Source organism: Myotis yumanensis, unplaced genomic scaffold, assembly GCF_028538775.1.
Source record: "Myotis yumanensis isolate MYYU_CA2020_CCGP unplaced genomic scaffold, mMyoYum1.0.hap1 SCAF_7, whole genome shotgun sequence".
NCBI classification, from domain to species: domain Eukaryota; kingdom Metazoa; phylum Chordata; class Mammalia; order Chiroptera; family Vespertilionidae; genus Myotis; species Myotis yumanensis.
This window is the reverse complement of record NW_027223758.1, coordinates 86,660,374-86,799,955: the sequence shown is the minus strand read 5'-3', so window position 1 is coordinate 86,799,955 and position 139,582 is coordinate 86,660,374. Positions and strand designations below refer to the sequence as shown.

General features: G+C 42.2%; 1 protein-coding gene across 2 annotated transcripts; it reads left to right on the top strand.

The window, feature by feature from the left end:
• Positions 1–26,071: 26,071 nt before the first annotated feature.
• Positions 26,072–80,084, top strand: MBD2 (methyl-CpG binding domain protein 2). Of its 2 annotated transcripts, none has more exons than XM_070421177.1 (7): positions 26,072–26,665; positions 44,014–44,173; positions 54,957–55,094; positions 70,655–70,745; positions 72,054–72,231; positions 76,090–76,228; positions 79,629–80,084. In XM_070421177.1, exons 1-6 carry the CDS (start codon positions 26,130–26,132, stop codon positions 76,214–76,216), a joined length of 1,230 nt encoding a protein of 409 aa, XP_070277278.1. In that variant the 5' UTR covers positions 26,072–26,129; the 3' UTR covers positions 76,217–76,228; positions 79,629–80,084. The 2 variants fall into 2 exon arrangements, with proteins under 2 accessions (XP_070277278.1, XP_070277279.1); XM_070421178.1 differs by having other exon boundaries at positions 26,075–26,665; positions 76,090–76,212.
• Positions 80,085–139,582: the final 59,498 nt, after the last annotated feature.

Genomic DNA, 139,582 nt, shown 5'->3' with positions numbered 1-139,582 from the left:
GATAATATCCTTGGCACAAAGTTACCCTTTCAAAGCAGAGATAAATAATCAGCTCCATTCTGATCTCATTGAGAAGTCCTGCTAAGAAATTGAATTATGGATTTGGGGAATGGAAAATATTATTCAGATGAGCTTCTATTCTGGAATGCAGATGCCCTATAATTGGATTGGTAGGCAAAGATCATCCCCTCGATAAAGAGAAAAAGAAAACTTTGTGGCTGTTGTTGCTTTCACCTTACAATTAAAAGCGACATAATTAGATACTGTATGTTAGCACCCTGTTATAAGATACAGGTTTCAACCTATCCCTTATGTCATGAAACCAACGAGTTTCATTCCCTGCTCCCAGCAGCCCTTTTCAGTGAAGCTGAAACGCATTATAAGGGCTTCTGAGATGCTCTTTGCCCGAGCAGACACTGTTCTCTCAAACTCTCTGATAAACAGAGCACATCAACACTCCTTATTTAAGTTTTCCAAACTACAGCATGACCTGGCTCAGTGGTCGGCAAACCGTGGCTCGCGAGCCACATGCGGCTCTTTGGCCCCTTGAGTGTGGCTCTTCCACAAAATACCACGTGCGGGCGCACATGTACAGTGCGAAGTTGACTTAAAACTTTAAGTAAAGTTTGTTAATTTTAGGGAACGTTGTGGAGTGAAAGAAGATGTAGTGTCGAGGATTGAGAAAGGTATGTTGAGATGGTTTGGACATACAGAGAGGATGAACGGAAGGAGACAGACGAAACAAGTATACAAGACGAGTGTGGATGGGAGAGTTGAAAGGGGTCGACCTCAGTGAACGTACCTCAATCAGATTGAGGACGTTTTTAGCAAAGGCTAGCTTAGGAGTACCCTAATTAAGTTAATAACAATGTACCTACCTATATAGTTTAAGTTTAAAAAATTTGGCTCTCAAAAGAAATTTCAATCGTTGTACTATTGATATTTGGCTCTGCTGACTAATGATTTGGCCCACCACTGACCTAGCTGATCATTGTTTCTTAAACATTCCTGATCACAAGAACCATCCAGGTGCCAGTTTAAAATACCTTTTCCTAGGCATGTGATCTGCAAATTCTAATTTAATAGTTTGGGGTGGAGCCCGAGGACCTAAATTTTAGACAAATGTCACAGGTGAGCAGGCATATTTGAGGGACAAATTTTAAAAAATAAAGTATCTGTTACTCCTATGGAGTGTTATTAATGACAACTGGAAAGAGTAGGAACGTTGCTATTAGACAAATTTCAGGCTTCCTCATTTACGAATTTTTAAATTTCTCCTTCAATGTCTGTTTTAAAGGTAATCATAATATCTGTCTCTCAAATGTATTGTAAGTATTAAATATGAAGGAGCTGGGCTCTTGCTACACATTGTGTGGTCTGTGGACTAGTCAGTAGCAGTCACGAAAAGTTGTTAAAAATGTGAGACTCTCAGGTCCTGCCCCAGACCTGCTGAATGGGAATAGGTATGTTAAGAAGAAGAAGAAGAAAAAAGTAACTATGTGTGGTGATGGATGTTAGCTTAATATATTGTAGTGATCCTTCTGCAATATATACAAATGTGGAATCATTATATTGTACATCCGAAACTAATATAAAATGTCAATTATATGTCAATAAAGGGGGGAATAAAAGCAAATTAAGTCTCCTTCCCAAAAAGAAGATGCCTGGATGATTCATATGCACATTAAACTTGGCCAAGCGCTGACCTGGTCAATGAGGGAGTATGCAGGAAGTGCTAGGTTCTTTCCTTTTCATTATATTCACTGCACTAATACTTTCAATTCAACTGGGACTCATTGACTGTCACCACCGGTTCTCACTGTTGGTTTAAACCCATCAGGTCCACTTCCAGCCCTTGCACAGGGGAAAGCCATTCACGAATAAACAGATGCATGGGCTGGAGGTTAAGCTACTGCAAAAGGTCACTGAGGATTTCATGTTCGGGGGTGAAGATGATAATGCGCATTTTTTTAGTCTTCTCTAATGATTATTTCTGAACTGGTATGTGCCTCTCTAATACTTTCCTACATAGCTTTCATACCATTTAGCAGCTGATTCTAGCAGGAGAGGCCTACAGCTAATAACTAAACTGGTCACTGCTTGAACAAAAATTTGAGGAAGGTTTCATAAAGACCTTGAGTTTTTTTTTTTTAATCTTGTTTTGTTTTCACTTTGAGAGTTTATCATTGAGCCCTGCAGAGTCTGGAGAGGAGAATTAGGTAGAACCTGTCTTACTGCATCAAAGACATTTTCAGTAATTGCCTGCATTGAGATGTACAGTACATGTTAGTACATGACAAATGAAAATGAAGACTATATTTTAAACGCTGGGGGTGCACTCAGGAAACCATGAAAAAAAGGCTGGCTGCTGCAATATATTTTAGCCGGAGTGCTTTTATTAAAACAGCAAATACATTTTGTTTGATGTTTAAAAGTAAATATTTATTTTGAGAAATAGACTTTATAATTCTAATTTAAACTTTAGAATTTTAATCTAATTCTCAGATTTTATTATCCTTATTATCTCATTGAATTCTCACATTGACAGATATTCCACAAAAATGTCTGGTGTTTCTTAAAAAGTGTGCCCCCCAGAAGGACTTACTGAAATCTGGTGTTTGTAAGTGTTCCACTGCTATCAGCGTAACTAGGTACTTGATATTAATAATGGGAAGAAAGCAAAGGGAAGTCAGACGTTGCAAGCATGGTTACCTGGGAAGCTTCACCAGGAATCTACAGCTTCACACAACATTCTTCCTCCAAGGGAATGAACACCCTGCTTCCCGTATCCAGTCCAGTACTGGATTGTTGGAGGCAGACGGGAGAGATAGGCACATGTGCAGTAGAAGTCAGGGTGGCACAGGGGAGGTGTGTGCCTGAAGTCTAGTCTGGGGAACAATGGATTGCCTGGGGGGTGGACTCCACCAGAAGCACGTGAAATCTTGGAAAGTTCATTGGTTAAAGAAGCTCTTGGTTGAAATTTCCGCAGAGTTCCCTCTCTCTTGTTCTCTCTTGCTCCATGACCTGCATTCGCCTGTGCATTCACCCATTCTTTCTCCATAGCCATGAGGCCTTAGCAGCCACATGGTCCATGGCTGTGCAGACTCCACACGCAGGATGTTTGACTGGACTGGACTTTAATATGGAGCAGAAACTATGGGCAGTGGCCTTCATTTTGGCCTTAGTGAAGACAAGATTGGTCTTCTTCTATGATGGGACGGCTGGAAAGGGGACATTGGAAAGCCAGGGGTTTATTTCCACCTGAATAACTATTAGCCGTCCTCCCATGCATGTCTCAGGAAATTCTTTTCCTCGAGACATCGCAAGAACTCTATCACGGATCTGTTCCTTATACAAATACTCGTTTTGATTTTTCTTTTTAAACTGGTGAACACCTATTCTCAGAGGCTTCTGATTACACTGTGTTCTGCAGCTAAGCCCGCAGCCTGCCTCCAACCACAGCCACACCTCTCCCATTTTCTGGGCTCTTGGAGAAGGTGGTAAGGTGTGTTCTCTTTTATTATTCCTAACTTCTTGAGAAAGATCTGAGTCGTGAGAGAGTAGAGCACCAAGTTGGGTATGCGTAGAATTCCACACAGTAGGTCTTTGAATTCACTGACCATTCTTTGCCATATTGTGGAGGAAAAGCTTATTCATCTCCATTTCAATGAGATAGATGCAGCAAAGGAAATAAGACATGCCTTGTTTGATTTTGAGAAAGTAAAGAAGGAAGAAGCTTCTTTCACTAAAATCAATGGGTCATTGAAGAATTAGGGCTTCAAGAAAAGGACTTTGTACCTAAACTCACAATATAAACCATCCTTCATGTTATGGGTTGAATTGTGTTGAATTCATATGTTGAAGTCCTAACCCCCAGTACATCAGAATGTAGCCTTATTTGGAGATACGGTCTTTACAGAATTAATCAAGTTAAAAAGTCACTAGGCAGGTCTTTAATCCAATATGACTAGTGTCCTTATAAGGAAAGGCAATTTCAACACAGACACTCATAGAGGGCAGATGATGTGAAGATAGCCATCTACAAGTCAAGAAAAGGGGCCTGGAGCAGATCCTTCCCTCACAGAAGGAACTAAACCTTGCTGGCATTGATTTTGGGATTCTAGCCTCAAAAACTAGACAATAGCCCTACCTGGTTTGGCTCAGTGGATAGAGCTTTGGCTTGCCAACTGAAGGGTCCTGGGTTCTATTCTGGTCAAGGGCACATGCTGAGGTGCAGGCTTGATCCCCAGTTGGGGGTGTGCAGGAGGCAGCCAGTTGATGATTCTCTGTCATCATTGATGTTTCTATCTCTTCCTCTTTGAAATCAATAAAAAAATATTAAAAAACAAAACAAAACTAGACAATAAATTTGTTTGAGCCACAGTTTGTAATGGCAGTCTCTGTTATGGCAGTCCTAGTGAAAAAATGTACTTCATGAGTCATTGGGAAGGGAAAACAGCAGTGGATGTTGTATCTTTCAGGATTAGGGCAGCTAAGCCATCTATTTATTATGTGCTTAGAGTATTAAAAAAGTACAAGACTACACATTTAGTTTTTTTCTCTCTATTTTAACCTCGTCTTGTTTTTAGATTGATGATAATAACTGTATACATTATCGTTGTATTGCCACAGTTCAGGAATGCTTTCACCTGTATAATTTCATTGTCAGTATGAAGTAGTTCCTCATTCATTAACTCTGCTGATCTTCAAAGAAAACTTGAGCCAGACAGGAGCTTTTCAGATCACCCTCAAGAATGGGGCCAAGTACCAGGACAGAAACACCCCTATTACCTTCCATCTATGACTTCTGCTGATGTCCCCATATCCTTATGGAACTGGGTGGGATTTTATTCCCCAATCAGGAATAATTGTGGCAGGTAGCAATAGAAAGCAGAAAGTACCTGTTCTGGATTGTGCAGAAATTGGTTATCTGGTGAATCAGGGAAGAGGTGGAACTAAGGCCAACCTTACAAGGAGAAGGTGAAATCCGAGGAGCACATCACAGATGTCACGTCCTTCCAATATCTCCAAGTCCTGCCCAAATGCCTAAAATTCCCACTCCTGGGAAAGGTTCTTGTAGAGGACCCTTATCTACCCAGAAGTCACTGGGATTTCTGAAATGTATAATTTGTACTGGATGTTATATCACACAGGAGGTGGCAAACTTTTTCTCTAAGGGCCAGATAAATATCGAGGCTTTTCAGACATAAGGTTTCTTGGTGTCTCTCACAACTATTCAGGGTTGCTGTTCTAAGTGAAAGCCGTCACAGCCCGCACATAAACATGGCGGTGGCTGTGCTCCAAACAAGTTTTATACTAGTAGACACTGAAATGTAAATTTCATGTAATTTTTATGCGTCAAAAATTATTCTCCCCCCCCCACACAACCATTTAAAAATATAAAAATCATTCTAAACTCATGTGTGCTACAAAAACAATTTGTAGGCTGGATTTGGCTCATGGGTCCTGCTTTGCCAACCTCTGATATAACATAGTTCTCCACCAAACAGTGGAAACCTGTGAATTCATATTTGAAATAATTCTTAAAGGTCATCTAGTTCGATGACTTTGAGGGGAAAACTGTTTAGAAGCAGTAGGGACCTTTCTTCAAATAGAACTACTCAGTACATCTCCCCCAAAACAGAAGCTGCTCCAGTTGAATGGGTGCAGGATGGAAGGCAGGCCGAGAACAGCTCTTGCTTTGCTCGTTTGGGCTTGAAATACTTTTCCAGAATCCACACAACAGTCTTAAAATCACTAATTTAGTCTAATACCACAGATTTCCAAGGAGTAGTCTAAGATGTCATAGCTACTTAGGACAAATGGAGACTATAATGCAGGTCTGTTGATCTGTTTATGAAATAGAATATGAAGTCTTTCTCAGCTCTATTATGAATCCTGCTACATTGTTTAATTGCTAAGTAACTATGCTCCTATTGCCCTCCCCCTTTTTATTAACTTTTAATTGTGAAATAATTTTAGACCTACAGAAAAGTTGTAAAAATAGTAGCTAGTATTCTCATATATATAGTAGGAAGAACTCTCATGTATGCTTTCCCCAGATTCATTAATTTTTAAAAATATATATTTTTTTATTGATTTCAGAGAGGAAGGGAGATGGAGAGAGAAAGATAGAAGCATCAGTGATGAGAGAGAATCATTGATTGGCTGCCTCCTATATGCCTCCTACTGGGGATCAAGCCTGCAACCCAGGCATGTGCCCTGACTAGAATCGAACCATGACCTCCTGGTTCATAGGTTGATGCTCAACCACTGGGCCATACCAGCCAGGCTATTAATTTTTAACATTTTGCCATGTACATATATACACACATTATTTTTTCTGAACTATTTCAGTAGGTTCCATATATCATGCCCTTTACACTTTAATATTTTGGTGTGTATCTTCTCAATTTTATCACTCATTTTGGCATGTAATTTTGCAGCCATAAGCCTTTTTTATTGCAATTTAACCATCAAGTTTATATCTTTTCCTAGTCTTAATTCTTTCCAATATAGTACCTATTTATTTATTTTTTGTATGCTATTGATTTTCAAATATTTTTTGTCTATGATTCTCTCATTGTACCTGGCTAAGTAGTGAGAGTTTCCCAATTCCTTGTCTTCCTCATGGCTTTTCCCCCTGCTGTTCCCTGTACCTTATCTCTACATTTCTGGTAAGGAGTGGCCATAAGTGAATCATAGCTTTGCTCGACACTACGGCCTCAAATTTACCCACCCAGAGCTCAGCAGTTATCTTTTAATCCCTCATAATTACCTCTATATTCATATCACAATAGAGCATTGGTCATTTGGTTACTTTTATTTCTGATGTTTACTTTTATTTTGAGTTTAGAGTGGTCTGAGTAACTAAGGGAAATATCACTAATAGAAGTATGTAATTCATACATATGATTAGTGATTCCAAACAGTTTTGCTTTCTCCCTCGTGTTTTTGTGCAGTTTACTCAGGAATTTGCTGAGAAGACCTGAGTTCATGTTCCAGTTCTGCTATTTATCAGACAGGTTATCTTGGCCAATCACCTAATTTTCCACAACCACATCTAAAATGATACCTAACCTCTCTGTCCTGCAAAGACTTGCCTTGTATCCATCAGGGGTTCTTTTGAGGATAAAATGATAAAGTATATGTGAAAGAGCTTTTTAAGAAACAGCTGAGTATTTCAGAACAGTATATATTTCAAGTATTCAAAGTTGGAGGGGTCATAGATATTATCCAGTCCAACTGGGTCATTTTACAGATGAGGGAGCTAAAAACCAGAAAGATGAAAACACTTGTTCACAGTCAGTGAGCTGTTTGGCAGAACCAGGTTTCCTGGTTCCTAAACCAGTGCTTTTCAAGTCTCAGCAAACTGTCTTCCTAGACAGAGTCTGCCTCTTAGGCTGCTCTCCTTCATCCTCCCACAGGATGCTGTGATGTGAAAACACAACCCCAAGAGTCAAATATTTTAAAAGTACCAATTGTGTAGAGTTTAAATAAATAGACAAGTTTCTATCTCTCTCCCCAACTCTCCCTTCCTCTCTGAATTCAATAATAAAAATATATTTAAAAAACAAACAAAAAACGTTGGACAACATGAGAAGAAAATGGGCAAGAGATTTGAACAGGTACTACACACAAAAGAAGATGCTTAACATCATTAGTCACTGGGGAAATGTCACTTAAAACCACTACACACCCATTATAAACACTAAACTTCTAATAACTGACTGACTACACCAAGAGTAGATGAAGATGTAGAGCAACTGGAATTCTCACACATTGTTCATGGGAATACAAAATGGTGGAATGACTTTGGAAAGCTGTGGGGCAGGTTCTTAAAATGTTAAACATAACGCCCATGTGTTATTCCATTCCTAGATATTTACCCTAGAGAAATGAAAACATATACCCACATAAGGACTTGTACGTGAAAGCTCCGATCAGTTTTATTTTTAATCGTCAAAAATTGGAAACAACACAAATGCCCATTAAAAATGACTGGATAGCCGAAACCGGTTTGGCTCAGTGGATAGAGCGTCAGCCTGCGGACTGAAGGGTCCCAGGTTCGATTCCGGTCAAGGGCATGTACCTGGGTTGCAAGCACATCCCCAGTGGGAGATGTGCAGGAGGCAGCTGATCAATGTTTCTCTCTCATCGATGTTTCTAACTCTCTATCTCTCTCCCTTCCTCTCTGTAAAAAAATCAATAAAATATATTTTTAAAAAATGACTGGATAAAGAAATTGTGATACATCCACATGGTGGAATACTATTCAGCAATAAAAAAGAATGGATGATTGATGTTCACCACAGCATGGATGCATCTTTTTTTTATTTTTTATGGATGCATCTTAAAAGGAGTAGCTGAGTGAAAGAAGCCAGACAAATAAGAGCACATACCAGATAATACCATTTATATAAAGTCCCAGGATATGTTAATTAATCTGTAATGACAGAAAGTAAATCATTGGTGCTCTGAGGAAGGGGGTGGAAGCAGGGAGGGATTACAAAGAGGCAAAGAAAGCTTTTGAGGCTGATGGAAATGATCATTATCTTGACTGCGGGATGTGCAAACTCTAGCTGCTAGGTGTGTGTGGTTTGGTGCACTTTTATTACACTCAGTAAGACGGAGCGGAAAACACCTTGAGAAACCTAACACTTTAGGACATTTGCATTTAGGCTCTTTTTCCTGGCCGCATTCCAGGGGAGGCAATTTTTGTCACTTAGGAGGCATACTGGTATACAAAGGAATGTTCTGTGTTTGGGAAATTGTATCGTGGGTTTTATGCAGCCTACAGTTAACGAAAACTACAGTTGACAGTTGAAAGAATGACATTGCGTGGTAAAGTGCCTATCATCAGATCTTGGTGGTAGGAGGCTTACTTATTCAGATATGAGTCTTACTCAGTGACACATGACGGGCTACTGTGTGTCTTTGAAGGAGAGCAGGAATGGAGTTTTGATCAGGTACAATGAACCCTGAGCTGGAGGCAGTGATGCCAGAGTGGGTGGATCTATAAATGCTCAAATTATATATCAGCTCCATAAGTCCTATTAAAGAAAGAGGGGAATTAAATTACTACTTAATTAGGTTCATTTACCAACTGTAGATCCAGCCCTCCCAATACTATCTTGTTCAAACTCTTTTGTGGCTTTCAAACCTTCTTAAAGTCATAGACTCTTGAAAAAACCAGGGATCTGGGCAGGAAAGTTTGCCAGACCTGAGCCCAGAGGGTCGGAGGGAGACCGCATGGCAGACAGCCGCGTCTCTTGGGACAGACACAGACCCTGACCAGGGTAAGGAGTTCCGCGGGTTTGCTGGCGCCAGGAGATTTGAGATTTGGATTTTGTGATTGCGGAGAACTGAGACTAAAGGGGGCATCCTGAGGAACTGATCAGACCGTGCAGTGCCCATAAGAGAGGAGCGTTTCCCAGACCATGCAGTGCTGGTAAGAGGAGCGTTTCCCAGACCGGTAAGAGGAGCGTTTCCGCGGCCGGCCGGCGTTTGTCTGTTTCTTTGTTTTCACTGAACCCTGCTCATAGGACAGTTCGGATACAGACACTCACCTGTGCTGAAGAGAGGGTGAAGGTGCAGACGAGGGGAATCTGGGGAGAGGCTGAGGAAAGAGGGGGAGCCGGAGGAGGTGGCAGCGAATTGAGTGCTGAGACCCCCCTGGGCCCAGGACTGGGGCAGCCATTCCTCCAGAGGGTGGAATTCCTCCCCCCAGCCCCCCAGGCAAGGAGCACAGCCACACCCAGATTCCACCCTGTATGAGATAAAGGACTAAAACAAGCTGATTAGTCCCTGGGAGTTACCAGGGTCTGGCCTATAGAGGGATTTTCAGTCCCACCAACAACACAGAGCAGGGTAAGGATTAAAAAAGGATAGAGAAGCTGTATAGCCTCAGAGGCCAACCCAAAAACACTGCCACCCAGAGGTTGAGCCACAAACTGACTCTTAGGGGAATACAAATTAAGGCAGACTGGATCACAAATACGGCCTGCTTTAAAATCAGGACTGTGATTTACAACACGGAGGAACAGTGTAATGCAGGCAACACTCTCCTAAATACCTGGCAGGACCAAGGCGAACCAGGCTGAAGAGTAGAAGAACCGAAAGACCATCACTACTGCAAATTTTTTCTTTTTCTTTTTCTTTTTAATTTTTTCACCTTTTTACTAAGAAACCAATTTTTTTTTTCTCTTTTTCTTCTTTTTCCATCACCTGATTTTACCCTTTCAATTACCACATTTTTATTTTTAACCAGTATTATTACTCCTACCATTTTACCATTTTTTAAAGTGCCATTTTATTTTCTCTTTATTTTCTTTTGGGATTAGTGTTCTCCATTCTATTTTCATCGTTCCTTTAGCATTAATTTTCCCTATCTCAATTCCACCTCTTTGCTAAAACCCTCTTCCTTACTTTTCCCCTTTTGGTGTCCTGTTTCTCTTACCCTATTCCTGCTCCAGACTTTCCCAATTCCCTCTTTTTACCCCCTGTCTAATTCCACCCTACTTATATATCCTATTTCCAATCTACTGCTCTAAATCCTTATACACCTATTCTTTATCCTTCTTCACTTTCCAACCATTTTTTTTTCTCTCTTATCTTTCTATTGTTTTCTTGATTGTTGAATATATTGGGCTTTTTTTTTTTTTTTTTTTTTTAATTTGTTTGTTTGTTTTGTTTTGTGTTTTTTCTTCTTTTTTAGGACTGGTTGTGAGGTTGTTTTTCTTTTTCTTTTTCTTTTTCTTTTTTTTTTCTGCTGGTTTTTCCCTTCCCTCCCCCACCCCACCCCAGCTATTTTTGTGCTTCTGTTTTCCCTTACCCCTCTGGATATTATTGGTGGTTTGTAGTTTGCATTCATCTCCAGGGATCTGTTGCTGGAATTTGTTGAGATTAGTGGCAGTTCTATTGGAGTTTGCTCCTCAAACGGGGAGTCTCTTCCCCACTTCTACTTCATTCTCTTTTTTCGCTCTCTTTTTTTCCCCCCTCTTTTTTCCCAATTCTATTTTTGCACTCCTTTTTTGTTTGTTTTTTTCTTATTTTTCTTTTCTGTTCTCTCTTTTATCTTCTTCTCTTCTTTCTCCCTTATCCCCTAATTCTCTTAATTCGGGTGGTCACCTTTATTTGGAGTTATTAATATTGTGAATATACTTGTGTTCAGTGCCTGGTACGTTGTGCCTTGCTCTGTTGTATTTTGTGCCTTTAAATCAACGCAGCAGATCCAAGCAACAGCAGCCCCCTGATCACCGCAGCCTCCTGATCACCACAGCCTCCTGATCACCACACCCTCTGTCTGTGGAACAGCAACTGTACGTGAAGCCTCCCCCCACCAGCCAGAAGAGCCAACACAGCTGTGAACAACACCCACCAGAGGAGCTGCTGCCAACTGGAAAGCAGCTGCTACCGCAACCGTCTGAGCAGCAACCACAACCCAAGGAGCCCCTGCCACCCAGGGAGCAGCCACTGAACACCTCAACATCTACATATGTCAGCGAGATCAAACATGGGTAGGCAAAGAAACCCCCAAAGGAAAGAAAAGGAGGACTCGCCAGAAAAGCAGCTAAGTGAGACAGAGATATGCAACATGACGGAAAAAGAATTCAGAATAAGGTTCCTAGAGTACATGCACCACATGTTCAAGAAGCAAGAAGAAACAGATGAAAAACTCAACTACTTATGCAAGAAGCTAGAAGAAACAGATGAAAAAATCAACAACTTAAGTAAGTCCCAAGAAGAAATGAAGAGTGACATAGCTTCAATAAAAAACTCCATTGAAAGTATCAACAGTAGACTGGGAGAAGCGGAGGACCGAATTAGTGAATTAGAAGACAAGGAAGCAAAACACACTCAAACTGTACGGCAAATGGAGAAAAAAATTAAAAGACAGGAGGAGAGCCTAAGGGAGCTTTGGGACAACATGAAACGAAACAACATACGAATAATAGGGGTGCCAGAACAACAGAAAGATGAACATGGATTAGAAAACCTATTCGAAGAAATAATATCAGAAAACTTCCCTGAGGTGGGGAAGAAAAAAGTCACACAAGCCCAGAGAGTCCCAAACAAGGTGAACCCGAAAAGACCCACACCAAGACACATCATAATTACCATGGCAAATGTTCAGGATAAAGAGAGAATCTTACAGGCTGCAAGAGAGAGACGGAAAGTAACATACAAGGGATCTCCCATTAGATTATCAAATGATTTCTCAACAGAAACACATCAGGCCAGAAAAGAATGGACGGAAATCTACAAAGTGATGCAAAGCAAAGGACTGAATCCAAGAATACTCTATCCAGCAAGGCTATCATTCAAAATTGAAGGGTAAATAAGAAGCTTCACAGACAAAAAAGGGCTAAGGGAGTTTATCACCACCAAGCCAGCCATGCAAGAAATGCTAAAGGGACTGGTGTAAAAAGAAGAAATATCAAGCTCAGAAAGAAAACAGCCACACACACACACACAAAAAGAAATGGCTACAAACAAATACCTTTCAATAATAACTTTAAATGTAAATGGACTAAATGCTCCAACCAAAAGACATCGAGTGGCTGAATGGATAAAAAAACATGACCCATACATCTGCTGTCTACAAGAGACCCACCTCATTAGAAGGGACTCACACAGACTGAAAGTGAAGGGATGGAAAAATATCTTTCACGCAAATGGAAAGGAAAAGAAAGCTGGGGTAGCAATACTTATATCTGACAAAGTACATCTCAAAGTGAAGGCCATAACCAGAGATAAGGAAGGCCACTTCATAATACTAAAGGGATCAATACAACAAGAAGATATAACCCTGGTAAACATATATGCACCCAATGCAGGAGCACCCACATACATAAGAAAACTTCTGGAAGATATCAGGGGAGAGATCGACAACAATACAATCATAGTAGGGGACTTTAATACACCACTGACATCACTGGATAAATCCGCTAGACAAAAACTCAGCAAAGAAACAGCAATCCTAAATGACTCACTAGATCAGATGGACTTAATTGACATCTTCAGAACACTTCACCCCACAGCTGCGGAATATACATTCCTCTCAGGTGCTCATGGGACATATTCAAAAATAGACCACATATTGGGTCACAAGCAAAGTCTCCACAAATTCAAGAAGATTGAAATCATAAAAAGCTTCTTCACAGACCACGATGGCATAATGTTAGAAATAAACTACAATAAAAACAACCCAAAATACTCAAACACTTGGAAGCTGAATAGCATGTTATTAAATATTGATTGGGTTACCGATGACATCAAAGAAGAAATTAAAAACATCCTGGACACTAATGACAATGAAAACACAACAATCCAAAACCTCTGGGACACAATGAAAGCAGTCCTGAGAGGGAAGTTTATAGCTCTACAGGCCTATCTCAAAAAACAAGAAAAAATGGTAGTCAATCATCTAACTCTACAACTCAAAGAATTAGAAAGAGAGCAACAAGAAAACCCCAGAGTGAGCAGAAGGAAGGAGATAATAAAGATTAGAGCAGAAATCAATGAAATAGAGACCAAAAAAACAATACAGAAAATCAATGAAACCAAGAGCTGGTTCTTTGAAAGGATAAACAAGATTGACAAACCCCTAGCCAGGCTCACCAAGAAGCAAAGAGAGAGGTCCCAAATAAACCAAATCAGAAATGATAGAGGCGAAATAACAACAGACCCCACAGAAATACAAATGATTGTTAAACAATACTACGAGCAACTCTACTCCAACAAACTGGACAACCTGGAGGAAATGGACAAATTCCTAGAAAAATACAACATTCCAAAACTCAATCAGGAAGAATCTAAAAACCTCAATAGGCCAATAACTATGGAAGAAATTGAAGCAGTCATCAGAAAGCTTCCAGCAAACAAAAGCCCAGGGCCAGACGGCTTCACAGGGGAGTTCTACCAAACATTCAAGGAAGAACTAAAACCTACCCTCCTCAGACTACTACAAAAAATTCAAGAGGAAGGAACGCTTCCAAGCTCATTCTATGAAGCCAGCATCACCCTAATACCAAAACCAGGTAAAGACATCACAATGAAAGAGAATTACAGGCCAATATCCCTCATGAACATAGATGCCAAAATCCTCAACAAAATCTTAGCAAATCGGATCCAGCAGTACATCAGAAGGATCATACACCATGACCAAGTAGGATTCATCCCAGAGATGCAAGGATGGTACAACATCCGTAAATCAATAAATGTGATACATCACATAAACAAATTGAAAGAAAAAAACCACATGGTCATATCAATTGATGCAGAAAAAGCATTCGACAAAATCCAACACCCATTTTTGATAAAAACTCTCAGAAAGGTGGGAATAGAAGGATCATACCTCAACATAATAAAAGCCATATATGACAGGCCCACTGCCAACATCATACTCAATGGACAAAAACTAACACCATTTCCCCTAAGAACAGGAACAAGACAGGGATGCCCACTCTCACCACTCCTGTTCAACATAGTACTGGAAGTATTAGCCATTGCAATTAGGCAAGAAGAAGGAATAAAAGGCATCCAAATTGGAAAAGAGGAAGTAAAACTGTCCTTATTTGCAGATGACATGATATTATACATACAAAACCCTAGAGACTCCATCAAAAAGCTACTAGACTTAATACATGAATTTGGCAATGTAGCAGGATACAAAATTAACCCCAAGAAATCTGAGGCATTTCTATACACCAACAGTGAACTTTCAGAAAGGGAGATCAGAAAAACAATCCCATTTACCATCGCACCAAAAAAATTAAGATACCTAGGAATAAACTTAACTAAAGAGGTTAAAGACCTCTACTCAGAAAACTACAGGACGTTGAAAAAAGAGATAGAGGAAGACATAAACAGATGGAAGAACATACCATGTTCTTGGATTGGTAGAATCAACATCATTAAAATGTCCATACTACCCAAAGCAATCTATACATTTAACGCACTTCCCATTAAAATACCAATGGCCTTCTTCAAAGATCTAGAACGAACTCTCCAAAAATTCATCTGGAATAAAAAAAGACCCCGAATAGCTGCAACGATCCTGAGAAAGAACAAAGTAGGTGGGATCTCAATGCCAGATATCAAGCTGTATTACAAAGCCACTGTTCTCAAAACTGCCTGGTACTGGCACAAGAACAGACATATAGATCAGTGGAATAGAATAGAGAGTCCAGAAATTAGCCCGAACCAATATGCTCAATTAATTTTTGACAAAGGAGGCATGAACATACAATGGAGCCAAGATAGTCTCTTCAATAAATGGTGTTGGGAAAATTGGACAGACATATGCAAGAAAATGAAACTAGACCACCAACTTACACCATACACAAGAATAAACTCAAAATGGATAAAGGACTTAAATGTACGACAGGAAACCATAAAAATTCTAGAAGAATACAAAGGCAACAAAATCTCAGACATATGCCAAAACAATTTCTTCACTGATACAGCTCCTAGGGCAGTTGAAACTAAAGAGAAACTGAACAAATGGGACTACATCAAAATAAAAAGCTTCTGCACAGCAAAAGAAACCATCAACAAAACAACAAGAAAACCCACCTCGTGGGAAAACATATTTGCCAACGTCATATCGGATAAGGGCTTAATCTCCAAAATTTATAGGGAACTCATACAACTTAACAAAAAGAAGATAAACAATCCAATCAAAAAATGGGCAAAGGATCTAAATAGACACCTTTCAAAAGAGGACATTCAGAAAGCCAAGAGACATATGAAAACATGCTCAAAGTCACTAATCATCCGAGAGATGCAAATCAAAACAACAATGAGGTACCATCTCACACCTGTCAGAATGGCCATCATCAACAAATCAACAAACGACAAGTGCTGGAGAGGATGTGGAGAAAAAGGAACACTTGTGCACTGCTGGTGGGAATGCAGACTGGTGCAGCCACTATGGAAGGCAGTATGGAGGTTCCTCAAAAAATTGGAAATGGAACTCCCATTTGACCCTGTGATCCCACTACTAGGAATATATCCCAAGAAACCAGAAACACCTATCAGAAAGGATATATGCACCCAGATGTTCATAGCAGCACAATTCACCATAGCTAAGATCTGGAAACAGCCTAAGTGCCCATCAGTAGATGAATGGATTAGAAAACTGTGGTACATCTACACGATGGAATACTATGCTGCTGTTAAAAAGAAGGAACTCCTACCATTTGCAACATCATGGATGGAACTGGAGAGCATTATGCTAAGTGAAACAAGCCAGTCAATGAAGGAAAAATACCACATGATCTCACTCATTCATGGATAATAAAGACCATTACAAACTTTTGAACAATAATAGATACAGAGGCAGAGCTGCCTCAAACTGATTGTCAAACTGCAGTGGGAAGGCCAGAGAGAGTTGGGGGGCAGGAGGGAGGGGAGTAAGAGATCAACCGAAGGACTTGTATGCATGCATATAAGCATAACTAATGGACATAAGACACTGGGGGGTAAGGGAGGGTAGTGGTTTGTCAAGGGCGGGGGGGGGAAAAAGGATACTTATGTAATACCCTTTGTAATACTTTAAGAGGAAAAAAAAAAAAAAAAAAAAAAAAAAAAGTCATAGACTCTTTAATCACACAAAATCCCGCTCACAACACCACCCTAATGTAGGTGAAAAAGATGAAACTTAGGACCACATATTTATTTTATAAGGTTATATTTTAAATTCTTATCAATAAGTGCAATGTAACTAGAGAATAGTAAGCTAATAGTTGCCATGTGGGTTTTGTGGACAACGCTTGCTGATAGATCAACCTCAGGATCCATTTCTGTATCTTGTTTGGTTTGCAGAGTTTTCAGAAATTACACATTCATAAAGATAAGCAATTTCAATTGGTATATGTCTTAAAATCAGTGCCCATTGTAAACTGAATATACTCTTCAGTTAAACTGACCCAGAAGCTTGAGAGAACGTTAATAAATGTTTGCCTCTAAGAGGAATCATTAATATCAAATAACTGCTTTCATCTCTTACCAAAAAAATGCAGGCAAGAAGCACCGAAAATATTCAGTAAGTGTTAAAATGATTTAATGTGAACATATCACAACTTAATCTGCTGTGCATTTACTTGTTATTGCACAACTTTTACTCCATGGTAAGCACACAGAACGCAGACGTACCTGAGCCTCTCCTGATATTTCACAATAGTGCATACATGTTGTAACAGTGTTTTTACTTACACAGTTTTATGTGTTCAGACATGTGAAGCTCTAAGTGAAAACTGAATAGAGAAAAAGCTGAGTCAGAACCAAGTAACGAACTCAATAGCCAGGGAAACAATACAAATTCAAGTATCTAATCCAGATCAAGAGGAAGGGGTTTTGTAGATGCAATTAATGTCCCTGATTAGTTGGCTTTGAGTTCATCGAAAGGGAGATTATCCTTGGTGGCCTGACTTAACCAGGTGCACCCTCTAAAAGAAGGTCTAGCCAAACCGGTTTGGCTCAGTGGATAGAGCATCGGCCTGCGGACTGAAGGGTCCGGGGTTCGATTCCAGTCAAGGGCATGTACCTTGGTTGCAGGCACATCCCCAGTAGGAGGTGTGCAGGAGGCAGCTGGTCGATGTTTCTCTCTCATCGATGTTTCTAACTCTCTATCCCTCTCCCTTCCTCTCTGTAAAAAATCAATAAAATATATTAAAAAAAATAATATAAAAGAAGGTCTAGAGATCAGAAGCAGAAGCCAGAGACTCTTCTGTGGGTCTTAAATAAATCGGCCAACCTAAGTTCTACAGCTACATTGACGGAATACTGCTACCAAGCACCTGAGCTTGGAAGAAGAACAGAGCCTCAGGCAGACCCTGGCCTCAGGCAACGCTTGAATTCCGCCAAGAGCAGAGGACCCCTAGGCTGCGCCCCATGGCAACTGTGTGATAATGAATGTGTGTTCTTTTTAGAGGCTACCTTTGTGGTAATGTGTTACCCAGTAAGAGAAAATGAATGCAGGTGCTTTATTCCCAAGCAAATAAGTACTGTGAACTCTTTAGGGCTATCATTCAGTGTTAAAAATTCTTTAAGCTCAAAGAGATGTAGCTGAAAGTAATTTCAGATCAGAAAACTCAGGTAAGCTAAAGAAAACACAATATGAAGAGTCATTCAAAATTATATAGTAAGAATCTGAGGAAGGTAGTAAGTAACATCCTAAGCTCCATGCAAATATGAGTTAAGCCAACTTAAAACAGCCTCCAATCAATTAAAAGTTGATTTATAACATAATTGTGTTTTACTATCATTAAACATTTTTTAGCTACTAGACTTGAAATTATATATGAATTATAAAGGCAAAAAAATAGAACTTTACAGTGGAGAAGCTTGCCAGACACCACCTTAACCAAGTGACCAAAGTTAACATGACCAGTAATGGCGGCACATTGGAACCCTGTGTCAGGGAACAGGATGCAATGAGAAGAACACAGTATCGCTTCTGCAATGTCCCTGCCCAAAATGCACCTCCTTACCTAAATTTAATTATGAGGAAACATCAGAAAAACCCCAATTGAAGGACATTTTACAAAATAACCGACCTGTAATCTCCAAAAGCTTCAAGGTCATGAAAGTCAACAAAGCACTGAAGAACTATTCCACAGTTGAAGGAGACTAGAAAGACACGATAGTCAAGTGCCCTGATGATTTTGGACCTGCTCCTTTTTTGATAAAGGACATTGTTGGGAGAAGTGGCAGAACTTGAATGGGAGTCTGAGGGGTATGGTCATAGATCAATGTTAGTGTCTCGATTTTCATGGTTGTCTGGCTGTTGTAGAGGAGAAGGTCTTCGTTTGTAACAATTACACATTAAAGTATTTGGGGTTATAGGACATCATATTAGCAATTTACTTTCAAAGAGTGAGGCCCACCTGGTGAAGCATTTGACACGTAATCAATTGAAGGGCTTCGTCTGATTAAGATACAGTGAGAAGGTACCTTAAGAATCTAAGAAGGGGGTTGTCTGATCAAAATGATAGAGAAAACATCAGGGAGTATGTGCTGAAAACTCTAGTGATTATGTTATCACTAGAGGCCTGATACACAAAATTTGTGCAAGGGGCTCGGCCCTTCCAGCCGAGGTGGCTGCCTTGGCCCTTGCAGCCCTGGCTTCATCCGGAAGGTCATCCGGATGGTCGGTCATTCTGCTATTCGGTCAGCTGTCCAGTCTAATTAGCATATTATGCTTTTTTAGTTCAAGGAAGAGAAGTCAGTAGTTTGGGTATTGTGCTGCTTCTATGAGGGTGAAAATGACATATGGCTTGATCTGCCTCTGGTTATGAAGAGAACTTTAATGGAATATTAAAATTTGACAGTGTGATTATCTCTTTTATTACTACAAAACAATTATTTCAGCAGGGACATGCAAAAATTCCACCTGCAATGACCACCCGCCCCCCCCCCCCCCCCCCCAATTCATGTGAATTTTGAATGATTAAACAGCACTTACTCTAAAATGAGATTTCTCTGGCAAAGAAAATTCACATTCTCATGATGGTAACAAGAGGTTCACATTCCAAAGTATGTTCAGAGATTATTCCCTTATCTCATCTGTTCCATGATAAAGTAAGGTTAGGCAAAAATGAGACCAGAATAAAATTATATTTCTTTCCAATCAAATTACTGACTTTCCTTGTGTTCCCCTCTACCCCTGCAATACACACCCAATGGAAATATCAAAACCTTCTTCACTTTATAGAAAAACTAGAGGCCTGGTGCACGAAATTTCGTGCACTGGGCAGGGGTCCCTCAGCCCAGCCTGCACCCTTTCTTAGTCCGGGAGCCCTCAGGGGATGTTCCACTGACAGTGTAGGCCTGCTCACCGTGGGGAGCAGGCCTAAGCTGCAGTCAGACATCCTTAGTGGAGGCGGGAGAGGCTCCCGCCACCGCTGCTGCGCTGGCAGCCGTCAGGCCAGCTTGTGACTGAGCAGAGCTCCCCCTGTGGGAGCGCACTGACCACCAGGGGGCAGCTCCTGCATTGAGCGTCTGCCCCCTGGTGGTCAGATGCTCATAGCAACCGGTCGTTCTGCTGTTAGGGACAATTTGCATATTACCCTTTTCTTATATAGCATTATATCAGTATCTTATCCTTCTATCTTATTAGACAATTCAGATCTTATAATCTAGTCATTATTCTAAATTTTGGATTAATTCATTTGAATATTTCCCAAACTTCTCAGAAAAAAACATGTTAACATGGTTTTGAAACATAATACTTAAAATGACCATTTTCAGCACTCACATGATATACTACTAGAAGGTAATGTGTCTTTCTACTCTTGTTTTAAAATATATTTTATTGATTTTGTTACAGAGAGGAAGGGAGAGAGACAGAGAGTTAGAAACATCGATGAGAGAGAAACATCGACCAGCTGCCTCCTGCACACCTCCCACTGGGGATGTGCCCGCAACCAAGGTACATGCCCCTGACTGGAATCGAACCCTGGACCCCCCAGTCCGCAGGCCGATGCTCTATCCACTGAGCCAAACCGGCTTTGGCTACTCTTGTTTTTAAACAGAGAGGGGTTTTGTTTGTTGTTTTAGCCACTTCCTCTCTTATCTTCCTCTTTGACATTTTGCCGCCTCCCTCCTCTATTTATTCTTGATTATTCTTAATATATCCTTGATTATTCTTGGCCATGTTATAAAGACTAAGAGTAAAAACCAGGTCCACAGAGCTGGGTCGGGGGCAAGGAAGAGATCCTATGTAATATGATCCTAATAAAGCAGTTTAGTTGATTAACTTTGGGGTTCAGTAACAAGCCCATTAAGCTCTCACACTATATGATAACCTCCGGCCTAGACAAAGGTTATCCTGCTCACCGTGGGGAGCAGGCCTAAGCTGCAGTCAGACATCCTTAGTGGAGGCGGGAGAGGCTCCTCTTTGACAAAGGAGTTATTTTGGACATTATCTTTTTTATTTTTATTTTTAAGTTTTTTATTTTTATTTTTTTTATTGATTTCAGACAGGAAGGGAGAGGGAAAGAGATAGAAACATCAATGATGAGAGAGAATCATGGATCGGCTGCCTCCTGCATGCCCCCTATAGGGGATCCAGCCCGCAACCCAGGCATGTGCCCTTGTCTGGAATAGAACCCGGGACCCTTCAGTCAGCAGGCCCGCTCTATCCACTGAGCCAAACCGGCTAGGGCTGGACATTACATTATCTTTCTTACTCCTTTTCTTATTTCTCAATTGAATTCACAACTCAAGAATGGTAGAGGGGTGCTTGGCCTTGGGCCCCTCAAGACTTGAAAAGTAGACAATGAATTTTTTTTTTCCATCTGGAGAACTGCTATAGGGTGTCTATAGTAGGATAACCTTGCCAATGTTGCCTAAGCCACGCTGGCATCTCAGGGTGGGAGTTAGCTCCTGTGGTTAAATCTTGTAAGTAGGCGACGTTGCCAAAGGAGAGCATGCAGAATGGAAGACAAGGTATCTAAGGGTAGAACCTCAGAGAACACCATCATTTGAGGAACTATCCAAGGAAGAATATACATGAAGGCAACTGGAAAGTAACAGATAGGAGAATCAGAAGCGTTTGATGTTTCATAAGTCAAAGAAGGAAAGAAGTTCAAGAAGTAAGGCATCACCAGAGGTGAATATTAATTTTATTACATAGGAAGAAAGGATATGCAAATTAGGGCACTTTTTCTCAAACTTGAGAAAATACATACTCCTTTTACAAGGAAAAAAATCACTAAGAACTACCACCCCTCCATGCTGAGTTAAATTATTGTTCTAATGTTACTTAAACATGTGAAAATATGAAACTTGTTTCAACTTCATTATACTTCTGGTTTTTATGTAATTAAAAATTAAACAAATTTATGTTAAAAACAAGTAAATTATCAAATAAATAGTCATCAAATTAAATAAATTTGCTATTCAGAATGGTCCCCCCCAGAAGCCAAATCACTCATCCCAAAGTGAATATGGTACAAATTGCCACTAGTCAGATAGTTTATTCCTGTTTTTCAAAAATTTTGTGGAATATATATCATGAAAGACAACACAAAATGAGATTCTATTTCTAAACAATTATTCCTGAGTTTGTATATTTACCTGTACTTACATATTTGTCTTTGACTTCAAATAACTTAACTCCTCCCCATATTCTATGAAATTTTATACACACACGTATATCTCAATGTCTTAAAAAATTTTTTTTTATATATTTTTATTGATTTCAGAGAGGAAGTGAGAGGGAGAAGAGATAGAAAAATCAATGATGAGAGAGAATCATTGATTGGCTGCCTTCTGCACACCCCACACTGGGGATTGAGTCCACAATCCAGGCATGTGCCCTTGACTGGAATCAAACACGGGACCCTTCAGTCGCCTAAGACCATCGGAAAACACATATATAATTACATATTGTTTTTGTGATTAATCACTATGCTTTAATTATGTTCAATTTGTAACAATGAAATTGGGGGTCACCGCAACATGAGGAACTGTATTAAAGGGTCGCGGCATTAGGAAGGTTGAGAACCACTGACTTAGAGGAAGCAGCAACTTCACGGGTGAAGAAACCAGAGGCAGTAGGAGCAAGTTTGAAAACAGTTAAGCAGACAAGCTCTCAACTGAGACGGATGTGAGACATTGGGAAAGTCACTTACCGCAGGAGGCGTCCTGGCGAGATTATTTTCTGAGTTACTCAGTTACGGCTCCTCCTCCTCCTGCGAACAGCAGCCATAGTCAGCCCTTATTTCTCCTGGATCATGTGTCCTAGACTTCTGGTGCTTTGCAGAGACAATTAAGGTTTAAAACCACCGTTTAGCCTGTTAAATGGTGTCTTAGGGCCTTGAAACCTAAAGATCGTTTTCTTTCTACTGGTAGAACTGTGTTTCCTATTTTAGGAAGTTAGATCAAATAAGCATCTCCCCATGTTTTAATCCTAAATACTTAAGAGTACCAGCCACTTGCCTATGGCTAACGTAACAACTAGCAGAAAATTAAAAAAAAAAAAAATGTATCAGACACTGTCTTCGGAAATAATTTCCTTTTGGTTCAAAACGCGCCTCTCCTTGTTTTCTCTTGCCTTTCAGGTAATTAACTCTTCTCAGTTTGAACTATGCAGTGTAAGAGTCTCTGTAGTCACTCCAAGTGAAAGGCAATTAAAAAAAAATCTTTATTTATACTGCAGGTACTTGAAAGTGTCATCCAGCCTCCTGACATGCCACACCAGCAGCATTTCGTCTTAGCTGGGAATTCGGTGAACAGTAGTTGGGCCAACTCAGTGACTCATACAACCTGCTAATTGGAGCTGGAAACGTTTTGTGGCTGTGCCCTTATTCCGGTGTAAGGTCTTGATACATTCTGACCACACTGTTTGAAAAAAAGTAAGTTTTCCCAACATTTAAGCCCTTCTTTCATTTAGTATCTTATCACACTCCAAATTTCAAATGCAGGTTATATATTTGTCAAAATATACGGATCTTAAAACCAGCCATTATCTCCCAACAGTTCCTGAATTTGTCTTATTTTTCTCAATAAAAAATCCAAACGAACACTTATTTTTCTTGAAAACCACCTTTTCGTTAATGGCTTAGCCTCAAATTGACTTGGTAAACAATAAAAAGAAAAATATTTTTTTGAAAACAAGAGTCTTCCAGGGGTGACAGTTGGTGTTTCAGCACCTGCTTTACACCTGGGAGGCTCAGATCAGAGGTGGTTAAGTCTCTATTGTTTGTTTAATGGACCAGATTTCAAACATAATTCCCTCTTGTCTTCCACTTTTTCCAAACGGTAAGGCCAGCGAGACCTTTTCCACTGCAACGGAGATAAAATTGAAAAATGTTGTCACAACTGTACTGAGAAAAACAGTGTTGCTATTCTTATTGGAGGAGTGATATAAAATGCAGTTCTCCAGAATTACCAAAGTTCATTATTTGTCCAGTATTTTAAGGGAAACAAAGGGAACTATCTCAGTACTTTTAGCATCTGTTCTCAGTACCTTTAGGCTCTCAATCTAATTCCTGAATTTAATCAGTTTTCTTCTTTTATTGAGAGAATAAATAAGTGGTGTTTTGTCTGTTTGTTTCTTCCTTTTGCTACGTTGCTTTATGGCATCATAGCAGAAAAATTCAAGTGTGACCTAAAAAGCTTTCGAAATGTCTAAATGAGATTTTTCTTAGCAGAGGGAACATTGAACTAGATCTACTAGGATTTAGCAAATGGAATCAGGTAGTAGGAGTCAAAGTAATTACCTTAAGTTGGTGATTTATTTATTTAAACATGCTTTTATACTCACTGTACCATTTGATCTATACCCTGGGTAGACATAGCTTGGAAAGGTAAACATTTCCAAAAGTATATCTTTTCCCACCTATTGCCTCAATTACCATTTCTACCTAGATGTTTGCTTATGTGTACCCTTTAGTTTTAATCAGGTGTGATAATCAAAGCCCTTCTCTTACAGAGGGTTTGCCATCTAAACGTTAATCTCCTAGTTCTCAGACTTTTACTCCTTCATCTGAGCCTTAATGTAGGTGTCCCTTAAGATTCAGTTATTGGTTCTTTTTTCTTTTCTTCTTCTTCTCTCTCTTTTTTTTCCTCCTTCAGCTGTCACTTTCACAAGGTGCCTTCGGAGGTGCACAGGTAGATGAGCCAGGCTGGCTGGACTGCATCAGTTTCTAATCAACTTGGCATTATTCATTAAAAGTCACTTATGAATGCATGGGCAGGTCGAAATAAATTCCACACAGACTCCTACAAGTTTGTGACAATGGGTTAACTTTCAACATAAGGGAGTGTTTACCAAGCCAAAGGCCACTGATACTTGCCAAAGGCCATTAGTCGAGGGAGTCCAAATTAGGAGAAGATCCTGAAATTTGGTAAATTCTAGATGGATTCAGGGATTCTGGTCTTTTTAAGAATTTTGAGGTAAACCACGTACAGCTGGAGTTAAAGTTCCAAGTTATCATTTTCCTACATACATTCAGCCTTACCAAGTCCTAGGGCAGTGATGGCAAACCTTTTGAGCTCGGTGTGTCAGCATTTTGAAAAACCCTAACTTAACTCTGGTGCCGTGTCACATATAGAAATTTTTTGATCTTTGCAACCATAGTAAAACAAAGACTTATACTTTTGATATTTATTTTATATATTTAAATGCCATTTAACAAAGAAAAATCAACCAAAAAAATGAGTTCACGGGTCACCTCTGACATGCGTGTCATAGGTTTGCCATCACTGTCTAGAAGTCAGGCTTTTCAGGGTAGTGATACTAAAGCAGTGGTTCTCAACCTTCCCAATGTCGCGACCCTTTCATACAGTTCCTCATGTTGTGGTGACCCCGAATCATAAAATTATTTTCGTTGCTACTTCATAACTGTAATTCTGCTACTGTTATGAGTCGTCATGTAAATATCTGATATGCAGGATGTATTTTCATTGTTACAAATTGAACATAATTAAACCATAGTGATTAATCACAAAAACAATATGTAATTCTATATGTGTTTTCCGATGGTCTTAGGCGACCCCTGTGAAAGGGTCGTTTGACCCCCAAAGGGGTCGCGACCCACAGGTTGAGAACCGCTGTACTAAAGGGACACTGACTCACTCCTTCGACCCGGCTGGCTGGCAAGCTTGGGTGCAGAGACAAGAAAGGGCATCTGTTACCCCGTTCAATGAACAATCGAATTAGTGAATATAAAATATGAGATATATCTCGTTCGTTGTTCAGTAATTGGCAAGCAAGCGCGGGTAAAATCACCCGGTGGGAGCTGAGCCCTGTTCCAAGCACCGGCAGCCGCATCACCTCTGACATCCCTCCACCAGGGACTCCGAGCCGTCCCGCCTTCCGGGATCCGCGCGCGGGGCGGGGCAAGAGCCGGAAGGGCGCGGCCGGGGGCGGAGCGAGCGCAGGCGTGGGGGCGTGGCCTCGAGGGGGCGGAGACAAGATGGCCGCCCCGAGCGCTTGGAGGACCTAAGGGGCGGTGGCCGGGGCCACGCCCCGGGCGGGAGGGCCGCTCTGTGCGCGTCCGCTCTATGATGCTTGCGCGCGTCCCCCGCGCGCCGCTCTGCGGGCGGGGCGGGTCTCCGGGATTCCAAGGGCTCGGTTACGGAAGAAGCGCAGCGCCGGCTGGGGAGGGGGCTGGATGCGCGCGCACCCGGGGGGAGGCCGCTGCTGCCCGGAGCAGGAGGAGGGGGAGAGCGCGGCGGGCGGCAGCGGCGCTGGCGGCGACTCCGCCATAGAGCAGGGGGGCCAGGGCAGCGCGCTCGCCCCGTCCCCGGTGAGCGGCGTGCGCAGGGAAGTCGCTCGGGGCGGCGGCCGTGGCCGGGGGCGGTGGAAGCAGGCGGGCCGGGGCGGCGGCGTCTGTGGCCGTGGCCGGGGCCGTGGCCGGGGACGGGGACGGGGCCGTGGCCGGGGACGGGGCCGCGGCCGTCCCCCGAGTGGCGGCAGCGGCCTTGGCGGCGACGGCGTCTGCGGCGGCGGCAGCGGTGGCGGCGGCGCCCCCCGGCGGGAGCCGGTCCCTTTCCCGTCGGGGAGCGCGGGACCGGGGCCCAGGGGACCCCGGGCCACGGAGAGCGGGAAGAGGATGGACTGCCCGGCCCTCCCCCCCGGATGGAAGAAGGAGGAAGTGATCCGAAAATCTGGGCTCAGTGCCGGCAAGAGCGATGTCTACTACTTCAGGTACCGCCCTGGGGGGGGGGTGGGGAGGGGGGGGTTGGTGGTGGCGGGGTCAGGCCGGGGTCAAGGGTCAAGCGCAGCCCTGTGCGGGGGGAGTCCAGCTGAGAGCTGGGGTGTCCTAGGGAAGCGGCACCGGCCGGCTGGCCTGGTAGTCGAGGTGCCTGAGCCCTGGGGTGCGAGCTGAGCCCGGTGCAGTGAGAGCCCAGAGCCGGGCGTCCGCGGTTGCAGGTGTTGGAGACGGTGGTTGGCGCAGAAAGGGTTACTCTGGCGGCGATGACCAGCCGCCGAAGGGTTAAAAGGAGGTGCAACTCATCGAAACTGTAAACCCCAGTCGCGGTTGGCTCCGTTCCCAGCCCTCGCAGACGCATCCCCGCCAGCGTTGAATCATGCACACGTGCAGGAATGAGCCACCTGGGGTAGCGGGGCTTCGGCCCCCTGGTGGGTCCAGGCGAGTTTCCCGTCAAGTGCCTGCAGCCCTTTCGGTGGGTGTCGCAGGACTTGGCACCCGTTTGAAAACTAAGCACTGAACTAAGCAGTGAGACTCCTAGACCCCAAGTAGCCTCCCGGGGGAGGGGGGCCATTTGTCAATGTCTGGGGACATTTTTGATGGTCACCCCTTGGAAGGGGCAGCAACCGGCATCTAGTGGGTCGAGGCGAGGGATGCTGCTAGCTCTTCCACAGCAGGCTTTGCCCCAGGGACACTGGCGCCACGGTTGAGAAACCCGGGTCTGAATGATGTGGTCCTGCTGCCCATGTCATTGGTTTGGATGACCCAGGGAGATCAGGAAGATGCCTGTGGCTGTTGATGCCAGTGGAATTTTCTTATCAACAAATTGACTCACATTTCTTATGAGTTTTCCCACTTCCAGGACAAAGTGGGAGCATGTTCTATTCAGTGGCTTGCAGGCTGTGTTTGTGGGCTGATTGAATCATTTTTCCAGGGAATAATATTTGGGTGTTACAACCAGTTGTCAGCCATTTGGCCATTAGAATAATATTTTGAAGGGCTTGCATTCTTCTGACCTCGAGTTGGTTAATATAGTACCCCTGGGAAAACGTATTAAAGTGTATGTGTATATGAATTGCAAATACTCGTAAGTAGATTTAAAAGGTTAAGAAATACACACATGTGTATGGGTATATACATACGTGCATACACAAGAATGTGATCACTACTGGCATCACATGTAAATATGAATGCTGTGTATTTCTGATAGTTGCTCAAGTATATGGATGAGTAGCTTCAGTAAATTTATTTCATTTCTTCAAGTAAAAAAATAAAGTGGTTTATTAGAACTGTTTTGTCAGTTTATCTGAGACCACTTATCTTGACATCGTAAAAGATAAAATGAAAAACTTAATCATACAAAGATGGTTATCTTGTTTTGTATTTTCCCATCATTAAATATTAAATGTACTTGAATAATACTAAGAAAGTAAATTGTGGAACAAATTCTTACTCCTCTCAAGTTCACTTGTTTGTTGTAGTGATATTCACATTGTTCCCTTTTGCATATTCTTTCATTAACAGCTCCTTCTGTTTTTCTAAGCAGGTGGTATGCAAGCCTTCTTTCTGAGAACTTGGGGGGTAGGAGGCTAGTCTATCCTCAGTAGAGCATATTAAACTCAGTTGCACTCTCTGTGATGTTTCTTTCTCCTGGGATATGGTTTGTTTGGCTTTGAGATGACGTATTTATTCAAACTAACTTTTGGTTTTTGCAAAGTTTTTTTTTTTTTCCTTGCAGTAGTTAGAAAAATTATTTCAGAAAATAGATTACTGCGTTCTAATTTGTGGTCACTTAATATATTTTGAACGTGTTGTAAATTAAAAAATATATTTTTATTGTTTTCAGAAAGGAAGGGAGAAAGAGAGAGAGAGAGAAACAGCAATGATGAGAGAGAATTATTGATCGGCTGCCTCCTGTGTGCCCACCACAGGGCGTTGAGCCCGAAACCCAGGCATGTGCCCTGACTGGGAATCAGACTGAGACCTCCTGGTTCATGGGTTGACGCTCAACCCCTGAGCCACCCTGGTCGAGCGATGTGTGTACATTTTTGATGTTTACTTTTTTTATACAAACTCAGTAGATATTTTATGGTAGAAAACTGATATAATTTAAAACAACTTTTCAAACATTCATCGAAGACAAATCACAAACCAGTATAGTGGTAATTATTCTTTTTATGAGACAATAGAACGTAATATGCTTTTTACGTGTCCATGCACAATTAAAGGACACATTGCATAGATTTGTGCCACATGTTCTTGGTTCAGGCTGGAAGGAGTGTTGTCTGTTCACTACCTACAAACTGTTAGTTCCTAGGCAGGATTGTAACACCCGGTCTTCATTTCCTTCCGAGAGGTTAAACTCTGAGGTAGGAGGACACACGTGGTATGTGATACTGACTTCCACTTTCAGTGATGAATGTTGAAGGTCACCTACTTGTAGCAAAGGTGAACACATTATTTTTCAATCCGCAGTGTCACCACTTTGCATATTACCATCCCTGTATACACCCGACCCGTTAAAAACCAGTAGCTCAAAACACCCACCATATCGTTAATAGGTGGTTAAGCGTTAACTCTCCGGTTGGCAATGTGAACACCTGCACCTAGTTGTTCACACTGATTCTAATAATGCTGACTCCTGAATTAGCCTGCCCCTAGGGAGATTAATTTAGAGAAATCTGTGTCTGTTAACGCAGGGTCTGTCTTAACACTTATTAATTGGACTTAAGCTCATCAAGAAAGCCTCACATTTTGGTAGAATGGTATTTTGGTTTCCTGAGACTGCCAAGTTCTAATAGGAAGGTGTGCCTCCGGTTGCCAGTTAAGCAGTATAATTATGCCTTCTGTCAGGACTACTGATAGTATAGTGGCAGTTCATATATTATCACCCAAAGTTTGTTTTTCAAAAGGGCGTGGTTTGATAAAGCGTTGGATCCACTGGTACAGTTCCTAAAAAAGTTCGTTGCCATTATTTGAACTCATGATTTGAACAATCATTTTACTGGGAATGGAACCGGAGACTCTTAGGTGCTCGGCTGACACTAACCACTGGACCACACTGGACAGGGCTCTTGACTTTTGCTTATACCTGGGTTAAACACCTGGGAGTCATGGGCAACTGTTACAGCTGCTGCTGTAATATATCATCTGGTTGGATATTGGAAACACAATAGTAAACATTTTGATTCTTACCAAATTATGATGTATTCACGCCTGATCACTTCTCTCAAAAGAAAAGACAATGGAACTAGAGAACAATTAAAACAAAATAAAATAAAATAATCATAGGGAGCCAGGTGCATGAAGAGAGACTAGAGATTTCATCTTGATCTGGAGAGAAGAGGACTTGGACACAATATAATTGAGGTCTGTAAAATCATGAGATACATGATGAAAGTAGGAGTCTGGGGAAGGCAGTAGAGCACAGGAGCTAAGAGGTCTGGAGTTGGTATTCTAACGCTGCGCTTCCCAGGGGTGCAGCCTTGAGCTTGTCACTTACACTTCCCAGGGCTGTAGTTTGTTTCTCCCTTTGTAAAGTGGTATGGTTGTACCTCTACCTGTGTTCTAAGGATTCAGTTCCAGACTGTTTAAATCAATACATAGAGCTCTTGAAGCTTTAGATATATTTAAGGACCAATAAGGAAAATGATTCAGTAACTCAAGATTTATGTGTTGAACATATGTAAACAGATTTGAAAAAAATGTATAGCAATGTCCTGGCAGGGTAGCTCAGTTGGTTAGAACGTCATCTCGATATGCAATATTGCAGGTTCAATGACCAGTCAGGGCACATATAAAAAGCAACCAGTGAATGCATAAATAAGTGGAACAGCAAAATGATCTCTCTCTCTCTCTCTCTCTCTCTCTCTTTCTCTTTCCCTCCCTCCCCCTCCCACTCCAAAATCTAAATAGAGTAAAATCTAAAAATAAAAAAAATTATAGTCAAAGTTGTAAAACAAAATCTCGTTTGTTACTGAAGGCTAGTATGGTGCTTTAAGGGCATGATTTCTGAGTCATTTAGAATTTCAAAGTTCAGCATCCTCCCCCCCCCCCCCTTTTTTGTCTTAAAAAAACAACAACTCATGTAGTCTTTGTTGGAAAAAAACTAGCTGAATAAATCAGGGAGAGATCCATTGCCACAGTTCTTAAATATTAAAATGTCCGACTTTCAATAAATGGTCCTTCCAAAAAAATATATTTTTTGGATCATCTGTGTGGTTAAACCTGGTGTCCCTGTATTACTTTCATGTTCATTTCCATAGAATCTGTGGCTTTCTCACAAATCTATCCGCCCCCCATGCACAGTGCTGAACACACAGATGCTAAATAAGTGTTTACCAGTTGATATGACAGTTAAAATTTTATAAAAGAAGTCTTAAATGGCTTCTTAGCCTTTGTTTTATATTACCTGTGATGTTGTGCTAAGATGGAATAGATTGAGATACTTTACTAAGTCCATCCATTTTCAAGTTCCTAATTTTTATCATGTTCAGGGTATCATAGAAGGAAGGGGGCTTTTTTCATTTTTAATGTTAGATACAGCTTTTAAAAAATATTTTTAGTGATTTCAGAGAGGAAGGGAGAGGGAGAGAAAGATGGAACTATTGATGAGGGAGAATCATTGATCGACTGCCTCCTGCACGCCCCCTACTGGGGATCAAATCTGCAACCTGTGTATGTGTCCTTGGTCAGAATCGAACCTGGGACCCTTCAGTCCGCAGGCTGACACTCTTATCCACTGAGCCAAACCAGCTAGGGCAGAGGTACAGCTTTTTAAAAAAATATTAGAGATTTAGTCTCTCTTCATAGCAAATAAGATGCTTATCAGAGATACTAGAGGCCCGGTGCATGAAATTTGTGCACAGGGGGTGGGGGTGTCTCAGCCCAGCCTGCACCCTCTCCAATCCAGGACCCCTCGGGGGATGTCCGACTGCCAGGATTGGGCCTAAACTGGCAGTTGGACATCCCTCTCACAATCCTGGACCGCTGGCTCCTAATTGCTCACCTGCCTGCCTGCCTGGTTGACCCTAACTGCCCCCCCCACCCCCCACTGGCCTAATTGTCCCTCACTGGCTCTGCGTGCTGGCCTGATCACCCCTAACTGCCCCCCCTGCCGGCTAGGTCGCCCCTAATTGCCCCCTGTTGCCGGCCAGGTTTCCCCCAACTGCCCCCTCCCTGCCCGCCTGGTTGCTCCTAACTGCCCCCCCCTCCTGCTGGCCGGTCACCCCTTACTGCCCCCCCCTGCCTGCCTGGTCACCCCCAACTGCCCCCCTTGCCAGCCTGGTTGCCCCCAACTGCATCCCCCTCCCCCTGCTGGCTTGGTCGCCCCTAACTGCCCCCCCTGCTGGCCTGGTCACCCCCCCCCCCCCCCCCCACCAGCCTGGTTGCCCCACACAGCCTGCTGTTCAGTTGTTTGGTCTTCCCTCACCCCCCTGCTGGCCTGGTCATCCCACGCAGCCTGCTTGTTCAGTCATTTGGTCGTCCCTAACCAACCCCCCTGCCGGCCTGGTCGCACCTTGCAGCCTGCTTGTCCAGTAATTTTGTCGTCCCTCACTAACCCCCCTGCTGACCTGGTCATAGGCAGCCATCTTGTGACGGCATGAGGGTTAATTTGCATATCACCTCTTTATTATATAGGATTACATAGGATAGTGAAAATGGTAGGAAAGATACTCACAAGGCAGACACAGTAAGAAATCAACATTCAAATTTTACTGACTATAGTGTATATAGGATTTAGTATAAAGTGTATAGTGTATAGTATATAGTATAGGGTCTTATGTACCTTAATTTTATGTGTATGCAGTGTCACAGCTCTCATAATTTTGGCAGCTATTAGTATTATTTTGCTAAATGCTTTTCATTATTATCTGATCAGATCCTTATAGCCCCATGAAGCATAGTACAGTTATCTCCAATTTACATATGGGAAGTGAGGATGGGGGAGTGAAGGAGTGTGCTCGAGGTTGGACTGCTGCTTAGTGCAGAGTTGGAATCCTGATGTAGGTGGTTTAACCCCAGAACTCTTACCCACCCTGTTCTGCAGCCTCGAATAGAGCTCCTTACTCATCTTCTTATTGCAACATCTCGTGCATAATCCGCTTGGGATACTACTTAAATAATGTAATTATGTATTATTACACTTGCATCTTAAAGTTGATAAAGGGTAAATTTTAAATCCTATTTGGCAGTGAAGACATTGGACCAAAAGATGATCTTCCAGCTCTGTAATATTGGAAAGGGAAAATTGCCATTAATTAAAGCAGTTTCATTCTGGGTAATAGATGTGATCATTTTTGTTTAGAAATGTTGCCCTTTTCCTCCCTCCTCCCCCCTTTTTCAAATATTTAACTAGGTTGACCCTGTTATTTCTCGGATGTTTAGATAGGCAACACATTTCCTAAGGAGCAAGCTATAGGTGTTCATTTTAAAGCGTTCACTGAAATTAGGTGAAATGAGTTGTAACTCGCAGGCTAAATGTGGCATATTGAGATAGGTTTATATGGTTCCTGCAAAAACACACGCTTCTTTCAGAGTTGAGATAGAGTTGAAATAGACCTTGCAGACCAAAAATCTTTTAGTTGGAAGAAGGAAAGAAGTGCAATATTAAGCATTTATTGCATAATTGAAAGTTTGACTTGCTTTTAGTTTGTTTGTTTTTTCCTTGATATTGCCTGTTTAAAGCCTGGACCCATAAATAAAAGACAAATAAGTCTGGTGGAAATTGTGCTCTGATGACTCCCTGTCAGCAGTACCAGTACATCTTTTAGTCATGTGCTAGAGAAATATTTGTTAGGGTGCAACATTGCCACCTGTCCTACGTCTGATTTTTAGAATCTGCCATGCAGAGTCTTACCTGCCATGACTCCCACCACAATACCTGCCGTAGAGGAAATACGGAGCTTAAAGGGAACTGACACACTCTAAAAATAGTCTCCAACAAAATTGACAGATGATTTTTTCAAATTGCTTTAACATTCCATTTGTGAGACAGAATCATAAGTTGGTTTTAATAAATGGAACAGAAACAGGTGATTTGCAAGGGAAGTGATACTTTAAAAAAGAAGATTTTATAGAGGGACTAATAGAAAATTCATAACCTTTTATCCGGTGTTTGAGATGTTCTCAGACTTGCATGATGAATTAGAAATACATCATCAACTCTCATTTCCTGGATTTACTGTTTGGCTAGGAATATTCATACGCTTTTCAGCTCTTGTTATTGATCTTTTATTGTTGTTTGCCACTTCCACGAAGAGGTGGCTAGGAAGGTGTAAAATGAAGTTTTACTTAATTTCATCAGAACTTCAAAAAACTAAAACTTCCCAAAGAAGGAAAATAGAAGTATGGAATGGAATGAAATTTGAATAATACCTGTGGATCTTATGATTTTGTCTTGTCTTGTAATTTAAATTCAAACTGATTTGTTTGGGAACTTGATTACATAAGCTGTGTATGAATATAAATAATAGCAAATGTAATTTAAAATTAGATTTTAAAATTGAGCACTTAACATTTGTCAGGAACAATTGTGAGTGATTTGTAAATGTGAGGAAGAGGAACATCATCCTCTCAAAGATTTTTGAATAATGTATCTTGATATTTTTTCCTTGTTCTTTTTATGCTGGAAGAATCCATAGATTAAGGCAAGGATGAATGTCCTTAAAATTCTTTTTAACATGTGTGCAATGATGTATGCATCTCTTTAAAAAGGCCTATCTTGGAGACCCCTAGCCTCTTCTTTTTTGAAAATATAGTCTAGTTTGGGGTATATTTAGCTATCTATTTTTTATTATGGAAAAGTTCAAACGTATGCAGAAGCAAAAGTAGATGGGAAAGTGTAATGAATCCCCCCTGTGCTGAAAAGTAGATGGAAAAGTGTAATGAATCCCCTATGTGCTCATCAACCAGTTGGCATATGAATGAACAACTTCTGGCCAATCTTGTTTCATCAATATTCCCCTCCTCCCCCCCATTTTATTTTGAAATCATTCCCAGACATATTTAACTTCTGACTTTTCCACAGCAGTGTCCATTCTCCAGTTTAACCAAAACAACCAGTGTTTTTCTTTTCTCTTTGTTCAGAAAGTGAGTGTACTTCTGAACAAGGAAGATTAAAAACAAAAAAAAAAGTATTTTTTTTTAATGGATCAACCTGGCTTTTTTTGTTTTTTTCTGTGATATGGCGATAATAGAACTTGCTACCAGTAACACACTGTTTGTATGTCGTTTTGTTATGTAAATGCTAGTTTAAGGAATGAGAATGATTGGTACAATTTGAATTATACTTAAGGTCTTTTACTACTGTTTAAAATTGTATGGTGATTCCTTAAACATTTATGTTAAAGGAAAAAATGGAATGCTCTTTCATTTTATTAGTACGCAAATTGTGAACAATTTTTTCCTTATCGATACTTAAAAAAATAGTTCTCCCTCCTAGTCCTCCCTCCCCCCCCCCCCCCCCCCCCCCCCCGCTAAAGAAATTCTATTTAAAAAATGTTATTGATTTTAGAGAGAGAGGGGGGAAGGGACAGAGAGAGACAGACAGACAGACAGACATTGACTCGTTGCTCCACCCATCCTTGCACTCATTGGTTGATTCTTGCATGTGTCCTGACCGACCCCACCTTGGTGTAAGGGGACGATGCTCCAACCAACCAAGCTAACCGGCCAGGGCTAAAGAAATTATTTAATGCTCAAATTACTTGCCCAAACTTCATATTTTTAAAAAGAACTTTCCAGTTTTCAGAGGAAATAATTCAGCTTGCATACTTTAATATTTATATTTTAAACATTATAGGAAATTTCAGACATATATGTAAAAGAGGGAATCATGTTAGAAACTACCAAGTAAGTACAAAGGTTGCCCATCTTATTTCATCCATGCCTCAATCTGCTACTCTGACTCAGTCTGCATTATTTTGAAGAAAATTTGACATCATTTCATTCATAAATAATGACTTTAGTATGCTATTTGTGAAGATAAGATTTAAACTTGTGGAAGTTTTATAACCATACAGAACTCAGTATTTTGAAACTAGGATATAAGAGATGCCAACAGGCAATTCATAATTATTTGCCTGATACAAGGAGTAAGCTGTATGGTTTCGTTAAGGCTTATGAAGAGGTACAGGTGGATTGGTATTTCTGGTCTCTTTGGAGTTTGCGGTAAAGTCATGCATTATGGACCAGGTGAAATACATGGTTCACAAAGGGCTGAAGAGGGAAACCATTCAGCTGGTTCAGGATAGAGTGAGTAAACCAATGTGGTTAGAGAAGAGGTCTCTGGGTAAGAGGAGTGGAAAGTAGGGTTGAAAGGTTAGGAGAAGGCTAGATGGAAAAGGATCTCAAATGCAGGTATTTGGCTCCCTTTTGCTAATGAGTTGAAGTCCATTGTGGGCTTCATCTGATAGATCATAGTGGTGTTCTAGGAAGAGCAATATAGAGAATTTAGAATGCAACGAGACTTAGCAAATAGAAAATTAGCCTACCATGGTGATTTAGACCATGATAAATAATAATAAAACCCTAATATGCAAATCGACCAAACAGTGGAACAACTAGTGGAACAACTGGTGGAACAACCGGTCACTGTGACGCACACTGACCACCACGGGGCAGATGCTCAACGCAGGAACCCTGGTGCACCATAGCGGGAGTGCCGCTCGGCCAGAAGCCAGGCTCATGGCTGGTGAGCGCAGCATAGTGGCGGGAGCCTCTCCTGCCTCTGCTGCAGGCAGGCGGTAAGGAGCAAGGGGTCCCGGCTGCGAGAGGGTGCAGGCCGGGCTGAGGGACACAGCTTCCCCGACCCCACCCCTCCAGTGTACGAATTTTGTGCACCGGGCTTCTAGTGACAAATAACTTAGGCAGTGGCAGTAGAAAGGAAGGATGGATTCAAAGGTGATTATGGAGGAACTGTAGGTACTAACTGGTTAGAGATGAAAGATAATAAGTAAGGTAAGAGTAGATAAAAGCTACCAGGAACAAACTATAAAGGAGGGCTCAGGATGGTTCATTTTAGGCAAGGTCTACATTTAAAGGTTGAGGGAGTGGAGAGCTGACCTGTAGATTTTTCTGCATGTATGTCATGTAGTTTTAAAGCAGTGGTATTATTCTTTTAATTAATTGGTTTGCCATTTTCTGATTACATGTTTTTGTATCTGAAAAGGGTTCCTAGACCTAATTCTTATGTGCATGTGGCAGCTTCCCCACACCTACAAGCAAGTCTCAGACCCCAGCAGGGTGTTCAAGAATTCAACTCAATTCTGACACTGTGTACCTGGGGATAGATCCCGCAGGTTAGGGGCTCAGTCCCATCAAGATGCCTTCCACTTCAGATGCCAGGCACAAGCCCAGGTTGTTACCTGAACTTGTGACCATCTATATATAAATCAGAGGTTCTCCTCTATTAATTTGTTAGAACGGCTCACAGAACCGAGGCAAACCCATTCATTCACTAGATCACTGGTGTATTACAAAGGATATTAAAGGATGCAAGTCAGTAACTAGGTGAGAAGATACACAGGGGAGGTCCTGAAGGAAAGAGCTTCTGTCCTGGAGCTTGGGGCATGTGGAGGCTTTCTGATGCCCCAACGTGGAATTCTCCCAGAAAAGGCTGAGGAGCTAGATGTTTATGAAGGCTCATGACCCAGACATAACTAAGTCATTGGTCATTGGCAATTGATTCAACCTGCAGTCCCTCTCCTCTCCTCATGTCAAGAGGTGAGACTGAAAGTTCCTATTCTCTGACATGGTTGCTCCTGTTGGCAACCAGGCACCATCCTTGAAGGATCCAGAAGTCACCTCAACAAAACAAGAGACACCATTGTTGCTTTTATCACTTAGGAAATTCAAGGGACTTGGGAGCTGTGAGTCAGGGAAGGATGAAGACCACATTCATACGAAATAACCATTGTATTTCTTATAAATTGCAGTATCACAGTACCTAAGTCCAAAAAGATAACTTTAATTGCAGATGTTTACTCTTAGCTAAAATTTGATTTCTGGAGACAATAGTTATTTAATGTTAGAGAAATCTCTTTTTTTCAATACTTATTCTTGTAAGTAACAGGTAAGCTTTAACATTTAAGGAGGCAGAAAAAGATAGAAAGTTGATATTTCCTTATTCTTAAACTTTTCCAGTGCAGCTTTCAGCATTTTCAGTGTGGAGATTTCTATTCCCCACTAAGTGCTCCCTGATACTGTTGGAGAGCAGGGCACCTCTGAGCATGCTCTTTATCTTTAGTCTCACAGGTGACCACCTGCCATCCACAGTGCTACTTGCCCCTCATCGTCCATTCATCCTATTCCACTCATACTGTTGCCATCCCTCACAGCTCATCCCGTTATAAATCCCTTTGACGATATTTGTGTTTGCTCAGACCTCTGGTCTCCTCGTAATGGTTTGACTAAATATGATTATTCAGACCAAAGTAACATGCAGAAATGTGTTCTGTTCTACTCGAGGAGTGTTTTCAAAGTGCAGTTCCACATGCAAACAGCGGACCTTCATAAGGGGCAACTAGTATATCCTAGACCAGTGGTTCTCAACCTTCTGACCCTTTAAATACAGTTCCTCATGTTGTGACCCAACCATAAAATTATTTTCGTTGCTATTTCATAACTGTAATGTTGCTACTGTTATGAATTCGTAATGTAAATATCTGATATGCAGGATGATCTTAGGCGACCCCTGTGAAAGGGTGGTTCGACGCCCAAAGGGGTTGCGACCCACAGGTTGAGAACCACTGTCCTAGACTTTCACAGCATGTTAGAGTTGTCTAGCCCAGATAACTAAAGATAATTATGATTACAGGTGAATTTATAGGGTGACATAATGTGAATACCATTAAAGTGAGGTGACCATTATTTAAGTATTACTGGTATCTCAATTAGCGTGTTTTTTTTTTAAATTTAAAAGCCATAAGTCAAATAAAAAAAATTTTGTCTTTTACTCTATATTTAGAAACCTCTAAGATAGAGTTTGGTTTAAACAGTTTAGTCAAAATGAAAGCAAGCAAAGACCGTTCAAGTGATGAAATGTTCTTATATGAACTGGAAAAATACAACTCATTGATTTTCACTAGATTATTTTCTTCAGGGTACTTAGTGGGTAGAAGTTAAAGGTGAGATCACAAGTTGGTTCAGGATTGGCATATCTATGGGGTAGTTGGTAGGGAATGTTCTTTGTGGTCGAAAGTGAAAATATTAGTATTTCATTACTGGGATTAGAAGTAGTCACTCTGGACAGAGAAAACTGAAAATGACTAATATCGTTCACTAGTCTACTAGAGCTTAAAAAAAAAAGTAATTTCCCTAAGTTACACTTTGATGCTCTTAGGTGCATTAAGTCCTGGTGTGCTTGAGACTGGGACCCACAGCAGCCATCTTAGAGTGCAGGCACGTGATAACTTCGTCACTCTGGGTGCTACCAGACCTTAAATGACGTATCATTTTTTTGTGTTCATCTAGCATTTACTTTCTCAGCCACATCCAGGGTCATGTTGCTACTGTGCAGATGGTCTATATGTGATGGGCAGAATTTCTGCATAACTATTCTCTTGGGGCCTTGTCTTTTCCATGATTGGCTTCATCTTCTGCAGTAGAAGGTTCCTGGTCTTAAAATCCACTGGGACAGCCAAGCTAACTTAAAGCGCCAAGCACAAGTGATAGCAGTTATGGAGAAGCAAATGCCTGTGCCATGATTCTGAAGGCAGTAGTGTGCATGACAGTACCTGTAGCTATTCAATATGGATGCTTCATAGACGTCCATCTTTATGACAGGGGGTAGGGACTTGGGATGGATCAGATCTGACTGAATACTAGTTGATATTTCTACTTTCTTTTGATATGCTAATAGTTAAAACTTGATTTCCACCATTTTCCTTCCTTACTCATTTAGTTTATCTGTAGAGTATGTCAGTCCTTTCTTACAATGCATACTTCTGTTTGATTTTTAAAATCACTAAACATAGGAACTATTTGAAGCCATACTAAATTGCTCACCTAGATCATAGACTGTGCCATCACTTTTCATGAATATAGCCTCTTAACTGAGGTTTTCTTTTTTTTTTAATGCCATTCATCAGTCATAGATTTATTGTCGCTTGCCAGCAGCTAGCAGGGGTGGAGGATACACAGCCATGCCTTCCTGCAGGGAGAGGTGCCACTGGCCCCCAGCAGCATTTACACGCGTTTCACACAGGGCAGGTCCTCATCTCCTTGGCAGGCAGCTGCACGTCAGCCTCAGCTGTGCCCCTCTCCACCTTTGCACAGGGTCCTTGCACCCTTCTAGCACTCTGCCGGGGCAGCAGGGGCAGCAGCTTTTCTTGCAGGTGGTGCATTTGCATCGCTCGCACTTGCAGGAGCCAGAGCAGGTGCTGGAACCACCAGTAGGACAGGGGCTGGGCTTAGGGTCCATGTCCAGCAGAGATGCTCCTGGAGAGGGTGAATTGGCTTCTCCCAGCAACTGGATGCTTAATGGTGTCCTTAAGTATTTAGATTTCCTTACTTTGGGAGAGAAGTATCTAAAACTGGGAGATCTCTGATGAGTTTTGTTCTGTAGAGGAATGTTATAGTGAGGCTCTCGTATGTAGATACTACTACATAGCAGGTAACTGGCATTTCACCTGTTACATAAGGAACTACTTATTGCAGGAACTACTAATTTGTGAAATTAAGTCAATTGCTTCTTTAAGAAATGACATTCTAGTTATCTCTAAGCCATATCCTAAGAATAACAGTGCTTATTTTTTTTTTTTGGTAGAAGTTGTTACCTTAACATTTTCATCATTTGAAACATTAGTCTGTGAAAAGAAAATACACTCTGGAACTCAGCTTTTTATTGCATTTCCTAGAGGCCCAGAGCACGAAAATTTGTGTGGGGGGTGGGGGGCAGGGGGTCCCTAGCCCAGCCTGCCCCCTCTCCCAGTCCAGGATCCTTTAGGGGATGTCCTACTGACAGCTTAGGCCCATTCCCCTTGGGGAGTGGGCCTAAGCTGCAGTCTGGCCTCCCTCTGCGGAAGGTGACGGGGCCGATCAGGGGAAGGGCCATCATGTCATTGTGGAAAAAGAATGTTGATCTGATCTTCCGTTGTCTTGAAGTTGGTGGCAGCAGAATACCAGAGTTTGTGACAAAGAGGGGTGTGTTGGATGCTGCCACTGCTGGCCCTCGCAGCTGCCACGGCTTTGTCCAGGAAGTCTTTGGTCTATCTTGTCTAATTAGCATATTACTCTTTTATTAGTATAGATGAGACCTTATTAGAGAGATATCTGATTGAAAATTTTCATTTTATTTTTTTGGAGAGTTTTTTTTTTTTTTTGCTTCTGAGGTATGCTAAATAATTTGTCAAAATCTTTTTATTTTAAAATATATTTTATTGATTTTTTACAGAGAGGAAGGGAGAGGGATAGAGAGTTAGAAACATCGATGAGAGAGAAACATTGATCAGCTGCCTCCTGCATGCCCCCCACTGGAGGTGTGCCCGCAACCAAAGTACATGCCCTTGACCGGAATCGAACCTGGGACCCTTGAGTCCGCAGGCTGACACCATATCCACTGAGCCAAACTGGTTAGGGCCAAAATCTTTTAAAAAATATTTTTATTGACTTTAGAGAGGAAGGGAGAGGGATAGAGAGATAGAAACATCAGTGATGAAAGAGAATCATTGGTGGGCTGCCTCCTCCATGCCCCCTTCTGGAGATTGAGCCCACAACCTGGGTACGTGCCCTGACTGGGAATCATACTGTGACTCTTGACTCATAGATTGATGCTCAACTACTGAGTCACACCAGCCAGACTGCCAAAATCTTTTTTACCAGTAATTGGTATATCTAATTTTAAGGACTATATGGCTATTTTAACTTAATTAAAATTAATTGTAGTTACATATGTGACATAATAGCAGAGAAGTCTTTACCAACTTTTCAAATTAATTTGGGTCTTTAGGTAATATTTCATTTCTTATGTGGAATAGATTAATCATGAAAATGTTTTCCAGTTTAATTTTTTAAATTCCATGCAATATAACTTTTAAATAAGCATAGAATTGGCCATTTCAGTGTGTCTGCAAATGAAAACCATATTTTTCTACTGTTTAACTGATACAAGTTTTTTGCTTTCAGGAAATTACTTTGTTTTGTGCAAGTCTATATAAATTGTGTTTGAGGGTTTTAAAAGGTGGCATTGTAATTTCTGGTCGTTTTGTTATAAAGAAGTATGATGGCAAGGATAGCAGAATTATTTCTAATTAGGATTGGAGAATCACAAACAGCATTATAAAGGAGGTGACATAGTAGTTGGGCTTGGAGGATTTAATAGTTTTATGACAGGCATTGCTTATGCTCATCCTTTCACCTGGAAAGACATGCATATTTTCGTGACTTTGAGTTTGGAATTCAGGGTACCCAGGGCTGGTGGGAAAAGGGTCTAGGAAAAAAAAACCATCCTAAACAGATTGAAGGGTTTTGATGTGTTATTAAGGAGGTGAAGCTGTATTGTCAGCATTGAGGAGTCTGAACATTTAGAGCTTGGCACTGGATATGTGGCTGAGGGATGGGGCATTGTGATTACCTTCTCGCTTGAGGATTAGGTGCTAGGTGGGCAGTGATGCCGCACCCCAGGGCAGTACGAGAAGATGAGGGTGGAAGTTTGTGGTGGGCAGAGATGATTCAAGTTTTGGACAACATTGAGGGTTACAGACTATTTTATTTTATGGTACTGAGCATATTTTGAAATCTGGGTTAGAATGGGAGTTGAGGCTTGCTGATACATAATCTTAACGTCCTTTCTTCTGCTGTTATTGTTGTCTGCTTTGTTCTATTCTGTTACTTCTGGGTGTTATTTTCATCTGTAGGCAGAATTCTATACTTTGAATTGTGTTTCAGGAATGCTTACGTCATGTGATTGTGGAAAAAGAATGTTGATCTGATCTTCCGTTGTCTTGAAGTTGGTGGCGGCAGAATACCAGAGTTTGTGACAAAGAGGGGTGTGTTGGTTTGGATTTGACCCAGAGAGAAGTTTTGCTGTTCCAGGGGAATATTTTATTGCTTAGTTTTCCAGCCTTTTCTCTTTTGACTTCCTGTTGAATTATTTTTCTTCTATAGTAGACAGTTGGTACAAGGTTAAGTTCTAAATATAACATGTTGTCTTTGGTGAGAGGTATTCTAGAATTCTCACAATTCCCTTCTGGTTATTTGTCCCACTGATTTTAATAGTTTATTCTAACACATTTGGGCAGAAGATTTAGATAAGACTTTGGGGCAATGCCACACAGAGAAAACATTTTTTAGAACATATCAGTTTAGCTTTCTCTGTAATTCTAGCACTTTTGTGATTTTCCAGCTTTGACAATATTTTGTTGTTGTTAATCCTCTCCCGGGGATGTTTTTTCCATTGGTTTTTAGAGAGAGTGGAAGGGAGGGGGAGAAACAGAGAGCCCTTCTTTACAGCAGGGCTTTGGCTAACAAAACTAATGTCAGCATTGTATAAACACATTGGCAGATGTTTTCCTTTCAGTAGTTACTTTAGGGAGCATTAAATATTGTCAGAATTAATATTTTTCCCCCCTATTGTAAATGAGTTCAAATTGGTAGCCCAAAGATATATGGATTCTAAGTTGTGTGTGTGTGTGTGTGTGTGTGTGTGTGTGTATGTGTCTTTGTTGTTTTTTTTGTTAATTCTTGCCCTAGGATATTTTCCATTGATTTTTAGGGAGAGGGAAGAGAGAGGGGAAGACAGAGAGAAACATCGATGTGAGAGAAACACATTGATTGGTTGCCTCCTGCACAAACTCCAACCAGGGCCCAGGCTGGAATGGAACCCAGGACCTTTTGGTCCACAGGCCGACACTCTATCCACTGAGCCAAACCGGCTACGGCTGTGTATGTGTGTTTTTAACAAGGTGTTGATTTCAGAAGAGTTTGTTCTGAAGTTCTTTCTGATTACTGCTGACATTGTGTCTGTAGTATTTATAAAAAAGTAGCATTTCAAAAATCAGTTTGGAAAACAGTTTGTGAGATTGAAGACAGTTGCAGGGTGCACGTTGTGCTGTGCAAGCGATTGTGTTGGGATTCTGTCAGTGGTTGCTAAGTGAGTGACCATTGGGGTGACCTGTAGTATCACCTGCTACTACAGGTGGTGGACCTAGAGAAGTGTTACATTAGATGGCACATGATCTCTTTTTATGGTGAAGTTACTGAGTTCCTCTAACACCTTCACATTTAACATGTTCAATTGTGATGTAACAGTTGGGACCAGGAAGGACAGTATGAAAAAAGTTTTATGTAGAGTGTAGGGTAAATGTTGCTCCATTTTGTACAATTAACATTATCTTTCTTCTAGTCCGAGTGGTAAGAAGTTCAGAAGCAAACCTCAGTTGGCAAGGTACCTGGGAAATACTGTTGACCTCAGCAGTTTTGACTTCAGAACTGGAAAGATGATGCCTAGTAAATTACAGAAGAACAAACAGAGACTGCGGAATGATCCTCTCAATCAGAATAAGGTTGGTTAACTTACTTATGACATCTGTATTCTATTTCAAGAGCTCTCTAAACAACTTTAAAATATAACACTGAGATTTTAATTGTATGTCCAGTTTTTTGTTTTTTCTCCTCCTGCTAAGCATTTTGACTTATAAATCTGATTAATTTCCTGGTAGTGCAGTCCTTCCAGAGGAGGAGCCTATGTAAATGGTACACAGTTGAAAACACATTTCAGTATCTCTCTAGGCCAGCATACATCACACTTTTCGCACCTTGGGACTATTTACAAAATATTTCTTTGTCGATGTTAATTGTCCACCCCCCTCCCCCTTAAAATAGTTCCTGTTGCCAAAAAGAGGAAGCATTTTATTTTATTTATTTATTTTTTTAAAATATATTTTATTGATTTTTTACAGAGAGGAAGGGAGAGAGATAGAGAGTTAGAAACATCGATGAGAGAGAAACATCGATCAGCTGCCTCCAGCACATCTCCCACTGGAGATGTGCCCGCAACCCAGCTCCATGCCCTTGACCGGAATCAAACCTGGGACCCTTCAGTCCGCAGGCCGACGCTCTATCCACTGAGCCAAACTGGTTTCGGCAAGAGGAAGCATTTTAAAGTGGCATGTATTCTTACCATATAGTTTATAGTTACCTATTCATTTTCAGGATTATGGTTTGAGAAAGGGGAGTTTTTATTTTGACTTGTTGATCATCCTAATACAGTGATTAGAGATTTTCCCAATAGCTCTTATTTTTAATGAACGGTTTAGTTGATGGTTTGTAGTATAGGAATTTAAACAAGTAGCATTTGAATTATAATGCTAATTTAGTTGTATTAATGCACCCAGTATCTTTACAGAAGCACCTTTAACCCCACCCCTCCCAAGGGCAACTAATCTTATAACCATTTTTTCTCAAAATTTCTTCCTGCAAATTCCATAGATATGTGTGTATGTGTGTTGCTACCACCATTGTCTCACACGGACTGAAAATGGCGAAGGGAAAGGAAGGGATAGCCCTGCATGCACTTGGGAGCCCCGAGTGGTGTGGTCCAGGGCAAGGGCTTTGGATCCAGGCCCGTGGATTGATGCCCTGGCTCTGCCACTTACGAGCTCACACAGACCCGGGCAACTTCCTTACCCTGTGAGGGCCTCAGCTTTCTCAGTCAGGTAGTAGAGTCCTTCCCTTAGTGAGCATTGTGAGGGGTGAAGAGGAATTTATATGAAAACATCTCCCCAAGTACTTGACCCATGTTAGTTCCTTCCCTGCCCCCAGTGCACCTTCCCAAGCACTAAGCCACCTCAGTGAGCAGTGCTGCCTGGTCGCCAGTGCAGGAAACTTTCTGCCCAAGCTGTTTTCCTCCTCTTCTTTCACTTTTCCGAAAAGGTATGGGGTCTCTGTTTCATATCTCTTTATTCAGAAATCAGCTTCCTAGTTTGTTTACAATAGTTTAATTCCAAAAGCTGTTACGGAGGTTAGACTGCAGTGTTTCCTCATTTGTAGCCTTGGTTACCTTGCACAGGTTCCCATGGGACATTGGCAGGTACCTTGTTTAGAGAGGCAGGGTGGGAGGGGGGCTGAAATGGTGTGACTTTGGTTTGATAGTTAAGAAGGTGTTAAGATACGAGAGAGTGATAGGAGTAGAGGGAGCTCATGTTAGTAAAAGTTGGGACCTTGAGTAGTGTATAGGCAAAGCTGTGTGAGTTCAGCTTAAAGAAACCTTTATTCTAGGTTTATTTTGCCTCTTAAATATACTAAAACAGCCTTCTAAAAACTCTAACCACAGTGCTGGTATCTATTGAAGGGGCTCAAATATTTATGGAATGAGTGGACCGCTTTCAAACTACCTTGTTACCAGAATCATGGTTAAGCTACCCTAAGTGTAATGTGAAGATAAACTTCCTGAAGGTTATGATTCACTAAAAACCAAAACCTAATTCGTCTCTTTAGTTTGTGTGCTCCTTTGCGCTCTAGCCGTGCGGACTGCTCCTCCTGCACCGTGGCGTGTGCTTTCAAGATTCTGCTTGCTCATGTGCTGTGTCCTCTGCTTGGAATGCGCCCCCCTCCCCCTCTACCTGGCAAGCTCCTCCTCCTCCTCATCCTCATCGTGGCCCAGCTCCATTGTCTCGCCTCTGTGAAGCCTGCCCTGCGCTCTCCAAGCAGAACAGCCCCTTCATTGTGCTTCCCTGGTGCTTTGCTGTTGTGTTTGTGGTTGTTTGTCCGTGTCAGTACACTGTGAGCTCCATGAGGGCAGGGACCATGTCTTCTTTTTGTTGATTCTGTATGTGTTGTCCAAAACCTAGCACACGGTAGGTACTTAATACATGTTTGCTTCATGTTTATTTGATTAAATATCTACCTCATTCCATAAGTTCATAGTGGTCATAAATGTTTATTGAATAAATTAATGTACTGTACATTTTTTTTGGAAATGCCTTTCATTGTCATTGGTTTCTGAAGATATTCTATTAGTTTAAGGGAGAAAGACTAGAAAAGATTTAGAAACCATCAACAGCAAGTTGATATTTGAAGTCTTGAGCGGCTTTCTCAGAGCAACGCTCTGCAAAAGTAGTTTTTGTGCTGATGGGAATGTTGTACCCACCTGCCACATGTGGCTATTGAATGTTTGAAATGTGGCTAGTGTGACTGACTAACTGGACTTTTGGTTTTATGTAATTAATTAAAGTTTAAATAGCCACATATCCCTAGTGGCTACCATATTGGACAGCACAGTTCTCAATCCTCAATAGATACATAAGAAAAACAGAAACTTTGCTTTGAAAGCTACGTGTCATTTTGGCATTTATGCAAGCTTTCGTTTTTCAAAGAGGAGATGTTTCAAGGTTTCAGAGATAGTCTCAACATTTTAAGAAGTTTGTTCCTTAAAAAGATGGTCTGTTTCTTTAAAAATTTAATTGGAGAACACTAGGATTAGATAAAGAAGAGTATAGTGATTCTTAGTGTAAAATGTGTTTAAGAAGCTTGGTTTTGTTGCTATAAATTCCTTTTATTTTAATGTTTCAGGTGTGTAAACAGTAAACTCGATTCCATGTGTTTCTGGCTCTTAAGAACATCAAAATGTTTATCAATTAAAGCTACAAACTAATAAAATTCAAACTCCCTAACAATATAACATAAGATGTATTTTACAAATTTCTTACAATATTTATATGGCATGGAACAAGTTATTTTTTTACCTGGGCTTGTCAGTTCTAATACCTTGGAAAGACTCAGTTCTTTCACTACATTTCTCTATTCACAGCAATTTGATACATTTTGAAATAAAGAGCATCATCTTCTCTTGAATGGAATTCATTGTATAAGTCTGTCATTCATTTCTCAAACTATCCCCGCCTCATCCTTTTATATAGTAGCTTTATTTAAAGACAGGCTGAGGTGTATGGTAATATGCAGTTGTGATTATAATTCACACAGCTTTGCATTCTGTATTGCTGTGTCCTAGGTAGTCAACCAAAAGATCTAGCAGGTGCCTGTTTTGATTATCTTCAACAAAATACTAAAAATAAATTCTTGTAGAGAGTTAATATCATGGGGACAGCATCTGTAGTTTGAGAAACAAGTGAGCTGCTGCGATGGTGGGCATCCGGTTGGGTATTGGATTCTATAGAATAGGTGCAATATGGAGAACGGGTTAGGAAAAGGGGAAACTGAAGTAGAGAAAGCAGTTTGGGCTGATGTAGTCTAGGAAAGAGATGTCTTGAATGAATGCTATAGCGGGAGGCATGGAAAGGTGTGAGACTCGAGAATTAGCACATGTAAGTACCGGGTGAGTGGAGGAAGAAGGACTTGATGCCTGCTACAATTCTGGCTGGAGACATTCGGGGCAGTGGAGAAAAAGCTGCTTGCTTAGAATTTATGTCCAATGTGACTATAAATGATAAACCTACCCTGTTAATTGTTGTCTTCCTTCTACCCCTAGAATGTAAGTTCTGAGGCGGGGATTTTGATGTTTGTTAACCATTTGTACGCCATAAGTGTCTGTAGACACAAGCGGCGGACCTTTTTAAATTCAATTCAAAATACCGTGACAGTTAACTGATTAATGACTGTATACCCTGCATGCAGTGAGTGCCTGACAGATAGTAGGCGCTCAGTATTTGTTCAGTGACTGACTGAATGAAAGCTGCCTTAGCAGCAGCAGCATTATACTACATGTGTTACCTCATTTGATCTTTATGAGAATCTGACAGATAGTTGTTGTTAATCCTCATTTACAGATGAGGAAAGTGACCTTAGGAGAATAGTCTGTTTCTCAGATTGTGGCATGAATATCTCTTGAGGGCATGTAGTATATGCAGAGCCAGAGAATTAAAATGCTACTTGGATGTATAAGTTTCATTAGAACATTTTGGGTAGGTAGAGCAACATTTTTTTTTTTTTTTTTTTTTTTTTTTTTTTTTTTTCTCTTTGCTCTGGCCCAGAGCCGCCTTTCTGCCTTTGTTCAGGCATGGAGCCACCTTTCTGTCTTCCCACACTGCCCAAAGGCCCGGAGTGGCTGGGGTGCCCCGCCCCGCCCCGCTCCCGGCTGCTCGGTGCCTGCGTATGCAAAATAACCCGCCATATTTGTTGGATTAATTTGCATACTCACTCCTGATTGGCCAGTGGGCATCGTGAAGGTATGGTCAATTTGCATCTTTCTCTTTTATTAGTGTAGATGAGTTGTCTGACAGCTTGAGAGGCAGAGAAGAATAGTGCAGTGTCATGGTCCTTTTTTTAGCTTTTCTCTTGCACATCCTTACATAAATTATCCATGAATAAATTATCACTTAAACAATTTAAATAAAATGAACTTACATTTTTTTCATTATTTGTGCTTTCTTATTGGGCAAGCAGACAATTTCAGCATACTTTTTGTCACTGGCTTATTATTTTTTTAATTTTTTAAAATATATTTTTATCGATTTCAGAGTGGAAGGGAGAGATAGAAACATCAATGATGAGAGAGAATCGTTGGTCAGCTGCCTCTTGCATGCCCCCTACTGGGGATGAGCCTGCAACTTGACTGGAATCGAACCAGGACCCTTCAATCTGCAGGCCGATACTCTGTCCACTGAGGCTAGGGTGGTTTGTTAGTTTTTTTTTTTTTTTTTTTTTTTTTTTATTATTCGCTTAAAGTATTACAAAGGGTATTACATAAGTATCCTTTTCACCCCCCCGCCCTTGACAAACCCCTACCCTCCCTTACCCCCCAGTGTCTTATGTCCATTAGTTATGCTTATATGCATGCATACAAGTCCTTCGGTTGATCTCTTACTCCCCTCCCTCCTGCCCCCCAACTCTCTCTGGCCTTCCCACTGCAGTTTGACAATCAGTTTGAGGCAGCTCTGCCTCTGTATCTATTATTGTTCAAAAGTTTGTAATGGTCTTTATTATCCATGAATGAGTGAGATCATGTGGTATTTTTCCTTCATTGACTGGCTTGTTTCACTTGGTAGAGCAACATTTTTACATTAAAACAATCATGGCTAATTTTTTAAAAAGTACAAAATTTGCATGAATCTTAAAGATAACATATGTAGATAGAATATACACAATTTGGAACTTTTATATAGTAGCTTTATTTAAAGACAGGCTGAGAAATGTGGTATTTAGAATATACAGTGTAAGCCCCTGCTGTTCCAGCTATGCTGTGTGAAGGCTTTCCCTGGTATCACCACATGGCTGCGTTTCTAGTTGTTTCTGTGTCCTGAACTTTCACATATGTATGCTCCAATTGATCTGAGCATGAACCCGAGAGAGGTACAGGGTCCTTTTTGCCCAGTTCCCCTTTCATAGTCAACCTTCAGTTTTACTGAAGGGCACATGTACACTTCTCACTTATTCGCAACACTACCAAGGTACCAAATTGTCTCCAATAAGGGGACAATTTGAAATATTGGTGTTGGTATGGAAAAACGAATCACTTGACAACAGTGAAGTCTTTTTGCTCGCACAATTCTTTGCAACAACATTTACAGAGGACTTAGTGTAGAGGTCGATTATTACAATTTTTGATGGTGCACATTTTGTCCTATAACTCAAAAGAAGTTCAAAAGAATTGAGTGACAGAAGAAAAGTCATTCTATTTACTCATTTATGTGAACAAGGATTCTTGGTGGTACATTAAAAAAAGAATATAAATAGAATTGACACTAACTCTTTATTTTATTTATTTATTATTATTTTTAAATATATTTTTTATTGATTTTTACAGAGAGGAAGGGAGAGGGATAGAGAGTTAGAAATATAGATGAGAGAGAAACATCAATCAGCTGCCTCCTGCACATCCCCTACTGGGGATGTGCCCGCAAGCAAGGTACATGCCCTTGGTTGGAATCGAACCTGGGACCCTTGAGTCTGCAGGGCGACGCTCTATCCACTGAGCTAAACCGGTTAGGGCTTGACAATAACTCTTGACCCATTTTAGCAATTAATAATATTCAAGGCCATGAAGTTATTTTTAAATAACTTCTTAATATATTTATTTGATTTTTCATCTCTTATGTTTAATAATTATTTGTTAAAATGTAATTTATCATTTTTGGCCAGTAATATACAAATAATTGTAATAAACAAGAATAGATTTAGTTATTTTTATCATTAAGAACTCTATGGTCACAGAAAGTTAAAGAAAATGATTTCATGAGATAAATGATCAATTAAAGGGTTTCTAATTTAAAATAGGAAATAACACTGGGAATGGAATTACTCAAAAAGAAAAAGGAGGGAGATAAAATATATAACTTCAGCTAGTTCATGTATAAATGGTTGATGGTGGAAATATTTAGATAGTGCTGGATATATTTTAAAGTGATGTAGCAGTTTATTAAAGTGTCAGTGTTTAAATACTCTAGTAAGTGGATCCTTTGAAACTATTTCCATTAAAATATGACATATTCTTGATGTCAACTTTAAAATGTAGGTGGCGTATATATATTTTCAAAACAGTTTTAGGGGTTAGGAATGCAAATAAAATGTTTGAAAACCACTGGTTTATGACATGCACTCTTCACCCATCTCTGGTTATCCTGTTTTCTAGCCTTAATCTAGGGAACTGAAAGACTGCACACCGGTGTGGTCCCTTTCAGAATCACCTTTACTGTGTTGTCCTTTAAGTATTCTTTTCTTGTTTTTTTTATGGAAGGTCATTGAGAAAAGAAAAAGCATTTGAAATCTGCTTAATATTTGTTGTGATGTCAAGTGCCTGTAATTTTTTTCTAGATTTAATATCAGGACAGCTTTTGTTTTCTTCATTAATTGGTATACTTCCTCCTTCCTAACCATGATATCTATATAATTTAATCTTTTTTCACCCAGGCCCCAGAAAACACACATCCCTATTTGATGCTCAGCTCTAGTGTCAATTACTATTAACCTTTTCAAAAGGAAATTTTACTCCTTGTCCTTGATTTTCTATTTTTAAAAATTAATGTTTACATATTTGTTCTTTCTGAGTGTAAAAGAGCCATCTCAAGATATTTCTTGGAAAGAGATGAAGTAAAAGATTGAAAAAAATTATATTCTTGGCACCTAGGGCAATAGAATAGATCCTCAAAATTATTTGAGTTATTTGAATACTTCCAGCCTAGTATGCACATTATTGTAAAATACATTAAACTTTGATTTGAGGGCTAGTCAGTATACTGAGAAAGTTTTTTATAGGTTAGAAACTTTTAGTTGTAACATTAAAGTGTGTTTTTGCCAGTTTAATTTTATAATTTAAGGAACTTTTTTTTCTTATATTGAAAGGGAAGATTTCAAATATATGTATGAATAGTTTTAATCTTTGTCCTATCAAAAAGAGTGTTGCCCTGGACATGTTTCTCAGTGGTTAGAGTGCACCCCACTCCCCATCCCCAGGGTCAAGGGCACGTACTTGGATTGCAAGTTTGATCTGTGGCCTGACTGGTGCCAAGGGGGGGAGGCAACCAATTGATGTGTTTCTCTCACATCAGTCTCCCTCTCTCCCTTTCCCCTCTCCCTCCCTTCCAGTCTCTCTAAAAATCAATGAAAAAAATATCCTCAGATGAGAATTAACAAAAAAGAGCGTGTGTGCGCGCGCACGCACACGCGCACGCACACACACACACACACACAACCACCCACAAAAAAAGTGTTTGCTTTATAGCTCCTGAGTTTATAGCAGATTGGTAGTTCTCAAAATTCAGACACACAACTGGGCATGAATTAAAAGTGACTGGCAGTTCTGAGGGGAGAGTGGTAATAAAATGTACTGTTTTTGTGACAGTTTCTGGGAAAACCAGTTAGTCCAGCTTTTCAGATTACATGGTACTGTTTTGGAATACAAAATTAATTAGTAAAAAATTCTTTCTTCAGAGCTTTGGAGGCCAATTAAAAGGAGAAAAACTAATAAAAAACAAAAGATCAAGAGGAACGTAACAGCACACTCTTGAGTAATCTCTTATACCCCTGGGAGTGAATTGTCTGTCTCAATGTTAGACAATAGAAGTCAATTGTATATTTTGAATATTTTTAGCCAGCTTTTCTAATTTTTATAGAATCAAAAACATAAGTTAACAAAAAAATAAAAAAAGATCAGTCTTACTATTGTAGCATCAATAGTTTTACGTTGCATGCTTCCTTCCAGTCTGTGGATTCAGAATTCGTAGTTTGGGGTAGTCTTTGCTGCCTCCAGTCATCCTTTGTAACAATGAGAATCCTACTGGCTTGACCTTGTTTGCTCATACAAACAATTGAGGTATACTTTTGTGTCTCCTGATGCCATCTTTGTTCTAATATGAGCAGAATATATTTTTTTATTAAAGAACAATTACAAAACCAAAGGTATTGTTTAGTGATATATACTAATTATAATTAATTAGTGACAGGAAAAGTTCTCCATTAGCATGTATGTGTGGAGCTTCTTTAGGATTGAATATTGATTGTTTTATAGATGGGGTGGCTTCACTAAGGGCCTCAGGATGCTGTCATGAATCAGAGGTGTCACAGAATTAATACTAGGAGAGCTTTTAAAAATACACATTCCTGGGTCTCACACTTTTAAAAATGACATAATAAGTGGTTATTTTGCAGCCTATTGGCTAGGTTTGTACAGTTCTAAATAAAAGGTTTTTTTTTAATTCATAAAGATAAGAAAGCTAAATACCTGAGAAATAATATTGTTAGAGTTATTTAAGATGAATATAGCTCATAAAGGTAAGCACATGCAGTGAGAAAAAAATGAGTGAGATAAAGGAATAATGAGCATGCCCAGTGCATACAGAGGAGTGTGTGTTTGAGGGTTGGGGTGGGGGAGGGAAGTGGAGACTCGTGTAAATAGTGGGTCCAAATAATACTGTAATAATTGTCAGATTAATTTATTGTGATGCTTATTTTTCTAGACATCATTTAAGCAGAGGTCACAAACTCCATCCCCACAGGGCTCAGACAGGTAACACAAAGGGAGTTGTGAGTAATTCTGCAAGGACCCTTGACACCTCAAGTGGGCAGACATCGCTAGTTAATCATGGCCTATTGTGGCTAAATCAAGTCCAGTATTTCTAGATCTCTGAGTTTTTAAGAGAAGCTTGAATTCTGGATTTCATGTGGTCTCCAGATTTGTAGCTCTCAGCTTAATTTATCAAAGACCCCAAAGTGGAGCAGAACACGACTATGGGTTAAACTCGGTTTGTCTGCTACCAATTTGCAGTCTTTTAGTAGAAATGCAGTTCCCAGGCCCACCTCAGACCTACTGAGTCGAATCTCTGGGATTGAGTCCCAGTGGTCTGTGTTTCAATAAACCCCCTGGGTGGTTCTGACGGAAGCTCAAGTTTAAGAAGCACTATTTTGGAGTTTGAAAGTTGAGATTCTAATTTTTACATGGATCACTAGTGTAAAGATAAAAGTTCACTGACTATTCTATCATTTATCAAGTATATTACTATATTAAAAAATAGCAGATGTGTGTTGTTTTTAGATATATATGACCTTTTATGTTTTTTGCCATTATCACATTTTGTTCTTTTTCTTTCTCACCTCCCCTGGCCACCCCACCACCCCTTAAAGTATTGCAAATGAACTTAATGGCGATTCTGTGCTTCATTTTGACTTCAATAGAACGCATTTTTCCAAATTGAGTTCTGTTTGCTGGAATTAGAACTTCCATTTCTAATTACCTTTCTGTAAAAGGGGAAGGTTAATTTATGTGGTTTTATGAGAGCCTGGCCTCTTAAAAGCTGACCAGGTTGTTTGTATTTTAATAGCCAAGTACTAGTATGCCATCATTTTCTTCCATTCTCAGAACATAGAAATGACCACTGTCCTGGTTATTGTTCTGAAAGCTCACCTTCCTTTTGTATAATCCAACTTTAAACATAATCAAATTAATCCATTCTCAGAACATAGAAATGACCACTGTCCTGGTTATTGTTCTGAAAGCTCATCTTCCTTTTGTATAATCCAACTTTAAACATAATCAAATTAATTATGAATTTTATAGAGAGACGTTTTTTACATTTAAAAGTATAAAGTTTTTATTATGAAAAAAATACAGGGTGGAGCAAAAGTAGGTTTATAGTTGTAAGTACAGGAAACATGAAGTTTATTCTTGTATTTATTGCATTATTTTCCATATGAACAACGGTAAAGCTAATTTTTCCCCACCCTGTAAGTCTTACATAATAAAGTACTAAAAATGTACTTTAGAGTATTTAAAATACTGATTTTGAGAAGTTTGGAATAACTGGATTTAAAGTAGTGGATATTGGATTAATAAGAATTCATCTACGTAATTATATTTATGTATAACATTTTTTAATGAAAACATGCTTATATCCACAGGGTAAACCAGACTTAAATACAACATTGCCAATTAGACAAACAGCATCAATTTTCAAACAACCAGTAACCAAAGTCACCAATCATCCTAATAATAAAGTGAAATCAGACCCACAACGAATGAATGAACAGCCACGTCAGGTAAGGATCTAATTAGTTCTCCAATTTCAGTTTTCAGAAAATTCTGGTATTTTTAGCAGATAGAGTTTAAGTAAATTCTGGTTAAAATGGAATATATTTGGAAAGAAAATTGTTTTATGTCCTAGGCAATTACATGAATGCTGGAGAAGAGTGAATAATTCAATATTTAGGTACAATGTTCTAAGAAAAAAATTAAGTTAATGCCAAATGAATCTAATATTATAGACTACATTTTAATGCTTTGTGTGGTAATGTACATCAGACTTGATTCTGCTCATCTTAGTTTTTTAAAGATTATCTTTCTAGGGATAGTATTTCCTAAGGGGATGAAGGATGCAGTTTGTGTTTATTCTAAAAATCTTTTATTTGGAAACTACTTTTTGTTCTGATTTCTTACTACGTGAAAGCTATCCCTCCCCTTTTGAAAAACAAACTTTGTAAATATGGTGAATTGTCCTGTGACTTCCACTTTTGTATAAATTGGATGTATTAGTCTCTTTCTTTATTGCCTCAAGCTGTATTCCACCAGAATCTTTTCTTAGGAAAAAGTGTTATCTGAAAGGCCTCCCTGCTGCTTATAATGCACATAGCCAGGGGAGGGAGTCTTCACTAAATGCTTAAGCTTTCCAAGTAATCTTGCTTATTATTCATTCCCTAATGATGGTTAAAAAAAAAAGTTGAGGTACTTTGTGAATTTTTAGTAGCAATTAGGGTGAGGAAATGGAGGGAGAAACTTCTGTGCATTTTTTTTCTCTCCTTTCTCTGCCTCCTCGCACTTATGATGAGAAACACTGATTGACCTACACCATTATCTTGTGCTTTCATATTCCCCTTTTAGATGTCTCGCTCCACTTTTTCGTTTGAATTTTGTTTTTCGCTAGTCCCTCAAGTGTCTCATCTCCAGGCTTGATAAAGGATTGGGCCAAAACTTTCAGACAGTTGCTCTAGGAGAAACTACATAAAGAAATTCAGTTCCCACATCCTCTGTAGTGTTTTTTCCTCTTCAGGTGAGCCAGGAAAACAGAAGATATTTGGAGCCACATTGGATCAGCATCTTGCTATAGATGTCTCAAGATTTGAAGTTCTAAACTTGCTTTACTGTTGGTCCCCAAGAGATTCAACAGGGGCCATGTAAGTGTATCACATCCAATATAAAAGATGCGTACCTGCATGTGCCTGTAGGCTCTTGTCACCACTTAGGTTTTCTCTGAGCCGTTCAGCTTTTTGTACCAGGCTTTTCCCTTCTGTTTTACTACTGTGCCCGGAGGTAGTTACCAGACTGGTAGGGTTAGTGTTTTCATTACAACAGGCAAGGACTCTGCCATTCTGAACTTTGCCCACCTTGATAAAGCCATTCCCTGTGCTTGTATTCTTTCTTACATACTCTCCAAAGTCTTGAACATCTTGTCCTTTGGCGTTTTGGTGATATTAAAATTGTTTTCTTGTGAAGGTTTTTGTTGAAAAATTTGAAAGTATGTAATTTGCTTAGCAGTTTGCTTCAAAAAGCCCAAAAGATAAAGGAAGTGGAATAACTAAAATATTAGTCCCATGTTGGAAATCTGCATTGTCTTATTGAGGACAGATTGTATTTAGTAGATTTTATTCTCATCTTTTCTTTGCCAAATCATCCTTAGTATAATCTACAAACCCAAATATTTTTGTTAAAGACCAATTGAGTAACAAATTATGGTCATTTTAACAGTAATTTAATTATTTTCTGCACCTAAGTTCATCAGATTTAAAAAACGAGTAAATATATTTGCTGAGTGTTCATCTGGCTATAGAGATATTGGTGACCTAGATTTTTGAAGTTGAAGTAACCAGATCAGTTGCTCTTTATTGGTGTATTGGAGTAGTTTCAAGTTTACCTTCTTTTATTTAAGGTTTATGAGATTATTCTCAAATGAAAAGAATGTAAAAGAAAAAAAAGCCAAATCCTACCTCCCAAACCCCCCTTCCCCCCAAAAAGCATGTCATTTTAACCAGATCTTTTCAGGGTTTATCTACCTTGTAGCTTGCGTAGACAGGAAGGCTTAAAATTATTTAGGAGGTTATTTTTCTAAGAGTTTGGACTGCTTTTTCACTTTATCCTCATGTCACCTTATAATTTTGGCTGGATATTTTTGATTATTCTAAGACATTAGTTGTCTTTTCCCTTCTTTATCTTCAACGTAAGAATTGAGATAATATTTAACTACTATTTCACTAATGGGATTTCAAAATGTTGGATTGTGCATTGTGCAAATCTGACAAAATAGTAGAGAGACAACTTTTGTGTTAATGTTTTTAAAATTATGCTTTGTAATTCTGACTATTCCAGTTTAGACTCAAGTTTTTTTAGTAAAGGAAAACTGTTGATTTTAATTGTGTTTTAACATACATATGGCAGATGACTGCTAATCATGTTATTATTGAGGAGATAGTAAAAAATACATAGGTAAAAATGATTCTTCCAATTTTGCTACCTTTTGTATAGCTTCATTGAACTAGATTGGTAATATAAATTACCAAATATTCCACTTGGAGAAGTTATTTTGGTCATAGAGTAACTAAATTAGACAATGAGGTTTCTATTTTTGAAGTTTCTGTAGATATAAATGTTTTTATTCTTTAACCATATCATGGTCTCTTAATAAGATATTCGAGCTAGTGGTATTATAATTTTAAAGTTGAATTTTCAGACCTACAACTAGGATTAGATTTTTGTGTCCTAATCGAGGCTCTACCTTGAATAGGTTTGAAGTGCTTAATTTAGATGTTATGCAATCACAGAAGTTAGTAACTCTGTCTGATGTAACAGACATCCTATGCCTACGTCTGGCAGTCTTATTTGAATTCTGTAAAATATATAAATTATGAATTTCTAATGCATTAAGTCCTGGAAATGCTTTAGCTTTAAAAGTACAAATTAGGGTATGTAACCAAATGTGCATTAAACAGAATTCAGCAGAAATTTCTGCCTACAATTAAAATATAAGGTAGAGATGGGATTTGTAAAACTTGGTTATGGTAGGGTAACTAGCCAGAGGGTTTTATATATACTATCATCATATTTAATGAGTGCTTGTCTTTTCGTTACTGTAAAAAGAAATCCGGAGTGGGGTGGAGGGGACTCTGTCAGTTCTAAGACTGTTACCCCAAATGGAGAGGCCATTGAGACGTCCTTATTTGGCCCAAGATGTAAAACACGCCAAACTCTTTTAAATCTAACTGAATTGTGATTTTGCTGTTAAAGGTGTCTTTCCTAGTTTTCTTCTTTCACTATCTGAAAAACTCACACTTCTGTTTCTTCCTTATTTCTTTGATGCCGTCATCTTTGATACTTTCTGGTCTCATGCTATTATTCTCTTTTATCCTCGAATCAAAGAAATTTCATCTTTAACCCATTCTTCCTTTTAATTATTAGATTATAGGGTACTGATAGCTTTGGGTGTTTTTGATAGTCTTTTAATATTAATTACATTTCTTACAGAATAGTCACTTTTTTACCAAAAAGTAAATATTTAAATCAGTGAAGTAGATTTAAATCTTCCATTTGATCCTAGATTTTTTTCTTTTATTTTGTTTGTTAATTTTTCTTTCAAAGTATATGAAACTTTTCTTCTTTATAGAAGTCTGCCTTTTTTAGGGTGATTTCCCCCCCCAGCTTTATTGAGATATAATTGACATATAACATTGTGTAAGTTTAAGGTGTACAACATGATTTGATACACATATCCATTGTAAAATGGTTACCGCAATAACATTAGTTAACACATTCATCACCCACATAATTGCCATTTAAAAGTATATTTTTATTGATTTCAGAGAGGAAGGGAGAAGGAGAGAGAGAGAAACATCAGTGATGAGAGAGAATCATTGATTGGCCGCCTCCTACATCCATTCCCTCCCCTCCCCCCCCCCCTTCCCCCCCCCCCCCCCCCCCGCCCTTCCCGGGATCGAGTCTGCAACAGAGGCATGTGCTCTGACTGGGAATTGAACTGTGACCTCCTGGTTCATAGGTTGATGCTTAACCACTGAGCCATGCTGGCTGGGCTAATTACCATTTTTTTGTCATGTGGTGGTGATGAGAACATTGAAGATCTCTCTCAGCAACTTTCAAGTACACAATACAGTTTTGATCATTGTACATTAGGTAGCTGGAATGTATTCATCTTATAACTGAAAGTTGGTACCCTTTGGCCAACATCTCCCCACTTCCCCCACCCCCTATCCCCTGACAATCACTAATATACTCCTGTTTCTATGAGCTTAGCTTTTTTTTAGATTCCACATGTAAGTGAGATCATACAGGATTGACTTCCTTCACTTAGCATAACGCCCTCAAGGTTCATCCATGTTGTTGCAATGGCAGGATTTCCTTCTTCTTCTTTTTTTTTTATGGCTGATAATCCTCTGTGTGTGTGTGTGTGTGTGTGTGTGTGTGTGTAGCTCACATTTTCTGTATCTATTCATTTGTTGATGCACACATAGGTTATTTCCATGTCTTGGCTTTTGTGAATAATGTTGCAGTGAACATAGGAGTGCAGAGGAACAGATGCCATGTTCTGTGCTACTTAAAAGCATGATTCTGGGTGATGTTGGAAAGATGTCATGTAGAAAGGGTCAAATAAATAGAATAGACAGTGCTATAGGTGTTCAAGAAGGGTGAGGTTACTATAGCTAGGAGGTTTGGAGAAATCTTTAGGAAAGATGTGGGAATATGCTGAACTGTACAGATTGAATGGGATTTAGAAAAGCAAATGGGAGGGAGAGGACATTCCAGTTAGGGAAAGTAGTGTGCTGAAAGCTGTTATATGGGAACTAGAGGCCCATTGCACGAAGATTTGTGCAAGAAAGGGCCTTCCTTCCCCTGGCTGCCGGCACCGCCTTCGCTCTGGCTGGAGCTGCCTTTCTGCATGCCCATGCTGCCCAGAGGCCCGGAGCAGCTGGGGAGGTGCCTGAGTATGCAAATTAACCCGCCATCTTTGTTGGGTTGATTTGCAGACTCACTCCTAATTGGCTGGTGGATGTTGCGAAGTTACAGTCAATTTGCATGTTTCTCTTTTATTAGTGTAGATGAGCAAGGGATGAGGAGACAAGTTGGTTAGAGATCAGGGTTTTCATGGGAAGTAGTGGGAGCTGAGAATGTTGTCAAGGGTTTCCTTAAATATTAATCTTTACAAAAAGTTCTAAAATATTATTTGCTTTACTTTTAAGAGAAAGAAATTTGGAATAAATAAATAAATAAAAATACTCATAATTCCTTTTTTATAATATAACTAGAGGCCCGATGCATGAAATTCGTACAAGGGGCTCAGCCCCTGCAGCCCTGCCCCCCGCCCACTGGTCATTTTGGAAGGTTGTTCTGCTGTCTGGTGTAATTAGCATGTTAGCTCTTTATTATATGGGTTTACAATAGAATTTTAGCATTTTATAGTCTTTCAAGATTTTAATGCTTCTTTTGAAAACATCATAAATATATGCATACTTTAAAAAATTTTACCTACTATTACATTATATACATTTTATCCATGCTTTATATAATTTGCATGCATTGTTCTAACAACTGTGTGTTGTGCTAACATGATTTACTTAACCATTTCCATATTCGAATTTTTCACTATTATAGGTAGTACTCTAATGAGTATCCTTATATATACATATAAGTTCCTTCCTATGTTGTACAGTGTTTCCTTGGCTAAATTTCCAAAAATATAATTAGTTGACTATTAATGATTTTTGAAACTTTTTAATTTGGTTGTATCTAAATTAAAAGTCTATTGAAAAGTCTTGTTCATTCGGTTTCAGCTTTCCTTCTGTGGCACTGAGTATTACAATACTTTTTCTTTTTGGTAATTTCATTTTAAATTTGCATTTATTTGAGTAGTTGTGAAGTTGAACAGACTAAAGCATTTGTGCTAAATTTTGCAATTCAGATTTGCAAAATTAAGCTTTCTTAACAAGATTTGAACTCAATCTATACATTTACTTTTCCCCATAGAAATTTAAACTCCAATTTTGTCATCAAATTTGTTAAGATGACATTTATTATTTAGAAGTTAGTCAGTTATAATGGGTTATGCTTTGTCTTATTTGATACTTATTGCCTTGAAGTAATCTATATATATATATATATATATAAAAGTCTAATATGCAAAGTGTCCCCTCGGGAGATCGACTGACCAGGAGTTCAATTGCTCGCTATGATGTGCACTGACCACCAAGGGGTGGCGCGGAACGAAGGAAGGCTGGCAGCCACTAGGGACCCTACTTGTGCATGAATTTTGTGCACTGGGCCTCTAGTCTTATAATAATATTAGTACCTTTTTTTTATTGATTATTGGTTTATTTTTTTAAATTAAATCTTTATTGTTCAGATTATTACAGTTGTTCCTCTCCCTCCCCCCGAGTAGCTCCCCTCCACCCGGTTCCACCCCACCCTCTGCCCTTACCCCCCCCCCCCCCCCACTGTCCTCATCCATAGGTGTACGATTTTTTTCCAGTCTCTTCCTACACCCCCCACACCCCTTCCCCCCCGAGAATTGTCAGTCCACTCCCTTTCTATGCCCCTGATTCTATAATTTTCACCAGTTTACTCTGTTCATCAGATTATTTATTCACTTGATTTTTAGATTCACTTGTTGATAGATGTGTATTTGTTGTTCATAATTTGTATCTTTACCTTTTTCTTCTTCTTCCTCTTCTTAAAGGATACCTTTCAGCATTTCATATAATACTGGGTTGGTGGTGATGAACTCCTTTAGCTTTTTCTTATCTGTGAAGCTCTTTATCTGACCTTCAATTCTGAATGATAGCTTTGCTGGGTAAAGTAATCTTGGTTGTAGGTTCTTGCTATTCATCACTTCGACTATTTCTTGCCACTCCCTTCTGGCCTGCATAGTTTCTGTTGAGAAATCAGCTGACAATCTTATGGGTACTCCCTTGTAGGTAACTGACTTTTTTTCTCTTGCTGCTTTTAAGATTCTCTCTTTGTCTTTTGCTCTTGGCATTTTAATTATGATGTGTCTTGGTGTGGCCCTCTTTGGATTCCTTTTGTTTGGGGTTCTCTGCGCTTCCTGGACTTGTAAGTCTATTTCTTTCACCAGGTAGGGGAAGTTTTCTGTCATTATTTCTTCAAATAGGTTTTCAATATCTTGCTCTCTCTCTTCTTCTGGCACCCCCATAATTCAGATGTTGGTACGCTTAAAATTGTCCCAGAGGCTCCTTACACTATCTTCATATTTTTGGATTCTTTTTGTTTATCCGGTTGGGTGTTTTTTGCTTCTTCGTATTTCAAATCTTTGACTTGATTCTTGCGATCCTCTAGTCTGCTGTTGGATCTCTGTATAATATTCTTTATTTCAGTCAGTGTTTGCTTAATTTCTAATTGGTCCTTTTTCATATCCTTGAGGGTCTTACTAAATTTATCGGCGGTTTCTAGAAAATTCTTGAATAACCTTATAACTGTGGTTTTGAACTCTATATCCAATAGTTTGCTTTCCTCCATTTCTGTCATTTATGACCTGTTTCTTTGTCTCCGCATTTTGGCTGCTTCCCTGTGTTGATAGAGTGGCTTTGTGTGCTAGGTGTCCTATAGGGCCCAGTGGCTCAGCCTCCACAATTACCTGAGGTGGACACTCTTGGTGCATCCCTTTGTGGGCTTTGTGCACAGTCTTGTAGTTAAGCCTTGATTGTTGTAGGTATCACTGGGAGGAATTGACCTCCAGGCCAACTGGCTGTGAGAATCAGCTGTGTCTATGGTGGAAGAACTTCTGTGCTGGAGAAACCCTTCTGGGGCAAGACTTGCTTCAGTGGGGCTTTGGTGCTCACTGAGTCTGCCCCCTGAGTGTGTCCCTTATGAATCTGAGGAGTTGTAATCTGGATGGTCCCACTCTGACCACTGGGTACACTGGCTCTTGGATCTCTAAGGAGGTGCTAACTTAGCCTCTGCCTGAGGCTACCCAGCAGGAGCTACAGAGAGATCTGCAGATTCCTCTTCTTTGGGGTTTGGAGGTGCCCAGGTGAGGCCCAGCTGTGAAGCAATGCAAGCTGCTGTGAAGCCTTGGGCCTTCTTTTGCATGTTCTGGATCTCTCTGACCCAGCTGCAGTTTGTTAGGTAATTTTAGATTGCAAAGGGCCAGGCCATTCATATGCAAAAGCCTCTGCGCACAGCTTGCGTGGTGCGGGGTCTCAGGGAATCAACAGGGCGGAGCAAGCAGCTATGGCTGATCCTCAGCCCTGCCCTAAGAGGCCCTGGGTCTCAGTGTCTTGCGGTAATCGCTGCAAGCACCTCTGAGAGAAAGCCTCCCTCGAGTTCTGCCCAATGCCAGACAGTCCAGTTTCTCCCTGTATGAGTCTGGGTCCCCAGAGACTCGCCCGGAACTGGAGTTCAGAGCAATCGGGAGCTTGTGTCTCCCTCCCGATTGAAAAAGACAACCGAGTCCTCAGTTGCCAGCCCTTTCCTCGTGCACCTCCGTACCTCTGCACTTTACTTCCGCACCTCCTCTGAGTCTCAGTGTGCTTTTCTCTTTCCTTCTAGTTGTAGAATTTCCACTCAGCCAGCCTTCCTGTGGTTCTGGATGATGTCCATTTTGTCTTTTAGTTGTATTTTTGAAGTGGTTGTGTGAGGCAGCAATTTCAGATGTTTATCTATGCCGCCATCTTGGTTTCTTTGTATCTTTTTTTTCTTAATGTCTATATTTGCTTGTTATTTCTTTGCTCTTTTTATTTTCAACTTTCTGAGCCCCTTTATTTTTAGATAATGTTTCTTGCATAAAAGATAGAGTTTATTTTCCTCCCATCTGATCTGACAGTCTTTTTCTTTTATTGATGAGTTTTCCATTACATTTATTGATAGTATGGACATGTTTGGTCTTGAATATATTATTGTGTTTATATACTGTTTCTAACATTTTATTGTCATTTTCCAGTATTTCCATCTTTGTTCTGTGGTATGGGTTTTCCATTTAAATCCATACTTCTGATAATTTTGAGGATTTATAACCTGATTTTAGTTCTAGTGGTTGTTTAATGTCATATTTTACAGTGAGTACATGCTTCTATTTCTTGATTTACCAGTATTAAGAAGGAAGTGGTATCTATTGATATCCCACTTAAAAAATTAGGAGTTAATTCACATGATTGAAGTTAGTTTCAAGAAAGCTTTTCTAAAGGCCATCTCTTCTGATAAACAGTAAAGATAATGAAAGCTCTCTCTCTGTTGCAGATCACAGTTCCTGCCAGTGAGTGGGTTTGAAATCATTAATTTATTTATTCACCAGCATGTATTGCAGGTTATATTTACAGGTGCTTTATAAATGCAAACGTCAGACATGCATCCTGTCCTCATAAAACTTTCAATATAATAATGAAAAAACATACTGAACAAATGATTCCAAGTGGAAATGTGACAAACGAGTGAAATGAAGGAGCATGCCTGAGTCCCTGTGTGTACTGATTATGTATTAATGAGAAAATTACTATGAAAACTTTGCCTGTGGGAGCAACACATGAAAAACTTATAGGCATCACAAATGAGCACTCTTACTCCAGGGCAGTGGTCGCAAACTGCGGCTCGCGAGCCACATGCGGCTCTTTGGCCCCTTGAGTATGGCCACGAAGTTTCAATCGCACTGTACGTGCGCGCCCGCACGTGGTATTTTGTGGAAGAGGCACACTCAAGGGGCCGCAGTTTGCCGACCACTGCTCCAGGGTCATCTGAGGGTAATGGTACCTCTGGAGGCATTTGATGGGCGTTACGTGCCCACTCTGTGAGTTAGGTGGCATCGTGAGAGGATTTAGACAGGCAGCCACAGCAGATGGCGACCGCTCCCCCACCCTCCTCAGCTCTTTTGTGCATTTGCTTCATTCTTCCATCCTCTTTAGCCCTAAATGTTATCTGTTGCCTTAACAAGAGATCTCACTGTAATTTGCACAACCACATGAATCAAGTTTTTCCTTGATTCACATCATCATTTTCTTGCCATTGTCTAGCCTTTCTTCCTAGGCCACTCTCACAAAATAAGGGGCCAGCTTATGTTTGTCTTTTGATGTTTGGTGATCATGGTATTAACTAAGTTAAGTTGGGTTTTGCTGACCAAAATTAGACAGCTCATTCATCACATGGGGTTGATTTGGAGAAGAGCAGTGTACACACTGGACAGCCAATTCCTTCTGGGCAGGAAACTGCGTCCCTCTGCACAGCCCTACCCCAGCGTCTTGCGTCTTTAGCTTTTCTTGAGCCAGGGCCTGTGAAGTGCACATTTTGTGGGTTTTGCGTTAGTCTACAAATATATGACAAGGTCCTTTGTTCTTTGATTAGATTTAGCTAAAGCCTTAGGAAAGTGAATAAGATGTTTATTGTATGTAGCATCAGAAGTATCCTGAGCAATTCAGTAAAATATTTATATTTTTCAAGAATTTTCTCATTTTTTGGTCACTATTTTGATAACCTTCTGAGACAGATTAAGACAGTTACTAGTATTTCTATTTTGCTGGTGAAAATACAAAGAAGTGAAGTGACTTACCTAAGGCAGCACGGCTGTTTAGTGGTTGAATCAGGAGTACAGCTCCCAAACCAGTGCTCTTTCTGTTCCCTGCACTCCCTCCGCTTGGCCACAACTTCATCAGGCATGATGCGAGTGCCAGCTGTGTGTCTAGCATCCTGCTCTTGACAGATGAAGACTGTGCCAATTAAAACTCTTAAAATGGTGAGAGTTGAAAGTTAACTTTGGTTCTTCTATTTTATAAAGTATTAACACTTTTGTCTTCATATACTTTAAAAGGTATATCCCATCTTAGGCATTTTAAGTATTTGTTTCCAATAGAAATGGAACATTTCCAACAAACCCAACATTTCCAAGAAAAATGCTAGTAGTCTTATTTCTTTGACAATTACTGTTGGAAGTTTTAACTTTTAATGTTAGGAAATACAAAACATATAGAGAACCATCAGAAGAGGCAACTTTCAGAGTCTTCTGACAGCCCACGATTGCAACGGTGAAGTGGGGTAAAGTGGGCTTGAATCAATCAGGAGTTGGATTTGGTAATTAGAAGGTTACTGTGACCTTGGGCAGGTCAGTGTTAATACGGTAGTAGGAGTGGAGTCCAGGTTTGAAGGAAAAAGATGAGGGAACGTGAGGAAATAAGGCAAAGTTTCTCTTCTAGTGGAAGGGGGAAGGCAAAGATGGTTTGAGGGAGAAGTAGTGTGAATAAGGACAGTTTTCAGGTTATCAGAGTATGCGTATATCTGTCACTTCAGGAGAAGAAGCCCCAGGAGAGGAAGAGGGGAGGGAAAAGTTGGGCAAATTGATGAGACAAGATCCTTAGGAGGCAGGAGAAGCTGTGACCCAGAGTCAAGTTTGTAGTGTTAGAAAGGTAGTGGAATACTCACTCCTCAGAGTCAGGAGGTAGGTAAGGAAGTTACGCTAAAATGGTTCAGAGGAAGTCTGAGGTAAAGGAGGGTATTTGAAGAGGCTCAGGGCTTTTGAGCTCCTAGTTTTTCTAGTCTGCTGTGGAGTCTTGGCTTAGAAGCTAATATTCAGCTTATGCTATTTAAAAGATGGGAGTTCAGATATATAGGAAGTTTGATGGACTTTACCTAGTTTTATCATTGAAATTTCAGTGTTTCTTTATAATCATTTGTGGAAGATGCATTTTAAGACAATAAACGAGGGCTAAAAGAAGTTTTAAGTTTTTGCATGGCTCACTTTGTTGAGACGCTTTTTCTCAGGACTTTTAGATTAGAATTGGCAGGCCCTACTGATAGCTACATACTAAGCATTTATGGAAATTGACATGTTCAGCATCAACCCACCAGTTCTATTTTGTTGCTGCACCTATCCTTGAACGCCTAAAGTCATCCTGTGCCTTTCTCTGTATCAATCACAGATTTGCACATGCTTATGTTCTCAGAAAGCTCCTTCTAAAATCTCTACCTACGGGTGCTTTCTAGCATATGGGGCGGGTTATAAAATGTCCTGTTTCAGTTGTTTGGAACTATACCTCTTCCAATAGAAATGATATTAGAAATGGCCAGCCCACAAAAGACCATTGACTCTAAAGTGTAATGGAATTATTAAAAGTAATTATTGTGGCCTGGCTGGCGTGGCTCAGTGGTTGAACATCGACCTATGAACCAGGAGGTCATGGTTCGATTACTGGTCAGGGCACTTGCCCAGGTTGTAGGTTCGATCCCCAGTGTGGGGCATGCACGAGGTGGCCAGTCAATGATTCTTTCTCATCATTGATGTTTCTCTCTCTCTCTTCCTCTCCCTTCCTCTTTGAAATCAATAAAAAAATATATTTAAAAAAATTACTGTGTATATCTATGTTCCTATCAGGAAGTCATTAAATTTCAATTCCTGAGGTAAGAAATGTTTCTCCCACTTCTGCTTTATCTTACCCCCTACTTGTCTGGCAGTGACATAGAGGCACCCAGCTCCAAGCCACTTAGGGTGGTTCTTGTAAGGCCTAGGACTGAGGAGCTGGGCCAGAGACTCTTGAAAGTGGACAGAGGAGCAGCTGCAGTGCTGGCGTGTGTCGGTGGAGGGGTCTGCTTGTGTTTCAGCTGGGAGCCCGGGCCCTGCCCGTGCAGACCTCCCGTCTCCTATCCTCCTCCCCTGGCCCATGGTTCTCAACCAGACCTGATTTTGTCCCCACACCCCACCCTCCCCCGTGCACCAGGGGCACTTGGCCGTGTCTAGAGACATTCTTGGCTGTCACAAACGGGGTGCTGCTACTGGTATCTAGTGGGTGTAGGCCAGTGCTGCTGCTGACCATCCACACACAGACTTCCCCAGCCCCACATGCCAGCCGCGCTAAGGGTGAGAACCTCTGCTCTCGACCATGGCTGCTGGTTCGAGTCTCTTTCCCCTTCTTGCTTGGCTGCAAAACAAAAGTGTAGTTTGTGTTCCCTAATTCTCTTCTACCTTTGTTCTTGAAATATTCTCAAAGAGTCCTTTTGAGGTTTTTCTAAAGGCTTTACTATCATCACACCATGGAAATAGATGGGCTAAAAATAACAAGAAAATTACAGTTTCAGGACATCTTAATTAAAAGCTATCCATGTTATCCACTGGACCGTAAATAGAACAAACTTCAGCTCCTTTTCTTGGCTTTAGTCTAGTCTTCCCATTGTGGTTTCCTCTTTCCTGGGCTTCCCTCCTTCTTTACCCTGACTGCTCAGCTGGTGAGAGCCTGGGCCGGGAGAGCCTGGGCCATGATCCGTCACCGGTCCAAATGAGGAGTGGCAGGAGCGCTGGAAATCCTTGGGTTCTTTCAACAAGGAGTGAAGGGAAGTTTCCTTTGTATTGCATTTCCCGTTGTCTGCCTTCTTTTAAGAAACTCACAGAACGAGATGAGAGCACAGCATCTCCCTGAGCACCGCTGCATCAGCACCGCGGTCCCTCCACAGCTGCGCTGTCCTTACCTCCACCTCGAGCTGGTTTTCTTATCGTTTCCCTTTGAATTAGTAGAAATGTAAACATTAAGAATTAAAGATTATACAATGTAAAAAATGTAACTTTTGATAATTTAGAATTGGAGTTGTTAGATGTAAAATATTATTAATCATATCTGTACATACTTTCCATACTTTGTTTTTTGGTAGTGTTGATATTATTTTTTTCAAATTAAATTATGTCTATATAAATTTTATTATAAAAGTACTTACTAATCTTATACTCACTGATTCCTCTGAATATGTTTTCATTAGAAATTAACTGGCTTTTGTTTTCAATGTCTTTTTCTGTAGTTGTGATATTCAAAGCTTAGTGATGGTATCCCCTAAAGAGGAAATAGAAAGCAGGCGGGGTTTCTTGGGACATCTGTCACATTCATCATTTATAACCTTCACCTAACTATCTTTCACCCAGGATGATTAATGTATTTGTGTCCTCATATATGTTGACCACATATTCAGCTGATGATGCAATGTGTAGAGAGATGTAAGGAGATCTTACTATATACCAGAGGCATTCAAAGGGCAGTGAAACATTCTATTGCAGGTATTCTTGGTGCCGGCAATGAGGTTGTTGTAAATACAACATACTACTATTCTGCCATAATATAGTTATTTTACTGTATCTTTGCATTTGTCTGGGGAGGGGATGAGGGGCAATATTATCTGATACTTTTTGTGTATCTGGAAGTCAGAATGAGAAGCCCCAAGAGTAAATATAAAGCTTGGTCTTTGCTCTGTGACAGGTCTTTACCTGTACTGGCTTGTTTAATCCCCACAATAGTCTTATGTGGTAGTCATTGCTGCCATAGTTTACAGAAGAGGAAATTGAGCCTTTTAAAGCTATAGAGCTTCTGCAAGGTCATACTTCTAGAGCTGGGGTTTCAGCTTGGGTTTGTATGTCTCTCAAGATCCTCATTCTAAGTCCAGTGACTCCCATATTTAGTCATTCACACAAACATTTTCTCAGTACCCCTACGTGACAGGCCTCAGGGATCCAAGATTAAAGACAGATACGGAGTCCTAAGGAATTTTTTTATCTTTTTTTTTTTTTGGCAGTGGTATATATGAAACAGACTAGAGAAAGAGGAAGGCTTGAGGACAAAGATACTATGTTATCTACTGTTGCATCCACAGGGCAAGCACTGCACATAGTAGAAGCTCAGTAAATGCATGCTGAATGGATCAAAGACAGTAGTGAGAAGTAGTAGCTAATCGGAGAGAGAATGAAGTATAGAAAGGATATGAAATCAAACAGCAGAACTGTCCTGGTCCATTTAGAGTTGGGAGAAGCAAGTGGCTACTCAGTAGCCCCACGGGGTGTAAAGAGCCTCGAGTGCAGTGATGGCGAACCTATGACACGCGTGTCAGAGGTGACACATGAACTCATTTTTTTGGTTGATTTTTCTTTGTTAAATGGCATTTAAATATATAAAATAAATATCAAAAATATAAGTCTTTGTTTTACTATGGTTGCAAATATCAAAAAATTTCTATATGTGACATGGCACCAGAGTTAAGTTAGGGTTTTTCAAAATGCTGACACGCCGAGCTCAAAAGGTTCGCCATCACTGCTCTAGTGTGTTCACTGAAGCCCAGAGAAGTTTCCATAAAAAATGATCTTTCACACTCCCTCCCATCCCCCTGCCTTAAAATATGCCAAAGGCTAAACTTGAGTGCCTTGGAAAATCGCATAGGTGAAGAGCTCTTTCCCTAATGACACTGGATAAAGCAGTATTACATAATGTAATTTGTTTTCTTTCCCCTGATAAAATATAACATTACACTTTCATACCAAGTGAATCTTTAAAAATTTGAGTTACGTTCTTTGGAAGATACCTTATAAAGAACTATCTGTAGTGTGTAATGTAACAATCTATAGTACTGTAACAGGTTACATAAAGTAATAAAAACAACTTTTTTTGAGTAATATCATTTGAAAGAATTATGATGCATTGAAGTAATTTCTGTTTGGAGTACCATGTAGCTTTTTGTAAAGAAAAATATGGGGAAATTAGGAAACGATTGAAATGATTTCATTTTCATTATTCAACAGCATCGATGCGCTACTTTCTTGTTCCGAGAATGTGTCCATTAATAGTGATGTTTTGCTTTACAGCTTTTCTGGGAGAAGAGGCTACAAGGACTTAGTGCATCGGATGTAACAGAACAAATTATAAAAACCATGGAGCTACCTAAAGGTCTTCAAGGTATGACCTTAGCTCAGTTGAGCGGTGCCCACTGTGTGCTGGGCTCTGCGGAAGCTGTGGAGTCGGGATGGAGGGGGTGGTGTGCCTTGCTGGGTGAGGGCCCTCTTGCATAAACCCAGGGGGAAATGTACATGAAACGCTTGTATTTTGCAAGGATGCTTTAGGGCAGCGCATTACCTAAGATTATTTTTCTGGGTAAAAATGTTGGTTAGGTTTCTCATATAAATGAACTCTTGTGCTGCTTCTGGAACCAAATGCGCTGAGTGGCAGGCTTTCCCAGGCTTCCTGCTCAGAGCAGCATTGGCCCCGCCCAGCACCTGCTCTTTCTTTCTGTTACGGGAGGAAGAGCCAGCAGCTCCCCCCCTGCCTCTCCCTCCACAAACTGCTGCTGCATGCACAGCGGTGGGAACCCCTGCACCTCAGACCTGCAGCAGCAGCACGTGGGGTCGGGGTGGAGGGCTCAGCTGCTAGGTGCCCACTGTGTCATGTTGATTCCATGTTCCAGAGAAGCATCCTTTCCCAAGCAGGAGAACTTCAGCTTCTAAATCTTCATGTAATGTGGATTGCTTAAAAAATCCTCATAATTCATTGGTTAGAATATTGTCTCATTCCTCTCTGCTCTTGGGAATTGTTGCTTTAACAAGTTTATGACTTTAAGCACTGCATTTGAATGTGGCCATAGGGGCCAGTCTCCTAAAAGTAGTCAAGGTGTGCAATTATTAGGTAAATATATGAACTTGGATACTTTGTTAGGTATTTTGAAAAAAACCTTTAAAGCTGTAGGCACAGCATGCTTGCATTGGCTTCTCCTTTGAAGTCTTCAAACAAGGAAGATAAGTGTCAAGATATTGCTGGAAATTAATGTTAAAAGCTACAAGAGAAAGCTATTCCAGGAATAATTTAGGAAAATATTAAGGGGGATACTTGAGTATAATATGACTTCAGAGGGGAATTAGATCATTAAAATAATTGACCTTGCTTGAGGAAATGTAGCCAACTTCTAAAAAGTGGAGAAAAATTTTTGGAAAATATATTTTAAAATTATGTTAAAGTTTTATTGAATTGCTCGGCTATTTTGTTACTGTTTCTTTAATATTAATTCATTGGTGTATAATAACTATTAAGTAGATATGTATGATCTAATCCTTTGCTGCTTTGGCTTATATCAGTTTAATATATGACCCCCCCCACAAAAAAAATAAATATATGATCCCAAATGAATATAAAAATAGTGGTTGTTTTAGGTAACATAGGTTTGTCAAACACATTTAGAAATTTCCCTTAACAAGTCCATTTTTCTGATTGCAGGAGTTGGTCCAGGTAGTAACGACGAGACTCTTTTATCTGCTGTTGCCAGTGCTTTGCACACAAGCTCTGCTCCAATCACAGGGCAAGTCTCCCCTGCTGTGGAAAAGAACCCCGCTGTTTGGCTCAACACATCTCAACCCCTCTGCAAAGCTTTCATTGTCACAGACGAAGACATTAGGTAAGGCAGTTTCACTTAACTTCAAAACCTTGTTTTTTACATCTGGTAAGTGATGAATCAATCAGAAAGTTATGTATGTATATTTATAGAGCTTTTGTGAAGCCAATGGGAGGTGACGTAGGACATTTGAAACATGCCTGAAAAAAGTAGAAGTGTGTGGATAAGGGTATCATTGCAATCATGTCCAAAGGACAGGTCAGTTGCACTCTACTCATCCTTTTTGTAGTGTCTTTTGTAGCCTGGGCTCTTCCTTTCACTTGGTTATGCCTTTTGTGATTGCTTCCTGCATTGTTTTGTCTGCAAAGCAGTCTCTCTTCAAAGCAGATGATAGCCACGCTCAGTTGTGTTTTCAAAGTTAATTTACTCATCTTGATTATGTTTACTTCAATTTAGAGATTTATTATCTCTATTTCAGCTTGTTTTAAGGAAAGATTTAAGGTGGCTCCAAAGAGAGAGAGGGAGAGAGAGACACACACACATATACTCACTCACTCACTCAAAAGTCTAATGAGAAGCAAATGTGGAAGGTGACACACAGGGTAAACCAATAGAACAGAGGGTATAAGCTGCATCTATTAACGTCTTTTACTTTTTCTGAGGCTGGGCCGGGACTTAGGTTTCTAGAAGCTAATAGTGAAAGGAAAGCATACAGCTTCAGTTGATAATGCCCAGGAAGTATAAGCAAACTGTTGTTCAGGAGAAGCAAAATATTCCAGCTATGAAGACCTCACAGACATTCTGATGAGGGACTTGTGAGCTTTGGTCTCATTACTTATATGAGAGTGTGGAATCCTGTGTTTCTCTATAAATAGGGCAGTGGGGGGTGCCTCCCTGTTTCCCTCTTCAGGGTGTAAATGAGAAAGCGTCACTGGGTAGTATTTCTAGACAAAACCAGCAGATGGCACTTTTGAATCGTGTAATTTACAAATATGTTTTGCATTTGTATTTTTTTTTTCTAAATCCATAAAAGTTGTCATGAGAGTGTTTTTTAAATCATGAGTCTAGCCAGGTCTATAATTGGGTTTACACCTTTCTGGGCTTACAAAGCTGTAGAGCGGTTCAGAGTTGCATCATTAAGATGCCTTGCTCACATAGACTTGATGATCTATTGTTTTTTAAGGAAAACAAAATGTAAAATCAAGGAGAGGCATCAACTTGCTTTTTGGGTTATTCTTACCCTTAAGGAAGGAAATTAGTCAGGAGACAAGTTGGTTTCTGACTTGGAATGAGTAATCGGCAGGATTTCAGCAGGTCGTTATGGGTGTTGACTGAGGCAGCCTGAGCAATCCCCTGGGAATGCTGATGGCTTCAACACCAGATCTTTTGATAGTGAAGGAAAGATCTCAGAGCCAGATGGGGAGGATTGCCTTCTAAGGCAAACTTGTCTGACAAATTGCCCATTTGATTTAATTGTCATAACAGAGATTTTAAGCAAACATTTCTTGTTGAATTAGTACAGATTCAAAATAAATTATCGCAAATGGAATTGTTGCCCTTTCTCCAATAGTGTAGCCAATATTCTGTTTATATCTTTAATTAAAGATCTCAACATTAAGTATATACTTTTTCAGCATCCTTGCTAATATTTTCATCCATAGGTATATTTGTTTTCTAACACCAAATAACAAATAATAAACTTAGCAGCTTAAAACAATGCCCGTTTATTGCTCACGTCCGGAATCTGAGCCAGGCAGGGCTGGATTCGCTGCCCGGGTCTCACGAGGCTGAAATCTAAGTGTCTGCTGGACTGCATTTCCTTCGGGAGCTTTGAGTCCCCTTTCAAGCCCCCATGGTTGTTTCAGAATTCATTTCCTTGTGGTTGTAGGACTGAGGCCCCTCCTCTTGTAGACTTGGGGTGGGGCGGGGGCTTCTCAGCAATTAGAGGCTGATGGCAGCTCCTTGTCCCTGGGTCCCTCCGTGTTCCCTCCGCCTTCTTTCAGGAAGGGCCAGCACCTTTCAGGGCTCTTCTTACTAGGTCTGACCCTGTACCATAATCTCTTTTGATTAATTCAAGGTCAGTCGATTAGTAAAATAATCGGTGGTTTATCCCATCATATTCACAAGGTCTGCTTGTCCTTAAGGGGAGGGAATTACACAAGGATGGGACGGGGACAGCTTGGGGACTGTGTTAGAATTCTCCCTACCCCAGTGGGCAAATGCTTTAACTTCAGCTTTCGTAAGTGTGGGACGTAATTCTCAAGGCGGAAGAGAATCCTGGCAAATATGAGAGTCTAAGATACACTTCTCCAGCCAAGAGCACCCTTCACCCCATTTTCTTTGTCTTCCTAATGGGATTACTCTAGGGCGGCCGAGTACATTCCCATCCTCTATTATTAGGAGTGAGAGGCTGCCAGTGAGGTCCCCGTGTCATTTGTCATAGACCTCGAGTCACTGAGCCCGAGGCAGGACTGACTCTATAAGAAAGAAACACTGTGTTCCTCTTGATGGCTGCCCTACATGAAAATCTGACAGGCTGTGCAGCTCCGACTGACTCAGCCACAGCCTCCCTCTCTTTGAAAATTCATTTAGAAGGTAGAGGTCTATACCTTTTAATGCTTTGTGCTGTTTTCAGAGTTAAAGAGAGATGACATAAGGTTTTTGTGGCTGCACAGTATCTGTTAACTTCACCACCTTGAGGGAGTCTCATGAGATAAGGAGGCGTGTGTGCTGGAATAGGTAAATGTCACTTTCCAACTGGCTGAGCACCCAAGGATGAACATCAGGGAGTCTCAGGGCGTCTTCCCAGGGGTGGGCAGTGCTGCGTTTGTCTTCCTCCATTACTGATGAGGAGCCTCCTTTTTCTGTTCTTGTCCTCTCCCTTTCCTGTCCTGTCCTTGAGCCTCAGTACTCCTTGTCACACCTTTTGGCACTGGGCTTCTCCTCTCCCTCAACATCTGTCCTCGCCAGCTTTCCTGGTCTCAGGAGGCGGCGGGTTCTGGTTTCTAGTCAGGGCTCACCCTCCCACCTGGGCCTTTGCCTCTCTCTCCTTCTTTTGTTTCATCTAACACTTTAATGTACCGTTTTCTCCTTCCTTCTGTGTTTCTTCAGCCTTGCCGCCCCACGTGGCCTGCATGTGACACCGCTTTGCTTGCTTGAACTGTTTGAGGAATCTCTCTCTTGCCTGTCAGGAAGCTACTCTCAGTTTTTTTCGACTTTTTTGAGATGAAATGCATTCAATAGCCTTCTTCCGGTGCTTTGTTTTCCATCTCATGGCTCAGAACCTTTCCCCCTATTTTTATGGCTTGTGTTACTAACTCACTTTGGAGGCTGCAGTCGCCAAGGCACAGAGGCTTGTGGCATGTTCTAGTAGACCCACTCAGCTTGTCGCTGTGGAAGGCGCTGTTCATTTCTGTCCTTGGTGGAGAGAGCGTGTGGCCATGGTTCCTTCCTGATGGCCTGTTGCCAGCAGGCCTGGGCGCCCAGGGGACAGCTGCCCTGGCCTCCCTCACGGCCACAGTGCCAAGCCGAATGCAGCTTACCCCGCCCCCCCCCCACCCCCGCCCCGCCCTTTCAATTTCTCAGCGCTTCATCAAACAAGTCTCTTTTTATTCTGTGTTTTCCATGTTACTTCCTATTCTATCCCTGCTTCCGAGATATTTCTAATTACCCTTTATAGGAATAACCCCAAATCTTCACGTAGTTGAAATTCTGGAAGTGGAAGAAAAGGTCACTGAAACAGATCCACTCCTCCCAGAGTTCTCTGTGAGGTAGGGCTACCGGCTCACCGCCCGGGCGGTGTGGTTTTGTGACTATAGAAGCAACATTTGTAGTGTTTTTCCCAGGAACATTAATGATAGCAGCTCCCTATTCCCATTGCTTCCCCACTGACACATGCCTTCTGATTCTGTTGTTCGAAAGGAAACAGGAAGAGCGAGTACAACAAGTGCGGAAGAAATTGGAGGAAGCCCTGATGGCCGACATCTTGTCCCGAGCTGCTGACACAGAAGAGATGGACATTGAAATGGACAGTGGAGATGAAGCGTAAGAATGTGGGCAGGTGAACTCACATGTGAGAGAGGGAGGCTTGGCCTTGGGATGTTCTCTTGCTTTCCTTCTGTTGCCCGCCTCACCGGGAATGAAAAGGCTCCACCCTCGCCTGGGTTGTGCTCTTGTGGGCCCCTCCCTGGGGTTAAGGACCACGTCAGTACTCACAGCCTTTCGTTCTCATTGTGTGGGGCAGGCACAGCCCTGCAGTGCTTGCCAGGGACCTCGCCTCCTCCATTAATGAAGGGAGAAGCCTGCACGGTCCCTTAGAGACTGCCAGGGAGGGAGACATGGCCACAGGAGGTGGAGGTGGCTGTGATCGCCACACATAGCTTTCTGGGGTCACTGTCTCCCCTTTAAAGTTATGGCTGCAAAGTAGGCAAAATCCCACCCTTTTTCTAGATTTTGTTTAGCATAGATTCAATGCAGAGAGAACGAGGACATTTCAAATTATAAATAACCTCCCTTTTTTTTTTTTTTTTTTTTTTTTTTTTTTTTATTTTTTTATTTTTATTTTTTTTTTTATTTTCCTCTTAAAGTATTACAAAGGGTATTACATAAGTATCCTTTCCCCCCCCCCCCCCCCGCCCTTGACAAACCACTACCCTCCCTTACCCCCCAGTGTCTTATGTCCATTAGTTATGCTTATATGCATGCATACAAGTCCTTCGGTTGATCTCTTACTCCCCTCCCTCCTGCCCCCCAACTCTCTCTGGCCTTCCCACTGCAGTTTGACAATCAGTTTGAGGCAGCTCTGCCTCTGTATCTATTATTGTTCAAAAGTTTGTAATGGTCTTTATTATCCATGAATGAGTGAGATCATGTGGTATTTTTCCTTCATTGACTGGCTTGTTTCACTTAGCATAATGCTCTCCAGTTCCATCCATGATGTTGCAAATGGTAGGAGTTCCTTCTTTTTAACAGCAGCATAGTATTCCATCGTGTAGATGTACCACAGTTTTCTAATCCATTCATCTACTGATGGGCACTTAGGCTGTTTCCAGATCTTAGCTATGGTGAATTGTGCTGCTATGAACATCTGGGTGCATATATCCTTTCTGATTGGTGTTTCTGGTTTCTTGGGATATATTCCTAGTAGTGGGATCACAGGGTCAAATGGGAGTTCCATTTCCAATTTTTTGAGGAACCTCCATACTGCCTTCCATAGTGGCTGCACCAGTCTGCATTCCCACCAGCAGTGCACAAGTGTTCCTTTTTCTCCACATCCTCTCCAGCACTTGTCGTTTGTTGATTTGTTGATGATGGCCATTCTGACAGGTGTGAGATGGTACCTCATTGTTGTTTTGATTTGCATCTCTCGGATGATTAGTGACTTTGAGCATGTTTTCATATGTCTCTTGGCTTTCTGAATGTCCTCTTTTGAAAGGTGTCTATTTAGATCCTTTGCCCATTTTTTGATTGGATTGTTTATCTTCTTTTTGTTAAGTTGTATGAGTTCCCTATAAATTTTGGAGATTAAGCCCTTATCAGATATGACGTTGGCAAATATGTTTTCCCACGAGGTGGGTTTTCTTGTTGTTTTGTTGATGGTTTCTTTTGCTGTGCAGAAGCTTTTTATTTTGATGTAGTCCCATTTGTTCAGTTTCTCTTTAGTTTCAACTGCCCTAGGAGCTGTATCAGTGAAGAAATTGTTTTGGCATATGTCTGAGATTTTGTTGCCTTTGTATTCTTCTAGAATTTTTATGGTTTCCTGTCGTACATTTAAGTCCTTTATCCATTTTGAGTTTATTCTTGTGTATGGTGTAAGTTGGTGGTCTAGTTTCATTTTCTTGCATATGTCTGTCCAATTTTCCCAACACCATTTATTGAAGAGACTATCTTGGCTCCATTGTATGTTCATGCCTCCTTTGTCAAAAATTAATTGAGCATATTGGTTCGGGCTAATTTCTGGACTCTCTATTCTATTCCACTGATCTATATGTCTGTTCTTGTGCCAGTACCAGGCAGTTTTGAGAACAGTGGCTTTGTAATACAGCTTGATATCTGGCATTGAGATCCCACCTACTTTGTTCTTTCTCAGGATCGTTGCAGCTATTCGGGGTCTTTTTTTATTCCAGATGAATTTTTGGAGAGTTCGTTCTAGATCTTTGAAGAAGGCCATTGGTATTTTAATGGGAAGTGCGTTGAATGTATAGATTGCTTTGGGTAGTATGGACATTTTAATGATGTTGATTCTACCAATCCAAGAACATGGTATGTTCTTCCATCTGTTTATGTCTTCCTCTATCTCTTTTTTCAACGTCCTGTAGTTTTCTGAGTAGAGGTCTTTAACCTCTTTAGTTAAGTTTATTCCTAGGTATCTTAATTTTTTTGGTGCGATGGTAAATGGGATTGTTTTTCTGATCTCCCTTTCTGAAAGTTCACTGTTGGTGTATAGAAATGCCTCAGATTTCTTGGGGTTAATTTTGTATCCTGCTACATTGCCAAATTCATGTATTAAGTCTAGTAGCTTTTTGATGGAGTCTCTAGGGTTTTGTATGTATAATATCATGTCATCTGCAAATAAGGACAGTTTTACTTCCTCTTTTCCAATTTGGATGCCTTTTATTCCTTCTTCTTGCCTAATTGCAATGGCTAATACTTCCAGTACTATGTTGAACAGGAGTGGTGAGAGTGGGCATCCCTGTCTTGAAATAACCTCCCTTTTAAAGTACAGATTTTGATCCTATCCTCGTCTCACATAGCAGTTCCATGGACTTTGTTCCATTGGGTATATGTTCTCTTTAACTGATTACAGGCAGGTCTCAGCGTGCTTCTCTGCTTGCTTCCCCAACGTCTCTCCTGCTTCATTCCGCAGGCCTTGGCTTACTTTCCACCACTCATAGCTGATTATTGATTTGTGTCCTTTGAAGCCAACACTGAGGAGGGGGAGAAAGAGAGGGGCGGGAGGGAGGGAACGAGCAGAGTGAGTCCCAGAGTTGTGGCCCTGAAATTGGCTTTGAACCCTTCCGTCTGGGGACGTGCACCTCGTCCTGCGGTCACCCTTGTTCAGTGCCAGGTTCTGGGGACACAGTGAGGGACGCAGCCGCAGTTCCTATGCTCACAGAGCCTACAATGTAGCCATCTTACATGAATGCTCACATAATGATGCGATTACCAGCTGTGTTATGTGCTGTCAGAGGAAAAACAAAGGTCCTGTGAGAGCTGATGGCGGGGGCCTAATGCAATGTGAGGGTCACAGGCCTCCCTGAGGAAGTGACATTTCTTTGAGCCTGAAAGATGAGGGGATGTGTTGAGCACTTTTTATGTACAACACGTTACAACTAAATGCTAATCAAGGCTTTAAAAATGTGGTGCTCAGTGAAATTTAGCCTCTAATTACTCTCCTAAGTTTTGCTGACCGAACCTGCAAAATCATTGACTGACTGAAGTTTTTTTGTTTTTCCTTCCAGGTAACTTTTGGCTGACGTTCCCCAAGAGCAAATTCCTAGAATTGAACCAAAACGTTTCCACTGGGTTTTGCCTGTAAGAAAACAAATGTTCCCGAGCACATACAGCTTTTTAATAGCACTAACCAATGCCTTTTTAGATGTATTTTTGATGTATATATCTATTATTCAAAAAAATGATGTTTATTTTGAGTCCTAGGACTTAAAATTAGTCTTTTGTAATATCAAGCAGGATGAAGCTGAGCTTTGGATGCCAGGTGCAATCTACTGGAAATGTAGCACTTACGAGAACTATCTGTCTGCCCCCAGTTTGAATATGAACGAGTACCAAATAAATTTCCCAATGAAAGATTATTGTGACTTCACTGTATATAAGCAGATTTTTATACTTTATTGAAAGAGGACATCTGTACATTCTTCCATCATCACTGTAAAGACAAATAAATGATTATATTCACAGACCGATTGGGATTCTTTCTGTTACAGAACACACCCACCTGTCCTGGGCCTTCCCGGCTTCCATTCAGCTGTGATCCCCGGGCCTTAGGTGTGAAATGGAGCTGGGAGGGAGGCGGTAACACCTTTGCAACAGGCATCGTGAGGACTGTGTGTTCACCAGAATTCTCAAGCTTCATCCAGCGTGTGTCCTTTTCCCCCTTGCCTCTGACGAGTGCTTTTGTTCGTTCTGTGAAAATAAGTCATTTTCTTCCCTGGGACAGGAATCCGTACACAGTGCCCTTCGGTGTTACTGGAAGCCCGCGTGTGTTGTTCTTTCTAGATCGTTTTGCATGTTCCAGTGTCCACCAGCTGACTAAGTGAATGGTGCAGGTCAGACCCTCGGCCGACAGAGGCAGCTTTGCTTCTAGGCAGGGTTGCTTCATGGGCCAGATTGCCATCCTCTACTAATCAATACCTGGCCTCCCGAGTACTAACAGTTTTTTTTCCCCCTGTTCAGACTCCTAAGTGTAACTTCATTGCCACTTAAATTCCTTGATATATTTAATTACTAAAATCGGCATTTGTTATTGAATTTTACAAATCAAAACAAGTTAGTCTGATGCTAAGGAAAGGAGGCCGTGGTTATAAGCAAACTTAAGCACATTTGGAGAAATAGAGCAAAAATAATGTCTTTCTTTGGACAGGTTTATGTACTCCTTAACTCTGAGTTCTTTTAAAATTAGACCCAGAAATGATGTGGTCAAGGATGTGACCACTTCCATTAAGTGTCACTTGTGCAGCTGTTGCCACAACCTGCAGCACCCTTCTGTTCCCGAGGAAGGGAAGGAAGAGAAAAAGTCAGTAACACCTACTTGCTAGGCTTGGGCTGCTGTCTCTCTGGACCTCATGCCAAATTCCATAAGAAGCTTGTCTTGAAATTCCTGATTTACATTCAGCGTTGATCCCTGGGCCGCAGGCACCAAGGCCCTGGAGCAGCCCTGCTGGTGGATGAGCAGGGACACATGCAGACGCTGGGAGACTTGGCAGAGGGGCTGCCCTGGCCAACACTCCCCATGGGGTGTCAGTGTGATGTTCATGTTGATTTCCTTTTGAGAACTGGTCGGACTAGTTAGAATGATGCCCAAAGGCTTTTCTTAGCCTCTCCCAAGTCCATGGTTCTTAATTGCGATCAGGTTTGGGTACTTTGATCTTGGTGATCGTATGTTCTTTTTACAAAGCAATCCAACCAAGATATACGTGTTTTCATAAACAGCTTTTGTAAAAGCAACACCGCAGTGTGCACATGTACAAAACTTTTTCGTTCTTCTAGACTTTGCTCAGGTGGAGAGCAGGTGTGAAAGCCATTGCGTGGTGTCCAACTGGGGACCAGCTCATAAGTCCAGGTGTTCCCAGGATCCCCACAGGATGACACACCAAAATCAAACTCCACGTCTCATCCTCACAACTGTCACCGTCTTGCATTCCCTAACCCACATTAAGGCAGATCATCTGGTCCAGTTGCCAAGGCAGAGCCAGAAGGGATCCAGGTGCCACTCCTCCCCTTGCCTCCAGCATCCCATCATCCTGTTAGAACTGACAACCAACCGCACTTCTCACGTTTGCATCTCGTCTCCATCCCTGCGGCCACTGCCTTCATGCAACCTTGCCTCTCCTCTGGGCTTTCAGTGCATTCCTTTAAAAAACTTTTTTTAAAAATTTTTTACCTGTCCCCCTTCCCTCCCCACCCTTCCTTTTTCTCCTCCATAGAGCCATCAGAAATGGTCCTTAAAGCAAATGTGACAATATCATTTCCCATCTCAAAATCCCTCACTTAGCTGTATATATAGTTTAGAATAATTTTTCAGAGTGAGCACTTCGAAGTGAGAGAACCTGTGTTTGAACCCTGGTTTGCCATGTGTGTGACTTGTCAGGTTACTTAATCGGTGACACAGGAATAATAATACCTACCTCAGAGTCGTGGTGAGGGCTACATGGGATCCTGTTTAGTGGGTGTTGGGCACAGTGCCTGGTGCACAGTGAGTACTGCCGTGCGAACACATTAGTGTGGTCCCTCAGGTGTCATTTTTGTCACTTCCAAGACAACCCTTATCCTCTCAACACCCCAGCCCCTGCAATACTTATTTTCTGCCTCAGCACTCCGTTTATTTCCTTCGATGAAATTGTCTAAATCTGGGTTTGGTTTATTTGTTGGCTTCTTACCTGTCTCTCTGCTAGAATGTAAGCTCCACAAGAGCAAGGCTGTGCCTGTCTTGTCCCTGTTCTAACCCCAGCGCGTAGCCTAGCCTGGCACACAGTAAGCACTCACTCGATGGCCTTTGTTGAATAAATGGAAGACTGATCAACAGGCTCTTCATGATCTGACCCCTGCCCACTTGCCTCGCTCTTCCTGCACTCTCCCCATCACACCTTCGGCTCAAGAAAAACTGCATGACCTGCTCCTTCCAAGTGCCCCTTGGGCCTCTGTGTCTTGGCACCTGTCATTCTGTCTGCCCGCCTGTCTACATGGCAAATTCCCGACCATTGGTCCCGTCTCAGCTCAGTGGCTACCTCCTCTGTGAAGCCGTCCCTGATTTCTCCGGGCAGATGATCTTTTTCCCTCTTCCAAGTTCCCACTGTACTTTGTAAATACCTCCAGGGAAGCACTTTATTGTATTATACATGTTTTTGCATGTCTGCTTCTACTTTGAGATTGTAAGCACCGTGACAGCAGAGATTGCATCTTTTCATCCAAATGTCCCCAGAGCCTAGCACAGTGCCTGGCACATAACAGTTCGTCAGTAAATACTTGTTGATTGGATTTGTGATTGAACAAAGAGTCTTGCAGTTGGAAAAATGTTGCAAGATGTGCGTGCCCTCAAGGAAAGGAGTGCCCGTGGTGGCTTCGTTTGTTCTCGAGAGGAGACCTAAAAAGCATTATGTACTCTCTTTGAATATAACATTACTTGTTTTGAATTCTAAAAGTAAGTTGACTAATGTAGATCTTCATAAATGATTACAAAAGATTAAAAAGCTTTGTGACCTCTCAAATGCTACAAAGTCCAAAATAAATATTTGCACTATTAGTATTTCCATAGTAAATGCTATGCGAAAATGTACAGCAATAAATTTTGAAGCTTTAAAAACGTTTGTGTAAGTCATCTTCAATGACTTAACCCGGAAAGGACATCTCTGGCCTGGGTTTCCCAGACACAAGGGGATCCAGACTGGGATGTAGGGTCCCAAAGCTCTCGGGGCTTCTCCAGTGACACTGCTTTGATGGGCTACTGAGATGCTTGCTCAGCCCTTCTGGGGGCATTTCTAGTCAACAGAAGGCCTGAAGGCTTCTCCATGGGATCAGGTGCAGGCCACACCAGGCCCCGTGAGGCCATAGCCTCCAGGCCCCCACAGGACGGCCATCGCTCCCTCACCCTGCCGCCTTCACTTCCGGGATGCAGATGTGTCGCCTAGACAACGTACACTTGAATGGCCTCTGCCAGGTCCCCAGGTGGGGCATGTACATCGGTCACTTACAGCAGGGTTAGCCGGGAATGGCTGAGGAGTTGGGAACTGGAGCGGCGGGCTGTCAGTCTGGACCCCTCGAAGGGCCTGGGGTGTACTTTAAAACTGGAAGCTACACACTGATTTTTCTGGAGGGGCGCATGTACTAATAAGTTGCTTTGTGAATTATTTGGCTTTTGTTTTTATGGCCGGAGGACCAAGGTGTTTATTTCCTATCATTTACAAAGCGTTTTATAATTTGCAGAGCACCTTCACCTCCATCAATGTCATGTTTGAGTTTTAATCTATGAATAGGCCATGTAATATGCACATGTTATTACTCCCATTTAAGGGTTGAGGGCTCTGAGAACCAGGCAGGCTAATTGACTTCTCGAGCTGAGGAAGAGAGAGGGATTTGAATGGAGAGGCCTTCTGCTTCTAGAACATGCAACTTTCCAAACCTCTTCCCCACTCAGGTCTCACGCTGCCCTTCTGTGACAGAACAGCACAGCTTGGTTTATAACGTGCAGTGTGACCATGGCTTATACAGGGCAGAGTGATTCTTTATCGGAAACCTGGTTCTTTTATGTGGAATAGTCAAAGCTTTTGCAGGGGCCTCTTCTGCTGAGAACTCGTCACTAGGGTTGTTCATCTTTTATTAGAGGTGGGGCAGGTGCAGCTTCCTAGCCTCACAATGCTGGGAGTTATTTTTATCTAGGGGGGTTAGCATTTTTCTTCCTACTATAGGACTTGCCTCTTTTCCATCTCTTTCCATTTTCCTCTTTCCCATTTCTTCGTTTAACCATTCATGAACCTGACCTGGTGAGAAGTCTGGCGAGATGCCACTGGACCCAGACCCTGGGGAAAGGCTTCAAAGTGGGGTGTGTGCATCTAGGGCATGTGTGCGAGCATTCATTGTGGGGGGATATTTGACCTTTTAATATTTGTTTTCATCTTGTCCTTGACAGATTTTAATTTTTGAGTGTTTTATTAAGCACGTACTACATTAGGAGAGCGGTCCATGTATATAATTTACTAGAGGCCCGATGCATGAAATTCGTGCAAGGGGCTCGGCCCTCGCAGCCCTGACTTCGTCTGGAAGGTCGTTTGGCTGTCCGGTCTAATTAGCATATTACGCTTTTATTATAGATAAGTATCCATAGGTTTGGGACACATGCTTCTGTGTTTGAAAGGGCTAATTAAAATAGTTTTGAGAACACTACTCCAGGGCAGGACTCCCCATCTGAGGTTCATGGACCTCTGAAGTCAAGGAGTCTGCCAACTTGCCATTGTTGGCCAAGTTTTGCAACGATGTGCCCTGCTCTGGGGGTGGTGTCCATGGCTTCCGTACAGTTCTTAAACGGGGAAAATTCATCACAGTGGTACATGGCAACATCCTTCATAAATGGAAGCAACCCCTTTCCTTAAAACAACAACACTGGTGATTTCTTTGGGGATTGGAATGTGCTCTTGGGGGCGCTATCCTGAATTTTGCTGAGTGGACAGGTATTGCTCCGACAGAGAGAGAGCCAAAGCAAGGGCTGTGTGTGCTGGGGAGGCCATGGCCAGCTGTCCCAGTGCCTTGCTGATTACAGCATGATTTACACTAACGGGCCTTGTCCCCAACAACAACCAGTTGTGTGCAAATAGAAACTTAAGGGAAAGAAGGCAAACAGCAACATGGCAGAATGTGCCCTTTATGATAGGAGTGAATGCCTCCTCATAAAACCTTCCTTTCTCTGTCCCTCCTCTGTCTTCCCCAGAATGCAGCGTCACTCAGATAATGTTACACATGAGAAAACCCCAACCTTGGTGCTATGCCTAATACTCTTTAAAACGATGATTGTGGTTTATCAGGCTGCTGTGAGGAGGGTGAGTTAGTCACCTAACACTGAACGCACGCAACCCTGGGGTCAAACGCAGCATTACTCTCTGATCTCTGCTTCATGTCTCTGGCCCCAGGAGAAGATCTCTGTTTTTAAGAGCTCATTTGATTAGATCAAATAATCTAATACAGAGAAGACAGGATATGCTTTCTTTTTTAAAAAATATTTTATTGATTTTTTTACAGAGAGGAAGGGAGAGGGATAGAGAGTATGAAACATCGATGAGAGAGAAACATTGATCAGCTGCCTCCTGCACACCCCCTACTGGGGATGTGCCCGCAACCAAGGTACATGCCCTTGACCAGAATTGAACCTGGGACCCTTCAGTCCACAGGCCGACGCTCTATCCACTGAGCCAAACCGGTTAGGGCTAGGATACGCTTTCTATTCTATGGTTCACAACTCTACCTGCATCTGCACAGTCCTTCTTGCTGTGTTACCCCAACTGTGTTTCCAGTTTCTAGGAATTACCTCATGGGCATTATTTTGTTACTGATTTCAAAGAAGAAGGAGTGGGAGAGAGAAATAGAAACATCAATGATGAGAGAGAATCACTGATTGGCTGCCTCCTGCACGCCCCACTTTGGGGATCAAACCCACAACCCAGGCATGTGCCCTTGACCAGAATCGAACCTGGGACCCTTCAGTCCACAGGCCGACGCTCTATCCACTGAGCCAAACCAGCTAGGGCTTTGAGGGGCAATTCTGTTTGCCACATTGTTTGCTACAGATTACAGAAAAATCAGTCTCAAATGGTTTAAGAACTGAGGAAGGTTACAGTAAATGTATATGCAAGGCAAGCCCAGGGGAGGACAGATCCCCGCAGACCCTCAGGGCCCGGCCTGCTTCCGTGCAGTCCTCTGGCCTCCCTCCCGGTATTCCCTCCATCCTCTCCTCAGCAGCAAGACGGTTCCAGGGGGACATGTCAGGACGTGACAATGGCCAGAGGAAAAAGATAGACTGTTTCTTCCTTTGCCTGCTTTTTACAACGCCCCCTCCCCAAACATTTTCCCTCACACCTCATTGGCTAGAATTGGTACCATGGCTATTCCTAAACTACTGGCTAAGAAAGGGGGTTGGGATTACACCAAATGGCTTATATTAATCATATGGAAGTAATACGACTATTGGGAGTCAACCACAATACCTGCTTCAAACTGCTAACTAGTCTTTTGTGTAATAGGTCCCCACCCCCCTGTTGGCCTCCTGGCTTGGGGCTGTCATTTTTACTGGTTTCTCTGTAGAGTTAGGTTCTTTTTCTCACAGTCAGTTCAAGTCCTAGATTTTCTTTAAGCCCAAGAGCATTACATTTCTTTTCTGTCCAGTGCTTCCCTCCCTCCAATCTATCCCTTCTCAGTAGCATGACTCTACCTGGCACATTGTATATGACTCCATATTGCCTCTTCCTCAAATTTCTCATCTTTTTTTTTTTTTTTTTATGGTAGGTTTTATTTATTTATTTATTTATTTAAATTCTTCATTGTTTAAAGTATTACATAAGTCTCCTTTTCCCCCCTTTGACCTCTCCCCAGCTACTCCCACCCCCAGCACATGCCCTCACCACCCCTCTACTGTCTGTGTCCATTGGTTATGCTCATATGCATGCATACAAGTCCTTTAATTGATCTCTTACCACCCCCGACCCCCCGCCACCTTCCCTCTTAAATTGGACAGTCTGTTCAATGCTTCTTTGACTCTGGCTCTGTGTTTGTTCATCATTTTATGTTGTTCATTATATTCCACAAATGAGTGAGATCATGTGATATTTATCTTATTCCGACTAGCTTACTTCACTTAGCGTAATGCTCTCCAGGTCCATCCATGCTGTTGCAAATGGTAAGAGTTCCTTCTTTTTTACAGCAGCGTAGTATTCCATTGTGTAGATGTACCACTGTTTTTTAATCCACTCATCTGCTGATGGGCACTTAGGCAGTTTCCAAATCTTAGCTATTGGTAAATTGTGCTGCTATGAACATAGGGGTGGATATATCCTTTCTAATTGGTGTTCCTGATTTCTTGGGATATATTCCCAGAAGTAGGATTACTGGGTCAAATGCGAGTTCCATTTTTAATTTTTTGAGGAAACTTCATACTGTTCTTCATAGTGGCTGCACCAGTCTGCATTCCCAATAGCAGTGCATGAGGGTTCCTTTTTCTCCACATCCTCGCCAGCACTTGTTGTTTGTTGATTTGTTGATGATAGCCATTCTGACAGGTGTGAGATGGTACCTCATTGTCGTTTTGATTTGCATTTCTCGGATGATTAGTGACTTTGAGCATGTTTTCATATGTCTCTTGGCCTTCTGTTAGTCCTCTTTCGAAAAGTGTCTATTTAGGTCCTTTGCCCATTTTTTGATTGGATTGTTTATCTTCCTTTTGTTAAGTTGTATGAGTTCCCTGTCTAATTTCTCATCTTAACTGGGTTATACGTTCCTCCAGGACATGAGCAAGGACTTTTCAAAAGAGTCAATTTGGGGATGAGATTGTCAATTTAGTACCTGACATTAGCTGCAAAGTTTGAACGCACAGTCCTCTTCAAGACCAGTTCTGACACTAACTGCAAGTTCAGGGGTTCCCCAGACCACCCTCAGTTATATGTATGACTATGGCTGATTGCAGGGAAAGGACACAGACTAACATCAGCCAAAAGAAGAGCGGAGTCTGGGAGGGTTCCAAATGCAAAGGCTCCACTGTCCTCTCCCGCTGAGTGAGGACACGCTGCCCTCCCAGCATCAGCGTGTGATAATATGCACAGGGTGTTGCCAGCCAGGAAAGCTCACCTGAGCCTCTGTGTCCAGAGATCTTTGCTGGGGCTTCACTATGTAGGCATGACTGATGGGTTGATTGACTGATTGCCCATGTGGGTGAAGTGTCTCCAGGTTGACTGATACAGCTTGACCCAAAGCACCCACTTCAAGTCACATGGTTGTGACTGGCCCCACCCTAAAATGTAGTGTGACTAGGCCCCACCCTAAAAGACACCTCTTAACTGTGGCATAGATTACCTTCCAGAAGCAGAGGCCAGTAGCCAGTCTTCTCATTGGGCAAGGCCAAGTTCTTTCCTACATACTTTGTGATCAGCATTTTAGTAGCAGATGCTAACTTGGTTATTACCAGGGTCTTCAGCAAAGCTCTGTTGATGACCCAATTCATATTTAGATATTCTAGAATGAAAATACTTAAAGAGCAATGAGCATTTGGTGCCATTCCATTAAAACTTTACTTTTCAATTCTACCCTGACTAATCTTATTTGCACTCATTATACAAAATAAGCAAGAGAATCTCTCTGCTGCTCTTTCTTCACAAATTATTTAAGCTAATTAAGGCATAATTGCTTTATTTTTTTTTCTTAATCTGCAGCAAATAAATGGTGTAAGAATAAACAACCAGGCCACAGGCTGAGGAATCCTGCAAACACTTTACCTCCTGGAAAGAAAAAGCAATGCTCCTCATTAAACTTTGGCAATAATACTTAATTACTGCAGCAATTACAGAGTCGTAGGTCTTCCCTACCTTGAACCTAACATTTTAGACTTTTTTTAACCCATTCTTTTATTCATGTCATAGTAGAACTTTCTTGGTTAAAAGGGCTAGAACTACTCAGTGAGGCTGTAGGAGAGAGAAAAGGTCTTGACACATATTGTTTGCACGATAGAGTCACCATATCTGGGTAGGGGCGTCCTGAGGTTCCAGCACATGCAATGAAAAAAAATATATAGTCAAAACGTGGAGATATCGGCATTTCCTTTTGCCTTTCAAGTACATGCCACTCTCCAAGGTTGAGCGGGAGTGGATGGGAGGGAGGGTAGAGAAGTACTCCTGCATGCCTGAAGGATTAGACACCATTCTAAGTTTTTAGAAACATATTTATTTTAAAGATCATATTAAATTCAGACTTTTGCTATGCAGCCCTATGAGCGTTGACAGATGGATAGAGGCCCATGTCTACCACCATAATTGATACAGAAAACTTCTATCACCACCACTCTCCCCAATCTCTTGTGCTATCCCTTTGTAGTTAACCCCTTCCTTACCCTAAACCTTGTCAACACTCACCTGTTCTCCATCCCTATATTCTTTTCCCTTTTCCAGAATGTCACATGAATGGAGTCATGCAGTATATAACCTGTAAGCCTGGCTTCCTTCACTTAGCGTAATGCATTTGAGAATGAGTTATGTATGTAAAGTTCTTTCTTTTATTGCTGTGGGTGTTTGCTTATCCATTGTTATTAATTTGTCTGTTGAAGGACATTATTTCATTCTGTTTTAATATCAAAACTTAATAATCTTACATCTTAAGAGACTTGTTTATTGTTGGAGAGAATCAAACAAAAGAGTAGCCTTATATTCTATGCACAGTGAAGTCCAAATTCAATGTAATTTCAAAGCACATCTGAAGCAATTGCTCTGTTTTTAATCATTCTGTTTCTTGCTTCAAAGAGTTGCCTTCCTTCACCCTAATATTTTCTCAAGATTGTGCTGGATGTAATAATAGAAATACAGAATACTCTCCAAATCCAACACTCTGTCCTCTGTCCTAACCCAGTGTCATATGGGATGCTGTTTGCTTGATTACCATAATCTTTGTGGGGCTGAAAAAAAAATAATGATATTCTTACAAAATCATAACTTGATCCTGACATTTATTTTAACATTTCCCTATCAAGTATTTGAGTGGTCTTTTTATTTTCTTAGGTACTTTCATTCTGAGTCATCAGAATTTCTTTGCCTATCCTAGTATTAAACACATGTGGCTAGGAGGGCTTTCTGGCCAAAATATCTGCCAAAAAGGGGTGAGACCGTTGAAGCTCTGTGGAGAGGCAGACGTACCAGACAGACCTTGGTGAGCAATAGTTCAGTGTGGAACTGATGTTACAGTAGCATCTTCCTCATTATAAGTTTCAATTTTAATTTCTTTCCTTTGATGGCAGACTCATTCCTTTCTTTTCTTTTTTTAAAAATATATTTTTATTGATTTCAGAGAGGAAGGGAGAGGGAGACAGAGATAGAAACATCAATGATGAGAGAGAATCATTGGTCAGCTGCCTCGTGCATGCCCCACACTGGGGATTGAGCCCGCAATCTGGGCATGTGCCCTGACCGGGAATTTAACCCTGACCTCCTGGTTCATAGGTCAGCTCTCAACCACTGAGCCATGCCAGCTGGGCTAGTTTCTTTGTTGCGTTGGGTGGTTTTGCTGACAGGTTTTGGTTAGCCCTAAAGAAAAAATGCTGATGTCTGTCTTCATCTCCCCTGGTGATAGAAATTGGCAGGCTGGGCTAGTGAACATGGGAAAGAACTCTCAGTGTGACCCAGTGATGTGCTTTTAGAAGATGCAACCACTTCTAAAGCTAAGCGTGGGCACAAACATGGGAAAGAGAGAGGATAGGTGGGGAGTAAACCCAGGGTCACCCCCATGACCACATTAAGGTGCCACATTAGAAACAGGAGAAGATCGCAGTGACTGGGCCTTCCTGGCACATCTTTCTTCTCACGCAGAGGGAAGTGCCACGTTTCAAACTCTTTCAGGATGACTGTGTCTCATGTTACAGTCCATTTTCATTTCCAGGGAATATAAAAATGAGCTGGAGAACTTCCAGAGGACAGCTCATGATATAGGAAATAATAATGCCAGACACAGGCATGATCTCATTTTAGACTCACACTAACCCCACAACAGAGATAGCACTGTCCCCATTTTGTAGATGAGGAAACCGAGTCCTAGAGAATCTCCCTCAAGGGCACCCAACTAGTGGGCATCAGAGCCAGGGCTTGACCTTGGGCAGCCTGGTGCCAGAGTCCACACAGGACCCCACCGTCCCCTCTCCCCTCTGTCTGTGTGGATTAGGTTAGTATATTCACAGAAAGAGCAGCATGGCTGCCATGCCAATCCTAGAGAGGAACGGATCGGGTGAACATCCGGTAAAATATCCAGAACCGAGAGGAATAACATGACCTCTAACAAGTGCAAAGTGTGAAGCTTGAGGAGAGCAGGGAACCTGGGAATTAGAACAGAATGAGAAAGGTGAAAAAATATGACTTGGGACATAAATACAGGGAGGATCAAAAGTAGGTTTACAGTTGTCAGTATGGAAAGTAACACAATCATCTATGTATATAAAAGCCTAAGTGACCGTGAGGGTGGAATGACTGGGATGACTGGAATGACCGGTTGCTATGTCGCACACTGAGCATGCAGGCAGGCGAGTGGTTAGGAGGGAGCAGGCAGGCAGGAGAACGGTTAGGAGTGAGCAGGCAGGTGGTTAGTGGTCCTAGATTGTTACAGGGATATCTGACTTCGGATGTCCGACTGTAGGGATCTGGCCTAAAATGGCAGTTGGACATCCCCCAAAAGGTCCCAGATTGCAAGAGGGCGCAGGCCAGGCTGAGGGAACGCCCCCCCCCCCCCCCACCGTGCACAAATTTTGTGCACTGGGCCTCTAGTTAATAAATAATACAAGAATAAACTGTGTTTCATGTACTCACAACTGTAAACCTACACTGAGTGGCCAGATTATTGTGACTACCCCATCAGTACGTCATTGACACTTCCAAAAACACTGAATATTGAAAACTTCCTAAGCAAATACTCTCAAGGTTTTATTATTATTTGCATAACTAATTCACTTCATTGTACTGATGGGGTGGTCATAATAATCTGGCCGGTCATAATAATCTGGCCACTTAGTGTATTTTTACCCCACCCTGAATATATAGTATACACACATATACAGGGAATAATAAAGAAAAATGCAAAGAGCCCCGCTGGTGTGGCTCAGTGATTGAGTGTTGACCTATGAACCAAGAGGTGACCGGATCAATTCCCTGTCAGGGCGCATGCCCGGGTTACAGGCTCAATCCCCAGTAGGGAGCGTGCAGGAGGCAGCTGATGGATGTTTCTCTCTCATCATTGATGTTTCTATTTCTCTCCCGTCTCCTCTTTCTCAAAAATCAATAAAAACATTTTTTTAAAAAAAGAAAAATGCAGTCAATGGGGGAAAAAGGAGACATATGTAATACTTAAAACAATAAAGAATTAAAAAAATATGTACACAAGATAATGGATATAACTTGGGGTTTATTTTGAATTTTACAGTTCATTGGATTGTAAATAAATATAATATGGTTTTATTAAAAAAAAAGAAAAATGCAAAGTAAAATCTTGTGTCAAAGTTGATAAAATAAGGGCGACAGTCCCCTGTAGAAAGAAGGCACATTAGGATATTTGAGAAAATATCGCTGCTTCGGCATTTTGCATGCCCGCTGAGACGGCTGCTTTCCCTCTTTAACGCTTCACTCTCCTAGCCTTTGGTTGGCGAGGCAGCCTCATTACCTTCATTTTTACTGGCTGTCGAGATAGGTTCAGGAGGACCAAACCGAGGTAATGACCCAGCAGGGTAAATGGGAAACTTTCTGTACCCTTGGGAATAAGTCATCAATTTAATATATTTCCCGAACACTACGTTCTTTCTAAAAAATAATATAAAAATGTATGCAAGCTCGTTTCAGAATTGTTTTTATTCAAGGAAGTGTGGGGTGAGCGTTGCCAGCTCATTCATCAATGTCTGTGAACTGCTTCGAGTGAAACGTGCTCAGAGAAACAGGCCTGAGTTTCCAGAATAACCCACAGGTGTTCCTTACCAGCCTCTCCCAGAGCTCCGTCCCGACTCCTCCCGAGAGCTGGGGTGCACTCTCGCTCGGGCTCCATCGGGGGGACCTGTTATCTGGTGGGGTGTCCTTCCTTCTTCCCCTCTCCTCTCCTCTCTCCTCCTCTGCTTTTTCTCTCACCAGTCAGTGCCACAGCACCTACAGTCGAGATTCTATGTACAGCTTTCGACTCTACCACAGGCCCTTTGCACCCGCTGATCCAGCCAACCGTGGATCGGAAAGAGTTTGTATTTTCCACCCGAGTTGGGGAATCTGCGGCTGCGAGTGGGAGAATAGTGTTTTTGACCCGTGATTGATTGAATCTGTGAATTAAAAACCCCGGATACACAGGGCTCATCGTATTTATTGAGAAGACCTGTGTGCAAGTGGGTCTGTGCGGTTCAAACGTGTGTTGCTCAGGGGGCCAACTGTATACATCGCCTTTTTTTTTGTAATTTGGGAAGATTTACATTCTCCCAGTTTATCGGAAGTTGTAGATGTGACGACAAAGCCTTCCAGTTCGGCAGCAGGGCTTGCTCTGTTGCTCTTTTGTCATTAAAAACACGCCTGGGAAAGGGGTGTATCTGAAGACAGGCCGTAGGACCCGCTGCGTCAGGAGTCCTTGGAGATGGAGGTGGGGGCTCTGCAGACTGAAGGTGGGTCCCTCTGACAAGTGCTTACATATTTATGGGTTTCTTTGGCTCCGCTTCTTGGCCTTCTCTGTGAGTGACAGTTGCAGAGGGAAACTGGAAAATTGTGAATAATTAGGCTGCTTTGTGGGTCCAGGAAGGAGACCCTAATGGGCAGAAGATGGTGTGCACGCTCCTCATCTGTGAAAACTGTCCATCCAATTATTTCGGCGAAGTCACCCATCAAACCAGGTCACCGCCCCGTCCATGACTAGATTTATCAGTAGCAAAGACAGCCTGAGACGCCAGACAGTGCCCGGGGCAGCACGGAAGGCGTCGCTGCAATTTTCATGAAACGGGCAACGGGTTTAGTCATGGACATGAGCTGTTGAGTGACATTTTTTTTTAATGTGTGGTGTCAAATCAGGTGTCTAGTTTAGAAATCCTGCCCCAGCCCCTCGTAGGTATTCATTTTTGAAAAGAAAACAAATTCCCCCATGTAGAGACGGGCGTAGGAGGCCTTTCCCCACAGTCCCCAGGGCTAAAGAGACTCCCTGCGATTACATCGCTCAGGCTCAGCCTCCTAGAGGTGAGAGCTCCGTGGAGATGTTCATGGTTTCTCTGCTGAGGAGAGGGGCTTGAGGGCAGCTGTCTTGGAGGGGAGGCCATTACAGCCCCACGTCTCACCTGCTCAGACCCAGACAATCAGGGGAGGAGGAACTGGGTGCCACGCGGCTCCTCCCATTGACCCCCGTGACCTCTCCAGGGTTGGCCACTGGTTTAGGCACAGACATGTCTTGGGCATGAGATGTGCACTGACAACTTTTGCTTCATTCAGGTGGTTTTAACTGAGAGCACGTGGCTAATTGAAAAATTAAAAAAAAAAGAAAGAAAAGAAAACCCTTTTAAATGGTAAAACAACAACAACAATAACCCACCATCATAACATCAAAGGACAAATGGCAAACTGGGGGAACAAAGTCTTTACATGATGTTTAGAGAGTGGGCGAGCTATGGTTTTAGAGCGAGCGCTTTCAAAGGCCCTGATATTTCCCCCCTCGTCCCTGTTTGTGACACGGTGTGGATTCCCTGACCATCACTGCGGGTCGCTGGCCTGTTAGGGCACATATCCTGCCCCTTTGGACTGACCAATGGGCTCTCTGCCCTTCCAGGGTTAACTCTTACTGCCACCTTGGAACTCACCCTCACCACTACCCAGCCCTGAAGTCAGACAGGCGGACGGGAATCTCAGCTCCCGAAGTTTCCCTTCCTCCCCCCGCTGCATGGGACACATCCCTGCGTGGCCTGTGAGCTAAAAAGCCAGATTTCTGTTACCGGAGTGTGTCCCCGAGGTTTCTGGGAGAGCGAGACAGTGTCCCCTCACCCTGCGGCCTCAGGCAGCGCGCCTCCCGGGAAGGGTTGGGGTTTCATCGCAACAGGACTCAGCCTCCTCTCCTGGCTGAGGATGAAGAAGGCGAGGAGAGTGACTAGAACATATCCTAGATCACACCTTCCCGCACCTCCCCGCAGCCAGCAGCCCGCAGCCTGGGAGGCCTGGGCTGGCTGGCGGCCAGCCTACCATCTCAGCTACCACAGGGGCAGGAAATCAGAGACGGACCTTCAAAATGCAAACAGTTGTTTCCAATCTTCCCCACTGACATTGTGGCCAGTGAGTGGAACGGCGGGAGCTGGGGCAGGAGACACAGACACCCACGAACAGCTTCTGCTTCATGAAGGTGGTTTTAATGGATAGCACCTGGCAGCCAGGTCCCGCTGCTTTGCTCCTTTTCACACCCCTTTGGATGTTAAGAAAGCAAAGCAACCTTATTCTTTTTTTTTTTTCATTTATTTCTCCCCCGACCCTGGGCCAAATGCCTAGTGCCTTCTGAACAAAAGGGAGAACCTGCAGGGGTCAGTGTGGTATAAACAATGGCCAGGGCCGGGCTCTGAGCTGAACCCCGAGGTTTCAATGACAGCTCTCTCCCTGTTTCACTCTAATGAGGGCCCGATCCGTTACCTCACGCTGAGACGGCTCCAGAAGCAATCCCCTAGGTGGCCATCTCCTGCTAATGCAGCTTTAAACACTGGCCATCCGAGGCGGCTGTCACTGGAAGTTTAGGACTGGACGGGTGGCGTGTTTCCCAGTCTGTGGCTGGTGACCGTTGCTGTTTGACCCTCGAAGGTTGTCCCTCCCATTGTCCTTTCAAAGCTTCATTCTGGGGTGGGCAGGGCTCTGCTGTCCTTTCGCCTCATTTAACCCCCTTTTATTGTTATTTTTCTTTTAGTGAAAGAGCCTTTCTCTCTCTCTCTCGCTCTCTGTGTGTGTCCTTTTATATACAATATGTCCTTTTGGCCTTTGTCTTTCCAATTTGAAAAGTCCCAGTTTCTTTCCTTATGTTCTCCAAGGAGAGTTAAGCTGTAGGGCAAGGTGGGGTGATGGGGTGTGTGTGGGAGAATGACAAAAGGGCACAGCACACACGACAGCGGTAGGTCGGGATGGAGCACGTCTTGAGATTCCTGGGCAGACGCCGTAGAGTGTGAAGAGGGACCCCAGGATTTCCCGCGGGCACGGTCTCTCCTCAGTGATGTCATCTCAGCTCCTCCCGCATACTCCTCCATCCTCCTCTGGCCGCCCCTCCACACCACGGACACTGAGCTCAGTCACCCCACAAACGGCCAATCCCAGGTCCTTTTCTCAGCCCGTAATCCTCCATGGTTTCCCCGAGGCCCTTGCCCTGCTGAGTATTTCTCTCTGGAGTGCTTCCTGGCTGTTCTTTGGCATTTTGTGTCTTTGGGATGCTGCCTCCATGTCTAGCCTCCTCATCCTGCCCCTCTAGCAACCCTGGGAACCATCCTGGCACCTGGCATCTTCCCCGGGGGCTCCACGAAGGCATGGCCGACTGATCACAGTTGATCTGATGGGTGACACCTCCTCTCCACCTGTCTTACTGTGCCTCTTCTATCAACCTGTTTCCATTTGACATCATCCCTTCCACAGCTCCGGTTCTCATAGGGAAAGAGTCACACAGGTGGGAACTCAGGGCCCAAGTTCCACATGCATGGTGGGAAGGGAATGATTGGATATCTGAACGAAAAGCCTTGTTGAAATAGACTTACCTGGCTGGTGTGGCTCAGTGGTTGAGCATCAACTTATGAACCAGGAGGTCATGGTTCAGATTCCTGGTCAGGGCATATGCCCAAGTTGTGGGCTCAATCCCTAGTAGAGGGCATGCAGGAGGCAGCTGATCAATGATTCTCTCTCATCATTGATGTTTCCATCTCTCCCTCTCTGAAATAAAAAAAAAAGAAAAAAAGAACTAGACTCACCAGATGTGAATCCCAGTGATGGGAATGTGAAATACAACGAGAAGCCGACGGTTCCTTGCATGTTTGAGGCTCAGACCACGGGAGATCCTCCAGGGTTTATTCTCTGTGCGGCCTGGCTGCTCCATTTTCCCCCAATATATTTTATTGATTTTTAATATATTTTATTGATTTCAGAGAGGAAGGGAGAGGGAAGAGAGAGAATCATTGATTGGCTGCCTCCTGCACGCCCCCTACTGCGCAACCCAGGCATATGCCCTTGACTGGAGTGGAACCTGGGACCCTTCAGTCTGCAGGCTGAGGCTCTGTCCACGGAGCCAAACCAGCTAGGGCCTGCTCTGTTCTTAACCACACTATCTAGTTTCTCCCAGCCTTCTGTTTCCTTCTTTCTTTTTCTTTTTTAAAAATATATTTTATTGATTTTTTACAGAGAGGAAGGGAGAGGGATGGAAAGTTAGAAACATCGATCAGCTGCCTCCTGCACACTCCCCACTGGGTATGTGCCCGCAACCAAGGGACATGCCCTTGGCCAGAATCAAACCCGGGACCCTTGAGTCCGCAGGCAGACGCTCTATCCACTGAGCCAAACTGGTGAGGGCTGTTTCCTTTCTTTTCTTTTTTTTTTTCTTTTTTTTAAAATATATTTTTATTGATTTTTTACAGAGAGGAAGGGAGAGAGATAGAGAGTTAGAAACATCGATGAGAGAGGAACATCGACCAGCTGCCTCCTGCACATCTCCCACTGGGGATGTGCCCGCAACCAAGGTACATGCCCTTGACCGGAATCGAACCTGGGACCTTTCAGTCCGCAGGCCGACGCTCTACCCACTGAGCCAAACCGGTTTTGGCATCCTTCTTTCTTGATCGTGTTCACTCACCAGAACCGCTGCTTTTTATGTGGCATGTTGGTGGGTCAGGACAGGCTGAATTCCATGATGTTGTCCACAGGTCCCCGATAGTGGCCAAGGCTATGCCGTTGGCTTTATCAGGTCACCTCAGCTTGAGCTTAAAAGGGCGCTTAGAACAACAGCAAACGCACCCCTCCCGGCTCTTCCCAACCCTCCAATTTCAGGGTCTCCAGCCGCCAGCCATTGCCAGGGGTCATCTCAGAGTACCTCGTGTTGCTCACGAATAGAAGCCTTTCAGCCACTGCAAGGCATCCTCGTGCCCTTCGTGGTCCCGGGGCTGATGCTGGCGAAGCTGCTCTTCATCCCGACCTGGAAGTTTTGCTGTGTCAGCCCCAAAGGGCCTTCCCAAGGGTGCCTTGTGCGGGAGCCCCGAGACTGCTGAAACCACTGACCTCTGGGCCCTTGGTGCGTCGGTGTGTGCTGGGCACATAGATGGGGGGCAGGCTCTCCCCGGCTCTGTGTCACCCGCCTCCTGATTCCCAGTGGTTGCAAGGCTCCCCAGATCACACTGAGAGTAGATGCTGCCCTTTTTATAAGGAGCTCTCAGCTTTCAAAGACCCTGACAGGAGGCCGGAGCTCCTGGGGCCAGAGGACAGTCTGAGCGAAGGATCCCAGCAGGACTCAAGGCTGTGATGCATCTCAGAGGGAAGCGGGTCGGGGGGAAAGGATGGGGGGGTAATGGGGCGGCGGAAAGAGATTCACCAAAGACCTTAATGTATAACCCATAACCCATGGTCACAGACAGTAGTGTGGTGAAGGTGGTGGTGGGGGCGGGAGGGGGGTGAAGGGGTCATGGGGGAAAAAGGGGACATCTGTAATACTGCCCATAAGAAAGATTTTAACAAGTGATTTCTTCCCTTGGATTCTCGGACCCGGCCATGGGACCACGTGTGTGGGTCTGTGGTCTTCCCTAGGGTCAGCCCTCACCCAGGGCTTCCCCGTGTCTCCTGTAAGCACACCTCTGCAGGGAGTACCCCACTATTCGGAGAGGCACCCTGGAGGTGTCTAACAGCCAGGCAGGAGGCGCAAGCTCTTCTGCTGCAGGGACCAGAAGAGCAGGGCCTGACGTGCAAACCCCGTGTTTCCACCAGAGGGCAGACTTGTCATGTCTGTTGAAACAGGTTACGTTTTACAAAGAAGGCCACCTTAATAATAATAATAATAATAATAGCAATAAAGCATCATAAAAATTAGGTTCCTGCATCTTTCTCTGTATGTCTTCATATTTACAGGCATCTGTAGGGTATGGTAGTGTATGTAATAACAATCTCTAATCTCAGTGAAAATGTAATTCTTAGCGTGGTTTTCCTTCTCCATTAACTTATGGTGGTTTTTATGGACATGGAAAGGGTATTTAGTTATGGAAATAATTTTACCCTACATCTACTTGGAAGCATGAAATATACATCCCACAGGAAACGTGTAAGACTTCACTAAATATAGATTTAATTGGTGCGCCACGGCATGTCTTAAGGAGTTTTGCTCCTGGACCCTGTTTTTGCCCTCTATATCGTTGAAACAACAATTCTGCTGTATTGATTTATTTCTCCTTCAAGATTTTTTTCTCCTTCATTTTGGAGAAGAGCTGTCTGCCATTTCCAAAGGACACCATGTCTTGTTTTAAGTATTCTTTCTGCGGGTTTACTTCTACTGCACAGGCAGTGGGGTCCCGTGGAGGCGGTGGCTGGTGTGTGGTGTGAGGGAGCTCTGCTCTAAACCAGGGAGAAGTGGGAGCCTTAGAATGTGCGTGTGAGGTGCGTCTTCTTCAGGACGGAATCCTCTTTGGCTGTTGGGCAAACCAAGATGTGGAAATGATCCCGTGGCCCAGTTCAAGGGAAGTTCTTTCTGTGCCTTCCTGTGGGCCACGGCTTTACGACATCGCTACAATGGCACAGCTACACTTTTTCTGTAAATATGTTTCTGAAAATACAGTCTCATGGTTAACTTCAAAGTTGATACAGTGTTTAGAGCCCAAAGGTGTTCTGGGGCGAATGTGCTCCTTTGGCCCGAGTTCAAAGGAAAAACTTCCCATATTCAGCACTGTTCCAGAGACATCTCAAGACAGGGAGCCGGTGTAACAAACATGGCATTAATATTTTTTGAAAGAATGAGCAGAGGGTGGCTCCGTGGAATAATGCTGCCTGAGACCAAAGCTAAAAACCTTTGATCACATCCAGTACGTCCTCCCTTTCCATGGCCGGATATAAAATGTGAAGACTCTGCTGAAAACGGCATGGTAGCTGCCCCCCTGCTCCAAACAGCTGCCCCCGCCCCCCTGCAAAAGTGAGGGTAGGGCTGTGCTATGGAAGAACATTTGGGGAGTAGGAAATGTTGTCTCAAGTGATTTCCCCTTTTCTCTCGGAGCCCTCAGAGACATTTTGCCCGGAGGTTCACGGTGCTGATAAACCGCATGGTACAGCGTAGGCTTCTAACCGCCTGTATTAGAGGCTTGGCTTAGCCCCTTGGTACCCACAGTATGGCCCATGGACTAGTGGCATTGGCATCACCCGCAACTTGTTAGAGATGCAGGACCTGTGTGCCTCACCACAGACCCCCTGAATCAGGATCTGCATGTTAACAAAATCTGAGGACTCCTGTGTGCACTGAAGTGTGAGAAGTGCTGGCTGCGTCTTTCTTCCTCCATCTCTCTCTCCTTCCCTTCTTCCCTACTTTCCTCCCTCCCTCTCTCCCTCCCTCCTTCTCTCCTCCCCTCCTTCCTTCTCCCTCCTTTCCTCTTTCTTGCTTTACCAGAAAGATTTTTCTAGTTGCTTTTTTTTTTTTTTAAATAGAAAAAGGGTTTTCTTCTTAGTCTGCTATTTCCTGGGATTCTGGTCTACCTGGTGCAACTTATCCCAAACTAGAAGGGATGCTCTCATACACCCGATGACTAGAATGCATCTGGAGATAAATTGTTGCCAGGCACTGCTACTTATTTTTAGCATAAAATATAAGGTGCCGTTTGCATTTCATGACGCCAACTTGACAAAACTCCAAGTTATAAAACATAAAACGAGGAAGTGATTATTCACATTATAAGAAAGTATCTGCTTTATAAGGAAATTTACTGAATTCTTCCTTTAAATTGCCCTGGGGTAGAATTGAAGTAGAATTTGACTCAAATGTTGGTTCACATTCCGGTTGTTGAGATAGCGTATAACGCAGACACTGAGACATGGTTGCACACAGAGTACAGAGAGTCGTTTGGGGCGCATTAGTAATTTGTTTCTGAAAAAGCTCTTGCCCGTCCTCCTCATTTCTTATTCCCATTTCATTATAATTTTTCTAAGTCTGCAAAACGGAATGACTTTTTTTTTTTTTTACTCATCTACCAACCCATATAACTCTATTGCTCCACATCCCTATGAAGCCAAAGTCATCACTGAGATTAAATTAGTAAAGGAGACATCTAAAGATGAATACTAGAAAAATGACCCTTTCTTTAGCCGGATGAGTAGTAATAGTGGTATTATGGGTGGTTTGAGCCTGTGAAATCCTCTCTGGTAGTAAAATCCTGCCAAAGGAAAGCAGATACATTCCTGTATTTCTCAGACCCCAGAATATTATCTGCAACTGCAAACCACATTGAACAGCCACTCTGATCACCACGCCTCTGTGTTCGCATCTCTGTGATGGCACTTCTATTTCTTTAGTGCAATTGGCATTTTTGTCTGTTTCTCCTAGGAGCTTTTGGAGGGCAGACAGTTTAATTTTCCTCATCTTTGTTTACCCAGTGCCCTGGGAAGCGCATAATATTATTTCACACAAGCTTGTTGGATGAAAGACTCCGGACGCTAAGATACAATTGCTGATACCTTTAGGAAGAAGCAAGAATTTGATTCTGAGCAAAGCACCTACATAAAGAGGGTGAAACACTGATCTGTTCTCTTTTGTTCATAGAGGCAGCAGTAACGTGGTTCATTTAAAATATCAGGTAGCGCCCAGCCAACGTGGCTCAGTGGTTGTGCGTCGACCTATGAACCAGGAGGTCATGGCCCAGGTTGTGGGCTCAATCACCAGTGTGGGGCAGGCAGGAGGCAGCCGATCAATGATTCTTTCTCATCATCGATGTTTCTATCTCTGTCTCCCTCTCCCTTCCTCTCTGAAGTCAATAAAAATATTTTAAAAAAATATCAGATAGTATTTGGCTTAGAAATTGTGGCTCTATTTGAATATTAAAAACTATGAAGCATTGGAAGCACTAAAAACAACAAGAAAAGGGTAAGAGGATAAGGAGAAAAAGGAGAAGGAAGAGGAGAGGGAGAAGGAGAAGGGAGTCAGAGCTGAAAATGGTTTCCCCGTTGGATAGAAATATGGGCTCCCAGGTGCTTCTCATGGAACATGAAATACTTCCCACTCTGAATTGTGATTCTTTTTTAAAACACCATACCCGATGTAGCATAGGATTTCAAGCATAGTTGGTGTCAAGAAGAATTTGGAAGGACAGAATACAGAAGGAGATAAGACATAATGGATGTAAATCGATGAAGATAATTGAGCTGGCATAAGCCATGCGTTAGAAGCACCGGATTTCTCATGATCAGGATAGAATTTCCGTTTGGGGTAGGAAAGCAGAGGATTCATCATTAGCGATTCTTGGGATTACACGACATAGTCCTCTTCCTCCCCCTTGAGAATCAGCTGACACTTGGAGATGTAAATCTTGCGGGAACATTCACTGATTCACTGCACTCAAATCTGCCCCCCCCGCCCCCCCCCCGCCCCGCCCCATTTAAAAGTATGCAGCCATTTAACTGAGCATGCCGAAGTGAAACTAAATATACACTTGATCGATTCCCTGGAATGTCAGTCTCCTTTTCGCGTGAGCGACGCATGGCTGGTTTATGAGAACGTGCCTTAGCTAAGACCTGGAGGGAAGGGGAGTTCTGGAGACAGGTGGCTGGGTGCTCAGCGTTTTCTCACTCTGGGGCTTTGCAAGCCGTTTGATCTCTTGAAATTCTGTAAGGTGGGGTGCATCTAGGGACTTTTTTTTTTTATGTGGCTGTCAGAGGTGTGACCAGGATTGTTATGGAATGTAGCGTGAGCAGCTGACAAGTGGTAAAACAGTTGATCTCTCTCTGTTACGGGCTGTCTTAATGCTCTAAGCACTCTCGGAGGAGATGGGAAGCAAAGACATTGATTTTTTGCTCCGTTTGGGGTGGGGTAGGCTTGAGTTGTATCGACAGATGCTTGTCCCCAGGGAACTGTAGGGGGGATGAACGCAGCTCCGGGTCAGACAGGCCCTTTGTCCCGAGGGTTTTAACTAGGAGTGCACAAGGGAAGCTTCTTCCGGCTAACGTTTTATACGACGAAGAATTACCACCAGTTAGTTGAGAATGTTGGCTGTTATTCTTTCTTTTTTGCATAAGATGATTTATAACCTTTGGGATTAGTCAATAATGCAGGGTCACCAATCCCAATCATCCAAAGATCAGAACCCCTGCTGATGGCTGGAGGAAGGGGGGGATGTGTCTCCTGATGCGGCCAGGCCCCTCAACGCCTGCCAGGCCATCTGGAAGGATGACATTGGTCTGTAATGGTTGGTTTCCGCGGTCCCAGGGTTCCCAGCGGGGAGCTGTTTGCAGTGCGTGGGGTACTTCTTGGAAATATTTATAAAAGAGAAACCAAACGTTAGCATATTGGAGAATGTACACAGCCAGCACTGACCCATGAAAAAGCAAAGAGGAAGGCAAAGTTTACCTTCAGTGCCTGGGGTATTCCCTTTGGGTGTTAATCTCCCTTTTCTGGATTCTCCGTTTGGCCTGGGAGTGCCAACTTTTTTTAAAAACCTGAATGAAAAATTATCAACATGTTTCCACATAAAAAAATATAAGGCTTAGTGGGGTGGCTCAGTTTTTCTCTCCTCCCCTCTCCTCCCCTCTCTTCTCCTCTCCTCCCCTCTCCTCCCCTCTCCTCTCCTCTCCTCCCCTCCCCTCCCCTCCCCTCCCCTCCCCTCCCCTGGACAAAATAGCAGTACACTCGGAGGACTGGGGCACCTCAGTGCGGAGTCCTCCCATCACTCAAGCCAGCACCTTGCGATCCGTCTGCATTGTCCCTCACACATTTGAAATTACATCTGTTTCTTTGTATTATTATAGCGTAGATGTGGAACACCTCAGGTGAGAGAAATGTTTCAAGAAAAATGATGGCCCGGAAAATTGCCTTAGGGGAAAAAAACACAAAACAAAAATAAAAGTTGTATTTGAAACAGCTGTTAGCCTGTATTTTCCTATGCGCCAGCTATTGTTTTAGAGAATTGTCTTCAGAAAATGAGCTTAAATGATTTTTGCAGGCTCAGAGTTCAACTTAAGTAGCTTGAAGTTCCTTGCATAATTATATGCAAGAGATTTAAAGAACAACAAACACAAAAAACCCCCAAAGAAATCACACATTTCTTTTCCTTCTCTTCTCTACTAACGTTTGCCAGTACACAGCTTAATTGAAAATGCTACATTTTTGTACTTTCTGTTTTTTTTTTTTTTTTTTTTTTTTTTTTTTTTATGGCTCAAATCCCTTGAGATGATTTTGTGCAATTTAAAGGCTGTTAGGACCACATTGCTATTATTTATAACAAACTTTCATTGGTTGGTTGGTAAGGTCATTACTGCGACTGAAGTCATCTTTCTCTTCTTAGGGAAAAAATATCTAAGCACTGCTGACAAGACAGATCATCAGGAGAAAATGGGGAAGCGTGGTTTGTTTTGTAAGCAGCGCCTGTTTAAGAGATACATTTTTAATAGGAGCTTCCGGCGCTTCCGGCGGTCTTCCCTCCTGCCATATTTCCTGCAGAAGCTTACAAAACTTACACCTTCAGGTTTTGCCTCAGGCTCCATGTCTTTCTGGCATAGATCTCCGCCTAGGTCAATGTCACTATTCTGTTTGGAGTTTTAAGGCAAGGGACAGAGAGCAACTGAAAAGACATCATTAAACAAGTCTTATAGGCAGGAATGTGCTATTTTAAAAAGTGAAAATGAGGTGAAGTTTTGTTTTTGAACAAAATTAGCTGGTGTAGTGTCAGGAACACCAAACAAGGAGTCAGAGTTGCTAGGTTCTCTGACAGGCGGTGTGTCTTTGGGCAAACTGTTTTACTTCTGTGGGCTTCAGTATACTGACACATGAAACAAGGGCATGAGGCTGCACCCCTGGCTTGTAAACAGTTCTGATGACCACTCACAGGAACAAATACATTCTACATGATAAACCAGCATGTATGTATACATGTATGAGTAGATAGATAAACATAAATAGAAATTTTGTGAAAACCTAAATACTCTTGCTGTATCTCATGCTCTGATGTTTTTTAATCTATTCCATTCCATTCTCTCTGATTTAGAGGAAAATGCTGGTTGAGACACATTGAGTTGATTTCACTCACAGGGAACTGCAATCAACAGTTTCATAAACACTGGGTTAAAAGCAGTGTTTAAGGTCTTTTTTCAGCTTGAAAAACTCTGGAGTAGGATAATGAGAGATCATGGGATTGCTCTTAAGTCAGAAAACACCACTTTCCCGTGAATGAGTACTTTTTTTGTTTATAAGATTTGTCAGCATATGTGAACTAATGACCTAGATTTTTCCAGATGAGAATGTCATTTTTTTTCTGCATTTCAGGTGGGTTAGCTCCTGGAATCCTGTGTGTTAGTGGCTGCCGCAGGGGCCACCAGGCCAGCTGTGGGTGAAATCATGACACAGGTGACGTTTGTTTGCAGAATCTCCCTTTGCTAACCCTCTGCTCCGGTTCCTGCTTCATTCTAAAAGGTCCACGAGGTGGACACGGTCATTCCACAGGTGGACATGGGTTGGACATGTTCTTGGGGAGCCAGCTAACTTCCCAGCTTGTTTACATCTGAGGATTTACTGGTAGGACAGAGGCCAAAATCCATTTTGAATGCTTGAGGGCAAACGTGTGAAAACAAGAATCAAGTTCTCCAGGCAAGTCAATTTCCTCTATTGAAATATTTTTGATGACTACTCTTTCCTGCTCTCATTTCCCCGAGTTCTTGGAGCTAGTGCAATCTATACCACTGCTTCTCAGAGTTATAGGTAGGCCATGTTGATGGGTATGCCCTGCTAAAATCATCCGATGAGACTGAGACATGGTGCTATAAGAGAGTTAGTGCATTTATTTACTCCTAATGAACATTGAGGGTCTCTGCTAAGGGGATCAGTATTCACCATACTCACCTGACCATGAGACTTTTCACAGTCTCTTCTAGACTGTAAGCCCAGTGAGGGCAGGGAGTTTGTTGCTTTTCTTCAACTAAGCCCTTAGCACCTGACAGATGCTCATAATTGTTTGTGGAGTGAACATTGCTGATGGTAAACTATTTGGCGATGTTAAGATATCATGAAAAAGAATGAGTCAGTCTGAAGGCATCGTCTGTGCCTATTCAGGACAAGTGAAGTCTTTTTTTTTTTTTTAAAAATATATTTTTATTGATTTCAGAGATAAAGGGAGAGGGAGAGGGAGAAGGCAACATCAGTGATGAGAGAGGATCATTGTTCAGCTGCCTCCTGGGGATTGAGACCAAAACCCGGGCATGTACCCTGACTGGGAATTGAACCATAACCTCCTGGTTCATAGGTCAACACTCAACCACTGAGCCACACCGGCTGGGCGACAAGTGGAGTCTTAACAGCACATACTGGCGAAGTCTAGCTGGAAGGAGTTCTAGCCTTTGAGCAGTTCCAGGCCCAAGGACAGGGCTGTCTTCCGACTGGAGTAGAATGGAGAGGACTCTGGCCTCTGAGCACTGATGCGTCCCCGGTACGAGATGGCTGTGCAAAGCCAGGCTGGTAGGTTAAAGACTGAGGCCATGGAATGCTAATCTGTTTCTGTTCAGATTTGGTACTCGCTGTGCCTCATTTGGTTTCCGCATAGGTCTACATAAAGGGTTGGCGGGGTAATCATGCAGCACAAGTATTTATTGCCCATTTGAGGGTAATTTCTTCTTGCAAATGAGTCTTGTCTGCCTCAAGCTTGTGTTTGTTTTTAGCTATTTTGAGTCTTTCTCCTGGGGCCTGGGAATGACCCTGGACAGTGATGGAAACTACGTACTGTTGCCTCCAAAGAAGGAAGCTCAGGTCCTACCAGTGTCTCTAAGATGACATCCCTGCCACAGCATTCCAGATTTCCAGAATCATTCATGTCAGACATATTATATACCTTTAAGGTGGGCCAGTGCTCCCCAAAGCGTGTGCCCTGCCCCTGCCCTGTTGTCACCGCCTGGGGCTTCTTGGAGACACTTCAGAAGAGAACTAACTTATGTCCCATAAAATATGTGATTTCTCCTGATGGGGAATGTGCCCTAGGAGTTTGCAGAATTCTCCACCATGACTCCCTGCAGACTGGTGACCTGAGCACTAAAAGGACAAGGCCGCTGACCCTATCACTCTGTACACAACGCTGAGCCTCTGATCTTCTAGACACAAACCTGCCTTCCTGGCTCCCTTGACCCTGATCCTGTCTCCCTGGTGAGTGGCTGGAAAGGTTAGGAGTTTATGAAAAGATGTTAATGGCTGAGAATGCTCCCCTGGATTCTCTCTTCCAAATAATTGCATGGTGAAAAGTCTCCTTCGCTATTGTCCATCAAAGGAATGACTCACGTTTGAATTTTATTTCATTTATCTATTTATTTTAAAACATATTTTTATTGATTTCAGAGAGAAAGGGAGAGGGAGAGAGATAGAAACATCAATGATGAGAGAGAACCATTGATCAGCTGCCTCCTGCACGCCCCACACTGGGGATCGAGCTGCCACTCAGGCATGTGCCCTGACCGGGAATCGGACCGTGACCTCCAGGTTCATAGGTTGATGCTCAGCCCCTGAGCCATGTCGGCCGGGCTCATGTTTGAATTTTAGTTCAGGTCTTGGGGAAAAGATCTGGAAGAGTCCTGTGCAAGGAGCTGCTAACTCATCCAGGAAAAAGGCTGGCCCTGTCTGGGCGTTTCATGATTCACAGGTAATAGTGAAATTGTGGTATTGCATTCGTTTAACTCCCTTACTGTTACATTACATGGATGGCCCAAATAAGAATGAAAAATCAGCATATTGACCTCTCTGCTTAGGCTTTGTCAGGAAAAGAGCATCACTGTTGGAAGTGAGGGCTGCGGAGTAATTATAATAATAATAGTAACAAGGCTTAATTTGCATAGCAGGTTACAAGCTTGACAGATTGTGTATATATGCATTGTATATTTACATTGTTTATGAATGGGAACATATAGAAACTGTTTATGTACACAGTCCTATTTAATACTGTAGGGCGCGGCTATAGGGTTAAGCCTTGGACTGACCTGTTGGCAAAGCCACAAACAAGTCCCAGCTCAGAGGGCACAGTCCTCTTAGCATAATTAGGCTTGACCTTATGACGCTCCCTAGATCTTATCTGGGAAGCTAATGGGCTGAGGGGGATGTAGCAAGTACTGCCAGAACAAGTGAAACTCACAAGAATATTGTAACTATGGTGACCACTACCTTGTTTACCTCTGGCTATAAAATAAAGGCTCAGCTTGCCTCTGGATCTCTCTCTGTGGCCTCAGCCAGGAAGATCCACCTAGACCAGTGGTTCTCAACCTTCTGCCCCTTTAAATACAGTTCCTCATGTTGTGACCCAACCATAAAATTATTTTCGTGGCTACTTCATAACTGTAATGTTGCTACTGCTATGAGTCGTCATGTAAATATCTGATATGCAGGATGGTCTTAGGCGACCCCTGTGAAAGGGTCGTTCGACCGCCGAAGGGGTCGCGACCCACAGGTTGAGAACCGCTGACCTAGACCCAGCTTATTCTCTTTGTCGTATCTTCATCCTTCACCCCCCTCACTCAGGCTTTCGAACCCTTGGCTGAGCTGGCTCGGCACAGAACCCGTCTATGAAATAGGTCTTCTTGTTTTATAAGTGAGCATGTCAAGGCTCATTGAATGTGACTCACCCGTCTCAATGCATGTAGGAAGTGGAAGAGTTGGGTGTAACATTTTTAACTAAAACCCTGGCTGATGTTGCTGCCCAAGTAAGAACTACTACTTTCTGGCAAACATTTTAGTGATGTGTAACATATGTAACTAAAGGGTTCATGTGGTGAATTTTCATGAAGTGACCACAGCCGTGAAACCAGCACCAGGAACAAGTCCAGTTCCTCAGGGGTCCCCCTCCCGCCCCATTCCATGTGCTGGGTCTCCCCGCCTCAACCTCAGGGAAAACCATTGTCCTATCTTTTGACAGAACATATTACATTTGTGTGTTTTTAACCATTAGATAATTAAAACCATAAAGTGTGTACTTCTTTACCCTATGTTTTTTAAAAGGAAGTATTTGGAGCTTGTACATATTTGAGTGGAACGTACATATTATTTTAGATGATTTTAATTTATTCTCTCTGATGAGCCCTTTTGTTCTCCCCTGATGAGTCGAGAAGGATGGCTTTGAGATGAGGATGAATACACGTCTGTCAAAGGGAGGTTATGCTTGATTTGGAGCTCGGTTTGAACAGGTCAATTAATCAGATCGCGATGGTAAAATATTGCCACTTTCAGGAATCATTGCAGGTGGTATTAAATTATGGAGTCTAGTCTTGATGTTTATGAATAACTCATAATAAATAAATAGACTTAGCATTTCTACAGAGTGACTAATAGCGTTTGATTTATTCCCGTGGGCTGATTTACTGTGTTCAATCAGCTGCCAGGGATGGGTGCCAGGGAAGCATGCCAGCGAGCAAAGACAAGAGGAGGCATTTCCATGAAGGGAGGACAGGGCATTGCTCTGAACGGATAAAACCCTCAGACCTTTTACATAAACCATGTGGGTCTCATCAACGTGGAGAATCTCCTCTGCTGGGCCGTCCGCTTTAACAACTAGGCAATTTGGTTTTCGAACACATCTGGAGAGCTTACCATTATGGCTTACGAGGAAGACACAAGAGGCTGTATCTCAGTGCCTCAGTTTCCACATCTGTGAAATGGGGATGATGATTACATTTGCCTCACAGGTGTAAGGAGAGCAAGTATTAAATGAGAGGATACATGGAAAGCATTTAGAATTGTACCCGTTGCATAGTAAGCACTCAGTCAGTATCAGCTCCTAGAGACAGGCTAATGTTTAGGTAGGGTATATGGCTGCCCACGTGATGTTTGAGTGGCTTCAAGAGAGTTCCATTCACACAAAGAATTTCTGACAACCCCTCATCATCCATAAGAGATTTCCTATTGGTTTTGTTAAGTGTCAGGGCGACACCTCAGAGGGCAAAGAGGTCAGACTAACACACTGCCCATCAGTTCAATCTTTTCTATTATGTTTACTGCTTCTTCCTCGGCCTTCTTATTCTGTAGTTTTGTAACAGCTGCTAATGCTGACTATTTGCTGTCCGTACACAGACATGCCCTCAGCTCTATACACTTGGATCCAATTGTCTATGAGGCAACCTCAATTGAATATGCTACAGGCACCTCTATCTGGACAAACTTGACTTCACCACCTCTCCCCCTTCAACAGGATTCATTAATTAAGTAAGTAAATTACTCATTCATCATGAATATGCTAATTGCCAGTACTATGCTAGGCACTGGGGATACGGCGAGGCACACCTCTGTGCCTTTCTCTTCTTACAAGGACAGCGGCACATTGGATTAAAGGTTTATGACTTCCTCTTAGCTAATTACACCTGCAATGAAGTTGTTTTCAAATAAGGTCACATGCTGAGGCGCTGGGGGGTAGGCCTTGGTCATGTCTGTTTGGGTGGCACAGTGATTCAACCCGTAACAATTATACTCCTACTGCTCAGAGATAATCACCTGTAACACTGTATCACCTATTTTCCCCACATCTTTTGAAAAATGCAGATGTATACACACATGCAGTTTCTAACCAAACTGAGATGATACTGTATGTGCTGCTTTGCAAGCCTGCTTTTTTTTTTTTTTAAGTTAATGATCTAAGATGATTAACTTTTATTATCTGATTTCTTGGATCTTCCTTTGCAACTCTTGCTTTCTGGCTTATTTACTGTGATTTTCAGCCCTTCTGTCGGAAATGTGATGCTATAATGCTTTTTTGAGTTGCTAAGCATATTTTCTGATTATTAAAGAAACTTGCTGGGTTCCCTGTGGGGCTAAAAGAGAAAAAAGAAACCGATGTGAAGGCCCCGTTTCATTATGCGCAGTCCATGCAAGCATGTCTTCTGGACGCTCCTGCCCTCATTGACATTCGGAAATTGCAGGCCAGGCTGAGCTCCCACGGTGCCCCCAGTGGAGGAGGCCCGAGGTCAAGCGAGACCCTCCTTTGAATCTCTCTGATCAGATTCAGCGAGCTGTGTGCCTAATGAAAAGCCCCCTCTAAAGGCTCATTTGCTCAGAGGAACTTGTCCTTAGCCTTTCTTCCCTCACCGAACGTGAAACGTTGCAGGGAAAACGCCAAGGAAGGGAGCTCTGCTTACGCTTATGCTTTAAGCACAACCTAGATAACTGCACACGAGCTAAAGTAAAATGAGGCATGTTAGGGCGGAGAGGGTGCTGCTTCGTCTTTCCTTTCCATTCCTTCTCTCCCTTTTGCCCTTTTGCAGCTGACCCTGATGCTTTCAGAAATAGAATCATATTTGCTGCCAAAAATAAAAAATAAAAGAGAATAATATTTGCGATGGCAGCAGTGACTGATTGGAGCTGTCCATCTGGGCTGATGGAACATTGACCCTCCCTTCCCACCCCCCGATCAGCTGTGTAATCCCCCTGAGACAGGGGTTTCACTCCACATGTTTTATAGAGAGAAAGTGTCAATCATCAATGTGGGAGGAGATATTAGGAATAAACTTCCTGCCCAACTGCATAGTTTCCTACTGACCCACCAAGACGCCTGAAACTATGATATTATGCGTTTCTTGGGTTGATGTCACCAAAAGAAAAGCAGGTAGTTGAGCCCCAAACAGGGTCCGTCTGGGAGGAGTGTTACTGAGGTGACCCGAAGAAAACGTTTCTATGTGCAGTCAGGGTCTAAGTAGGAGACGTATTCATATTCATTGACTCCAATAGTCAGAACAAGGTCTCACGGAAGACTAACATGGGAAGGTATTTCTAAATCGCCAAGTTGTGAGAAATCTGGCGAGGCCAGGGGTGTGAGGGCTGACATCTAGGATGACTCTTCCCTCTCAGCTTATAGGCGCTGATCGATAGTCATAAGGAAACACAGCCATGGAAATGGAGGGGGACCCTTAGTGTGGCTCCCAGCATCTACTGCAGGGCAGGGTGGAGTTGCTTGAAAGACAGACCAACAACGCAGCTAACAAGTGTAGAGCTAACCTGAGAATAGAGTGAGGCTGAAATGGTGGCAGGGATTTAGGGGTGATTGGTGCATAAGCCAACGTTCCAGTTATGCTTCTGCAATATACTCATTGGCTGATCCTCTTTACCCTGTGGAATAAGGGGTTTCCACCAGTAAAAGGAGGATGTCCCCTTCAACCCTAAAACTCGATTCCATTTTGTTGGCACTCAAGCCAGAGACCACTGACGTGTGGCTTTCACCCCAATTAGAATGACACCCCCTCTGTCCTTCACCAGTGATGAACGATAGGCTTAAAGCTTATTTTTTTGTGTTTCACTTTGAAAAAATCGGAGAAAAGCTTTGACAAATTGGTTTTAAGTAGCCCTTGCAGATCGTGTGTTTTGGTAGAGATGGATGGCCGTGGCATGGATGTAAGGAAGGCTCACCCTCCCAGTGTGTTTCTAGGTAAGGAAGGGAGAGAGCCTATGAGGCCATCGGGTCCAATGTCTAGGGGACAGGCCCAGCTCTTACCACTCCAGACAGGCAAGAACCACGTCACCCCAAAGCGCAGGTGGAGAGCCACTCCATGGGGCTCTTGCTGATTCAAAGCAAAAGGGGGACCCCAAGTGGTGACTGCTAGTCTAGCAGCACAGTCCCGGAAGCATGATGGGGTGCCTTAGTGGACAGCCAGTAGCTTTGCTGATTTTTAGGATCTCTGGTGCTGCTTTGCTCATTTAAAATTAAAGCCAAGAACTTATATACTTATATGCATAGCCTATGGACACAGGCAATAGGGTAGTGAAGACCTAAGGGGGTGACTAGGGGATGGGAGGAGGGGGAGGAAATGGGATATAGCTGTAATACTATCAACAATTAAAAGAAATTTTTTATTTTATTTTAAGGGGACAGTATCCTCTTGGTTCTCTCTGTAGTCACTGTATTCTCCCTCCCACCTCCCCCCACCTCCCTGCTTCCCTGTCCATCTGACTCTAACCTGCCTATGGGAATGGAAAAGTAGCACCCGTTTAATGAGGTGCTAATACTTTCCAAGGTATCTATTGAGTGTGACCCAGGAAACTCAGAGGAGACATTCAGGGGACAACCTTGAGCTGAGGTCCTCTGGCATCCTTGGATAGCGGTAGGCCCTTCGAGCTTGTAGCCCTAAACAGCAAGTGGGGTCCAGGTTGGAGTGCTTTGTGAATCCCCTCCCAAACCTGAGCTCTTCTTCAGTGACGGGCAGAGTACCATGCTTCTGTCACTTCGTGTTTGTACTCACATATCATCGCGATGTGCTTGGGAAATGTTTGGAACTCGCCGAGCCACGTGGACTTCTGTGTTGAGGTGAGCTTTGCCGGCTGAGAGCGTTCCTCCCTGGGAGTGCCGGGGAGCATGTGTGGGCAGCAGCGCTCCTCTTTCCCAGGTACTTTCGCACAACTTTCTGCGCCCAGAGTCCAGGGCTGGGTGCGCTGTGCATTCACTGGAAATGTACTCAGAGTCTATTTTCACTTGCTCAAGTGCTAGGAAGTAAGTCAAGGTCCACTCATGTAACAAGTATAATTTAGATTGGGATTTTAAAGAAGAAAAGCTTAGATCACCCTACAAACCGGGTTGTTTTACAATGTTCAATGATAGCCTGTCCATCTCTGAGTAAAAGCAACGGCCTGTTTATCCCATGCTCTACGGGTTCCTCGATGACACCCCCAATGCTCTGACACCTACCCCGGATGTGAGGCTGATGTAGGGGGTCACTTCCTCCTGCATCATTAAGGTCGCCATCTTCAATTCTATTTTGCTCAGTGGTTGACCTGCTTAAAAAGACCTGTCTTCCGAGCTTCCATGAACTTTCTGTCAGCTCTTGGGCTTTGGGTTGGGAAAGCAAATACAGGTCAGGCTCATCCTTCCGGTATGTTCTGTCTCACCTGCTGCAGAGCCTGTGTGTGTGGAGGAAGGACCCTGCTTCCAGAACAACTCTCTCTGCATTTGAGGTGCTGATGTGTCTTAGCTCAACCAGTAGCAGCATTAAAAGAATCAGCTGAGCTTACTATTATTGTTTTTTGCCAGCCTAATGCGTGGGAAATAGAATTTATAGGAAAGAAAATAGGGATGAGGTTGTTTCCTTTATAAAACAATTTCACATGGGATTCCTTTTCATCACAACCATGAATGCAGTACCTGATTCATTGTTAAATTAGCTAGACTATTACCAAAAGAAGCGATACACTCTCACCAGGGAAAGGGTCCCTTAAGGACTCAGAACGAAGTTTCTGCTGTCACAGTTTCATAAAGGCAGAAGTAGTCATAAGTGGAATTATCCAACGACTTGTTAATTATTAGTGGGAAACCAATGGCCCAGTATTGCCTCCCACAAAAAGCTAAAAATACCCCCCAAAGAAAAACTGAACACAGGAAGTGTTGTTGCCTGCTTACACAGAATGTTGTAAAACGTCACTGTCCCTGTTAAACAGCTGTCAGAGGCTTGACTGCATCTGTTGCGTTGACTACATAGAGAAGCCAAGAAACGGCATTTTATCCGACAGCAGGACCAGAGTGAGCCATGTTTTGACACCGAGATGAGCACCTCCCACTCCCGGTGGGGAGGTCCGTGATGCTGACGCAAACACGGGTGCATGTTCACTCTCATTCCTGATGGATCTGAATGTTCATTTGGCTAGTTTGTTTACTGTCACAGAACCTGAAACGGAAGATGGGATGTGGCTATTTTTCACACCGTCTACAGCATTGGGATAGCACGTTTTCCACACGAAAATATGGTCACATAGAGAGCCTGGCTCGTAGAAAACGCTAGACGTGGAAAAGCTCCAATTATCAGAGGAGAAAATGGATACCCAGGTAAGAGCAGCCAGTATATTGGAAAGTTGATTTTAGGAAGGGACCAGGGACACAATGGTTCTATTTTTCTATAATCGTTGCCTTGCCTGTAACCATGCTCAGCCGAAGTTCCCTTTTCCAGTCCTCTGTGACACCTCGGGTGCATCCCGGAGCTTCCCAGCACTTTCTGCGATGAGCAACCCCAGTCCAGTGCAGGCCAGTGTAGAACAATCACTGCGGTTGAATTGTCCATCCTCTCTCCTCCTCATGTGGGCCAGGTTGGTTCTCGAGGACTTGAAGAGGGGAGAGAGCCCGGCCAGCTGTGAAACACGCTCTTCCTCCTCTCACTGCTGCGTCCCTTGCTCCTCAGGGGTTGGAAATGGCAGGAGGGAGTAGATTTTTTTTAAAAGCATAACTGGGCAGGGCTCTGCAGTCTGTGTGGGTGTTGATGCTCAATACTCTCTCCGTGGCAGATATCCAAATGCTGGCTCCCTCGGGGCAAACGTGTGAGTGTTTTGGAGAATTTAGTGAGGCTGTGTTGACATTGGCTGTGGATAGTCCTTTGCTGTGCTGATGGTTTACTCCATAGACTCTTCCTGTGGGGTCTCTTTGCCTGATGACCAGTGCTGTTGGGTGGAGTATTGAGAAGTTTGCTCAAGCCCATTACCATCTGGGGTGGCCACTGTGCCCACGGACACTCACCATCCGTGTCCCGCTATGCCTTGGGAGTGCTGGTTGCTTTGTAGCTGACTTCTCTCTATCCTGCCACTAAAGTGCAAAGCATATCAGCCAGTCTTGTCTAAGCAAACGTCCAACTGGAGAACCAAGGCCAGAGTCCCCCCTACGCCTCCACCTCCCTTTTTTTTAAAAAATTGATTTTAGAAAGGGAGGAAGAGAGAGTGAGAGCAAAAGAGTGAGTGACAGAGAGAGAAACATCATCTATGTGTGAGAGAGACATTGATTGGTTGCCTCCCGCACATGCCCCTACCAGGGATAGAACCCAAAACCTAGGTATGTGCTCTGACCGGGAATTGAATCTATGATCTTCCGGTGCACAGGACTGCGCTCCAACCAGCCAAGCCACACAGGCTAGGGCCAGAGTCCCTTTCTTGGAAGTCCTCTAGCTCTTCGCTTGGCGCTGACACTTGTCACAAAGCCAGTGATTCAGGACTGAGGAGTTGAGGTAAACTGCAGGAGCATAACACAAACTTAAGTGATACAGTCACAGTCAGGAGCTTAAAGCACAAAAGGATGGAAAGGAAATCGAAGTGTACTGTGGCCAAAGGTGAGTTACGTTTTCTTAGCTGTGTGGGGATGGTCTTGATCGAAGCCGGTGCTGAGTCCTGCCACTGCTGTTTCAGAGGCCAGCTTTCCCGGTACCCCTCGGTGATTTATTGCTGTTGGTAATCAATGCGCTGCAGTCATGAACAAAATGTAATGGACTGTGCTGGCAGGAGGCACGGCTGTGACTGTCCCACTTAAGGTTTTTTAAAGTCAATGCAGTGGTGTTCTGACCAGTTGAGAAGCTTTAATCTTGCTTAGAAAGAGAAATTGTAATATCTCCTTGGCTGTGTAGTCAATCCATAGCATATCGCCCATTTTCTCAGCCACGTTGTAATCACCTGCCAAGCATATAAAACTCAAAGTGGTCCTTAGTCTCCTGCCTCCATTGATGAGTTAGGTTTACCATTGTTTCATGAATCTTCATGAAGAGTTTTACAAATGAGATGACGTATTTCCATCCAACATGAATGTTCAATGACTTCCTCTATTAATTAAAGAATAGCTATGGAACATCCTTTTTAAAAAACGTAGAGCTTATGATTAGAATTTATACAAAATTTCATCACTTCTCAAACTTACCAATAAGAACAACAATGACAGAAAGGGATACTCTAGCTAGTCCAGTGAATTACACTTACATATTTTAAAAAATGGGCATATTTTATTCCTTAGGATATGCTGTGATGTGAAATTTACAGAAATCTGATCTATAGACACATGGGCACAAGAAAGAAGCCAGGGTCTAAAAGGTGGATCAAAGACATATTTAAGTCAATTGTGTCTGTGACCAGTGTGTTAACATCTCTGTTTACACAGCGCCTTCCCAGGCAGTGATTTGTGTTGTCGCTTGGTGCATAAAGACATATGGTTGGGTAAGGCTATAAAATGTTTTTGAGGAAAGTCACTACATTGCATGTCGTCATAAACCTATATTTTGGCAAGCAGAATGAGCCAATTTGTCTGCATGATTAGGACAAAACTCCAGCAAATCATCAAGATACACAGGAGTTGGCAGTATGGCCATTTTTGGTTGCTTTATTTTTGAAACATATTTGTTTTTCCTCCAAGGGAGAGAAAAATCTAAAGGATTGAATTGCCCAAAAATAAAAAGGAGAGAGAGAGAGAAAGAGAGAGAGAAAGAAAGAGAGAGAGAGAGAGAAGAGAGAGAGAGAGAGAGAGAGAGAAGGTTAGGTGGCTTCTCTGCCTCCAGTGAAAATGACTTCATCTGTATGCAGCATGTTTCATATTCTGCTGCAAAACCAAACTGTTAATTAGGGGGAAATGTGTGAATGAAAAATTTCTTCCGAATTATGATTCACAGTTGGGAAGGATAAGCATTTAAATGTTAATGACAAAATATTCTTACTGTTCTCCCTGAAAATAAATCCACATATGAAGAGATCATTCTATGATTAAAAAAATTAAATTTGCATCAGGATTCTACTTAAAACTCACCTATGAAATGTCAAGGTCACGCACCGACCCTATTCTGTCACTTAAAGTGGCTTTCAATACAGTCTGATTAAGAAAAAGACCATCTAGACGGGAGTGAACTAGAGGTTGACATTTCTATTCCTATCAATTTTGTGGGCTGTTTCAACTTTTAAAAAAATTTAAACTTATAGAAAGTTTGCAAAGAACTTTGGTATGCCCCTCACTAAGATTCTCAACTATTTCTATTTTTACTACTTTTGCTTTATCCTTCTGGCTTTCTTTCTACAGATACATGTACATATTATTACCCTCCTTTTTTCCTTGAACCATTTGAGGGTACACTGCCTGTCACCTCTAAATACTTTAGAGTCTATTTCCTACAAACAAAGACTGTCCCTTATAATGCAGTACAGCCATCAAAATCAGACATTACACTGATACATTGCTATTATCTAATCCACCAAACCCATCCACAATTTTGTAACTGTCCCAATGGTCTCAAGATCCAATCTAGGCTTACACATTGCATTTAATTATACTGTCTTTAACCTGTTCTTCCATTTGGAACAGCTCCTCAGTCTTTTATCTATTATGGTTTTGACTTTTTAAAAAAGTACAGGTCAATTGCATTGGAGGACGGTCTTCACTTGGGTTTATTTGCTATATCCTCACGAGTGAGATTATGCATTTTTTGTCAGGAATACTTTAGATATGATGTTGTATTTTGCCCCACAATCTCACATTTCAGGTGACATTAACTTTTATCATTTGGTTAGGATGGTGCCTTCCAGGTTTCTTCAATGCAAAGTTCATTAATAAGTATTTTGTACTTGTTAATTAAAAATTAAGTGATAATAGTTTTGATTCTGCTATGAGGTAGAACTATATCATGGATTCCTATTTTATCCAATGGGTTATAATCAATTACTATCATCATTTATTTATTTACTCATTTATTTTTTAAAATACATTTTTATTGATTTCAGAGAGGGAGGGAGAAGGAGAGAGAGAGAGAAAAAAATATCAATGATAACAGAGAATCATTGATCAGCTGCCTCCTGCATGCCCCACACTGGGTATTGAGCCTGCAACCCAGGCATGTGCCTGACTGGTAATTGAGCCGTGACCTCACGATTGATGCTCAACCACTGAGCCACACCGGCTGATCATTATTTATTTTGATGCTTAAATTGTCCCAGATTTGGCTAGTGGGAGCTCCTTCAAGTTGGCTTCTGCATCCTTTCGACATATTCCCATATTTCTTAGAGCACTTCTGTACTTTCTTCCTTAAAAAGATGTTCTGGGTGTATCTAATATATTTCCTTTTGAGCTCTGGTTCTTTTTAGTGGAAAATGGTCTTTAAAAACCAGGATATGGGTGCTACACATGCTTATTGCTACTGAGGTGTCACTCATTTTTACCCTTTTAGTGGCTAGAGCATGGAGATGAGTGTATGTATATGTATACACACATGTATGGGTGTGTATTCATTTGGTGGTTTTAAAAGTGTAGTCCCTAGAGCAACACCACCAGCATCACCCAGGAACTTGTTAGAAGAGTAAATTATCAGGCTCCACCACAGACCTCCGAATTAGCGATTCTGGGGTTGGGCCCAGCAATTTGTGTTTTAACAAGCCCCCGACGTTACTGCTGATGCACCTTAAGTTAAAAAACTACTGATACATTGATAAATTACATATGTGTGTGTGTGGTGCGTGGATCAGTAGATCAGTTGTTTTTAAACTTAAGCATGCATCAGACTATGTATGTATGTATATATATTTGCATCTATATTTCTATATCTTTATATATATATATATATATATATATATATATATATATTTATATATAAACCACGAGTTTGTTTTGATACTTCCAATTCCAATCCAAACCAGGGGGCTTAATCTAGACCAGCGGTTCTCGACCTGTGGGTCGCGACCCCTTTGGTGGTCGAACGACCCTTTCACAAGGGTCGCCTAAGACCATTGGAAAACACATATATAATTACATATTGTTTTTGTGATTAATCACTACACTTTAATTATGTTCAATTTAAACATTATGTAACAATGAAATTAGGGTCACCACAACATGAGGAACTGTATTAAAGGGTTGCGGCATTAGGAAGGTTGAGAACTACTGATCTAGACTATTCTTTCCCATATTTACCGCTCCTCCTTTGACAATGAGAAACTTTTCTCTCAGTATTCTCAAGATGTTCATTTGTTTGATCAGTTCCCCTGCAGCTAAGCAAACTCTTGGCCTTGGCAGGGAAATCATCTTCCCTGACTGCCTTCTTCCCTTGGCCCCAAACTCTGCTAGCCACCTTCAGCAAATATTACAGAAAGGGAAGCAGGAAGCTGTGTTAACTCGTAAGATGACAAAACACTATGAGAATCACGTTTGATCATTGTATGTGATGCCAATGTTAGTTGATATTAATTGGATGTTCAGTCTTGATTATCAATTGAGAAATATCAATAAGTCATTCCTTCGTTAGTTGGGCAGTGTTATTTCCTCTAGGTTCAGTATCATTTCTAGTCATTTGTTCCCCCTTTCCTCATACCTATTATTGTTATTAGTTTATTGTTCTCAGTAAATTGAAATGTGTAAACATAAGTCAATTTAGCCTATAATCTTTCTTCTATAAACAGAGATCTGCTGCATCAGCAGTTGATGCTTTCAATTTGTTCTCTTTCTTCTCCTACAGCTCTCCTACACTGATAGAATTTTGTGTAGCAATTGCCATTTTTTGTGTATTTATTCAAAAAACATTACTGAGACAGTATCATAATCTTCATTGGGAAAAGTTGAGTCTGAGGTGCTTTTGAGCTGCTCAAATGTAGGTGTCTAGTTGGCTATTGGGCATACCGTATAGGACTCAGAAGAGAGATTATTGGGGGTGGAGAAATAAAATAGTGAACCATCTGCATACATCTAGGTGGCAATTAAGGCCATGCACTTGAATGAGGTCTCCTAAGAGAAAATCTAGAGCAGTGATTCTCAACCTTCCTAATGCGGTGACCCTTTAATACAGTTCCTCATGTTGTGGTGACCCCCAATTTCATTGTTACAAATTGAACATAATTAAAGCATAGTGATTAATCACAAAACCAATATGTAATTATATATGTGTTTTCTGATGGTCTTAGGCGACCCTTGTGAAAGGGTCCTTCAACCGCTAAAGGGGTCGCGACCCACAGGTTGAGTACCGCTGATCTAGAGTGAGAAGAGAGGGCTTGGGACAGATCCTTAAGGAAACCTAATATTTTATGGTCAGGGAGAGGACGGTGAATCTGAAAAGAAGATGGAAAAGGATGGTCAGAGTGTTAGAAGAAAAATTAGTAAACTGTGTGTCATATTAATCAAAGGAAGTATTTGAGGAAAGAGAAAGTTCAATGATGCTTGCAGGCCAAGGAATTAACATGTGGTTATATGGTCTTTGTACAGGATGTTTCTGTGGAGTAATGGGACTAGAAGGAGCCAGTTTGGGTAGGTCAAGGAGTGAGTGGGAGATGAGGAAATAGAGACAGCAAATAATAGTTATTTTGAGGGCTTGGCTTTGAAGAGGAATGAAAAGATAAGAACTGGGGTGGGGGTGGGGTGCAGAGGGAGGACTAATAGTCCAAGTGAGCTGTTCTTCTTTAATGGGAGAGAACTGAACATGTTTAAAAGTCACTGGGGGAAAACTCTGGTTGAGGAGGAAGAGGTTGAATACATAAGGGGAAACTAGATTATAATATGGAGTTTCTGTGAAAGTGGGAGGGGATGGGATCCAAATAGAGTTAGGAGTGGAATTAACCTGGAGCAGGGATGAGGGCTGGGAAAAGAATGAAAAAATGAAGGCAGATGTGGTCGGCTTTTATATTTGTTACTGGGAGGGTGCGTAAGTGCTTGCCTGGTGGCTTCCAGTTTCCCTGTAAAGTAGGAGAGTTGGATGCTGAAAATAAAGGGAGAGCTTGAGGAGAAGAGTTCAGAGATGTGAGGTGAGCAAAGAAATTTAAAAATAGGTACAGGAACTGCATCATAGGACTGATTGGCAGAGTTGAGGTTGCTTTGAGTTGGGTGATTATGTATCTACTAGAGGCCCAATGCATGAAAATTTGTGCAAGAGTAGGCCTTCCTTCCCCCGGCTGCGAGCACCAGCTTCCCTCTGGCACCCGGGACCCGGGCTGGCTTCCCTTGGGCTGCCCACTGGCACCCAGGACCCAGACTGGCTTCCCTCTGGCCCTGGCTTGGTCAGCAAAAATGTCCAGAATGACGTCTGGAAGACGTCTGGTCTAATTAGCATATTACCTTTTATTATTATAGGTTCCCCTCATTGTGGAACTTTTCAGCAGCATTCAGGGGCCTGGGTCTAGGTTTGGATAAAGGGGATACTTGTGTTCACCTAGGATTGAAGGCAATGAAATGACAGAGAACCTGAACTCTTAGGGTCGTCTCAAGGGTATTATCAAAGTGATGTACCATGTGATCTAAGGTAAATAAGTGAAAAAAAAGGGCTTATGGACTCGGGGAAGGCAGAGGAGTCAATGCTCTGGGGGTTGAAGTAGGAGCAGCTACGTGGAGAAGAGATGCAGTCAGAGAGTGTTATATCCGAGTTAATGATTTTGGAGGTGGAACTGTTTTGGATATAACTATGCAAATGGGTGGCTGAAGACCAGGGGTGGAGGAGGCCACTGGAGACAAAGAGGTTGAGTAACAAATAAGCCATGGGGCCTTCCATGTGGGCAATGAAATCACCCAGGATGATGGCTGGGTATGAGTTAAATACTTTAGCAAGGTATCCAAGTCTTCAATGAATGAAGAAGAATGGCCATAGTTATCCAGTTTAAGATGCATAGATTTTATTTCACATTTTCAATGTTTGTTAAGTATAGATGCAGCTTTTGGCTATTGATGGGTTTATTTATTTATTGTGGTCATTTTTGTTGCCCTCTCCCTTTTCCTCCCAAGCATTTACATAAAAGACTCATGAAGCTTATAACTGTTGGCTTCTCTAAATTGATGAAGTGTGATATATATAACATACATGTTATACATATACAATATCATAAACAGATTGGCTGCTCTAAATTGAGGAGGTCTGAGATATATATACATACTAGAGGCCCGGTGCACGAAATTCGTGCACTGGGGGTGGGGGGAATCCCTCAGCCCGGCCTGTGCCCTCTCACAGTCTGTGACCCCTTGCTCCTTACCGCCCGCCTGCTTGCTGCTCCCTACCACTCGGCTCGCTGCTCCTCAGTGCTGCCTCGGAGGTTCCTGCCACCTCCGCTGCACTCACCAGCCATGAGCCTGGCTTCTGGATGAGCAGCACTCCCCCTGAGGAAACTCATTGTAGCTCCAGGCCCTGGTTGGTGTGGATCAGTAGTTAGAGTGTCCTCCCACGCATCAAAGGGTCATGAGTTCGATTCCAGGCGAGGGCACATACACAGGTTGTGGGTTGCTTGGGCAACTGATCGATGTTTCTCTTTCTCTTTCCCTCTCCCTTCCTCTCTCTCTAGAATCAATGAAAAGAACATATCCTTAGAGGAGGACTTAAAAAGAAAAAAAAATGCTGGTTTCGTTCAGTGGATAGTGCTTCTGCAGGCAGACTGAAGGGTACCAGGTTGAATTCCAATTGAAGGCATATACCTGGGTTGCCGGCTTAATCCAGGGCCCTGGTCGGGGATTCAGCAAGAGACAACCATTTGATGTCTCTCATATTAGTTTCTGTCTTTCTCCCTCCCTCCCACTCTCTGTAAAAAAAAAAAATCAAAAAAAAAATCAATGCAAAAATGTCCTCAGGTGAGGATTAACCAAAACAAACAAACACACAAACAAACACCCATTCCCAGTGTGATTATTGAAGGAGCATATGAAGTATTTGTTGAATGAACGGGAAGGGATGAGACTTTGCTTTCTAACTGTTTTAGCAACTCTGCAAGCCAGAGGGTTTATTTTTATTTTTTTTTAAATATATTTTATTGATTTTTACAGAGAGGAAGGTGGAGGGATGGAGAGTGAGAAACATCGATGAGAGAGAAACATCGATCAACTGCCTCCTGCACACCCCCTACTGGGGATGTGCCCGCAACAAAGGTATATGCCCTTGACCAGAATTGAACCCGGGACCCCTCAGTCCACAGGCCGATGCTCTATCCACTGAGCCAAACTGGTTAGGGCCAGAGGGTTTATTTTTTATTTTCATTTTTATTGATTGATTATTTTAGAGAGAGGAAGGGAGCGAGAGAAACATCAGTGTGTTGTTCCACTTACTATGCTCTCTTTGGTTGCTTCTTGTCTGTGCCCTGACCAGGGATCCAACCTGCAGCCTTGCTGTATCAGGAGGAGGTTCTAACCCAATGCTCAGGGTGGTGCCTGTCAGGGCCCCTCAACAAAATCCCTCTGGTGTGCCCTGGCCCCTGCTGTGGGTCGGAGCTCCTCTGCCACAGCAAAGGTTTGGGTTCCATTCTGTCAGGTTTTGGGTTTGATTCCTGGTCCAGGCTGACTGCTGCTCAGCAAGTGACCAAGGACTATTGAAGTCCATGTGCTCTAGTCATTCGGCCGGGACCCGGGGTTCCATGTCTGACTTGGCCGACTCTGATCCCTGCTACCCCCAGTCCTCCATCCAGGGCGACATCAACTATAAAAGCTGCGTGGCCTCTGGGTAGGTCGCCCTCTCCATGGCTCGCCAGGCTTGGTTTCTCCACAGTTGCCCTGGGAGGCTGATTTCCAGGTTCCCAGGGAGAGCGCCCTCCACTCCGGACTCCCAGGGAGAGCCGGTTGGAGGCATGAGTGCTGGCTGACCTCTGTGGTTGCCCCACCAGCCCTGATCTCCCCTGCCTGTGGCCCCGGCCCTCACTTTCTGATCTCAGATAAGGGGACCACAGGCACCTCAGTACCCAGTCCGCTGGGTGCCGCCATGTCTGTGGCCCCGCCCCTCCCTTTGCCATTGCAGATCAGAGGGCTGCAGGCACGGCTGCACCCTGGGCCTGCGCCCGGTGCCCTGGATGCTGCCATGCCTGCTGCTCCACCCCTCCCTTCTCCATTGCAGATCCGGGGGCTGCAGGCATGGCTGCACCCGATGCCCTGGGTGCCGCCATGCTTGTGGCCCCGCCTCTCCCTTCGCATGGCAGATCAGAGGGCCGCAGGCAGGCTGCACCCTGGGGCTGCCTTTGCCCGCTCCCCAGCTCTGCCCTGCCACCATTCTTCCGTCTTTCCCCTTTTGCCTCCCAACATTGCGCCTATGTATGCAAATTAGCCTCCATCGTTGTTGGCGGTTAACCGCCATCTTTGCTGACAGCTAATTTGCATATACTCACTGATTAGCCAATGAAAAGGGTAGCGGTCGTACGCTAATTACCATGTTTCTCTTTTATTAGTGTAGATAATATATCATATGTAATATTTGTCATACATATATCACATGCATCATAAATAAAATAGTTAAATCATATCAAGCTCTTAACATTTCATTTGGCAAATAATAAGCACTTGGTAAATGGTAGCTATTTTGATTTTTGTATTAGAAACTTCACTGCGGTCCATAACAAAAGAAACACTATAGAAATTATTTTGTGCAGCTTAATAACTAATGAAACGGGCTCTTCTAGAGAACATCTGTTATAAGTCATCTTCAATAAGAAAAAAATCACACAAGACCCTTGAATTGGCTGCTTGGTATTCTTATTGTCTCTGATTTTGCTTAAGACAGTTGCCAGACTAGAGAGTTCCTGTATTTTTGTAATACTTTATAGTATTTAATTAGTAAAGAAATGTAAAAAATCCCTTCCTTAAATATTATCTATGAAATACAATGGCTGAGAATTCAACCTTGGGTGTCAGGAAGCTCAGATTTACAATCCTTGCTTCCTACCAGCCTAAGCTCCTCCTGAATTTATGCTTTACAGTGGCAATCATTCACAATTACCTGCAGAGGATATATGGTATCTCTCTGTGTACAATGCACGCATATTTCTAAAGCCACCTACAGAAGCGACAAAATATTTGAGCTCCAGGCGTTGTTGGGGCCATTGTCTAATGCTGAATTTCTTAACTCATTTGTACTTTGCTGTTCATCAATAACTTTATATTGATGCAAGGTTTTGTGCAGGATGCTTTTTAGGTCATTTTTATTAGTTGCAGAACATGCGGCGTGCTATAAATAGTGTTGTATTTGGAGGAAAATAACTTGGGCAGTTCAGCTTCCTCATAAACAAATCTTTGGTCCCTGTGTTTACCCATATTTTTCTCCATGAATAAGAGGTCTTGTTATGGTTATAGAATGTATATGGTGCTAAACTCTAATTTAAGGAGCCACACCATGATACATTCTTGGGTTTTATTTCTGAACTTCATATTTTATACCAGATTGTTTAATATTTAAGATGCCCCAGTTTTCGAATTTCAAATGAAGGGTGTGGTCAGGGACAGAATTGGAGTGTTAAAGGTCAGCCTCTTGAAATTTTGACATGGTCTCCATTTGTAGGTGTAGCCAGCAGTAGGCAAGTATATGAGGCAGGTAAAATTTGTCTTATTTGTCCAAATTCTGAATTACTCTTCAGTCTTATGACTCCATTTCTCTCTCTCTGTAGGAATGCAGAGCTCCATGCTCACTCTATTTTTCCCATCAAAACTATCATGAATGGACCCATATTTCAATTCCACTATGGCTTGTTTCTCAACATGCAGTCTATGAAAATCTATATTAGAGTTATTTGAGAGGATTCTAAAAAATGTAGATTCCCAGTATTATTACTGTATCAGGATATTTGGAGATAGAGCTTGGAAATTTTTGTTACCAAATTTCCCAGGTAAATATTAGACATGACAACTTTTGAAATCACTAATTGAAAAAATGATCTCTCCAAGGACATTTTTGCTTTTTAATAGGAATTTCTTAAGTTGTAGAATACAACTGCAGTCATGCATTTTTAGGCACTTTTGTGTTTCTGGTGTTTTTCTGATGCCCTAGAAATTAGACCATGGTAGATAGCATGGCCATTTCTGGATAAAGAATCTTGGGGGAAATCTAGTCCGCCTAAACTGAATACTTTAGCTGTTATACATAACAGGAAAATAAATTAATTGGCTATTTTCTTAGAAATCTGATATCATATACAAAGTGATTCTCCAAGTTAAATGAAATAGCATTTGCTTTTTTTCCTCAAGAGAGGAGAAAACTTCACAAAAATCGGATAAATTCACTGGGATGTTAGGGTGAACTTGTGTATGTTTTTGAAACAAAAATGCATATTTAAAGTAATTATCAGGGAAATAATGAGGTTAAAAATCATTTACTGGAAATATCCAGAATCATGCCAATGATAATTTTTAGGGATCTCACATTATTCTGATAAATCCCTAAATGAACTCAAATCACTTTATGACTTTATGGAGGACTGATGTTGACTTAGAGACACAAGGGCTTGGAATATGCATTCTAAGCAATTTATAGAATTTTTACTTCCTGGGAACTTCAAGGAAGGAAATAGAAGTTCTATAAATTCCTTAGAACACATATTCCAGGTTCTGTGTCCTTAGGTCAACATCAGCCAAATATTGGTGAATTAGGTCAGATATTACCATTTTACAATGATCGCAGTACAATGGCACATAGCCGGGGAACTGAAATTTATCTCTTTGTGAACGTGTTTAGAATGAGCGAGGCACAAAATCTTTATAAAGGCGCATTTTTGATCTAGCCATTCCCTAGATCTCTGAGTGGAAAATTGATGCTCTCTGTGCCACCAACCTACAGAATGTTGCTTTCCTCTTCACGGTTGACAGGTAGTATCATCAAACAAAAATGTTTTTGGAAGGATTTGGGATTTTGAGGGGCAGGAGAATTGCAAGAGGAGGAGCGACAAAAATGGGGGAAAGAGATTAGAAAGAAGAGTTTGTACACACTTTTGCCTCCAGCTGGCCCTGTTGCCATCTGTCACCACACTGTCTGCATAATGGCTCTTTCCGCTTTGGAGAGACTAAGAAATATTTAATGATACTGAAAAGTAGAACATATGAATCAATTTCATAACTTCATTCTTTACTTATTTTTAATCATCTTCATCCACTCGTCTAAAAGTAATTATACATGAAGAAATAGAATTGGTGAATTTAAATAATAACTAACTTGGGGGGGGGGGCCTGGGTACATTAATTTTATGGTGAGCCATTTGCCTCTGATAATTAGTTTGCTGATATTGATGTCCTTAACAAATCATATAAAATAAATGAGGTTGAAAGATACATTTTTCCAAATTAAAAATAAGATATGATATGCTAGCATGAAACAGTGGAGATTGTGTATTATATTCTGAAAAGGAGGAGAGGGAGACTGATTTAAAGGATGTTTTATGTAGAGATGTGGACTCAAATAGTGATAACACTTTATACTTAGGGATTGATGAAAAAATCACATAGGGTTCATTCTAAGAAATAGCCAGGGGGTAGTTTATTAAACCCAGTTTTTTCATGATAAAGTTCTGGGAGGCTATACCTGTGTGAGATCAACAGAATTTTTACAGATAAAGACAGCACCTCTGCCCAAGCAAAAAGTAGACTACATCCTTTAGTTCTATTTTCAGATTCTCCCCCGAGTTTCAATGTGATCGCATTTTACTCGCACAATAAGGAGCTATGGAAACTTTGGTATCAGACCCTCATAGAAGCTGGCAGACCTTATCAGTAGGTACTATAAACATAGTTAAGCGTTTAGCAGGCTAATCAGGTAATCAACCATGTCAAGTGCACCTGTATATTTCTTGCTTTGGTTTTATTAAGTTTTGCTTAGTGTCTTTTGCAACTGTTATTTGATGCGTATGCATTTAGGGGTCATGTCTTTCTTGATGAACTGACTCTTTTTATGATTATGAGATGTCCCTCTTTATCTCTGTTAATTCTCCCCGCCTTGGCGCCACTGTGGACTTCTTAGGCTTAGTGTTTACACAATGCATTTTCCATTATTTGACTTTCAACCTGGTTTATATCTTTATATTTAAAATGCATATCTTTAAAACAGCATATAGCTGTGTCACTTAAAAAAACGCCAATTTCATATTATCTGCCTTTTAATTGGAGTGTTTAGTGAATTTCTTTGTAATGTACAGGCACACCTCATTTTACTGTGCTTTTCTTTATTGCACTTTGCAGATATTGTGTTTTCTGCAAATGGAAAGAGTTTGGCAACACTGTGTTGAGCAAGTTTATTGGCACCATTTTCCCAACAGACTCAGATGATGGTTAGCACTTTTTAGCAATAACACGTTTGTAAGTTAAGACGTATTTTAAGAAAGACAACCTAGATATGTACTCTGACTGGGAATCGAACCCACAACCTTTTGGTGTATGGGACGACACTTCAACCACCTGAGCCACCCGGCCAGGGCAGAGGGCATAAAGGAATTTCCTGATAATAAAATAGTGAAAGGGTAGACAGGGAGGATGGCAGTGGGAGGCCTGGACCACAGGTCAGTATGAGGGACGGAACTCTGGAAGACGGATCACTAGCTGCAGCTTCATGGGGTACTCGGGCCAATGTCAGAGAAGAAAGGATGGGGTTAACTGGTCTACAGTATCTGATAGAGCTTCGTCAGAATCAACGCTGGTTGCTTACTAACATGGATACAGCACATCAGGGCCTGGGAGACTCGAGTATCACCTGCAGGTGCCTCCAGATGGTGCTGAGACCAGGAGGTGAGGCTGGACCTTCTGCTTCCTTCACAGTGACAGTGGGAGGAGCTAGCAAGAATCAGAGCTTGGATTCTTATAAATGAAGAATATACTTCACCTGACAGAGTCGGTCTAAGAGTGGGTTGTAAAAAGGGGGTGGAGGAGATAATTCTGTTTACTGTCTTAAATGCCCAAGGACATCAAGAGGGAAGAAGATACATAGAGGACTTGAAACATGAAATCATATTTGAAATCAGAGCATTTATCACTCATGTTGCTTTCCAGTTCTGAACTGTCCCTCCACTGAATGGCATGTACTTCCTTCCTCCCTCTCTGTTCCTACCCCTTAAATTCGAGACTTGGATAGACTGTTTCATGCTAAAGCTGTGCCTTCTGCTAATCACATGTCCCAGACTCAGGAGTTAGGGAATTCAAGTCTTGCTGTCACTGACTAAACAACTTCAATTTCTTTTTTGAAAATAGAATTCAAGTTCTCTTTTATAAACATTTTAGTTTCTAAAGGCAAAGTATTAAGGGACTGCTTCATAGTCATTGAATTTTAGAGCCAGTAGGAACTGTAGAGACCATTCTTACCTTTAACAATCTTTGTAATTTCATTTACTTTCAACTTCTAATTATTGTTCCTTTTATGCAAACAGAGCCGAGTGTTGCTGAAAAGTATCTTCTGTTTTCAGCAATGGATATTTTGCTTATTTTTATAGGGATTTTTTTTTTGGGAAGGGGAAGTTGAATTGGGGCCTGAATAAAGGTTTTGGCTTTATTGATATTCTTTTTAGTTACAGAATATTGACAGCATGGCTGTCTCGAGAAGTTACTGAGAACCAACTGCAAAGGATTCTCCCCGAAACCCTTCTCACCTTGATAATTTGTGCTAGAGAGAGCTAAAATAAAAAAATCCCAAGATACCTAAGATATTCTACCACAGAACACGGTAAAACCCTTAACATCTTAGGTATCGATTTAGCTGGTTCCATTTCGCTCCTCCATTCAGGTGGAAGAAGGACTTTCCCTTCCACACCTCCATCAGATTTCCAAGGCTCTGCTTACTTCAGGAAATTACAGGTATAACTTGATTTGTCCACCCAGGGTAAGTCAGATGGGCACGAAACAAAATCTTAGAGTGGGGACAGGTGGTGTTCTTTGGCTGCAGGTGTAGGAAGCCGGCTGGATGCCCGCTGGAAGGACAGTGTGCAGAGCAATGGATAGAGATGGGTGCCTGGTGATGGATGGTGCTTGTTCCATGGAAGCCCTCTGGATACTGAGTCTGCTTTCATTTTCTAGTCTCATCTTCCTGGGCTTCACCTACCTCTCTCAACTGCCTCCGATCTGGGGTCTGTGCTGGGATTGGTGCTGAAGCCAGTGGGGGAGTGGTTGAAGAGATTTATTCATGTTTTCTACAAAATGTAACTTCTGCCATGAGGTGGTTTTGTTCTTGCTGTTGTTTGTTGTTGTTGTTCCCCTAACCCATAGACTTTCAAAATTCAAAAACCAATAAGGGGCTCCTTTTTTCCTATGGCGTTTGCCTTTAAATTCTTTCCCAACGACAACAAGCACAGAATAGTTTAGCTGCTTAAATGGGGAGCTAAAGCAAGGAAAAAAAAACCAAAAAACCGAAACACTGGGCAAAATCAGATTTACTAACAAAGTCAGCAAACCAGTTAAAATACTCTAAAAGCAATAAAAATAAGCTAAATAATGCACCTCAAAAAATGCTAAAAGTTATCTGCCTCTATAAATACTGTTCAGTATCTATTGGTGTTTTATTTACCTTAAACTGTGTCAGAAATACAATCTTTGTAAAAAACAAACACAAAACCAGTTGAATGGTTGAAAAAATTGGAAACAACCATTAAGTAATTGTTTGATATGATTCATTTTTCCTTCAAACTGCTTTTGAGATACATTTGTAGGTAAATTTTATAGCCATTGCTATAAATTTATAGCTTAGTAGTTTCTATTTATAAATTTCTTAAATTATATTTCCGGAGTAAACTTAATGGGCTAAAAGGTTTTTTTTTTAATGGTTTTCAGCTGTGTGTGTGTGTGTGTGTGTCTGTGCGCGCGCGCGCGCGCGCGAGCCCATGTGTATGCATGTGTGTGTAGACTTTTGGTATTTATACAATGATCTCTCACTCAAAATTCATGAATAAAAATGAGAATGTGAAGACATTTGTTAGAATATAATTAGAGCAGGACACATTATATTTTACTACATGTATGTTTATGTGCTATTACTCGCTATGCTTCCAAGATTTAAGATAATGCTTGGTTCTAAAACCACTGAACAAGTTTTCTTAGGAGGCAGATTCTAGGGTGGGCCTTGTGAGACCTGGTGTGATCACTATGTGTGCTAAACTCTTTCCTTAGGCATACGGATTTTCTTGGACTCTAGGTGTCTTAGTATCATTTCAAAGTCATATACTCATTTTGGCTTGAGGGAGTTGATTCTGGGAATGTAGAACTAATGAGAATTAGTACATGTGGTGTCTTTAGGTCATGAACTTCGGGCAAGTCAATTCACTGGCTCGGGTCCCAGTCTCTTTAGCATACAATGGAAGAGTTTGAATGCCTAATGTCCTCTCCAGCTCTAAAAGTCAACATCTCTGTCTCATTTTATATAAATATAATAGAAAGAACTAGAGAGAAGGATGGTGTCCTGAAACACCATGCGTTTCACTTGGGCTTCTAGGCAGGGTTCCACTGAAATCACTTTGGACAGATGCTCTATCTAAGCCTTTCTACAAGCCCTTCAGGGACCATTCTTGACAATTCCTCCTGCCATCTAGCTCTATTGAGAATTTTATAGTGTCTGATGATAGTAATAATATTCTACCCTTTGGCCCTCATACTGCAAACTCCAGAAAAATAAAATGATTATATCTTCTATTATTATTATTTTACTAGAGGCCCGATGCACGAAATTGTCCAAAAGTAGGCCTTCTTTCCCTGGCTGCCGGCACCGGTTTCCCTCTGGCACCTGGGACCTGGGCTTCCCTTGCAGCCCCGGCTTCATCTAGAAGATTGTTCAGAAGGACATCCAGTCTAATTAGCATATTACTCTTTTATTATTATAGATATTTCTGATATTTTATTGACATATTGAGGTTTTTAAAGCAAAGGGTTTAAATTTAGCAAACAATAGGTTATAAGTAGCATAGAAGCATGGGCTCTTACTATATTCCTATCTCACAAATATTTTTGGTTCAGTGACTAAACATATTTGAAACATAGCCATGAATATTTCCCAATCAAGACATCTGTTTCAAGTGGGAATGAGGTACTTGAGGGAGTGCATTAGTTTAGAGTGGCTTCTCATTTCAGGCCAACTTGAACCACTTGCCTGGGATGAGTTGTAATTTTATCCAGACAAATGGTAAAAACTGGTTTTTAATATTATGATCGTTTGAGTGTTTACTGAGTAGGACTCTTATCTGTCAAATATTATATATCTGATATCACTAAATATATAGTGATGCCTCTGTGGATGTCCAATAATATATTTGCAGATGATGAGGATGAATATATTTTTCTAATATTTACTCGGGTAAGATCACAATGACATAAAATTGTTTATTTTTCTCAGAGCTAGATTATGAAACTAAGATCAATGTGTTGAGCCCTAGTTGGTTTGGCTCAGTGGATAGAGCGTCAGCCTGTGGACTGAAGGGTTCCAGGTTCAATTCTGGTCAAGGGCACATGCTCAGGTTGTAGACTCTATCCCCAGTAGGAGGCAACTGATCAATGACTCTCATCTTTGATTTTTCTATCTCTCTCTGAAATCAATAAAAATATATTTTAAATTAAAAAACCAATCTGTTGAATATTGAATTGTGTTATGAAGAAAGGCAATATCTTATCCTAAACTTGATCTGTACAAGCTTATTGTTATTATTTTTTATTGTGGTGAGAAACATATAACATGAAATCTATCTTAACCTTCTCTAAGAATACCATATAGCAGTGTTAACTATATAAACATTGTTGTTCAACAGATCTCTAGAAATTTTTTATCTTGCAAAACTGAAATTCTATACCCACTGAACAACAGCTTCTCTTGTTCTTCTCCCTAACCCCTGGCAACCACCCTTTTACTTTCTGCTTCTAAACAAGCTTATTCTTTTTATACCAAAGCCTTCACCCTCTTCTCCTTGCCTAGTGTCTATAAATGATGCCGCTGTTCACCCAGTTCCCTCGATTCACATCTCTGCAGTTTATCTTCAGCTCCTACATTGACTTTATCATGGATGTAAGGTAACTGTCCAGTTGCGTGCTTTGAATAGTCTCATCATTTTGCTTTCCAGGACAATATACTGTCCACTCTGCCAACAGCCTCACTCTCAGTGGTAACCTGCCTCAGGGTTTCAGAATATTTTCTCGTGTTACCTTTGAAAATGTTCGATGTGGAACCGTGGGTTACCAGCCACCTTCACATATGGCCTGAGGCCATTTTTTTCCAGCCACACGTTGACAGATAGGTTGGTCTCTGCAGCAGATAGAAGTAGTTAAGCCCCATGGAAGGTTAAGCCTATGCAATCCTGACTATATGCTTGATGGAGAATAATAAGGTCTCAGCCACCATTTCAAGGTTCTCAATCATTTAAAATAGATGCTAGGTTTGATATGGTAGTCATTCTCCATCAGGCGTATCCAGAAAACCTTGAATCACTCAATTCAGCAAGCCTCTGCTTATGGTCATTCAATTCAACAAATCACTGCTCATGTGGCACTCATGATAGCAATTTGAGTGGCGAGCAAGCTTGTGAATGGCTTTGTTCCTATTGAGGACATTTCTCGTGAGCGTTTGAAGGTTGACGAACTTAGTCCGAATCCTGCAGGGCATGTTGGGTGCCTGCGGTGCTGCTGCTGATAATTTATGTTGCATTTTTATTTGATAGGGTTTATACTTCTTTTATGATTCCTCATAAACTCCTCATGAAGTACAGAACATGTATAGGAGGCTTTTTCTATAAAGGAATAAAATAAGGATTTATAAAGCTTTAATATTTTTAGGTAGTAGAGGTAGACATTTTATCTCGGGCGTTAGCCTCCCGAGACATTTGACCTTGTGAGTCGGCATTTTGTATAATCTCTATGGAGATGAAAGGCTTCCTTACTGAGTCACACAGGAAAACCATTTGCATCTATTGGCTCTCTAATGCAACCGTTTCCAGACCAGCTTGCATAAGAAATACCGGGGGAAGAACTATGAACATGCAAATTCCCAGGCACCATTCCCTCAGATTCTTACTCATTCATCCATTGGGTCTAAGAACCTACGTAAAATTTTTTTCATTGTTGTAAAATATGCATAACCTAAATTGGACCATTGTAATTATTTTTAAGAGTACAGCTCAATGAAGTGAATTCACATGGCTGTTCAACCATCCCTAGTATCCAGCTCTGGAGTTGAGTAATCAATCTTCTTTTTCAACAACACCCTTTGTGATTTTGAGGCAAAGAGATTCCACCATATCTTGTGACACATTGATATAAAGCAATAATAGCGCACAAAAGATTTTTTTACACGATCAGGTCCAGCATTTAGAAAACAGATCAATCCCAAGCTTCTAGATCAGTTATCTCAGGCAAAATGATGTTCCTAGAACCCAGCTTGTACCATTGCCCAAAATTATACCAATAATATAGGCAACCACTGAGCCATGCTGGCCTGGCAGATCTTTTTTTTTTGAATTCAGCAAATTCAAATTTTCATTTCCTATGTCCACCACGCCGGTACTAGTTTGTGTGTGGATTCCAATTACTGATGAGGCGTCTGTCTTCTCTTGTGAGTGGGTATCTTTAGCTTGACACCCAGGAGCTTCCTAGGCCTACATAAACCTGTCTCCTAAGAAGAGTTTCCTTCCATAAGTCATGAAGTCAGTCAGGCCAAACTAGAGACTACGTGGTGGCAACATGACTCGACTTCGTGGACAGACATGAATTTAATGGTTATTCCACAGAGCAAAGGGTCAGCACTAGTAATGCACAGCTAGGACCACCTCAATTCTCTGCAATGCAGGCGTTCTCACCCAGGGGCACTCAACATTTCGGACCGGATCATTCTTCTGCGGGGACCTGTGCCGGGGTTCTAGTTCCAGCATCAAGAAGGGTTCAGGAATCTGGAGAAGGCTGTGCGTAGATTTAATAGGAATCCAGAGACTAATAAAGAGTCCGGAGATGAGATATAATTTTGAAAGGCATTGGGGGTCAGAGGAGCTTAGCTAAAGGAGCTAGGATCCAAGATCTTAAGTCTAAGGTCTTAGGTTCTCTCTGTCCCCAGGACCCCATGCTTTTTATTAACACAGTTTGTCCTGAGGCGAAGCAGAGATATACACTTCAAAGGGTCAGGGTTTGGTACAGAGTCCATTGTCAGAATGGGGGAATTAGCCTATGGCTGTTCAGGTGTTTGGCCAGTAGGAGGCAATAACATGTAGATTAAGATGCCTTTTAGCTGTCTGGCAGCCAAGAATCAATTTAATGTACCCTATTCAGGTTTGGGGAAATGCCTTTAGCCATTTCCACCAGGTGACTACATGTGTGACTCAACCCTGTTGAGTCCCCAAGTCTCATCAACCTTTTGATGAAACTCCTGAAATGATGACACGCTGGAACTGGTCTCCGGCAGAGCTGTCCTGTGAATAGTAACCTAGTTAGCAGCATCCCTGACCTCTGCTTTCTAGATGCTACGCCCACCCCCCCACCCTGGCTGTGACAGCCCTAATGTCTCCAGACACTGCAGACGTCCCTAGGGAGGCAAAGCCACCCCTGGGTGAGGACCAGGCAGTGGTTCCTGCAGAACTCTGCTGCCTTCCAGTTTCAAGCACACAGAAGCTGATCTGCCCAGCTAAACCTGGAAAGATCTAACCCCACTGCAGCTAACGACCTGCAATGCCGCGTCTGGAGAAGTAGCGACAGAGGGAGGGTGTGCCACCACACTGTGGGGCCACCAAGGGGGGGGACCTGCCTCCTCCCCCCCCCCCCCCCCCCCCCCCCCCCCCCCGGCGCAACCCATGGGGCAAAGCAAAGGGGAAGAGTGAGGAGCCAGTGGGGGAGAGTGGACCAGGCCCTCCACCCTCAGCTGCTGGCACCTCATTTCCAGCTTGCAGAGCAGAGAGCTTCGGTTCTGAAGTGAGTCTACAATTTTAAAATGAAAAGGATTGCTATTAAGAAAGTTAAGAGGTAAGTTTGAGACCGTGGTAAGATTCTTTACCCCTCCAGGGGCACAGAAAAATCCCATAGAACATAATGGGGGAAGTTGGAGCCAAAAAATCAAATAAGTTCCCCTCATCCCCAGTGGAACAAAATCAAGCAAAAACAACAAGCATAGATTCTTCAACATCTTATTTTTATGTAGAGCAGCTAGCCTGGAACCTGGAGTGTGTTGAGAATGCAGCAGATGTTAGCTTTCATTACTATTAATGTTATGAATTTGTCAAGTTTGGGTTTATTAGCATTTTGTATGTGATTAGCAACACCAGAATTCTTTTTTGCAGCTTGCTTCTCAGTTATATATTATAATCAACAGGAAACAATGTAATGGCTTTTTTTCCCCCTTCAATGCAGTAGGGGGGGGTGGGGGGCGGGTGGAGGGACGTGTGGGGGGGGTGGGGGGTTTGTGGGGAGGGCACTCCCAGGTGGTGTGTGTTCTGGGAGACCTCACAGTGGGCCCTCCCTGTGGTGTAGGGCTCAGGGCGATTTCCCCGGAGAGAGGAGCTCCTAACCGGAGTGGCAAACTCACGGCCTCCTATTACACCAAGTCTGGGTGGTGGTGAAGCTTGAAGCGGGCTTCCTGTTTTTAGTGGAATGCTCTGATGTAAGTAACAAGTAAAACAGCAGAAAGAAACTGCAGACGCTGAGCACATGCACTTGGTTAACATGTTGTAATAAGCTGGTTTCAGCTCAGTAGGCCGTTGGTCCTTAGCGATACACGGAATGAATATTATCACCCGGCAGCCAAACAGAACAGAAACAAAGGAAATGTTAGAACCTGTTTAGCCTTGGCCAAGAGGAGGCCATGGTAGGGCTTTCTCCTCCCACGATAGTTTGTGGTCTCACTGCATTTCCCCAGCTTCTTAAAATGTTAATAGTTCCTGGGAATACCGACAAGAAGTGAAACCCAAACAAAACAATTCTCAGAAAGAGGAAGCTGGAACGTAAATCTAAATCGCTGGAGACAATGCTGAATTTAATTCCAGGGATTAACAACGTGGGAATTGGCGTCACATCCAATGTTGTAGGTCCAAATTCTGCACTCCTCAGAGAAACATTTCAGACGCTCTCCCCTCCCTCATTAATGATCCGGATCAGCACATGTGTATGAGTAAGAAAAACACCCCATAGGGTTCCTACCCTCAAAAGCCTGTTGGGGAAGGAAAGAAGCGAAAAGATTAAGTTAGAGCTGCATTTTTGGATAATACTAGTAGCTATAAGAACCTATAATAACGCAGAGATAGAAGATATCAGCATGACAGGTAATTCAAAGCAAAGTGAAAAAAGACATACAGTATATCCAACGGATAGCTAACAAGCGGATTTGTCTGGATACTAGGAAACAAGATATAATAGTTAATTGGATATTTTGTACAAAGGAGGTACAGAAAAGCTTGAACTTGGAATAGTAAGAAGAGAGAAGAGAAAGCTATAGAAGATTCCGGAGCAATTGTGTAGCTGCTGGGAATGGAGGGGAACTGCCTCCCTTACCTTCCGTGGGCCCCTCTCTTCTGGGGCCCTTCCTCTCAATGCACCTTCCCTCGTGGCAGTTTCAGTCATGAGCATTTTAGCTGAAATGTCTCTCAGTCACGTAATGGGCTCCTCAGGGCTCCTCTAACTCTGCATCAGGAGAACCTGCGCTCATGGCTGAGCGTTCGGGCTGTGTGTTTGCATTAGTTTCTTAGCAGTGGTCTCATCTGACCTTGCAGCCATCACTTCTCCTGGCTCCCCAACCCCCTGCACCCCTGTTATTCCCAACAAAGCTTTAAGAGTTTCACTGTAAACTACCCATATGAGAGCACAGATGAAGGCCTCGTGCAGAGTACCTGCTCCACACATCTTAGTGTCATGACTTCGCTTTGTTTTCTAGAACCCTCTCTTTCTTTCTTTAGCTGGTTATTTACAGGTCTGCTCCAAGCTGTGGGCTTAGTTAGCGGTTCCTGGTGGCGGGTCATGAAGAGGTTGCATTCATTTTGACAAGGCGGCTGGGTGCAGCGATCTGCCTGTCTTGCAGCCGCCCAAGACAAGCCTTGTAAATGCTCTTGTGGTTAAAACCGCTTCCTCCTGGTCTGGCGTGACCTGCCTCTTTCTTCAGCCTCCTTGCCCTCCATGGATGGGGGTGGTGGGAACCCTAATCAGAGTACACTGGATGTTCAAGGCCAATTTGCCATACCCACGTGCAAAGGCAATGACACAGCAGTGTTACTGTATGCACTGCACAGGCGTACCTTTCTATAAGGCAGATATTGATATCACTATTTGGCAAGAAGCCTCTTTTGTCTAAATTGGTATAAAGATGTGTTACTGACCAGCCAGCACTCGGCTGCTTTGTGGGGCTACTTTGAAGAACTGTTTTGTCTGATGGCTCCTTGTTAGCAATGGCTACTTGGTGTGCAATAAAGTCTCTCCGATATGCCTACGACTGCTCAGATCTTTTTCCAATACCTGGCGCCCATGGAGGTCAAGTTCCTGGCAGGGGAACTGAGGCCCAACAGGGGTCTTCTAGATAACTCATTGCAAGTCCCTGGCAGTGGGGGAAGGTACCAGAGACCCAGGCAGATGGACGGTAGATAGGGCTCTACATCCCAGAGGGAACCCCCACTACAGGCACAGGATTTAGTGGGGCCATTTCTAACGGACCCAGGTATGGTGGGTCTGAAGGTGGCTGGTCCTTTTTGGGTAGCTCTCTTTGGGCTACATCACGTATTATCAACCGCCCATCAGAACAGAGCGACAGCCATCTTTAGAATGAGGCTCCCAGATTGGGGTCAGGGAGTGTTAGGACTAAAACTCTGAAAAGGAAGATGGTGTTCATGGTGGGGGTAGGAGAGGATAGACCAGTGGTTCTCCAGGGGCAGTTCCCAGACCAACCACAGCAGGATCACCTGGGAATTTGTAAGAAACGCAAATCCGCCCTGGCCGGGTGGCTCAGTTGGTTAGAGC

Coding starts and splice junctions, on each gene's coding strand:
- MBD2 (XM_070421177.1), top strand. CDS start 26,130: ATGCGCGCGCACCCGGGGGGAGGCCGCTGCTGCCCGGAGCAGGAGGAG. Junction 44,174..54,956: donor ATCCTCTCAATCAGAATAAG/GTTGGTTAACTT, acceptor TTATATCCACAG/GGTAAACCAGACTTAAATAC. Junction 70,746..72,053: donor GCTACCTAAAGGTCTTCAAG/GTATGACCTTAG, acceptor TTCTGATTGCAG/GAGTTGGTCCAGGTAGTAAC.